This window comes from Opisthocomus hoazin, chromosome 6, assembly GCF_030867145.1.
Source record: "Opisthocomus hoazin isolate bOpiHoa1 chromosome 6, bOpiHoa1.hap1, whole genome shotgun sequence".
Classification (NCBI taxonomy): domain Eukaryota; kingdom Metazoa; phylum Chordata; class Aves; order Opisthocomiformes; family Opisthocomidae; genus Opisthocomus; species Opisthocomus hoazin.
The window spans coordinates 33,671,874-33,775,278 of NC_134419.1; the positions used below are offsets into that span (position 1 = coordinate 33,671,874).

The 103,405-nt window shown below is 51.9% G+C and overlaps 3 protein-coding genes across 3 annotated transcripts; 2 read left to right on the forward strand and 1 right to left on the reverse strand.

Annotated features, from left to right (window-relative positions):
* The first annotated feature begins 14,979 nt into the window (after positions 1–14,979).
* LOC142361701 (laminin subunit gamma-1-like) lies at positions 14,980–39,957 on the forward strand. The gene is made up of 29 exons (XM_075424103.1): positions 14,980–15,015; positions 15,607–15,674; positions 15,744–16,086; positions 18,049–18,179; positions 18,677–18,843; positions 19,991–20,179; positions 22,235–22,352; positions 22,452–22,550; positions 22,655–22,791; positions 23,739–23,861; positions 23,946–24,135; positions 24,404–24,516; positions 25,848–26,069; positions 26,160–26,348; positions 27,741–27,986; positions 28,319–28,472; positions 28,909–29,051; positions 29,773–29,951; positions 30,111–30,267; positions 32,110–32,315; positions 32,738–32,817; positions 33,223–33,360; positions 33,555–33,699; positions 34,281–34,430; positions 34,839–34,953; positions 35,320–35,519; positions 35,749–35,907; positions 36,452–36,551; positions 36,964–39,957. The coding sequence occupies exons 1-29, from the start codon at positions 14,980–14,982 to the stop codon at positions 37,218–37,220; spliced, it is 4,554 nt and encodes a 1,517-aa protein (XP_075280218.1). The 3' UTR covers positions 37,221–39,957.
* Positions 39,958–45,971: 6,014 nt separating this feature from the next.
* On the forward strand, positions 45,972–63,376 carry LOC142361593 (laminin subunit gamma-2-like). Its single transcript, XM_075422682.1, has 23 exons — positions 45,972–46,053; positions 50,135–50,323; positions 52,785–52,914; positions 53,769–53,867; positions 54,084–54,220; positions 54,615–54,737; positions 54,868–55,057; positions 55,383–55,495; positions 55,581–55,799; positions 56,777–56,956; positions 57,469–57,702; positions 57,944–58,080; positions 58,411–58,564; positions 58,692–58,897; positions 59,176–59,255; positions 59,729–59,866; positions 60,594–60,738; positions 61,005–61,154; positions 61,503–61,617; positions 61,705–61,904; positions 62,518–62,676; positions 62,766–62,865; positions 63,062–63,376. Exons 1-23 carry the CDS (start codon positions 45,972–45,974, stop codon positions 63,310–63,312), a joined length of 3,531 nt encoding a protein of 1,176 aa, XP_075278797.1. The 3' UTR covers positions 63,313–63,376.
* Positions 63,377–65,319: 1,943 nt separating this feature from the next.
* On the reverse strand, positions 65,320–92,967 carry LOC104334017 (nicotinamide/nicotinic acid mononucleotide adenylyltransferase 2). Its single transcript, XM_075422683.1, has 11 exons — positions 92,805–92,967; positions 75,967–76,055; positions 75,177–75,244; positions 74,370–74,448; positions 73,065–73,194; positions 72,336–72,416; positions 72,188–72,232; positions 70,792–70,868; positions 69,062–69,163; positions 68,748–68,815; positions 65,320–68,618 (listed from the first exon to the last, which is right to left on the reverse strand). The coding sequence occupies exons 1-11, from the start codon at positions 92,887–92,889 to the stop codon at positions 68,516–68,518; spliced, it is 927 nt and encodes a 308-aa protein (XP_075278798.1). The 5' UTR covers positions 92,890–92,967; the 3' UTR covers positions 65,320–68,515.
* Positions 92,968–103,405: the final 10,438 nt, after the last annotated feature.

Genomic DNA, 103,405 nt, shown 5'->3' on the forward strand with positions numbered 1-103,405 from the left:
AGACCTGAGTTTCATTAGTTTCTTCTTCCTTTCTTAACGCTTTCGCTTTGGGAGAGGGAAAATGGTGCCTGTCTTGAGCAACGGTGGTGGCTTATCTGCGCAGTTTTTGTAGGAATAAACACTTGCATGTAACAAAAACTCCCTAACCCAACATCCCTAAAGCTGTGCAGGTATGAGATGATCACTGGCCCTCCGGTCTGCGGTAGTGCCGGCGGACTTCAGATGCAGTGCGAGCATTAATGCTTTTCTCTTTTTTTTTTTTTTTTGAGTATTTGGGCTATTATTGGGAATAATGGTGCTGCTGATGTTCACAGTTACACAGCTTGGGAGAGGGAGTAAGTCATAAAAACATGTTGTAAAGGGTGTGCCGATGTCTTGGTTTGGAAAACAAACTTGGAGTTTAATACGGAGTTGGAATTGAAGCATGAAGTAGTATCCATGCTGTTGAAGATAACACGAATATAGAATCTCTAAAGAAACAGAGTTTCCTTGAAAAATCTTTTAATACCTTGACTTTAGCTAGGAGATGTTTAGATTCCTTTTTTTCCCCCTTGTTTAGACAAAGAAAAAGATTACGTCAAGGATTAAACCAACTCTTTGCCTAGACATTTGTTACCAAGCTTTCACTCTTTCATCATTTTCTTTTGCATAGATTTGAAGGTGGTTCTTTTTTTTTCTGAATGAAGTTTTGTTTGAATACACTTCTAAGATTCGCAGTTAATGGTGGGTGTTAGGATGGAGAGACTATCCAGGGAGCTGTTGTAGCACTTCATTGTTAGACTCGGAAATGGGAACTGGGTGAATTGGCTGCTTTTAAAGGGGTTTAAAGCCACGTGGGAACAGGGAGAGCTGTAGGTTTTCTGTGTGCTGGCGCAGAGCATCCACCCAGGCCTGGAGTATAAGCTCAAGGGTCCCATAACTGGGAATATTTTGTGTTTGTTTGGTGCTCATTTAAACCCTATCTGGAGACTATTCTATACAGATGGACTTGGCAAGGTTTCATGCTTGTTTTCTACAGAGATACAAATGTTTTGGGAAACTTTGCTTAGTACATACATGAGTAAGCCCACCTTTTTCAGCTGTAAAAATGTTTGTGACAGAGGAACCTTGAAATATGAGAGCTGTGTATTTAGAGGGAGGGAGTGGACTCTTGAGAAGAATTTATTACAAAAAAAGATACTTTCTGAACTGCAGTGTAGTATATAACTGCAACCAGACAGCACAGTGATTTGCTGCTTCTGCATCTTCGTGCTCACAGCTTTACCCGCTGAAGTTCATCTTATATCTAAAGCTTATTGGTATGTCCATGAAAAGGCTGGGAACAGCCTGGCTTTGTTTTCCCAGGAGCTGTGGGAGAATGAGCTGGGGGAAAACAGATTACTCTTCAACCAGTCAGTCTGGGGGAGGATACGCTCATGCTAGGCAATGTGGTTTAAATTTGAAGGCCTTTACAATCTGGTCACTTGGTTAATGAAGCAGTGAATAATTTGCGTACTTAATGTTCCTGGGAGATTGAAATGCCCTTAAAAAGCCAATCTGTTGAACTGCCCTGTCTTTCTGCAACATAAATTAAAATAAAAAGTAACCAGACCTGGTTAGGTGACCGACTTGGTAATACTTAAGGAAAATGAAGCAGTATCTGATCTGTGTAGTGACTATTTCTTTAGCAATGAGCTTTGTGGGAGTAAAAAATACTTTGATGTGAACAGATTTTTAGCTGCACTCTCTCCAGCTGTGGTGTTTTGTGGTGTGGTGATGGATTTTTTGTTTCTGTGGGTTTTTTTTTCTTTTTTTCCTGTTCACATTTAGTTACATTTGTTACTTAGGGGATCTAGATAAAGGAAGACTGGGAGGAAGAAAGAAATCCCACTCTTGCAGCTGAAGTGAGAGGTAGGAGGCTAAGCATGAATGCATCCTAAAACTCCCTGCAGGTCTTTTCCCAGGACTTATCCAAAGTAAGCTCTGCTTATTTTAGCGGCATTTTACCATAGTAATACTGCACTTTGAAGTATGGGGAAAGCTGCTCCCTTATCCTCAGCAAAATTGGCTATTCCAGGAAAATCCCTCTGCCCAGGTTGTCAGCGCTGTCAGCTTCTTGTCCAGGATTGTGCCTCTTCCCCACTATCATCACTGTGTTTCAGAAATCAGCAGCACAGATCTGGATTTCTTTATATGCTTGTTAAAAGAAGTGTACGTTGCTGGTTTTTAATCAACTGAAAATTAACGTTTTACTGCTATCCTGAGCTTTGCAAAGAGTAATTGAGATCGAAAGTTCAAATAACTTCTTGCAGAAGTATCCCAGCGCGATCTGGAAGTGATTACGTTGTTGGTATTGATTTAAGGCTCTTTTCTTGTCATCTGTGTGAAATCTGGTGTATCTAATCATAGGCTGATAGCTTTTTTCAGAGCAGTGTTTTTCTTTGCATTGGCTTGTATGCAGAGACCTGAAATTAAACTATACTGTGCGTACTTGAGCTTTTTTTTTTCCTTGTGTAAGAAAATTGAACAAGTATCTGAGTTAGTGTGCTGGTAGTGGAAATGTTGAATGAACTTAAAAATTACTTTTTTCCTGACTTTAAAGGAAATGGAATATATATTTCATGAAAGGGCTTTTTCAGATAAAAGAAGATTTTTATAGTAATGCAAATAATCTACAGCAAAATACAGGGTCAGATTGGTGAAAGGAAATGAGTGTGTGTGCAACTTGTCCATGCGTTTGAAGTATTTCAGGTGGTCTTTGGGAGTAGAAACTGGTAATGAAACCATTTACTACAACTACTCTCCAAGTCTTTGGAGGAGTGAGACATCCAGGAAGGTCGCCACTGTCCATGTGCTCTTCCAGAGGGAGGCTGATATATCTGACACTGCTCCATGAATTTTGTGTATTAAAGCTTTTTTCTGACGGTGTCACGAGAGGCTCATGGAATTTTTTGCAATGACTCAGGAAGGCATGGCTGTTCATTTCCTCTTTGCAAACAAGAGTCAGTTATGTTTCTCTTGCTGGAATCCATTGCCCTATGGAAGTAAAACTCACCTAAGAATTTGGTCTGTGCCCCGTCATGTCCCACATAGTTTCCTAACCCTTTGCTGTGCTGCTTGGATTGGGTAGAAGGGAGAAGCTCTCTGCAAGAATGATCTTCTAGTTAGCATTATGGAAAAGGTCAGCCAAAGAGGGAACCAGGATTCAAACATACATCTTCATCTCTCACATTTTTTGGCTTCTGCAGTCAGATGTGACTCCAAAGATATCCCTGCCATGGAGCTGAGAAGATGCAACACTTCCTGTCTAAAACTCAGCTATCGCATATAGGAAGCCATATGTTATTAATTCCTCAGCTTGCAGGGCTCCTTTTATCCCGTCCCTCCAATTTTAGCAGTAACAGGAATTGTATGTCCTTCTGGGTGAAGTGACTTCACGTGCCTGGCTTTACCTGAGCAGATCTTTACAGCTGTTAGTTGTCCTTCTGCTTGTCTTTCGTTCATCTGGTCCTCTGTCGTAACAAACTGGCTTGCATTTGAGACGAGCGGTGAAGTCCTTGATAGGCTTTTACTCTCTAGCCACTCTTACTTTCAAACTGAAAATGCTATAGAGCAAGGCTCTTCACTTTTAATTTAGTGTGAAGATTGATAGGGAAAAGTTTGACTGGGTTTGAAAATAGAAGGCTGTGTTGGTGTTGCATGTTTCTGACGGATGAAGATCCTTTCCCCACTGCTCCAATGCATTTGCAGCATTTCCTTAACGTGGATGGATCCTGGGTTTGACTTAATTTCTTGTTTCAGAGGCTTGTGTGACTGCTGAATCTCCTTTGGTATAATGCTTTGTCTCTAAATTTTATGATTTTGAAGTACAGACCTGGCATGATGTGCCTTGTGCCAGAAGATAGCTACTGTCTACTATGGCTGATGTGTGCTGCTATTGAGGATTTAAAATTAGGGGTGTTTTTTGCTTATGATAGGATCTATTAATTTCTTTAAAGATAATGACTAATGCCGTCATTTGATATCAGAAGTTTACTGGGAAATGGTAGACTTAAAAATAATTATCTGGCCGGGCCATCAAGGACACATTTGAGATCTTTTGGGTTTTTCTCAATTTCTGCTGCACTGAGTTATACAAATCTTTCTTGACATGATAAATGTATTGATTGCTTTAGCTGGATCTTTGCTCAGGAAGGAGTGGTGACAGTTATTAAGAGGGCAGAGGAGAGAAGCATATCCTCCTGGATGAGGCTGAGCGGAGTTCAAGGGCTTTTTAGTGTTTTGATGAAGGTGGGCTGCATACCTCCAGTGGAAAATGAAATCTTAGCTCTGTGGGTTTCTCAAACGATTGTGTTTTCCAGGTGAAGCAGCTTTAGTTTTCCCTGAGCTGTCCACACTTTGTCCAAATTTTGGTCTTGCACAGGCACCTTGACGTTTTAGTAATGGCCATATCTGTGAAGATGAACGGTTGGGGTTGTCTAGTGGTAGCTTTCCTTGACCTCTGAATGAGGTACCTATCTAGGCAACAGAGACACGTGGGGATACTATGGGGTCTTGAAAGTCTGAGCTTTAGGAGAAGCAAAGCTCTTATTGCTATAACTTAATGGTAGATTGGAGAGCCAGATGCTCTTCGGCTCTCCAACTCTCTTAGGGTGTCTACAGGTTGAAGGAGCCACAGGTGGGTTGGTTTGGCTTTAACCTATTGCTAAATGTTGAGTGCTTGCAGGGGTCCTCCTCCATGGTGGCCTCGCTGGAAGTGTCCTCTGCAGCAGTCCAGGGGCTGGGGAACCTGGTTTGTGTGGAGAGAATGGGTTTTCTGTTGCCTTGGCTGGACTTTGTAAGTGTTTCTGCAGCTGTTCCTAATCCACGCATTTTTAACTTAAATGCAGGTCTGAGTTGTTGAGCACCATGGCCTCTGACCATCTGGGAATAAAATGTATTTCTCTGCATAATTTTTTTTTCTTTTCCATTTGACTCAGTCTGTTCTTCACAGCACAACTGCCTTGCTTCTCTACTACTACTAAGGTGAATTAATTGCACACCCAGAATTGTTAGGGTTCAGTTGCATTCCTGCTACTGGGAACCAGGCGCTAACATTTAGCTTTATACTATACTGTATGGCCCATGTTTCAAGACCAGTAGATAAGCTCAGCAAATGAAAAGTCCCTGTGGAAGATCCTTTAAACAAGTCAACGTTTAATTTTTTTGCTTCAGCTGGGGCTGTTGTAGGAGAACAGGCTTTGCAGGAAACTCGTTTGATGCTACACTGTCCCAGCGGTATCCCAGGTGGTGTCTGGTCCTGCTTCAGCAACAGTGTTGGTACCGTCTTGTAAATCCTTTCTGTACAGAGGAGTGGCAAAGTAATGCTGTCTCAGTCTGGAAGTCTCCCCCTTACCCAAAATGGTGAGGAAAGACTGTGCACCTATCTGTTTTTTTTGCTTTTACAGAATTTTATCTGTTCCTGGATGGGAAGCCTGCTGGAAGGAGTTTTGATCTACAGATAACTTTCCAAATCCTAGGTTTGGTGTGGATGCTTTGAGGTGTTTTAGAGCCTGATGTAAGGCAGATTTGGCTCAGTTGTAGTCCATGAATTAAACTTAAGGGCTTCAGATTTTACAGCTGGAAGTATTGAGAAGCCTGGAGTTAGTATTATCTTTGAAGGGTCAGCAGAGAGCATCCAGTTACATATTCTTTGTTTGTGGTATTCCAAAATAATTTTACAGAGTCGCTTCTGTGGGAGACCAATCATGCAAAGCCGTGCTACCTTCTCGAGTATGTGTGGTTTTCTCCTGAACTCTCTTTCCTTAGAAACAGTCACTGCATTTCGTAGTTCCTCGTTCTTCATGTGTCTCCAGACAGAACGTGTGAATGAACGTGAATTTGCACGAGTGTGTGTCTGATACACCTTTGCAACTTCCACGAGCATTTGCAGTTTGTGCCATTTATTACAGAATCACAGAATCACAGAATAGTAGGGGTTGGAAGGGACCTCTGTGGGTCATCTAGTCCAACCCCCCCGCCGAAGCAGGGTCACCTACAGCAGGCTGCACAGGACCTTGTCCAGGCGGGTCTTGAATATCTCCAGAGAAGGAGACTCCACAACCTCCCTGGGCAGCCTGTTCCAGTGCTCCGTCACCCTCAGAGAGAAGAAGTTCCTCCTCATGTTCAGACGGAACTTCCTGTGCCTCAGTTTGTGCCCATTACCCCTTGTCCTGTCACTGGGCACCACTGAAAAGAGCTTGGCCCCATCCTCCTGACACCCACCCTGCAGATATTTGTAGGCATTTATAAGGTCCCCTCTCAGCCTGCTCTATCTGCTTCTCCAGAGGCAGAGCTGAATGCGCATGCTGGCTGTTACTTGTGAGTCGAACTGGACTGCAATTCCCTCTCTGCTTCAAGAAAAACTTGGAAGAGCTTTGCTTCTGACTTTCCAAAACATATTTGAAACATAACTCAGTGGCAAGCTTTGTTTTGGAAATGGCCTCTCTCCAGCAATGGTTTTGTTGAGTCTGTTTATCCCAATTCCTTCCCTGGCTTAATAGGCTGAGAAAGTAAAACTGTTGTGTGGGTGGGTGGTTGAAAAATGGTCCGTATGGATGTTGCTGTAATTTGTGTTTCGTAAATAATGCTAGCTTGTGCATAAGCCTGTAATGGACTGAAAATGCATTAAAAGATAGCGTGAAGGCATGTAAACTGCTACTTAAAATCCATAGCGGGAGCCTGTTGGGAGGGGAGGGAGATTTCTCAGTGGCAGATGGGGAGGCAGGAGGCGTGCAAACTCTGTGCAACGTTCAACAGCGCGACTCAAATGTGCTAAAAGTTAGTTTTCTTAAATTTTTTGTTGAAGAACGCAAAACTCCTTAAATACTTGAGAGAAGAAAGCTGTCTTATCTGCATCGGGGCCAGGTGATGGATGCTAATAGCAACAGTATTCTTTCCAGATAGCTGCAGTGTTAATTATGGCCTGTGTCTGAAAATCATCTGTGGCTGGGGAGTGGGAGGTGGAAGGGCAGAGGCTGGAGGGAGATTAAACCATCAAAATGCCAGAGAATTCAGTGTTTTTTGTAAGGAATACTTCTGGCCTCTCGGTGGCTGTACAGCCAGCAGTGTGGGAGCTAGTCTGGAAGGTCGTCTTGCTCCCAGAGCTGCTGAACTTGCCACTGCTCAAAGCGTTCATGTATAGTTGTATCACTTAATTTGTTCTTAATTAGGCTCAACAATGCGAGCTGTGTGCTTTTGATATCTAATTCAGATAGGAGCAAAGCCAGACGTTAGAGCTGTTGCAGGCTATATAAGCATATGTGCAGGAGGAGGGGGGCAAGCGGGGAAGGCGCTGCCTTTCAACAGGTAGGGAAAAGGCTTCAAAATACTATTAAATAGAAACTAGAGGCTGATCGTCATGGGTGACGGAGCCGTTGAACGGGGAGCTGGCGTACTTCTGCTCCAGCAGTGCTGGAGCTGGAGCGAGGGGCGTCTGGCCTCTGTCCCGCAGACACCGTCCAAAAGAACTTTCATGCTGCTTTTGGCCAGGACATTTTCGACTCCGGTCATTTGCGTTTCCTGAACTTCTTCGACTGAAGCATTACATATGCTATGACTTTAGGTCTGCTGGTTGAAAGCGTGCAAGGGAAGGGCATCAAGCTCCTGGAGGGCGAGGCTCCTGGGAGGGCGTGCAGGAGGAAAACAGAGCTTCAGGAAGGCCAGTTAACATTCCTGCACCAACGATCCCATTTGCAGAATGCTTTTTATTTTATTTTTTCAGTCACAAGTCAGTAAAATCTAGTTGTCCTTTAGATAAATATTTTTGTAATTTGCACCAGATTATTTTATATTTAAATTTGTTTGCAAGGTACCGCGCTACAATCCAATAAATTTATTTTATCACAAGGTCATGTGTTTGCCAGTTGGCCGAATACCATATTTAAAGAAGCTGCAACTTCACTTTTGTTTACTTTCAAGCTCCAAAAGTTTAAGTTATTTTTAGTTATCTTTTTTCCTAGTCATTCTTCAGTCCTTGCATCTCCGTCTCTGAAAAGATACAGTTGGAGATGAACATCAGGAATATTCCCTCCTGCACCTCCTACTGTCAAATCAAAATATCTGAGGGGAAATGAAAATGTATTGCGATTTGCTCTTTGTTCGGCTGCTGAGTGCTATGAGAATGACTTGAAGGTGGGTAAGATCTGTTGCTTCTCTGTGATTCCTCTGGAGACGCTTTCTTACTCGAGAAATGTTTGTAGGGGATGTCTTGCCAAGGATGATTGTACAATCCAACTTGAAAGAGTTTTGGTGAGTCTCTTTTGGCCTGCTGCTGCCACCAGCTCTGATCTTCTGGGGACGGTGGTGGTGGTGGTGGTTGCTTGCGTTGGTTGTTAATGGATCATAGCCCTATCTGCAACATGAAGAAAAACCCTTGGGAAAACCTAACCGTGGTGCCCACCAAGGTCCCACAGTGAGCTGGAATGGGTGGAAATCGCCACATCTAAAGGGCAGTTATTACTGAAGTCACTGTTGGTGGTGTCATTACAGTCTATCAGTGATGAAATGATGGTTTCTTGGTAACTGCTGTGCATCCTCCTGCTGGGGGTAAAAGGCAAAAGACAGCTTTTCTTGTCTTCTCTGGATAAGTAAATTTTTGAGCAACGTTTTTTTTTTTTCCTTGGGTAAACCTCATTTTGGGGAGAGGAAGGGGAGTAACCCCTCACACTTTTGTGGTCCTGCAGTTGGGGGAGTGACTCAGTTTCACCCATACCTGTTGTGTATGTGTCATGGAGCAGGTTCTGGACGTTTGATGCAAGCAGATGAACTTTCCAAGGATCCCAGCCCTCCATAACCCAGATCCTGCTCGTCTTGCTGCCGACAGTGGTGGCAGGAGGTAGCTTTTCAGTCCAGATATGTGAATGAAATGGAGCCCTCCCCAAAATGGCCTGTGGCGTCCTTGATCATCTGTGATCTGGCTGTGCTTGCCAAGTGTAAAGTGCCTTTATAAAATGAGCTTTTATCATTTATGCTGAAAAAGGACTTTGAGGCTTCCTGTGCAGATAGGACTTTTGTGTTGTCCATGGGATCTTTCCAGTCCCTAGTGAATAAACACAGCTGGCTGTTTTGGGAAACGGACTTAACATCTTTGCATCAAAGCTGTACAAATAAGGCAGCAAGCTCTACTGAATTATTAGACAACGTTTTCTGACTTCTACACTGACTTAGGAGCGATCAAATGAAAAAATGCATTTCTTGTGAGGCTGCCTTCAGCCCATGAAGGGGAAAATAAGTTCCCCTCCTCCCCCCTTTGGAAACGTGACTAGAACAAGGAGCCTCGATGACTTATCAATGTTGGATTATCATGCAATTATTTACTGGGCAGCCTTTTGCTGTCCAGAGCCGCCCACGCACACAAGTCAATGGTGCCTTTGTTCAGGAGCGCTGGAAGAATGCATGATCTAATGGGGTGGTGGGAGTTCGCCTTCATTCCAGCGTGCTCAGAGATGTGCTCATTCCCCCAGCGTCCCAAAGCCATTTCCTTCCTCTGTCCCCATCTTAGTACGGGCGCCCAGAAAAAGCAACCTGTGTGTATATCGCTGTTGGGCTTTCCTAAAACCCAGACACCTGAATGTGGTGGAGCTCTGCATGCCAAAACCTTTGGTTTGGTGGAGCGTGGTTTATGATTGTGTTAAAATCCTTCAGGCATTTCTTGTTCATGACATACATGCCTGAATCTCCAGGCTCTTTAGATGAGGACAGGAAAACAAACCTAAGGTTTATTATTACTGGTGTGTGTTCCCATGAGGGCTAACACTCAGCATTAGAGAGCTGTCATCTGTGCTCCTGCATGGAGTTATTTCCCCAGTGACGATCATCAGAAAGTGGAAATCCTTCATTTTCTTTCTTCAGATGCTGGAGATTCCATTTGCTTTTGCAATACCAGTGCTCTCATCTTCCTCCTCCTCCTCCACAAATTTTCCCAGGAAAGCTAGGGTGTAGTTGTGAAGGATGCTTGCTCTAGAACTACAATAATTTTTCGCTTTCTGTCATAAGTTTGGCTTTTTCTGTGTGCATGTGATGCAAGCGACATAACTTACTGCTTATGTGTCTTGCAGGTGTTGGACTGTTGTTTAATAACACTTTTTTATTCCAGAAGAGCAAGTTGCTCAGGATGTTTTGCGCTCTCCTCCCCTCCTGATAGACGCTGTCCTACTCTTGTTGCCCATAAGCACGCTGGAAAATGCTGTCCTGTTCCACAGGATAGGATAACTATTCCCCTCGCCTCTGCAGCCCCTGTGCTTCAGGAGGGAAGTCTCCAGGAGGGTTTCTAGCATGGGAGGCTGAACAAAATACTGCAGTAGCTGAGAACTTGGAGTGGTGGGTGACACAAGAAGCACTGATCAGTCTTGAACAAGATCTTGTGAACTTGCTGACCTCTGTCTACTGACATCAACGTTTCCGTCCCTTGCAATTTGCTACTCGTGTGAGGTGTCAGTATCTGTGCTACCCTTTGCACATGGTGGTAGTGCAGGAGTGGAGGGTGCTGCCTCCTGCTATGTCCGGGAGCTCTTTATTTGTCAGAGAGGAGCAGATTGGCATTTATGTCCTGAAGCTGCAGAGTAAGTCTGTCTGCTTGTAGCTGGTCTAGCATTGCGCTTGGTGGTGGAGAGATTTGATGGTTCAAGAAAGGTCGAGTTGAGGTAAGGAGTAAGAACAAGATGGGCAAACAGTCTGGGGCATGTTCCAGTCCAGTAAACTGGGAAAGCTGGCCTTTCCTCCTGGGAATGATGGGAAAACAGGTGAGATAAGAGTAAAAAGAAATGCCAGTGATGGTTGCTTGATCTCTGTCGTGTCACTGCAAAATCAAAATGAAATAAAATAAAAATTAATAAATATGCTGGGTGGTTTTACTGTTTTGTTTTCAGTTCTTTTGACCTTAGAAATATGTTGTCAGCAGGTACCTGTGTGAAAAAAGCTGCCTTGAAACAGGAGCCCACCAGAAGAGAAAGAGAGCAAAGTTTAACCATTTCATTACTGCTCAGTGAATCTTGCTGAAAACAAATCTTCAAAGGCTTGGTTCTTTGCCCAATACAATCTTCTCGGGTGGATTTTTTTTTTTTTCCCTGGGTGCTAAAACTCAGCAGCTGTATTTTAGAGTTCTCTGCTGGGAGGATGCACCAAGGGATCACAGAGAGTGCCGAAGTAGTAGCATGGCTTTTTCCTGCGTGCAGGGGATGCGGGTGGACTGATAATGGAGGAGGCGAGGGTCGTCTGGACTTATCTCATCCAGGCATCTGCTCACAATTCGGTGCTTGTAGTTGGCGTGCCAGCTGGCGGGACGTTTTCCTGATGTAAATTATCCATCCGTTCTGAAGGGTCTGAATACAAGGAGGCCTTTTGTGTGTAAGGACGAATTCCTCACTTGGGGGGAAAGGGAGGAGCTTCTAAAGATCTAAATAGCATTTACTTAGGTTTTTCCAGTCTATCTTTATGGATTTCAGCATGGCCTGTTTCCTGGTGGACCTTGGGACACAGAGTTGGGCGATAACCCTGCTGAGGAAGGGCTTTAATTGCTGATGACATCTGGCAGCTGTGGTCAGCCCGACAATGTGAGCAGATTGTTGAGGGAAGCGTCCCCTGCATCGACCAACGCGGAACGCTTCCAGTGCCACCACTGCTGCCTCGGCAGGCACCCAGACTCGCTTGGTTGTTTGCATCTGTAACTGCAGTACTGTCTTGAAGGCTTATACATGCACTTGCTTACTTTACAGAAAGATACAACGGGGTTTTCTATGTCAGCCGGAATTCTCAAAAGTGGCTGCTTATTTTGGCACCTGGTCACTTGCTGGTGAACAGCTTCATGCCTCAGAAAAGATGCAGTTTGAAAATGCGGGGATGGTGATTTTGAGCTCTGGATGCTTTAAAGACGGGTCAGGTTGCACTTTGGAAGTGCTGAGCTCGTGGCCACCAATTACCACACGTCTGCTTGCTGCTAATGAACTTCTGTAACAAATCACTGGAATTCTTCCTGCAGAATAGATTTGCCACTTCTCAGTACGCACAGGGAAATATTATCCGATACTTGAGACTATCGGACACTTCTAAGTTGAACTGAGAATCGAAATAATGAGTAGTTTCTAGGAACAGGAGAACAATGACTTTTTGTCTTCCAAATGAAATGTTTAAAACTGCCTTTCACCTGGTTATTGCCGTCACTATTTCTCAGTGTAATAGCAGTATATATAATTATGTAGCCCCCGTAAGACTTCAAAAGCGACCTGGGCAGCTTATCTTTGCTAGCAAAAGGCTCTGCAACCCTGAAGAGCCCTGCTTAGCTGCCAGGCTGCTAAGCACAGCTTCTACATTCAGTAGGACCGGGGAGGGGGGGGACGTGTTTGAACACTGTGTCAGCTGGTCTTGGGTACACTCCATTGTTCCCGCAGTGTTTACCCACGGCAAGCTGATACGGCGCTAGCGCGCGGCCGCTCCGCGTGCATTAACTGCATTCCTCTTTCATGCCATTAACAGGATTTCTCAAGTAGTCACACTGCCAGCTGAAGTGAGTGTCTTTTCACCTGGATTGCTCAGCCGGGAGGGTTCTGAATGCGTTTTCTTTGGCCTGCCGTGTAAAACTGAAGACGAAAAAGGGAGGGTCTTTTTCATTTAGCACAAGGGATTTCTATGGAAAATGTTTTCACGCTGCGCAGAGCGCAGTTTGCACGTGTTGTGCCTTTAGCAGAGTTGCATGTTTTGTGAGGAGCTGTAGGAGACCTTGTTGGGGAACAGGGACCATAATCCAGCTATAGTGGAGAGGAAAACAAATAGTTCTTTTTCAGGACATGCAGGCTCTGACCTAGCCTTTCTGCTAGAGCAGAAAGTGGTGTGTTTGTGGAGCGAGAGCACACGCCCGGCCCCCTCTTCATTCCCAGGATTCTTTCGAAGTGTTTCCTCCCCGAAATCATCTTGATGAAGCCCGAACGCAGGGCTTTTGCTTCACACTGGAGGAATGCAGTACCAGTAGAAGAAAACTAACCTGAGTCAAAGTAGCAGGGTATTCTTGACAATTCAGTTGACGCAATTTAATTGAATGATCTTCATGCTCTTGGCTCTGGCCCTTTTTTCCCCTTGTGACTCATGGAATGGCTGCTCTTGCCTGGCATCTTTGCTATTTTCACTGGTGATAAAAATTACGCAAAGAAATCTCATCGGCACTGTGACTTTTAGCCTCATGTTTTGTTGTACTTCAGTGTGCTAGCGCAAAGAAAACTTGCTCATGAAGCTGATGAAGGCAGTTTTACTAGCAATAAAACCATGACAGTAGGTCTGTTCTTTAGTTGCTGCCCATCCAAGGTGTTGGTGAAGTTCTCAAACTGGCAAGTCGCATGTCAACCCGTATACTAGGGTCTTCCTGCAGAATAATGAGTAGTTGTTTGCTTCTGGGGCCCCTGGCCTTTATCTGGAAAAGGTGAGGAGTGTGTCCTGAGTTTGTTTACTGTGGCCCTGAGAAGGGCCTGTTGGCCTGTGCCCGGTGGGCTCACCTTCAGCTGCGTGTGCATGCTCCTCGCCCCTGGAGCACGCTTTGCCTTCAGTGAGGAGCTCTCTTCCCAGGAAGAGACCGTGTAGCGGGAGCAATGGGAAACCTGTGGGGAACTGATCTGTACGTGTGATGTCTACTACTTGCCTTGCATTGAGATTCATATGAAAAATACCTTGAAATAAACGGGAATGGTATTGATCATGTCTTGTAGTGGGCAGCAAGGGGAGAGTAAGCCTAAGCTGCGTTACGTTGTTGATCCTTTGGGGTTTCTGCCCTTGTGGAAGCAGTTTGACATTACCAGTGGGATTGCTTCTCACTTGGCTTCTGTGTGTAAGATCTCATTAAATAACTTGACCCCAAACCAACAGTGAGCTAGTACTGAGCAAGAACCACAGACTGTGAATGTCTGGATTGCAGTCTTGTGCTTAGGTCATCCCTAACCTCACACGTGATATAAATAGGAAAGGGTATTTTGTGGGAGGTGTGGGGGGGTTTGTATCTGTACAATGCCCCAGCTGTCTTGCATGTCACAAGCAGATAGGACTTTTTGGTAGCTTGAGGTATCGGCAGATTTCTTTGGCTTTAAACACAAGATTAGTGTTTTTTCATGCTTGGGACATGTAGGTGGAAGTTTTTTTGGGTGGTATATGTCTTGATTTTTACTTGATTTTTATTCCTGGTGTGTTGATTTCTACATACTTTGCTGTGCTTCTCCTGCTACTGTGGTGTTTCCAGCAGCCAGAAGGGACACAGACAGGTTCCTTCCTTGCACCGGCTGGGCACTGGGCACGATGTGCCTCATGCAGGCTGGTCCCGCTGTGAGCGGTGAGTGGCCCATGAGCCAGAAGCTTGGTTCATGACTTGAACCTGGCTGTTCCAACTGAGTTTTGCATGTGTGCTCGAAGAGGCACACTGATCTTGTTGCCTGGTGCCGTCTGGTCTGCTTTGACTTGTGAAGTGAGCCGCTCTTTAGCAGGTGCAAAGCCTCACGTTAAATTTTAACATGGTGGAGTTAATTCATTTTACAAGTTGAGATTAAATCCACGTGACTTCTACAGGCGGAGAAAACTGGTTTCTCAATCAGTTGCAACTCTTCTAGTAGCTTTTTTTTTCTTTGTCAGCGAAGGTACTGTGATGGCTGCAACCCATGCTTTGAGCAGTGTTTTTCTTGGAGGTGGTGGGAATGTAGAAGTGTGTTGCAGGGGCTGAACACCGAGGTTTTGTTCGAGACAAAGCTCACGTTGTTTTAGCAAGCTCCCTACGTGCACCAGGGTGTCCTGATTGTACGCTGTCTGCTTGCTGAGGTGGAGCAGGAACAGCCGGCGTGCAGCTGTATGCCTCCTCCTGGGAATGTGCCCCTGGGACAGCGGAGGAAGGTGGCTGAAGTGTGCTTCCATCCTTTTCCACTGGTCCTTTTCCACCAGTGAGTTTTCTCAGGGGTGTGAATCCCCTGGGCAGTCGGTTTATGTGCAGGGGAGTAGATGCCCAAGTCACTGGAGAAGAAACCACGAGGGAGGGTGATCTGCTGATTGCCACAGACCTGTTAGGAGATTAATAGAGGGCGGGGAGGTGGGTCTACATTTATCCTCCTAAGAGAGGGAGAACATGGCTAGCTTGTAAATCATTGCAATTTGATCTGAAGAGCATCTTGACAGCTTTGATCATATGGTCTGGGAAGCTTAAACCTTGTTTTGTCTTTCCCAGGGACTGAGTAGCAGAGGGTGTTCACTGCTGGAGGAGAGGCTTCATGAGTAGTAGAAAGAGTTTGGGATACTGTCTATTTAGGGAGGAAGAAGAGGTACGAAACAGGCTTTACAGCATGACTTTTACCCCTCTGGTTAATACTGTTTGTCCTCTATGTGTATTTGGAAGAAATATTATCAAATGGCATGATTAACTTGGACCTGGCCTGAGGTACCCCAACAGATGATACGTTACATCAGAGCCACAAACAGTTTGTGTGTAAGGACGCTGGTGGTGGTGTCTGCAGAAGAGAACTGCAGCTTGAGGTGTGTGTTTGGTTGCACAGAAGTCTGTAGGTCTGTTTATCTACCTACTCAGCCTGCCCTTGACTTCTGCCTTCAGTGCCTTCACCTCGTGTTTGCCAGGAGATGCAGTACATAGGACTGGAGGAGATACTTATGTTGCTACTGGACACTGCTTATCCTACTGGATGGTACTAGAGGACATGTTTCTTCTAAAGGGACAACTGCAGTGCAGCTCTTGCCATTCGTTTTGGTTTAAGCTTGAGTCTTTCTCATGTCTGTCTTCTCTCATCCATAGGAAAGGCCTTTGACATCACATATGTGCGCCTAAAGTTTCATACCAGTCGGCCGGAGAGCTTTGCAATCTACAAACGCACCAGGGAAGACGGCCCATGGGTGCCCTACCAGTATTACAGCGGCTCCTGTGAGAGCACGTATCACAAAGTCAACCGTGGCTTTATTCGGACTGGGGAGGATGAGCAGCAGGCGCTCTGCACGGATGAGTTCAGTGACATCTCCCCTCTCACGGGGGGCAACGTGGCGTTCTCAACGCTGGAGGGCCGTCCCAGTGCCTATAACTTTGACAACAGCCCTGTGCTACAGGTATGGGAGCGGGACTAAGTCAGCCGGGTGGTCCGAGTTGAGTCCGTTTAGTCATTGTGGGTGGTGGCTTTGTGCCGACTGTGGGCTGCACTGCAGCCCTCGTTCGTACTGACAGGCCCTCGCACAGGTAAGTTGGGATGGAGAGACTCTTGAAGAAAGAGGTGAACTCTTGACTCTGTCGTAGGTAAGTTTATGGTACAGAAAGCGAGATCAGTGGCATTAAGGATGATTTGTCAGTAGGCATCATGGAAGTCTTCAGAGGATGGATGAAAATCTCTGCGTGCTTAGAAAGCAGCTGCGGGGATTTCGCTGCTGTTTCGAGTGTAGGGGCAGAGGAAGGTAAAGCCTAAGTCAAATGAATTTTTGAGGCATCTGCATGTATAGTTGGAGCACAAAAATTTAAGAAATGTGAGATTCTTCTAAATGAACAAAGGGTTATTGGAAACCCTGATCTGTTCTCTTACATAAGTGTTGGGGCAGGGGAGCTTGTCTTTATCCACAGTTTGTATGATTTCTCTCACAAGTGACTTGGGGTGGGGGTTCAGCTGGGGTTTTTTTGTTATGCACAACGCCGGTTGGGCAGTGGTCAGGAGCATACTGGGAGCACCAGTTTATCCAGTATACTTGCCACTTTCTGTATTCTATTTGACGATTTCTGCAGCTTATATTGCAACAAGGAGCTAAAGCTAGGGTTCGCCCTATCGAGGCTCATCTCCTTCCTTTCGGAGGTGTGATCGCCACTTCTTCCCTTTCCTCTTGGAGTAGCAGGAGCAGACTGAAACATGAGCACTCGGCAGACTCAGGGCGCGACTGTCTCTGATCGCCTGCGAGCGAGCAGGAGAGCAGAACCTGGTGGGGCTTGTTTCTGCAAAAGAAAATTAAGATTAATGGGGAAGGAAGGAGAAGTCCTGAAATGGAAGAGAACGAGTTTGGCCACGTTATTGGTGTAGCTAGCCCTTGCAGAGCACGGTGCACCTTGCAGAGCCTAATCGTTAAGGGGACCAGAGAGATTTCACATTAGCAATATGGCATATAATTTTCTGATAAACTTCCTGTGTAAGGAGTAGAGATCTGATCTCCAGTTTCCTAAAATACGTATAGATCTCTGGCATTGCTTTTCAGAACTGAAGTAAACACTGATTTTTTGCACAGCAATTCCATGTCTTTATGCCAGTGTTTGTAATTCAGTAAATCTTATTGTACTGGCTAAGCAGTGACGTAACTGCAGCACAGTTGTACGTACAGGGATGCTTTTCTCCTGTTCTTTTTTATGGTGTTTGAAAGAAAATGGTATTGCAAAAGCTGTAATAAAAACAAGGACGTCCTGAAGACAGTCACTGGTTGAAGGTGGTGTGAAATCTGGGGACAGGCGACATTTGCTGGCTGTTGCCGGAGGACCGTAGGGTACTGTGGTGAAGACGCTGTGTAAATATTATGAAAAGCTCTTGTGTTGTAGGTCAGATCTGCCTGTCTGTTTTTCTTCCTTAGCCTCGCCCTGCCTCATTCGTCTGTCTGTCTGTGTCTTTTCATCTCGAGGTACATGTCTGCAGACAGGCGTACCCTAAAGCTTTTTGTATTCTTGCTGTATAGCTTTGCAGGAAAATTGCAGTCAAATAGATATGTATGACTAGCAAGCTGGCAGAGTTGCCTCTGCCCCACTCTTTGCTGGAGGCGTTACCCACTGCTTCCCAGCTGAGAGCAGGCAAGATGGGAAGAGACATTAGAGAGGGCGTGCAGAGATCGGAGCAGGCTCCAGAAGACACACCCAGACCGAGAGGATGCGGTGGATGGCCTCTTGGGCAGGGACATGGGAGCTTCCAAGGTGCAGAGGGGAAAACAATGAGGAAGGAACTTGCTGATTGATGAATGACTTTGTGAATGTAACTGCTAACGACACAGCACTGGTACGTGCTTGAGGGGGATGTTTGATGTTTAATCTGATGGGATTTCTGTCTGCTCTAGGAATGGGTGACAGCTACAGATATTAGAGTGACCCTCAATCGTCTGAACACGTTTGGAGATGAAGTTTTCAATGACCCAAAAGTTCTCAAGTCTTATTACTATGCGATTTCTGATTTTGCTGTGGGTGGTAGGTGAGTAGACAATAAACCTCTGTACTTTAAAGCTTTTGGTCAGGATTACTAGAGTGCTTTAAGGCTTTTGATTGTACTCACATGGTACCATTATGCTCTGGTCTGTGGGGCACCCACAGCTTCTCTGGGTGACCTGGGCCAGGGCCTCACCACTCTGACAGGGAAGAATTTCTTCCTTGTATCTGATCTAAATCTACCCTCTTTTAGTTTAAAACCATTACCCCTTGTTCTGTTGCTGCAGGCCCTGGTAAAAAGTCCCTCTCCAGCTCTCTTATAAACCCCCTTTAGACATTGAAATACCTCGGTGAGGTCTCCCTGCAGCCTCCTCTTCTTCAGGCTGAACAGCAGCAGTTCGGTTCTGAATTTTGTTGTGACCATCTACCTTTGAACTTGTCTCGTCTCAGATTTTCAGATCTGGGCTTTGTTTTTGGGATTGCTCTGTGATTGACCTGGAACCCTGGAGTTTAAATACCTGTTCCTTGTCTCTCGTTAACCAGATGCAAATGTAATGGGCACGCGAGTGAGTGTGTGAAGAATGAGCTTGGGAAGCTGGTCTGCAACTGCAAGCACAACACCTTCGGGGTCGACTGTGAAAAGTGTCTTCCTTTCTTCAATGACCGACCATGGAGGAGAGCGACAGCAGAGAGTGCCAATGAGTGCTTGCGTACGTGTGGCCACGCTTGAGTGGAAAATCTCTCATGGGTTGGGTCCCCTGCCTCTGGCATCCAGCAGCTGGCCCTGCATGGTTTTGAGTTGTCTCAGTTGTGATTAGCCAGTGTTAAGCAGAGTTCTGGTGTTTTTCAGCAGAGATTTTGTGGGACTACTGGTTATTCCACTCCTGTCCTGTAGGAGCTTTCTGTTAGATCCCTAGAAAGGGGAATCTCTGTTCTGGAGAGGGATGGGAGCAGCCTTTAGGAAAGAAGTGTGCTGCAAAAATGTACAGGCTTGTAGTTTACGGAACCCATAGAAAAAAACCTGTATTTAATGCACTGGAGTATAATTGACCTTCAAAAAGCTCTTCATTCAGCATCTGCTGACTTCCTCTTGTGTTTGGGTTATTGGTTTTTACAGTTACTTGTTGACTGTTTCATCCAATTTCGAGGCTGTTGCAACAGTTCTGGACCGCAAATGCGGATCTCTGTGACGGAGCGCAAATTTATTTTGGTTGGTTTTGTGTCGCAGACCGCAGCTCCCGATAGTTTACTTTATGGGGAAGCTTTTTCAGACAGAAAAGCTTTCTTCCTGTCTGACCTCTGTGTGTGTTGATCGGTCCCAGCTGTCTGGTCAAGACGTGTGGCTTCCCTTGACAGCCCAGTGAAACCCAGGTCTCCTGCTCGCTGGACACAGGGGATTTGCAATCTGTCTAGAGCCAGGGGAGAAGCCCCCCTTCCAGCAGGGAGTCAGCCCTTGCTGTTGTCTTCTGATGCCTGTTTTCATGACCAAGATTGGTGTTGCTCTGTGGGAAGGTGGCATTGTGGCTGCAAACAGCAGCCACTCATGGAAGAGGGTGGGATAAAAAATACTGCTTTTCTTCTGGATGTAGATGAGAATGGTCTCGAGGATCCTATTTTGTTGTTACAGCCTTGCTTCCCTCTCCCCACATTCAGCCACCGCAAAAGCATGCTTCCCCCTTTTTCTTCCGATCGATGCACAAATGCCTTGGGACGTCTATGCACGGATCTGGGGGTGGTTAAAGGCTCCTGCTCCAGCTCCCCTACAACTCAGTACCAAGCTTTGCATCGCGGGTTTTGTGGCTGTCGGGGTCAGATGGCCTCACGTGCTGTTTGCCGATGGTACCCTTGTCTTTGCAGCTTGCGACTGCAATGGGAGGTCACAGGAGTGCTACTTCGACCCTGAGCTGTACCGCTCGACGGGCCATGGGGGCCACTGCACGGGCTGCTCCGATAACACCGACGGCGCCCACTGCGAAAGGTGCCGGGACAGCTTCTATCGCCTGGGGAGCGAGGAGGGGTGTCTGCCCTGCAGCTGCAGCCCCGTCGGTGAGTAGTGCCAGCAAACGTTTCTGCTTGCAAGCTTCCATGCGCAAAAGCTAGCTCTTCTCTTGGTTATGCAGCTCATTGCAAACTACAAAGAGGGGGTTTTCGTTTGCTTTTCTTCTCTTGCCTTTTTCTCCACATGTAGGAAACATTTATTGGGTTGTATTTTGGTTTAAATTATCCTGGATCTAATCGGGGTTGGGGTGGCAGGGGCAGACGGTTCACCTCTGCAGCATTTACTTCATCAAATGTGTTCTGAAATAGGTTTTATCTGGTTTTGTGGGGTTTTTTGCCTTTTTTTTTTTTTTTGCCCCTCTGCTGATGAGTTACCCTGGACACTCCCAATACTAAAGAGCTCATTTAAATTCTTAAAAAACAAGATGATGTGAGTGGATATTTCTGGAAGTTGTTCATACTGAGGAATTGTAGTGAACTTTAGCTGCATCAGTTTCTCCTACCGAGTATCCAAGCACTAGAAATACAAACCAGTGAAACCTTAAACACAAAAGGGGGTGGGGATGAGAGAAAACAAAGTAAACTCAAAATATGTAGTTAAACTCCTTTTAAAAAACAAGACAAAACCCCCCCAAACCAAAAACAAAAAACAAATGGAAAAAATTTGGGCAGGAGAAGAAATCTCTTGTCATTAAAGGAACCACTTGACCTGTATGGAGTGATCCCATAACTGCACCAGCCCACAGCAAATAAGGGGGAAGGAGACAAAAGGGTAACACATACTAAGATATGATGTGAGGTTCCAAAATAGAGTAGCTGGAATAAGTAATTGCTTGCAGCATGCCCTAAAAGCAGCCAGCGAGAGGTCTGCCAGGGTACGTCTCCTATCTAATTTGGTCGGAGAGTTGTACAGTTGTGAAATTTTTGACCAAGAAAGGCCTCTTTCTTTATCCGTGTGCTTTCCCAGGTCCTTGTGTCAGGCCTTATTTTAAAAAGGGTGAGGGTTGATGTCAGCTGAGACGGTTGAGAAGAGGCAGGGAGGTGACTTCTCAGGTCTTTAAGGATAAATTTTGAAGGGCTTTCTAACTTAGCCATCAGCTTGTATGCCGTGGCACGCCGGCACCCAGGGCGTATCTGAAGCCCTTGGATAGGCTTAGATTGCTATTTTTTGTCTGAGTGCTGTTTTTTCCTAAATAATCCTAAGAGGGACTGCGAAGAGGATTTGAACTTTGACTGTATATGGTAAAGGTTTTCTGAGTTCTTCTGTCCTGTCCAGCCTAATTATCTTATAACTCTTCACTTTGCTGTAATCTTCTGGTGTGGATTGAAGTGGAAAGAAGCAACTATTTCTGCATATTAAAATACTTGTCTCCTGGTAGTTAACTCTTAGAGTGCTCACAGTTCCTAGGCTGCTAGCTACACCAGTGCTTGGGACAAAGCATTTTTTCTGTCACGGATTCAAGAAACCTGCTGCCGTTTTTTGTGCGAGTCTGCTTGAACAGAGCAGTACTGAGGAAGACGTCCTGCCAAAAATGGCAGTTTTGCTGCAGAGTTTGTTAGGGTTAATAGTGATACACGCAGCCTTGCTCCGAGTAGGCAGTTTAGTCTTTAAATCCAACTTGGGAATCAGGGGAGGAAATCGGAGTGTGAAAGGGAGAGGTCAGGATATCCCCTGGCAAAGGGAAGATGGTGATTAGGGAGAACACAAGGGATTCAGGGAATAAAAATCTCGGAAATGGTGCAGTGCGGGGTGGAACAGGCGTGGAATTAGTGGTGTACAGAGGTAACACTGAGGATGAAACAGGAATAAGGACCAGAATGCAACTAGAAGTTAAAATTATATATAAAAATGGTGGTTGGTAGGAATACTTGAAGCTGAATATAGTTTGGAAGACTAGGTGACGATTCATCTCAAGCTGCTAGGGGAAAAATCCCTGTGAACAACTGAAGGCAGTCTTTAGGAAAGCTGTCACTCATCAGCCTGAAGCTGTGCTTCCCACTTTCTTTTCCCATATGTCTTGCCCATTTTGTAAAGTTGAAAAAATTGTAGGCGAATAGAAGTGGGTGGTTCATCTGAGGTGCCTGTCCCTGCTCTCCCCGCAGGCTCCCTCAGCACGCAGTGCGACAGCTATGGCCAGTGCAGCTGCAAACCCGGCGTGATGGGCGAGAAGTGCGACCGGTGCCAGCCAGGCTTCCACTCCCTGTCTGAAGCCGGGTGCAGGTAAGGAGGACTGCTGCTCAACAAAAGAGAACTAAGGACCTTTTTAAATCCTTCTCTGTGTGGCTCTTTATGAGCGATCCTCTCTCCTGGCTCTTTCAGGCCCTGTTCTTGCGATCTGGCTGGCAGCACAGGGGAATGCAATGTCGAGACAGGACGGTGTACATGCAAGGACAGTGTTGAAGGCTTCCACTGCGAGAGGTGAGTGTCTCTTCCCATGGCTTTGTTTCAAGAATGAGAAACATTCAAGTGATGGCCTGAGGTGAACATCAGGGAAATTAATTCTCTTTCCTTTGCATCTTCAGATGCAAACCTGGATTTTTCCATCTGGATTCCTCCAATCCAAGGGGCTGTACCCCCTGCTTCTGTTTTGGACACTCTTCAGTCTGCACCAATGCCATCGGCTACAGTATCTACAGCATCACCTCCAGCTTCCAGTTTGGTAAAATTGAGCCTTCCTTTGAGTCTCAAGTTGGGCTGTAGGCGCAATTTAGAAGTGATTTAAAACAACAAAAAAACCCCAAAACCCCAAAAAAACCCTAACCAACAACAAAAAACCCCCAAAACAAAACAAAAAACCAAACCCCTCCACCCTGCTCCTTCCTCCTTGTGCAAGATCGCAAACCTTGGGCAGGCAGGTCCAGGATCCCTTTTTTGGAAGTGCTGAGTTACTGCTGAAGTTACTGGGAGCTTCCCAGTCAGCAGCTCGTTTGTTGAGCTAGGGAGGAGTGAATTCATAGCTCTGGCCTCAGGCACCCAGTGCTAACTACACAGTGCAGGTGCAAGCAGGAATTGGAAATGTAACCCTTTTACAGCTTGAGAGGGGTGCTGGCGAGGGGGTATTTTCTTAAGTTTAGAACCATATCAGGAGTTTCTGATTGAGAGGGTTGTAATCACTCTAGATTTGGTGTCCGAGTAAAACACAGTTGTGTTTCCATTGGGTGTGTAAGCTCAGGAGAAATCTTTTCGCATGCAGTCAGTTTCCTCTGTGTGTGTGTTTGTGCTACACAGTCTGAAAATAATATATTTTTTAATTAAAATTCCACTGGAGAACAGTTTGTACAAAGTCTGGAAGTTGCATTAAGTCTTAGGAGACTGCAGGTTTTCCGATCACTGCTTAAGCTCTTTAGAAAAAAAAGGTACTGAACAAGTAGTTGTCATAGGGTTCAAAGTTCAGAGGGTTCAAGTCTGCACTGGAGTTAGGGACTTTAATTGGAAAGATGATGTTTGCTGTCTACGTCCTCCTGCACAGCTGCGTTCTGAAGTCTGTTAGTGCCAGTGTACAGACTGTAGATTAGTTATATATGGGCAGTATGCAGTATGACACAAAAAGTCTGTGCAAAGCGCCATCTTCCAAGGGTGTTAATTTTTGCATGTTTGATTTTTCAGGAGAGGATGAGTGGCGTGCTGAGCAGCGTGATGGCTCGGAAGTCTTACTCCAGTGGAGTGCCGAGACCCAGGATATCTCTGTTATCTCAGACAGCTACTTCCCCATGTACTTTGTTGCACCACGTAAGTCGTTCAAGAAGCAAGGTTTTCTGTGCTGCTTGTGCCTTTTCTGTTCTGTCCCCTAACTGTAAGGATTTCTCCTTTCAGGCAAGTTCTTGGGCAACCAGGTTTTGAGTTATGGGCAAAACCTGACCTTCTCCTTCCGTGTGGACAGGCGGGACACGCGCCTCTCTGCAGAGGACCTGGTGCTGGAAGGGGCTGGGCTGAGAGTGTCAGTGCCGCTGATTGCCCAGGGCAACCCCTACCCCAGCGAGAACGCGCTTACCTATACCTTCAGGTGAGAGGACTCTCCAGGCGTGGTGGGAGCAGCTGGGACCCTCCTGTGGTGCCTCTGGCCTCTGAGCTATTGAGAAAACAAACAGCATTTATTTTAGCTCAGAAGAGCGGTTTTATCAGGTTAATTTGAAGCTCGCTGTCTAGCAGCGTTGCGTAAGCGTATGTGAATTATGTTGCAATAGCATACCGCTGTTGGAAAGGGTGCTTTAAAAGGGCACAGCTGTTAGCATCTGAAAGCTTTGCTGATGGTGCCTGGATCTTCTCCGTAGGCTCCATGAAGCTACAGATTACCCATGGAGGCCTGCTCTTACGGCATTTGACTTCCAGAAGCTTCTCCACAACTTGACTTCCATCAAGATCCGTGGGACGTACAGCGAGAGAAGTAAGTCGCTGAGCAGAATGCCACAGAAGAGAGAGGCAGACTCATTCGTCTGGCGCTCAGGTTGCTTGATCGTAGGGCCCAGTCATAAGCAGCTGTGGCAGCTTATTTGGCAGAGCCTGTGCCGATTGTTTTACGCCTGGCCTTGCTGTGTAACAGCTTCTCCCAGGCCTGCTGAAGAGGACATGGGCAAGAAGCATGCTGCCTTTGCGAGTCTGGAAGCTGAGCACTCATCACCTGCTGATCCTTTGCTTCTGATCGTGGGGGTTTTGCCATGTTGCGTAGCCAGTGTCTTCCAAGTCAGTAGAAATAGCACAGAGTCCTGAAAGACACGGTAGGAGAGATGGAGGGATTTTACAGCATTTGGCCTTGGTTTCTGCCCTCCTGGGAATGGTTACATCTGCTTGTTTCCTGGTCTTGCTTTGGCATGACAGATGGGAAAGATGAGGTCTCGAAAGGGCTGTCTGTGCTGAACTTGGGTGAAAGTTCCTCGTAATGAGGGTTTATAAAAATCGGGCACGAATTAGAAGCAAAAATACCTGGATCTTTGAGTATTGTCGTGTGAAGAAGAATTGTTGCAGAAAGATGCAAAGGATGAATTTGCATTTAGGGAAGATGGGAGAGCTCCAAGTGTTTTCAGCAGAGGTGGCTCATGAAGAGGAATGTGGGGTTGTGAAGTGAAGGGGAGGAAAGGTGTGGAGCAAACCATCCCGAGTGCTGTAGCTGCTGCTATTCTGCGGGAGCTGAGGCTCTGCTCTGTGCTCTAGAGCTGCTGCGGTGGTACAAACACACTCCTATACGTTAAAAAACATCTAGGTTGTGTCTGGGCTCTGTTCTGTTCCGAGGAAGGGGCAGGGGGAGCGCTCAAATACCAGATGAAGGAATGGCTTGAGAGGAATAGCTGAAGAGTTTGCCCCAAGGTGTGGTTTGCAGATGCTGTGTTAGAGACTGTATATTAAAATTGTTGGAGATATGGTCTGTCCTCCCTAGTAAGACAGGAATTGGTTTTGGTATTTGATTTGGAAATGGAAACTGTATGCATGCAAAAATGTAACTTATTTTAACTGACTGTACTTGTTCACATGCTGTTCTCAGCAGCCTCCTTTGTATTGTTATTCTCAACTTCCTTGCCCTGCGCGTGCCCTTCGTGAGCTATATTGCATCTTCTCTCAGCTGCCTAAGCCTTCCTGGAGGATTTTGCTTCTTGATTCATCTTACTAACTGCGAGCATCCCCCTGTCTGTCTCTTGTACCGTTCAGATAGATGTATGTTTGGTGACGCAGTGATGAGAGCCTTTGTAGTTACAAAGCGTTTCCCCTCTCGGTGCTTTCTAGGTGCCGGCCACCTGGATGACGTTACCATCACAAGCGCTCGTCCTGGACCTGGCGTGCCTGTGGCCTGGGTGGAGAGCTGTTCCTGTCCGGTGGGATACGAGGGGCAGTTTTGCGAGCGCTGCTCCTCCGGGTACCGGCGAGAGACGCCGAGCCTCGGGCCGTACAGCACCTGCGTGCCTTGCATGTGCAATGGGCACAGCGAGACGTGCGAACCTGAGACGGGTAAGCAGGGCTGATAAAACAGGGAGCAGCAAGAGGTTGTTCTTTCTGGGTTGGCTGATGAAGCAAAAACCATGTCCCTCTCTGTTCCAGGCGTGTGCAATTGCAGGGATAACACGGCGGGGTCTCACTGTGAGAAGTGCAGTGATGGGTATTACGGAGACGCGACAGCGGGCACGGCCTCAGACTGCCAGCCCTGCCCATGCCCAGGCAGCTCGAGCTGTGCCATCGTGCCCCGCACAAAAGAGGTGGTGTGCACCAGCTGCCAGGTTGGCACTACAGGTGTGTTCCTACACGAAAAGTCTTTTTAATTCTACACCCCACGTGCCTGTGGAAATGTGTCTCCTGCCAGTTCTGGGGCTCTGACCCACAGTGAGCAGCACTGATAGCTGCTGTGTCTTCTGGTTCAAATCCTTCTCCCTTCCTCAGCCTTGTTTTCTGTCCTGTGCAAGGTTCGAGGCTACCCATGTTCTTTGTTTCTGTCTCTCAAGAGCAAAAGGGGAACAAACGCTTAATCTGTGCTAAGTGTGAACGTTTCTGTGCTGCATAGGTGAGCCGTGGTAGCTTCTGGTAGAGCTCTGTTAATTGCACAGTGTAGGGCAGAAAATAGGATAGATTTAAAAGAGCCAGGAAGGCAGGTCAGACTGAAATAAAATTAGAAGATGCAGTTTGCCAGCCAGAGAGGCACTGAGGGATGCTTGCAGGGGAGGGCCAGTGCCCTCCCTAGGAAGAGCAGAAAGGCTACAGTGACTCACAAACACTGCTCAAAAAATACCAGACCAAATTTACACTGAGCAGTTTTAAAGAGAAATATGCGATTGGGTACAGATCTTGTTTTTGTAGTGATAAACTGTGAAGTCCGAGCACGTACCTGCGTCATTGAGCAGAGCCTTTTGTGCTGCCTGCAAACAGCAAGGAAGCCTTAGGATGCTTGGCAGCCTCTGTGCCTCTCTGCTGATTTTGTGCTTGGCATGGCAGAATACAAAGCACAAAACACCTCCAAGTGCTTGAAATGCTTAGAAAAGCCCCTGACCAAATGCAGAGGCAGCTTGTGGGGGTTCCCATGGGTGCTGTGAACCAAAGCGGAGTCCAGGGGTCCAGGTTCCCTGCAGCTCAGGTGTCGTTACAAGCTCACCTTTACTTGTAGCTGTGTGATCGCACAAGAGTTCCTTCTGTTTCCCGACGCTTTCTTGGGATGCGAGGAAAAAGAGGATTTGCGTGTGCAAGAACTGCCTCGGAAATGGAGTTTATGGCTGGCTGGGGAGGTCAGATCTGCAGGAAATGTAGGGAGCTGCTGAGTTGGTTGCTTCAGTGGCTGCCTGTGGAGGTTTAGCACGTCTCATTGGCAGTGGGACTTTGTCGAGCGGTGATGCCCCACAGACCTCTACCTGCTCAGGCTCTTAATTTAACAACTACAACAAATAGGCTTGGCTTAAAGGGACAGGAGGGAAAGAAGGAGTTGAAGTAATTCATAATGCAAAGTTCCAGTGAAAAAGCGACTTACATTTAGAGATGGGGAGGGATATGTGTGTGGTTTTGTGCACCTTTCTGGCCCCAGCAGAGGGAGGAAAGGGGAGAAAGCTGGAGAGTTTAAGAAGGGACTGCAAAGGGGGTCTGAGTGAGACAGCAGCAAAGGGCTTCTGCTGCAGCACGTGCGTTTGTGTCGCGTCCCAGGCAAGAGGTGCGAGCTGTGTGACGACGCCTATTTCGGAGACCCGCTGGGCGCAAACGGTGCTGTGAGGCCTTGCCGCCTCTGCCAGTGCAACGACAACATCGACCCCAACGCCGTGGGGAACTGCGACCGCCAGACGGGCGAGTGCCTCAAGTGCATTTACAACACCGCCGGCTTCTACTGCGACCGCTGCAAAGACGGCTTCTTCGGAAACCCCCTGGCCCCCGATCCTGCCGCCAAGTGCAGAGGTGAGAGCCGGTTCCTCTTGCATTTTTGTCCCCGAGAGCTGCTGTTTCCTGATGTGTTGTTAGGACACAGCGTCAGGCTGTTGTTTGTGCCCGTCAGCAGCGACGCGTGGCTTTATGCTGGATTGGTGGTTGTAGCTTGCTAAAGTGCTTGTGCTTGTGGGCCCTTCCTGCCATCGAAGCAAAAGCATTGTGTGATGCAGGGGCTGGGCTGCCACGTGTTTTGGATCCAGACCTGTTCAGGGGCCGGCCAGCAGAGTACCAGCACCACAAGGGACTCTATCTTTCTGCAATATTTCCCCCCCCCCCCCCCCCCCCGCCTTTTATTTTTGCAGCTTGTCACTGCAATCCCTACGGCACTGTGAATCAGCAGACGAGTTGCAATCAAGTGACCGGGCAGTGTGAGTGCCTGTCTCATGTCACCGGGAGGGACTGCAGTGCCTGTGAGCCCGGCTTCTTCAACCTCCAGAGCGGACGCGGCTGTGAGAGGTGACGTTCACCTTGACTTGGGGCAGAGAGCCTGGTTTTGAGGGGTCTGTGCTTACCTGGTGCAGGGATGTGATGTTTGTCACAACTGGTGTGCCTTAATGCTGCTATGCATGGGGAAGAGCAGCAGTTAAGGAGCAGCTATGGAGGCTGTACAAAAAACCTGACTTACAAATAGCTTTAAATCAGGGTTTTAAATAGAAAAGTGCCATGTGACTCTGTTGGTAGCAGGGGCTTGTGAGTTCCCTTTTTAGTGCAGGCACCAAGTGACCTTGCACGGTTCAAAGGCTCAGTGCCTCGCCTCATGCATCTGCACAGCACGAGAAGTGACTTTTGGCAAATGGGAGTGTTGAGCTGTGCTGGTTAGGGCTCCGTCAGAGCGGCGCTTCACCTGTGCCTCCCTTCCATGTCACCACCTGACGTGTGGCATCTCCCCCAGGTGCGACTGCCATGCCCTGGGCTCCACCGACGGCCAGTGCGACATCCGAACCGGGCAGTGCGAGTGCCAGCCAGGCGTCACCGGCCAGCGTTGCGACAAATGCGAGGTCAACCACTTTGGCTTTGGCTCCGAAGGCTGTAAACGTAAGTCTGAGAGGCTGGGGCGAGGCAGATGGCAAGGATGTGGCACAGCCAGCCTTGCCTTTGCTGTCCTCCTGTCTCTGGGAAGGTACTTTCTCACCTTGCTCTTCACTGCAGCAGAAGTTGGCACTTTTATGTCCGCACATTGCATGGTGAAATTTGATCTCTGTACAATAGCTTATCCACTTTTTCTTTTATTTTTTTCAATTGGGGGGTAGGAAGATCTCCAACTTACTAGATACCCACGTCTCTTCAGTGTAACTACATTCTCTGAATCTTGCCCTGCAACAGCCCTGTCTCCTAATGAGAAATCTCTGCACAGCTACTCTGCAAATGGCCCAAGTATCCAAATATACAGATTCCATCCTGAGGAGCAACAGATCTTGTAAACATGACTGAAAAACAGGGTGATCCAGACTTTCGTCCTTGATACCCCTGCCTGTAAAGAGCAGAAGAATTAACTGCAGTTGGTTACAGTGAAATGGCATAGAAAATTTGAATGCTTTGTAGGAGAGGCAACAGCAACACTGTGCACACATGCAATGAATGTTGTGTCCAGCTAGACAGTGCCCTGCTGTGCGATCAGGAGCAGGGCTCCAGCTGTGGATTTGTGCCCCATTGCTCTTGCAGACGTTTTAGGGTGTTTAGGGTACACTCTCGCCCTGCGAGTTTTAGGGTGTTTCTGCCTCCCCTCCAGTCTGACTGAGGTTTAACTTCCCTGCAGCCTGCGATTGTGATCCTGAGGGTTCGCGCTCCCTGCAGTGCCGGGAGAACGGTCTCTGCGAGTGCAAGGAAGGCTTCGTGGGGAGCCGCTGCGACCAGTGTGAAGAGAACTATTTCTACAACCGCTCGTGGCCGGGCTGCCAAGAGTGTCCGGCCTGTTACAGATTAGTGAAAGATAAGGTAAGGCCACCAACGCCTCCCTTGGTGCCGCAGGGGTCGGTGGCATGTGTCTGCTCACGCGGCAGCTTTTACACAGTGGCTGACTGACTCCTGCTGAAAGCAGAGAGGGTCAGTGCGCTTTGCCCTGTGTCGTAGCTGTGCTCTGTCCCTCTCGGGTAGGTGACGGAGCAACGAGAGAGGTTGCAAGAGCTGGAAAATCTTATAGCAAACCTGGGTACGGGAGAAGAAACTGTAACCGACCAAGCCTTTGAAGAGAGGTTGAAGCAGGCAGAAAGAGATGTTACGGAGTTGCTCCAGGAAGCACAGAACAGCAAAGGTGAGTTGACTTGACTGGACAAGGACCAATGTGAAATGAACTCTTTGCTTGATGTTCCTGTTCTCTTTGGATACAGCATGCTTTATTTCAAGCCTATGCTGTGCATCAGGACAGACAGCTATTGCAGATAGCGCTAAGATAGTGTACATTATTATCAAAACAACAGCGGCTATGCTTTTACCCCTGCTGTTCTCCCAGTGGCCTCTGTCGTATGTGCAAAATAAGGATCTGCCTCTAGCTCTATACAGATGCAAGTGTTACCGTCCTTTCCAGATGTGAAGGAGGTTTTTACTTAAGCAGAAGACTTTCCGATATACTTATTATGCTTACAAATTTGCTCAGACATCTTGAGATAAAGCAGTTCTTGTTGGGATATCAGCGATCAGAATGAAGGCTTCAAAATCCTGCTGGCAAGCTGAATTATCCCACCACGAAGTATACAATGTCCTGAAAAGTTCTGTGGTGGTGGCCTTTAGCTATTTGTTCTTGTTACACTCTGCTTTGAATTGGTTCTTGTACTGTCACCTCTGCCATAGGATGTCTGTGAGCAGGATGTTAAGCAGTGTGACAGTGGTTTGTCCTTAGGGTCTTTCTAATGTGTAGGCTGATGTGTGTCTTGGCGAAGAGCTACTTGAAGACTCTTGACTTTGCAGTAAAAGATGTTCCCCCGGGAGTCAGTTCACCGACTTCAGACCACTTTGGAAAAATCTGTCACATTTGCATGAAGCTGGGAAAAAGCCAGTGCAAATTGAACCCTGGTGTTTGCTTGGGAAGATTCCTGCCGATGGGAATGAACACTGAAACTCCCCTTAGTTTTAACTGGAGTAGCTTTATGCAGCCCACTTGACATCCATACCTGGATAATACGCACCCTGCGTAGGCATAGGAAGGTGGGGATTGGAGAAGGGTGAGGGAATGGATTGGGTTTTGTGGTGGTATTTTTCATTTTTCTTTCCACCTCTTCCCTTACTAAAAGGCAAGTTAAATGCAAAAAAAACAACCGTTGCAAAAATCTGTGCACACCTGTAGCACGCACTTGTGGTTTTCTACTTGATATGTAGTTGTAGTATGTTTTGGAAATGTGCTAAATGTTCATATTCAATGCATAGGACGTGCTGCAGGGTCAAGGCAGCATATTTGGGAAAAACCTTCATCCTGGAAGGCTGTGGGCTTCTGCTAGTACTTCATCTCTTAACAGTGGTCTTGCGTTTTCCAAAGTAATTCCCTCTGGTCGTGAGACACTTGTCTGTACTTCATGGCTCCATTATTCAGACAGTGTTGTGGGGAGTTACCTGGTGGTCAAGAGTTTGGGGAAGATGGAGGGCTCACAGGCCCCACAGATTGGACAGCCAAGGCTGGGTCCTCTGTCCTGCCAACTTTTGTCGTTGATGTCTGGCTCAGGAGTAGCCATCATTGCCCAAAGCGGGAAATAACATACAGCCCCACTATTCCTCCATCTCTGCTTACCTTCTAGGAGCTAAGCTAATGAGAATTTGCAAAGCAGGTATTTCATACCTCTTGAGGAACAGCTCTGTTGTCGTTTTTCAGTCAATGATAGAGGTGAAACATGATTCTGAACACAAAATTCCACATCAGACTTAGTTCCAGCACCCAGCAGGACTGTCTAATGAGTAGTTAATGACTTTTCATTCCTCATATTCGATGCACATTCTGATGACACCGTTGATCTCAAGCTGACTGACTTAGGAAATGGCTTTGCTGGTCCACTTTCAGTGGGGGATTAACCTACCAACGTGTTGCCTGCAGTGGTAAGCCAGCACTCCAGCTTCTCTTCCTGCTGTAATGAATTTTGCTTCCTCTCTTTTGTATCGTGCATTTCAGACGTGGATCAGGGCCTTACGGATCGTCTCAAAGACATCAACAGCACACTAGCAAGTCAGCTCAACAGGCTGAGGAACATCCAGGGCACGGTGCAGGAGACCGAGCAGCTGGCGGAGCAAGCCCGGGTGCGGGTGGAGGACACCGAGGACCTGATCAGCTTAGCTTCTGATATGCTGGAGAAGGCGAAGATGGCAGCTAACAACGTGGTGAGTGTGCTGCCAAGACCCCACATGGTTAGGAGAGGAGAGGGGATTTCCTTTCTGTGCCCTCTGGTGTGTTTCTCTGCTTGTTCTCTCTCTCATATAGCAAATTTGCTATGGAAGTATCTTCTCCCCTACCCCAGATTGTGGGAAATAAATAAAGGAACATCACCAGTGTCTGTCATAGATTGTAGCTTAGCCCCTGCTGAAAGAAACCAGCTCTAAGAACCCCTAAATAAATATCAGCACCTTTGTTTTTAAGGGATAACCGGTGGTGGAAACTGCATGGTCTTAAGAAAAAATGTGGAGAAGTCGAAAGTAGGTTAGACACCTCTCTAAGCATTTAGATCATGACAATAAATATTTAAAGCATAGATGAATAAAAGATGAAAAAGCTTTAAGATTTCTTCCGTGTCTTTTTTTTCCAGTCCATTACACCTCCAGAGTCAAGCGGGGACCCTAACAATATGACTCTATTGGCAGAAGAGGCCCGTAAGCTGGCTGAAAGGTAGGCTGCGGCAAGGTGTGCTCCTCACAGCCCGCATCAGGGCCCTGCTCTTCCCTACAAGGGGGAAGCAAAATTTAGTTTTCTTCACACAAAACGCACATCCTTTGAGTAAGAGACTGGCACTGTGAGCGCACGCCTGTGTACTGCTGAGGGCAAACACTAGACGTGTGAACAACGGACATGTACAACCGCAGTGGTGCCTTTCAGCTGGTCTCCTGGGCACTGCTGGAGTGATGCCTTGGTTGAAGAGACGGTCTCAAACAGCATCTTGTATTAGCAAACGTTTCAGCATCTTCCATATGCAAATCTGGGTGAAGGAAGGGAGAATAAAGTCTAGAATTGAGGATAGAAACCACTGGCTGAAAATTCTAATGGCATTATTTTTTCTTCTGTAATCTTGTCCAGACACAGAAAAGAAGCCGATGAAATTGTTCGCATAGCCAAGGCAGCAAATGATACCTCCACAGAAGCGTATCAGCTGCTGCTGAAGACCCTGGCTGGAGAAAACCAAACTGCAAATGACATTGATGAGCTCAACCAGAAGTGAGTCAGTAACAGAAAATTGTTTTTATTTCCTGGCTTTAAGCAGTGCTTGAAACTGAGACACCTTCTGTAGTGTTGTGTGCTTTGGGTTTTGTGCGAGTTGTTTTTCAAGTTCTTAGCCTCTCTACTCTCTTAGTAACTTCGACTCTAAAAAAAAGAAATTGTGCCATAACTGGATCCTTGGGGTTTTTCAGGTATAATCAAGCAAGGAACATTTCTCGAGACCTAGAGAAACAGGCCAGCAAGGTGCTTGCAGAGGCAGAGGAAGCTGGAAACAAAGCCCTGCAGATCTATGCTAATCTCACCAGTCTCCCTGCTGTGGATTCCACGGGGCTAGAGGTACGTGCGGGAAGCGTCATGTACAGCATTTTCTGAAGGTCAGTGCATTATAGCAGCATGCGAGGTTGCTGGCGTACCTTGTGTGTGGTCTGCTAATGTTTCTCTGCATAAGAACAGTCTGTGGAATTTTTGACCATCTAGGCATAACCCAGACTTGTGCATTTCGGCTTTTATGCAGGAGACTTGCATGCAGGAAACATGTGTAAGCCCCCACCCCCGCCCCCGTCTGTGAAGGACAAAAAAAATGAGTGAAAGGTTGTTTGCCAAACATCTTGGCTTGAACAGAGAAATGCAAAAACTTTGTTCCCCCTGAAGCCTGCAGAACTGCTCCCTCTCCTGTGCTCACTGTAATGCAGTAGATTTTCTTGAACACAAAACTGTTTGCAGCCTCTGTCCTTCATTGCGCTGACCCTCATGGTATTCGCAGCTTTGACGGCAATATTACAGCTGTAGTTGTAAGAGGTGGGAACCCATCATAGATTCTGCCTGTCTGACTGTTAAACTATACCATGATTTTGCCACCTCTTCAGAAATTCTTTAATGCTCAGGAATCTGCGTTTGTTTCTGATTTCCACCCGCAGAACGAAGCAAATAAGATCAAGAAGGAAGCGGAGGAGTTAGATCAGCTAATGGCCAGGAAGCTGAAAGATTATGAGGACTTGAGAGAAGACATGAAAGGGAAGGAGCTAGAAGTAAAGAACCTCTTGGAGAAAGGGAAGACGGAGCAGCAGGTCAGTTCTGTTTTGTGCAGGCCTGTGGGGAAAAAAAACTAAAGGAAAACAAGTAGCTGGCCAGATACGAAAGATTTGGGCTTACTCAGTCTTACCTTCGTGCTTCTTGTTGCTTACGAGAATACTGAAGAATGGTCCAAGAAGAGAGATGCAAAAAGCTGGTGAAAGCAATGGCATTGAGGCTATATGGGAGAACAGGGGATGTTTGCCAGGTGTGATGTCTTTGTAATCGGAACAGTGTTCCCAAAGTACCCAGATTAGCCTGGTTTCAGAGGAAATGTTGCCAGTTGGGGATAAACGCTGTTCTGTATGGCGTTGCTGTTTCAGGCTGAGCAACGCTCTGTGATACGCCAAGATGGTCGCCCTTCAAAAGGTGAGAGTATGTTGATATATGTCATGTCTCCTCAGACTGCAGACCAGCTCTTGGCTCGAGCAGATGCAGCGAAAGCCCTGGCTGAAGAAGCTGCTCGGAAGGGCAATGGCACGCTACAGGAGGCCAATACCATTCTCAGCAACCTGAAAGGTAAAGAGCAAGCCCTTGCAGTGAATCCTTCGACTCCTGTGCGACAAGTCACTTGGCAGCGGGGTATCTTGGTTAGACAGATGATGCTATTGCAGTACCTGAGTGTTAGGTGGGTGCTTCTGGCTTTTTTTTTTCCTTTAAAGGGAAAAATAAATGTTTTCAGTGACTGGAAATCTTTTATTTGAGTTCCTTCTTTAGCATCTGACAATGTGTAATAGGGAGAGCTGCAAGCTTGTAGCCCTCCACACCCCCGTTTGCTCTTTGTTCCTCTGACATTGAGGTGGCAAAGCCTGGGTAGTTTGGTCAAAGGAGCCTGCCAAGGCTCTTCTGGAGCGAGTGGTGAGAATCTGTTTTGCCCTTTCTTAGATTTTGATAAGCGGGTGAATGATAACAAGACAGCAGCGGAGGAGGCGCTGAAAAAGATTCCTGCCATTACCCAGACCATTGCTGAAGCCAACAATAAGACGCGCCAGGCGGAGCTGGCGCTTGGCAATGCTGCTGCTGATGCCCGCGAAGCCAAGACTAAAGCAGGTGATGCGGAGAAGATCGCTCGTTCTGTTCAGAAGGTGAGTCCTTTGTGTTTCTGAAGCCAACCCCCGAGATACTGGTGTGTAACTGTGTGACCTCCTCTGTTCCGGTGTTTCCTGGTGACCCCCATGTGATTTCTGCTGTATTCCCCACTAGAGAATGCAGAATGTGGCATGATAGGAAATTGGTGCATTTTAATAGAAAGGATTGAAGGAAGTTCTGCACCATCACCACCTTTTTCCATCGTGTTCCCCGTGTTGGCTGTAGAGTGCTGCTTCTACCAGAGCCGAAGCTGACAAGACTTTCGCTGATGTGACGGAGCTGGCCAGAGAAGTGGATGACATGATGAAGCAACTACAGGATGCTGAAAAAGAGCTGAAGCGGAAGCAGGATGATGCTGAGCAGGACATGATGATGGCAGGCATGGTAAGTAATGCTGGCAGGTGGCAGCAGCGGCCAGAAGCTGCCTTCTCCTTGTTGTCCTGGTGACAAGCTTTTCTCCTGCTCTCCTCTTGCAAAGACAGCGTTGGGTCCAGCTGGTGTTCAGTCTCTTCCAAGATTTAAGCGGCATTGAAAACATGAGATGAGCAAAGGAGCTCCTCTGGTGGCATCAGCACAAGTTCCCTTCTGGAATTTGAAAGCCAGTTTTCTTAATGCAACCCTTCCCTTGTATTTTAACTGAAACCTGACTGTGGACCTGTTGACTGTTCGGAATTTTCTGCAAAATCCTGCTCTGTTATCAGGGATCCCCATCCTGAAATAGTCAGAAATCTTGTTATTTGAAGGTTGTCAGTCTTCGCCAGCGCAGTGATAAAGATCTCAGCGCAGGGGTGTTATCCTGGAGAGAGGAGCCAGGGCTCTGTGTGGCGAACTGCTTGGGCAGACATGTGAAAAGGAGAGGCAACGGTTTTGTAATCCCTACAGCCATTTTTTTGTGCTCTCTTTTTTTTTTTTTTTTAATACCCTGCAGGCCTCACAGGCTGCCCAGGAGGCAGAAGACAATGCAAGAAAAGCAAAGAACTCTGTGAACAGCTTGCTTGCTGTCATTAATGACCTGCTGGATCAATTAGGTAAGGCTGTCCTTAGTGTGCCTTATGTCTTTGAGGGTTTTCCTGACGTGGCAGTGCTGGCGACTGGAATGGTGTGCTGGCTTCCCTGCCAGTGCTGTGCCAGGAAGTGTCTGTTCGCTTTTAGAAATGGGATTTTAGTATTTTCAGCAAGGGTTTGGGGATTTTTTTTTTTTTTTTTTTTTTTCCCCCGTGGGGTAACTTCAGTGCTCATTCTGCAGCATTCGGTCCCGCTTTTCTGTGTGCTGAGGACTGTTGCTGAGGCAGGGAAGGTGTGACCCGTCCGATTGATCCCGTTCTGAACGCTGTTTCTAACGTAGAGATGGCCCGGTGGAGGTCTCGGTATGGACTCAGCTCAAAACTGGTGCGTCAACGCTGTTTTAATGAACTTCACTGTTTGCTTCTGGCTTTTCAGGGCAGCTGGAGACAGTGGACTTGAACAAACTGAATGAGATTGAGGGTACCCTGAACAGTGCCAAAGACCAGATGAAAGACAGCGACCTGGACCAGAAAGTGTCTTTCCTTGAGAGAGAAGCCAGGAAGCAAGACGACGCGATACAGGCCTACAACAGGGACATTGAAGAGATCCTGAAGGACATTAGCAACCTGGAGGACATCAAGAAGACCTTGCCCTCTGGCTGTTTTAACACCCCGTCCATTGAGAAACCCTGAGGGTGCGCTGGCGGTGGGGGTTATTCCCCCGGTGAGCGCTGGAGCGGTGGTTTGGCTGTGGAGTGCCTTAACACACATTACCTTCTTCAAATCCCCAACTCTTTGCTGCTCGCAGCCACTGTTTTCTTTTCAAATCAGGATAAGTTGAAAGTGTTGGGTTTTTTTTTTGTTTTTTTTTTTTTTTTTTCAAGAGAAGCAAATTAAATATCCGTCTTTGGGCATCAAAGGGGTTTTTTTTATATAAATTGTCTTCCTGAGCACTCTGCCTTTGCCCCTTTCTCAGACACAGTTTCCCTTTGACTAGCACAAGGACGAGAGTTGCTCTGGACTCCTTATACCGTGGTTCAGAAAACCATGTGAGCTGTATACAGCAAGGCGAAACTAACCCCACTTCCTCTCCTCTATTCTCCCCTCGACTGTAAAATCCTTGGTCCCGGAGCTCTCTGTCCCTGTGAAGGAAGGGGATGGCTACCAAAGTGTTACTGTAATGGCCAGTATAGCTGCACTCACTCAGATCCCTCTTCCCGACTTCTAACCCTGTGAATTCATTTTTTTTTTTTTTTTTATCATTAACTAGTGGCCAATCGGCAGCATTGGTAGCCTCTGACAAAATAGCCGAAGCCTCTTGGTGAAATGCTTTCTGCGATGAAGCATTGCTCTTGAGAAAAACGCAGCCTCCGAGAGGAACTCTTTGGGAAGATGGGTGGAGCGGTAGGTCTTCTGCTGGTGGAGTGGCAGGTCTTGCCAGCCCCGTTCCTGCTCTACGGAGCAGCTTTGGGTCCGGTCTGTCAGCAGCTGCCTGCTGGGTAGTCCAGGCTGGAGAGTGTGGAAGCCGTGAGCTGCGTTCCCCTCTGTAGGTGTTGCTATCGAAGTGCTAGAGGATCTTTTTTGTTTTAGGCTACGAATGTCTGATTGACAGTTTGTTCAAGCAGGAAGAGTCTTGCTGAAGAGGAGAGCTGCCCTCCAGCCAGCTCTGGCAGCTGCACTGGCCTTCACGCTGAATGTCTTTGGGTGGGGATGGAAGGGGATGTGCAGGTGGAAGTGGCCAGGTCTTTCTCCCCATCTTCTTCCTGGAGGAGGACAGGGGCGGTTTTGTATCTCCTGGTGTTGCTCGTGCCTTTTGCCAGAAAGAGCTGGAGTTTACTGGTGCCCTCCTTTCTTCTTGCCTACCGATCTCCCGGTCACCGCAAAGCCACCACAAGCACAGGGACTCCAGGCCAGGCTCTGGTGACAATTCTGCCTTCCGCACCGCTGCCGCCGCCTCCCCGGGTGGTGCCTCCCAGCTGCTTACTGGTGCTGGGTGGGAGCAGCGGGGAGCCCCTCGCTCCTCCGCCAGCCCCCCTCCGAGACCTCTGAGACCATCCTCTGCGCCTTCCTCCTTGCCTCCGGCCTGGCATCCCCCCCTTTCCTTGAGATCCAGTATATATCTATCCTTAAACACTATGCAACTTCGTACGTTTGCGTAGCGGGGAAGAAATTATTATCTGACACACACTGGTGCTATTAATTATTTCAAATTTATATTTTTGGTGTGAATGTGATTTTTTTTTTTCCGTTTTTTTTGATCATGATTGTAGTGTGAGGAAGTCTCTCGTGTGTGCGTATGTGTGTGTAAATATACTCAGCCATATTTCCAGAGTGGCACAGCCTGGCCTCCTCTATGCGCATTTCCCCCGTAGCCATCGAGGCGCGTGCACCGTGGAGCGCTTCCCTCTGTATTGTTCCCTTAGAGCTCGGTCTTTCTCCAAGCTGGGCTCCCGCTTTCTTCCCTCTCCGGTATCCTCAGCACCTTTACGGGCATCAGCAGTAACCACTCTGCCTGTCAGGCGATGTTTTCTCACCCTCCCTCCGAAGCCCGCCCTGGTGCACGGTGCTGACAGCGCCCGGTTCTGTGTCCCGCATCCCCGGGGATGCTGTGCCGCGAGGAGAGCGGGGGGCTGTGGGTTTGCAGCTCGGTTGTGAGGAGCCGTGGTGCTATCGGGAGAGCTGTGTGGTCGGAGAGCTGGATTTGGGGACGTCTTGATACCACTGTGCGAGGCGGGAGGCTTGGTGCACCCCCTGGCGTGGCGCGGCTGGCAGGGGGTGTCCCCAGCGAACCCCGCGTCGCTCATGTACCCCTGCTCTGAGAGATCCCTGCACTCTGCCAGCTTGGGGCTTGCCCTTGCCCGCAGACACGCCTGCTTGCTGGAGGAGAGCTTACCCCTGCTCACCCACGCGCGTGGGGCATCGGGTCGGTGTCCTGGCCAGGTGGCTGGCCGTAACCGCGTCCCCTCTCTGCCACGGCTGCGAGAAGAGCAGATGCGAAGACGCACGCGTGCCCTGGCTGACCTCAGGCCTAAGGTTTCCTGCTTTCTTCTCTCTTTAAATTTCTGTTTCCTTAAGCTGTTTTTAACAGAATTTTATTTTTAAATAATTAAAAAAAAATCTTTATAAGCGATCTCTTAATCACTACTGCATTACAGCCATTATTCATTGTATAAGTCCAGTTATTTCCGTACGTGATGTGATGATGCAGCAGCTGCTGGTGGGGTGCCGGGCGTCACGGGCAGCGCGTGGCGGTCCCGTCATCACCTTACTCCTGACCGTGGCCCTGCAGGATGTGCCTTCACTCCAGCTTTTTGCCTTAATCTGTGGTCTTTGCTGTCTGGGGCGGTGAACAAAATGCAACACTTGCAGTTTTTATGTATAAAACAGTATTTCTTATTTATAATAAAGTCTGAATATTTGTAACCCCTTATACCTTGGCATTCTTTTGAGTATTGCTTTTATGTTTTTTCTTCTGGAGGGGGCCTTGATGGGGGTGTGTCTCAATTGTAAGATTTGCCTCTTGTTTAATTAGATGAAGCTGGATTAGGGTGGGAGAAGGGGAAAATTTGGAAATTCATGTGGTGGGCTGCAGGTAACCGTAGTGATCATGGCTCCTCCCCGCGTCCGCTGCTCCACTGCCATGGCTACAAGGAATTTTGTGTTGCTGGTTCTCCAGGCCTTAAAAAATAAGGTTACATTGTTGGTGCTGATGCTGTTGGAGCAACACTGTCCTCCTGGAAACCCCGGGGGCTGTGTCTTACAGCGTAAGGGGAAAATCCTGCCTGCTGTCAGCTGAACCCGTGGAGAAGGACGTGACTCCTGGGAATTAAAACCCCAGAATAAAGAAGGTGAAATTTCTCTGATGCCTGGACAGATGACTGTGGCCACAGACCGGGCGGTTCGGTACCCAGGAGAGGAAAATGCAAGTTAATGAGACGTGCGTCAGAGCTAATCCCTTCTCAGCTGGCAAGGTCTTTAGTATTTTATTGCAGTTTGTCTGGCTTCAGCTTCTTGTTCTTCAGCTATAATTGACACTAATGTGTTTTCTAAAATCCCCCTTTTTCTGGCTGGCATTGCTGTCGAGCAAATCCTGGCACAGTCTGTCTGATGTTCAGCTGGGCACAGGCAGGGAGCGGGAGGTCGGGCGGTGCCTGTCTCGCACGAGTGGTGGCTTCACGTGGAGCCTCTCCCCATTTCCGAGCTAAAACCTTTCGCTTCGGAAGCGCGTTGGAGCCCTTCATTTTACCTTCAGGTCACACAGCATCAGTGCGTGTCCTGCGGAGCCGAGGCCCGGTCCCAGACATGGGGTCTGGTCTGACATGGGAGCGTCTGGGGGGCAACGTGTGCTGCGGGGAGGAGCAGACCTCCAGGTCCCCAAAGCCTTTCATCGATGTTCTGAAGCCCTGGTAGAAACACCCTCCTCAGATGTTCTCTGCTTGGTGCGGGGTGAACTTGGCCTCAAGGTGGAGGAGGGATCTGGCTGAGGAGGGACCAAGCCATGCTCTGGTGGCTTTTTTTCTGTCCTTTGATTACCTGTGTTTTTTCCTCACCGTCCAAGCTCTGTCATCTCTTGCATGCTCTCTGGAGAAGCGAGGAGCTGGCAGGGGGCAATGGGACTTCTTCCCTCTGAGGGTGACAGAGCCCTGGCGCAGGCTGCCCAGGGAGGTTGTGGAGTCTCCTTCTCTGGAGATATTCAGGAGCTGCCTGGACAAGGTCCTGTGCAGCCTGCTGTGGGTGACCCTGCTTCAGCAGGGGGTTGGATTGGGTGACCCACAGAGGTCTCTGCCAACCCCTGCCATGCTTGGATTCTGTGATTCTGCGGAGGGACTCAGGCAGAGCGGCACCGGTCATCGGCCGGGGTCTTTGCAGCAAGTTGCAACCCCTTGGGGTGCTTCTCCCAGCAGAGTTGGGGAGAGCTGCTTGAGGAGGGGGCTTGGGGCTTTGTATCCTGCTTGGGGGGGCTGAAGGTCAGAGGACCTGTCCTTCTGGGGCTGCTCAGCCAGGTTCTTTCTCGCTGCTGGGGAGGACGAGGTACCTCCAGGAGTTGGTGAGTGCTGGGAGCAGCTGCCTGGAGGAGGCAGCTCTGGCTGGATCCGAGGAAGGGGGAAAGGCCATCTGGCTGTCATGCCTAGCTGGCGATGTCCTCTGCTCCCATCTACAGCAGTGGCATCTTGGACCACATTTTGGTTTGTTAATCTTCCTCGTTAGCTGCTGGCCCGACACCTTCCGTGTGCTCCCATCCGAGAAGCATCAGGAACGCTGTGCAGAAGAGGATCCCACCGAGGTCCCCAGTGAAGCCCGGCAGCCACCACTGCTGGGGCACAGAGGCTGAGAAGGGAACGTGATGGGATGGCACTGCTCGCTTCCCTCCTTTCTGTCTGTCTGTCTGTCTCACCCCCTCACTGCTGTGGGCAGGGCACAGGCGAGGCCAGACATGACGGCACTTCCTTGCTGTGCCGTCGCCCTGCCCTGCTTGCTCACCGTCGCCACCGTGACCCGGCCATGGCTGTGCTGCCGTGACCACGGTGTCCTGCTGCCTGCCCCTGCCCGTCCCGGCGGACACCCTGCCCGGGCGGGCTGCTCCGTGTCGGGTGGCTGTGGCTGGCAGGAGGGGTTTGGGCTGTCCCGAGCTGCCCTACAACCACCAAAACCAGCCGGGAAACCAAAGCGTGCTGGAAGGCCACGTCTCCCGAAGGAAGCCCACGTATTCCTGAGCAAGGAGGAGATAATACATATTTTTAACAATTTTTTTAAGGATCAACCCATAATATCACCCACACCTGGGTTATAAAACAGATTCCCTGTCTGGGAATAGCGCTGTGTCAGGGAACCACCTCCGCGTTGGCCCGGGGCAGGCGGCTCACCGTGCTGGCCTGGAGAAGCCCAGGGCACCCATCTGGCAGAGCAGAGACCGAAGTCCCGGCTCCATTGCTATGCTGCCTGCTTGGTAGTACCAGCACAGCAGGATCCTGGATTTTCCATGCCGAGGACATCCCGGGTGGCAGGATAAAGGTCTGCTAAGGAACTCCTCAGGCCGGCGGCGAGCATGCGCGTGGTGGCAGTGGGTGAGCAGACAGAAAGCAGCTCGAGACAAGCCGCTTCTCGACAAACCCCGAAGGAGAAGCGAGGCCACCCACAGAGGCAGCTGGGACCGGAGCTGCAGGAGGACGTCGCAGCTCAGAAGGTCCCTTGCGGAGGGAGGCTGGGGGCTGCCAGGGATGAGCTGGGCTGCACGGACACGTACAACGTGCTGGTGTCGTTTGTCTGTCATGAGCCACCAAAATGGGTTCTCTCCCTTGGTTACATCAAGAAAACCATTGCTTCGGGGCTTTCACACCTCCGCCACGTGCCACTGGCATAAAATTCAGATTATTATGTGGATCCAGACTATCTTTGGAGTGGTTAGTTCTGCCATGGCCATGTCCTCCAGGACTGATGAACTTGCCAGCCGCTGCAGTGGTCTCCCTGCTGTCGCAGCTTTCGTAGCCCCGCTATGAGGAAGGACATCTTCAGAAGGACACTTCTTACATTGCAGGTTAAAAGACCCGGGTTCTCCAGTGAAGAAATGCTGGTTTGTTGCGATGTCTGATGAGTGCCGCTGTTCTTCACGCCTACCATCGCTTACAATTCCGCTCACGCTGAAGGGTAACGTTTCTGGTAACCGTGTTTCTGTGAGACCTTATCTAAGTGGTGCTGCTGTAGCAATGGGTTGTGATGGGCAACATTTGCTCTGGGGAGGGTGGTGTGCATCAGTTTTCTCCAGATCTGGTGCATTTAGAAAATCAGGGCCCCAGAAAATACATTTTTGGGTAGCGCCGTGCATGCATTCATGTGGTTTTCAGAGGTGATCTTGAAGCATCATGGAGGATGACGAGGTGAGAGTAACCTAAGTAAATATGCAGAAATGACTGGAGAGAGCCGAGTCAGCGCCTTGCTTGTAGGCATGAAGTAAGAGGCGGGGCAACAGCGGTGAGACAGAAGGGGTAAGGCGGAGGGGCCAGATAAGGGAGAAGCTTCCTGATGGCCAGGGCTGGTCCTCCAAGCGAGAAACCAGCCATGGACTCGGACTGGGCAGGGTCCAGGAACCGCTGTACTGACAATGCTGCTGGAGGAAAGGAGTTTCCTGAGCAGAGGGGTGTCTGCGGGTGGGAAGGACACAGCAGAGGTGCTGGGGGCACGTGGTGTACTTTGGAGCAGAAGGGATTGAGCGTGTTTTGTTAGAGGGATAAGTAGGCCCTAAGAACTGCCAAAGAGCTGGAAACACCATAAGTGGTTTTGTTTCGCTTCTTAAAAAAATAAGGATAATAAAGAAAAGTCAGACACGACAACCTTGGATGCCAAAACCCAAGATGCCACCAGCGCGTTCGTGAAGCTGGGTTCAATGCTGTGAGCTGTGTTAAGTCCCAGCGTGTGAGGCTAAAAGGAACCAGGCTGTGTATAGCGGAGAGCTGACTCAGTTGGCGGAGGCAGATGAGCTTGGCAAGGGGAGGTGCAAAGGTGTGGCGAATTTGGGCTGGTTGCGCCCGTGAGATCACCAGGAGCTGTGGAGGGAAGCCCTCTGAGTCAGCTCCAGGTGCACCAGTGTCTGGAGGCTGCTGGGCTGTCTGAGAGGCTCAGATGAGGATCTAAATGTTAATCACTCTGGGCTCGTTAGCTCTGAAATGAGCAGCACATCAGCACTGTTGGGTTGTTTCAATCTCCAATGCAGTGAATGACCTGAAAGGTAACTTGTGTCAGGCTGGGGGCAAATTTGTTAGGTGTCTTCATTCCATCTAAAGGTGCTCATGGACCACCCGCGGTCACTTGTGACAGCTGTTGTCCCATGACAGTAAGTAGGGGAGATGCTGTGACACAGCACAAGAGCCCATCCTTCCCTGGGTTCTTCAGGTGGGTTGATACTGCTGGTTGGCTGGATGTGCCAGCATCTCACTTAGCCTGACATTTGCAGGACCAGGAGGACCCCTGTCTCCAGATTCTCTCTTCCCCTGTAGAAGTGGTCACGTCCTCCTCCAAGGCATAGGTGAAGAGCAAGATGGAATTGGCCTTCATGTCTTCGTGTGTCCCATTGACTACCTGTGACACCAATGGAGCCTGGTATCCTCATCCCAGCTCCATCAGCGACCTCAGGCAAGCCTTTTCCCCTCTCTGTCTCCACTGCCTCGCTCTGCTGAGACCTCCCGGGAGTCCTGCATCCAGCGCTGGAGCCCTCAGCACGGGACAGACCTGGAGCTGTGGGAGCGGGGCCAGAGGAGGCCCCAGCAATGATCCGAGGGCTGGAACCCCTCTGTGGGGAGGGAAGGCTGGGAGAGCTGGGGCTGCTCAGCCTGGGGAAGAGAAGGCTGCGGGGAGACCTCAGAGCAGCTGCCAGGGGCTGTGAGAGAGCTGGAGAGGGGCTTCTGACAGGGGCATGGAGTGACAGGACAAGGGGTGATGGCTTTAGGCTCAAAGAGGGGAGATTTAGACTGGATAGAAGGAAGAAAATCTTTACTCTGAGGGTGGTGATGCTGGCCCAGGTTGCCCAGAGAGGTGGTCGATGCCGCTCCCTGGAAACATTCCAGGCCAGGCTGGACGGGGCTCTGAGCAACCTGATCCAGGTGAAGATGTCCCTGCCCATGGCAGGGGGTGGGACCAGACGGCCTTGAAATGTCCCTTCCCACCCAAACCATTCGGTGATGATGTAAAAGCGGTTGCACTAGCTCAGGCCAAGGACCCATCTAACCTCATTTTCTATCTCGGGAACAAAACCAGACAAATGCATGTGATGATTCCTGGCCTCCACCCCACTTCTAGGTCTGTGGATTTCCTGAACCTGATGCTTGTCTAGTAAATCCCGATAGATCTACTTTCTGAGCACACATCCAAGCTGCCCTCCGGGTCTTCTCCATCCCCAGCAGCCCTTGGCTGTGAGTCCCGCCGGCCACCTCTCTGGGCTGCTTCTGAGCCCTGCTCTTGTGGGTCGGTTGGCTGGACCTGGCTGGTGAGCAGGCCGACCCCGTCCACCTCCCCGGGCTTCCCGTGAGCTCATCGCATTTCATTTTGCTCCCGGCCAGCCGCCCGCGTGCCCGGGCAGCCCTGCTCTCCCCAGCCAGCTCCAGTGCCGGCGGCCGGTGGGACGGAGCTGGGCGAATGGGACAGGCAGGACGGGCATCCGCAGGGGCCGCAGCTACATTTTATTTTCACCCCACAAGCGAACACCCCTCGGAGGGTGCAGGCGGGAGGTCCTTGGGGCGCTGGGCCCCGCCGATGCCTCTCTCCACAGCGCGGGGCAGGCACCTGCCTGTGCTCCCTGGGCTGGGCTCTCCGTGCGCGGGGTGAGTCAGCCCACGGCACACGCGCTCTTCCTGCTGGGAGTGACTCAGGTGGGGCAGGCGATAAAAACCACCCCAAAAAAACCCAGAACCAGCCAGTCGCCAGCTCACCCGTCGCCTGCCTCCGGCGCGAGGAATGGCTGGGTGCTGGCTGCTGGCCCTGGGCTGCCTCGCAGCGTCTCTCCTGCCCGCGGACCCGAGCTCCGGCGGCAGAGAAGGTGAGGCTTCGCGAAGGTCGGCTGTTCCTGCTTTCACGCTGACGTGCAGCCCTGCCAGCGACTTTGCTCGCAGCCCTGCCCCGGTGCCGGAGAATGCCAGTAACCGGGGGCTGGTGGGTGCCGCGGCAGCTCCCCTCCCACCTTTGGGATTAACATTGGACCTGTAGGTGCTTGCCCTTACATTTTCTCTGGGGTTAAATATCCCATGAACATTTAGACTTTGCTTCTTTTTAACTGAGATCCGCTTTCAATAACTTATTTATCTTCGATTACCTTATTGCTTTCTCTATAAAGCCTCGCTGCTTGGGTGGGATTTGGGCATGAGCAGGAGCATCGCCCAGGGCGTGGGCGGCTGATCTGCCCACCGCCGCCGTAACCAAAACATCCCCTGAGCACCGGGAAGAGTGGGAAGCACCCAGGATCCAGCCTGCTGTAGCCGCAGGCGCAGTGTTTGTATTTTGTGCAAGTCCATGGGGGTTACGAGAGGTGCCCACGGCCCCGCCGCACCGGGTGGGGGGCACCGAGTCTCCCTTGGGGCACAGAGCGATGGAAAGCTTGAAAAACCCAGAGGATCCTCCCACATCCACGGTGGTAGCAGAGGGTGCACGGCAGGGACGGTTCAGCGCACTCAGCCCAACGGTAATTCAGCGTCAGGGTTCCAGTTGTATTGGCTGATAGCCTGGAGGTGGGTATGTTTGGCCAAAATCGGGTCTTTACGTGTATTTTGTAAATACTGAATAATTTCAATTTCTTTTTGGTGTTCTGAAATATGCTGGCTGGGCTGGAGTTTTCCTTTTAGTGTACTGCAACATGATAGGGGGAAAAAGTGATGGACAAATGTCGATGTTGACCCCCCACCCCCCTTCCTGGCAGCGTGTCGGTAGCTGCGGCTTTCCCACACGCTCTGGAACCTATTTCTGCACGTCTATTAAAGTGACAGTCGGCAACCGGCCGCGCTTTTATGCTGCAGCAGACTTTCTGAGTTGGTTCGGTGGCATAAACCAGTCCATCGTGCTGTTGCTCCTCCAGTCCCCAGCACTGGATGCCTGCTTGTAATTAGCACGTGTAATCCCGCTTTGCTCACAAAGGAACCGCTCGAGTCAAGCTGGGCTCACGTGTGATCTGGTGGAGCGGCAGAGGTCGGGGCGCCCGCACCATGCAGAGCCTTGCCCGAGCAAGCGTGCCTGTGCCTCGGTGGTGAACACCTGCATGTGGTGGCTGAAGGGATCTCCCAGGCTTCAGGGAAGAGCTGGGCTCTGGAGATTGGAGCTCCACCGTGCCCATGAGGTGTCTAACTTGGCATCTTGGAAAGAAGAAGACACCAAACGGCAGCTTTTGGCTCCTGGGGTGTGGTGTCTCCCTGCCGACGCTGGTGGAGCCCCGGGAGACGCAGCGAGAAAGCTGTGGGAAAGCCAGGACCTGGGGCAGGAGATGGGACAGCCTTCTGGGCCACCGTCCCACAGGCACGGAGCAGGGAATGGCTTGTGTTGCTGTGGAGGCTTCGCTGCATGCAAAGCTCTGTTCATCCCTTGGTGGAAGGGGCAATCTTTGCAGACCGGCTTGTGCGTCCAGGGCTGTCAGATCTGCTCCTCGCAGACCCAGGGCCAGCAGTGTTTTTCGGTTTTTTGAATTGAAGAAGACAGTTTAAGAGGTCTGAAGCTGCCTGTCTCCTTCTCCAAACCTCTCTGAAGCGGGGATTTGTCTCAGCACAGCAAGCCAGCATTTTTCACACTTTATTCTGCTGGGCGGGAGCTGGGGGAATGGTGTCCTGCTGGATGTGTGCCACGGACCTCCTTCACCCTGACGTAGTGTGGAGGAAATCCAGCTGCAAAGCTCCTCCTCTGCGGAGCCTGTTCTTCTCCACAGCTGTCGGAGAACTGGATGATCTCAGGGCAGAGCCTCAGGGTGCCTGGATGCAAAAATGATCCTGTCCTCAGTTGGTCCTCGTCTTCCAGCAGCTGCCGCGTGCTCCATCTCATTAGCAGCTCCAGTCCCTCCCTCTTGGTAAAGGTTAACCTGCCTGAGCTCTCTCCAGGAGAAGACCAGCAACGGCTACACCGGTGAGGTGGTGGCACCAACCTGCAGCAGCATCTTCAACGGTTTCGGGTTAGCGAGAGGGGAGTCCGCGCCAAGGCTGGAGAGCTGGCTCTTCATGTACTGCATCCTGAGAGCAAGACCTGAAAGAAGGTTTTCGTTCCCTGGGGGGATCACATGCCTGTGATTTAGGAACCCAGAAAATCCTCCACATCACGTAGACGTAGGGTGATGCGTGGGTGGAGTTTAACTCACTGATCCGTATGGGTGCCTTCCAACTCGAGATATTCCAGCTTTGGGGTGGAAGGGGACATTGTCTCTGCCCTTTGGTCACTGGGGATGTCCACAGAGGCTCCAGATGCTTTCTCATATCCTAAGAGGCAGGGCTTCTGCACCCGCAGGTCCCCTCCCAGCAGGCTGGGGTGGCAGAGGACCTTCTGCAGCCAGGTCTTGGTCTCCTGGCAGCCAGGCTGCAGGGGAAGAACTGCATTTACCGGAGCTGGAAAAAATCTCTCTCTCTGTTTGCTGGCGCATGAGGTCATCTCCTTCTTCGGCAGCGGGCTCGGCTGCCGCTTGCTGAGCGCCTGCGTCTGGTATGCGGGTGCCGATGGGTGTGTGCGAGGGTGGGACCGCTGGGCCTTGCGTGCTCGGGCTTCGCCTGTCCCCGGGAATCACGAATGCAGAGGACGGGGACTTTGTATCCTCGGGCTAAGCTGTGCCAGAAGCTCCTAGGAAGGAGGACCCTCCACATGTATCAAGTGCAACCCGCTGCCTGCACACATGCTGCAGGTTTCTGTGTATCCTTGGATTTCCTCCACCTCCCCGTGCTGTCAGAGGTGACCCGAGCTGGGGGTGGGCAGCTGGGGACCACCCTTCGTGTCCCAAGGAGGTCGGCAGCGAGCAGAGTTTCTCGGAGACAGGCTGAGGATCCCTTGGCAGCGTCGGGGTGGTCTGAAGGAGTTCATCAGCAGGCTCGGCACCCCCGCAGACCCTGCTTGTTCCCTCAGGGTGTTTCTTTCTCCTGCCTGTCTTTGCCAACCACGCTCTCAACCGTGTCTGCTCTTCTTGGTGGCTCTGAGGAACTCATCTGAAGTGAAGGTCCTCAGGCTTAAACACTCTAGTAGTGGCTGCTGAGGGCTTGGCAAGCAGGCGAGAGGTGGCTTCGAGAGCAGACCTGGGCAAGGCAATGAAGCAGAGTGCTGGAGCAGGCATGTCTGCTGAGACATCTGCCCATCTGCCCTCCAGAGGTCCCATCTGTCCTGACTCTAGTGGGGTGCAAAGTCTCGTGCCTGTCCTCCCTGGCATCTGTCATGCAGCGATGTTGGCACCTGCAGCTTTTTCTTCCTGGGGAGGGTGGGGTGAGATGACCTGGGTAATCCTGCCAGGACCTTTTATTTTTTCATCTACCTCTTGGCTGGCACGCCTCCGCCAAGCTCCTCTGATCACAAACCACTGCTCATCACCCCTGCGCTCGGCGGGGAGGACACTTGCGCTGCAGAGCTGCATGGAGGGACCTGGTAGAAGCTGGTTGAGCTTCTCCTTCTGGCCTCACTCCTGGTCAGAGGCTGGGTGAAGGAAAACGTAGCCTCAGGTATCCTTCCCTTTGCCCTGAAGTCACTGGTAAGATTCCCCATGCTTTTTCCAGGCCAAGGTTTGGTTGTTTGGGCATTTTTTACCATCTTCTTACTCGAAGACCTCGTTGTGTTGGAAGTTCTCTGAAAGGATGGAGAACATCCCTGGCCCCATGGAGCGCGGCTGCTTGGCTCGGGGCGTTTGTCCATCCTGAGCTGTGTCAGCAGTGAAACTGGGCATTGCTCCAAAGCATGGGGATGGGGAGCATGGTGTGGGCACAGGGATTGACTGATGGACACGGGAACGTGTGGGGACACATGCAGAGATGTGGGGACGGGTCTCATTACTAGCAGAGCAAGAAGGGCAGGTTTTCATCGCCTGGGCTGCTTCCTTGGGTATCAGGGTGGGCTTCTGGCTTTGTAGCTGGTACCCTCAGCTCTGAGCACTGCTTGAGATGTCTCTCTCCTCTCCCCAGTCTGTGACTGCAACGGGATGTCCAGGCAGTGCGTCTTCGACTGGGACCTCCTGAGGGAGACAGGGAACGGGTACCGCTGCCTCGGCTGCCTGGGCAACACGGAGGGCCCCCGCTGCGAGCACTGCAAGGAGGGCTTCTTCCGACAGCGGGACGAGGGCTGCTGCCTGCCCTGCCGCTGCCACCCCCGGGGTAGGTGACCCCCGCCGCGAGGGACGGGCTTGGGGAGGGGGTGCTGGGGGGCTTGGAGCTCCTGCTGCCCAGCACATCCCTCGGCCCTGCATCCCTGTGCGCCGGGGCAGGGCATAGCAGGAGGGGCGAGCGGGGACAGTGTGGCTCCGGGTGCGATGAGGTGGCGAGGTGCCAGCACCCAGCGCGGTGTTGCTGCGCCATAAGTCGTAGGAGCTCCTCTCCTTCTCCTGGGTGCTTCACCGCTTGGTGCTGGGAGTTTCAAACCCCTCAGCAGCTCCAGGCTGCAGCCAGACTTCAGAACCCACCTCCCCCTGGAACAAGCACAGACTCACAGAGTGGTCTGGGTTGGGAGGGACCTTCAAAGATCATCCAGATCAACCCTGTGCCGTGGGCAGGGACCCCTTCCACCAGCCCAGGGTGCTCAAAGCCCTGTCCAACCTGGTCTTGAACCCTGCCAGGGAGGGGGCAGACACAGCTGCTCTGGGCCAGCGTCCCACCAACCTCATTATAAAATATTTCTTCCTTACATCCTGTCTAAACCTCCTCTCTTTCAGTTTAAAACCTTTGCCCCTTGTTCTGTCGCTACAGGTCCTGGTGAAAAGCCTCTCTGTCTTTGCTCCACCTCCCCTCCCTAGGCACAACGCTGTGAACGCAGGAATTCTCCTTTCAATTTTATGGTGTAATTAAAAGCCTTGGCAAAGCTTGCCTTTATGTATTGAGCCCACTTTATATATTGAAATGCTTCAACAAGGTCTCCCCAGAGCCTTCTCCTCTCCAGGCTTAGCAGCCCCAGCTCTCCCAGCCTGTCCTCCCAGCAGAGGGGTTCCAGCCCTCGGATCATTGCTGGGGCCTCCTCTGGCCCCGCTCCCACAGCTCCAGCTCGGTCCTGTGCTGAGGGCTCCAGAGCTGGATGCAGCACTCCCGGGGGGGGTTCTCACCGGAGCGGGGCAGAGGGGCAGAATCCCCTCCCTCACCCTGTGCCCACGCTGCTGGCGATGCAGCCCAGGTGATGGTTGGCCTGCTGGGCTGCCAGTGCATACTGTCGGCTCATGTCCAGCTTCTCATCCATCAGCACCACCAATGACTTCTCCTCGGGGCTGCTCTCAACCCGTTCTCTGCTCAGCCTGTATTTGTGCTTGGGGTTGCCCCGACCCATGTGCAGAACCTTGCATTTGGCCTTGTTGAACTTCAGGAGGTTCACACGGGCCCACTCCTCCAGCCTGTCAAGGTCCCTCTAGATGGCATCCCATCCCTCCAGCATCTCCGTCAACAATCTCTGCCTTATCAAGAGGGACCCTGCCCTGAATGTGGTGGGCGGCCATGAACCCGCTGAATGCCGGCCAGGAGCTGCCCTGCGGGCAGCCGCTCGCCGCTCCCGGCTGCCATATTTATCTCAAGGACAGCGGCCAAACCCCGGCGCTGGGCGCAGCGGCTTTTGCCAGCTTTGTGAGTCAGGCTGGATGCTTCCTGGGTGTCGCAATGTTTGGCGGGCTCCACAAAGGCTTTTAATTGCATCGTAAAAGCGAAAGGATGGTACCTGAGTTCACGGCGTTGCACCTTGGGAGGGGAGGTGGTGCGAAGTGCTGCGGACCTTGAGGACAGAGAGGAAGCTTCCGCCTCTCCAGCTCCTTCGGCGGCTTTTTGCAGGTTGTGGGGCTGCCAGATGGGATTTCTAACTCTGGGGTGTTTTCTGCGGGTCTTGTGGTGGTTACGCAGTGGAAGTGATGGCTCCTTCATCCTCATCAGCTTTTGGCTTGCTCTGCAAGTAGGTAGCGCGTATGCCTTGCACTGAGGTGCTGTAGATGCTGAAATGCCTGTTGCTCTCTGTCAATTCAGGAAGATCACGAGAAGCACCACCTGAACATAAAAAACGAGTGGCAGCAGGACAGAGCAGTGGGCTGCGAGGTGATGGTGGGGCAAATATCCCCACGGGTGCCCCCCATGCTGGCGCACAGGGAGTGCCCAGCGGCAGGACCACTGCCTGTGGCTCTGGCATCCTCTCCCCTCGGCTTCTGCATGTGCACAGCCGTAGGTCAGAAATTAAAAAGCCTACCACGGCCCTCAGCCCCATAAGCTCCTTGTAGTGGCACCAAAATCAAGTTGCGCAGGTGGCTACTGGCAGAGGGTCTGGCAAAGAAGGACTAATTCTCCGCTTGGTTTGTGTGCCCTGGAGTCCATGACCTTTATAGTACAGGAGAAGATCCTTGTCCCGGGCACGCGGTGAACGCCTGCTGGGATTTATCTCCTCCAAGTCTCCTGCATTGGTCGGGGAGGCTGGAGCAGCTTTCACAGTCAGACCTGGTGCCTCAGCCCTGTGCTGGGACCTCAAGGGAGGACCTGTCTCTGAGGTCGGGTTGCTGCTGCAACGACGGCATGGTGCTTTGCTCCCAGTCTTGCCAGCAGCATCGCCGGAAGGGCGTGGGGACGGGCCCGTCCGAACCTCTCCTTCCCCTTTCCGCAGGCTCCCTCAGCACGCAGTGCGACAGCGACGGCCGGTGCAGCTGCAGACCCGGCGTGATGGGCGAGAAGTGCGACCGGTGCCAGCCGGGCTTCGAGTCCCTCTCCGAGGCCGGGTGCTGGAGGAGCAGGCGGTAAGTGCTGGTGACCATCGGTGGCATGGGGACAGCTGGAGACCCAGCCTCCAGAGCTCTCCCAGCTGCTGTAAAAAGCCCGTGCTGGCTGAAAACACCCCATGCAAGGGCAGAGGCGGTTTGTTCCGTGGCAGCACACCGACAGCCTTAAGCTAACTTTGCTGGGAGAGCTCCCTATCACACAACAGCATCAAAATCTGAGCTTAACTACACTCGGAGGCGGCTGCTTTATTGTCCAGATAACGCCAACCAGGCAGCAGCAAGGCCAGCCGATGTAAAACCAAACCTGCCCACGCGTGGATCTGCCTGGTGTCGGTGCTGCTCGCAAGGACTGCCCCCATGCAAAGAAAAAAATCAACCCCTTCCTTTGCATGAAGCTGTGCTTAAACACCTTTCAAAGTGTTTCTGGTTCGGCTTCCTCACCGCTCTGTCCTCTTCTTCCTCGCTTCACCCCGCCGCTGCTCCTCCGAGCATCCTGGCAGGCAAAGGGTGCTGCTGTGCCTGGCCTCCCGCCCGAGCCTCCCCGGGGCGTTGCTGCCTGGTGGAGCTCAGCCAGGGTCTGTTAAGCTCAGACAGAGTTTATTAAGCTCAGCAGAGCTTCACTTCGCTCTTGTGCATGGGTCTGGTGCTCCGGGGTGTCCTAGGGCGGTAGCGTTGGGCACCATATGAGCCTGGCATCTGTACTGCTGCAGCTGGATTGCTCGGAGAGATGGCTCTGCTGATTATTTTTTCCCCTTCTGGCGTGGGACTGGTAGCTGGGGGGCTTCTCTGCTGTCTTGTCTAGCAGCCAGGGGCACTGAGCTCCCAGGCCGAGCTAGACACCCAGGCAGAGGTTCCCGCTGTCCCCGCTGCAGGAGCCCGCAGTGCGAGTGCGACCCGGCTGGCAGCACGGGGGGCTGCGTCTCCGGCCGCTGCGTCTGCAAGGCGAGCACCACCGGGGAGCGGTGCAAGAGGTGGGTGTCAGGAGGGCTCGCCGGACGGCTGCGTGGCTTGTCCTTCATCTCCCTGGCAGCTGCATCCCTGGCAGTGCCCGCACGCCCGTCTCGCCATCGCAGCCTGGCAGTGACACCGAAGCGCAGCGATGGCTGTGTTACGCAGAGAGCTGGTTGTGTTGGCCAGGAAGAGGAGAAAATGGACTTGAGTGTTGTCACCTTCTTGCATTTTCCCAGGTGCAAGCGGAACTTCTATAACTTGGATGCCAGAAACCCCGCGGGATGCTCCCCATGCTTTTGCTACGGGCACTCGGCTGCGTGTGTCAGTGCCGACAACCACAGCGTCTACAACATCACCTCCACCTTCCAGCAAGGTGAAGCTCAAACGGGGCATCCCTGGGGCTCCTGGGGGTGTTCGCCATCCTTTCTCTTTGACCGGCTGGAGGAGCCGCCTGGTTCGCAGCCCTGCTGGGACGAGTCCCTGTGCTTTGATGGGTGGGATGGCTTGATCGGAGACACAAGTAGGGTGCAAGGGTTGGGGGGAGCGTAGGCTTGCTTCATCATGTCTTTCCTGCCACCTGTGAGGAAAGCCCCATGCCCAGCCTGGCTTGATTACAGACATATTGGCACAGGGATATCTGTCCTGCCCCCTCGGAGGTCAAGGAGTAGGAAGCTGGAGGGCTTTGATAAGACACAGCTCCAGAAAGATGCTGGAGTCTGAGAAACACCTTCCCTGTCCCCGCTGACTGCTTCTTGTTGGTGCTCCAGGTGCCGAAGGCTGGCAAGGCGTCCATGAAAGTGGGTCCCCAGCACAGCTCCATTGGTCGCCACGCCATCAGGATGCCTTCATAGCAGCAAGGGTATCGGAGCCAATATACTTCACGGCACCTGGTAGGTGTGGGATCGGTATGGGGAAGAGGTGTCAGTGTCCTCTTTGCTTGGTCTGACCCCATGAACCCAGGCTTCAGGAAGAAGGCAAGATTTTAAAGTCTGCAATTTTCTCCTTTCTTTCCCTTCGCAGCGAAATTCCTTGGGAACCAGCAGCTAAGCTATAGCCAGACACTCTCCTTCGATTACCGCCTGGACCGAGGGGGACGCCAGCCATCTCCGCACGATGTGGTCCTGGAAGGAGGTGGCCTGAGAATTACTGCTCCCTTCTTGCCCCAGGGGAAGGTCCTGCCCTGCGGCGTCAGCCATACGTACACGTTCAGGTAAAGGGGGATGCTGGGGTGTTAGGGGCAGGGCGAGTGAAAAAGGCTTCAGCGAGATCCTGAATTCAGCCGTGATCCCTCAGAGGTGGCAAATGGTTCCTTGGGTTGGGCTGGAGGCATCTCAAGTGCTTCTTGCCTGGCTGAGGAGGTTACTTTGTGAGAGGAGTGGTAGATGATCTGGCTTGAGGTTGGGCTGGGTACCTTGCTCAGGAACAGGCACATGGGTGAAGGTTGTCCCCCAGAGCTTTGGGGTCAGGAGGGAGATGGGTGATGGCTGCCTCGTTTTCTTGAAACCGGTTCCACTTCTCCCCTCTCTCACGGGCAGACTGGACGAGCAACCGAGCAGCAAGTGGAGCCCGAGGCTGAATCACTTTGAATATCGCAGGCTGCTGGGAAACCTGACAGCTCTCTGGATCCGAGCCACCTTTGGGGAGTACAGTAAGTGGGGGCAGAGCCTGCAAGGTTGGCTTCTCCTTGTTTCTGCTGCTGGCCCCCGCGGGTGACCAGCTGCGTCTCCCTCCAGGCACCGGCTACATCGACAACGTCACCCTGGTGTCGGCGCAGCCCGCGGCCGGAGTCCCCGCTCCCTGGGTGGAACGCTGCGAGTGCCCGGCGGGGTACCGGGGCCAGTTCTGCGAGAGGTGTGCCCCCGGCTACCGCAGAGATGTCCCCAGGCTGGGGCCCTTCAGCATCTGCGTGCCGTGCAATTGCCAGGGGGGAGGAATCTGTGATCCCGACACCGGTGAGAGAAGCCGTCGCCACGTTGTGCTTGTAGGGAATACGGGATCACAGGGCGGCTGCCTGCATCCTGAGAATTGAGCTACAGGAGGGGGTGGGGGGCACTGAGTGGGGCGAGATCCCTGGCTTGGGGGGCTGGAGTGTGGGGAACATCACGGACGGAGCTCCCCAGAGCCTAGAGTTGCTGCGGTCAGAAATACAGGAAAGTTGTGTTGGGATCAAATCAGGTTTAGATGATGCTCACTGGAGAGAGAAAAAGCATCTCCTACTCCGTGGATAGCAGTAAAAACTTCTCTTACGACTTTTCATTTTAAAGGTAAGCATAGTAACCTGTCAGGTTGGGCGGGGCTCTGAGCAACCTGATCCAGTTTAAGATGTCCCTGCTCATGGCAGGGGGTTTGGTCTAGATGACCTTTAAAGATCCCTTCCAACCCAAACCATTCTATGATTCTATGTGGTGTGAGTAGATAGCAGCACTGTGAACACGTTTTACTACCTGTCTCGTTAAAACAGCCCACAGTGTTGCCATGTAAATCCAAAGCCATGCAAAATTGTCAGACTTCTCCAAGTCTGAAATGGAACTTCCAAATACCTGAACATTGCTCAGGAGGCACAAAAGGCAAAGTGTTGCTCCTTGGGAGCTATAGGAGCTGTGAAAAATGAACTCCAGCCACCTTTGGCTGGTGATGGCCAGCCTCTGTGCCGTGGGATGGGCTCCTCGGTGGGGTCTCGCCAGGCTCCCATAGCAGGAGCCCACGTGGTCCTTCCCGTGAGGTGAAGGACGGATGGGCAGAGAAATGGAGTGCGTATTGGCAGGCATGGGGATCGCAAGGGATTCGGTAGAGGGTGCTGGACCATAGGTGCTTGTGCTGCGGTGGGTGGCATGGCCACCAGCGAGGGGTGGCCAGGAGGTGGACTGGTGGGGGGTGTCCTACCAGGGGTGAGAGCAAACTGCCCTAAGCCCTTTCCTTCCTCCTTCAGGCGAATGCTACTCGGGGGACGAAAACGTGGGCAATAGTGTCAGCTGCCCCTTCGGCTTCTACCGAGATCCCCGGCAGCTGCAGAGCTGCAGGCCTTGCCCCTGCAGCAACGGCCAAGGCTGCTCGGTGGTGCCAGGTGGCGAGGAGGTCGTCTGTGATCACTGCCCTCCCGGGGCTGCTGGTAATGTCCTCGTCCAGGTCGCTTCTGCTCTGCCTTTCCCTAGAGTTTCAACCCGCTGTATGGGGAGATGCGGGCATCCATGGGTCAGGATGCTTGGAGCCAGGTGGATCATCCCAGCTTCTCAGCCCAGCTTGCCTACGGTGCTGCTGCTCCTGCCTGTAATGGGGTGTTTCAGCCCCAAGCGCTGTGTAAACACGCATTGCCCTGCCTGGGGAAAGGTTCTCATCTAAACAGATAACATGGATGGAAAAAGGATGGGTGTGGAGGAAGGGAAACAGAAAAATAGAAAAAAAACTAATAGGAAACTACTTGACCAAGGCCAGTCTTTGCACCGAGCTTTCCAGAGCCTAACCAGAGCACCGTGTGATGGCCGTGGTGGCGAGGAGAGTGGAGATGCTGTTCTGCCAACCCTGATGGGTCTGAACACGCCCATGTCCGTGGGGCAGAGGGAGCGAGGCAGCCTCTGCCTTTCATGCAAGAGCGTGAGCTTCTCCTTGTCTCTCCTTTCCCAGGGGCCAACTGTGAGTACTGTGCTGATGGCTATTTTGGAGACCCAGCGGCTTCCCAGCCCTGCCAGCCGTGCCGGTGCAATGGCAACGTGGAGCCCAACGCCGTTGGGAACTGTGACCGCCGGACGGGCGAGTGCCTCAAGTGCATCTACAACACCGCCGGCTTCTACTGCGACCGCTGCAAAGACGGCTTCTTCGGGAACCCGCTGGCCCCCGATCCTGCCGACAAGTGCAGAGGTGAGAGCCAGGCACTGCTTCAGATGGGGACGAGTAAGAAAATCCATGCCGGAGTGTGGAGCGGCTTGATGGGAAGGGGGATGCTGCAAAAGCCAAGGCTGGAAACCAGGAGCGGAGAGCAGGAACTGGAGCACAGGGCTAAACAGTGGGAGGAAAGCAGGAGGAGAGGGTGGATGGAAGGATGTGCTGAGACCTGAGGTGGGGACAGGCTCCTTTGAACCTGTGCTGCTCCAACCTGCAGCCTGTGCCTGCGACTCAGCCGGCGCCGAGCCCCTGAAGTGTGGGAGTGATGGGAGCTGCATCTGCAAGCCTGGCTTCAAGGGTCCCAGCTGCGAGGAGAGCGAGTGCCCAGCTTGCTACGGCCAGGTGAAAGCCCAGGTGAGCATCTGTGCCAGCCCCAGGGCCACTAAGCGGCAAGGGGTGCAGTGACACCCTTACCCTCAAGCATCTTCAGGCCTCCTCAAGCATCTCCTCCTGGTGTGAGTGAGACAGGATTTTGCAGGCTGCGCCTGAACTTTGGGTTTGTACCCAATTCAACCAATAAAAAAATGATGACCTAGAGCTGATAACCCACTATGCCCCATCCGAAAATGAGCCTTTGCTTTGCTCTCCATCCTCTGGCCGGGCTGTGGACCTGGTTCCCAGCCTGATCTTTCCACCGTGGGTTCGGTGTCTGCTGGCTGATGGCCCGGTGTGCTGTGGTTGCAGGTGGACCTGTACCTGCAGCAGCTGGTGGAGCTGGAGCTGCTGTTCTCGGAGGTGCAAGCCGGTGGTGGGGCCGAGAGCCAGGAGCTGGAGGGGAGGATGCAGCTGGCCGAAGAGATACTGCAGACCATCCTCGGGGAAGCCCTGAGCCTGCAAGGTACCACCCACCCACTGCCCTCAGATGGGGCTGCATGTGCTGCATCGGGGAGTGGGTGGGTTTGCTACCTGTCCCTTTTCGTTCAGCGATGAGTTTCTCTTCATCCTTCCTCTTTCCATCTCACTAGCCTCTGACAGGTCCCTGGAAAGCCGCGTGGCCAGGATGAAGGGGCAAGGGTCCAGCTCCCAGAGCCGCTTGGATGAAATCAAGGCAACAGTGGAGAGGCTGAGGTCTCTCAGGAACCAATACGAGAGGCAGGTGCAGGAGAAACGGCGACTGCTGGAGAAAGCCAGGCTGGATCTGGACCGCAGCGGAGCTGCTCTGCGTCGGGTGGTAAGAACATCCTCCTGAGACACATTCCTACTCTAGCGCAGGGCTGAAAAAAAAATCCACAGAGAAAGCAATAATTTAACACATTCCAGTTATTACGCTTGGTTTTTGAGTGCAGAAGATGTTCTGGTGGTCCTTTCTACAAGGCTGGGACCTGCAGAGCTGCTGGCAGGGGTCTCTGGGGGGCTGCGGAGGTTGAAGGTGCTGCAGTTGCCTCTTTCACTGTGGAATTGGATGGAGAGCAGGGAAGAACACTCACGCTTCTCTTCCTCCCTCCTCAGACCTTTCCCGTTTCAAACCTTCCCGGGGGCTCGAATCAGTTCTTGATGCTGGCCCAGGAGGCTCTGAGACTGGCCAACAGGTGAGTGCCTCCCGCCATCAGCTGAGAGAGAGGGGAGGGGGACCGAGCTCCTGATGGGCACCCAGAAGGTCCTTTTCAGGGGTCCTTGCCTTGCCCCCCAGGCTGCAGCTGCCACAGCCTCTGTGCCAGCCCTGGAGCAGGGGAAGATGCAGCTGCTGGGCTGGCTTCGCTGCCCAACAGAGCCGTCCTCGGTTGCCTTCGAGGGTGGTGTTGGGTGTATTTTGAAAGTATCTTTGGGGTCAGAGTTTGGCCCAAGTATGCCCAGGTGGGACAGGCAGCATCTGCCTCCCTGCTGCTGCTCCTCCACCCCTGGGAGATGCAGAAGGGACAAGCAAGGCGCAAGTCCCCTTCTCAAACGCGTCGTGTTCCCCGGGAGGGTCTGATCCAGCATCGCTGAAGATAACAGTGGAGGAAGCTGGTGGGGAAAGCTCAGGTGGGAAGCCTTCCTCATGAGTCGTCCCCGTGCTTTGCAGCCACGCGCAAGCAGCCAACGCCATGGATCAGGCGGCGAAGGCGGCGCGGGACGACGCGCAGCAGGCGCTGGAGCTGGTGCGTGCAGCCACCGGCGGAGAGGCAACCGGCTCCGGCTCCCTGCTCGGGCTGCTCAGGAAGTAAGTGGAGGCAGGACTCGCCCGCATGGCACAGGGGGACGTGGGAGGCCGGAGGCGGGTGGCCAAGTGTCCATGTCCCCTTCCCTGCCTCCCCAGCTTGCCTGGAGTTGGGTGTCTGGCATGTCTGAGCGGTGGAGGTGGAAAGTTGGCAGCTCTGTGGAGCATCTTCTTCCCACTCCACAGACCGTGATGCTCCCAGGGGCCTGCCCAAGGCTGGGGGAAGGGGTTTAACACCGTGTGTGTGTGTGAACGGGCTCCCAGGGGACGGCTCTGTGCCCAGCTGCAAATCTGGGCTGGGTTTAGCCCAGCGGCAACTTTAGCCCTGTGTTGTCTGGTCATGCTGGTGCATCTCCAGAGCCCACCATGGTGCCAGGACTTTGCACACCACTGGTGGGGTGCAAACAACGGCCCTGAATGAAATTACAGAGCTGAATGGGAATGAGCAGGAGGAACCATCCAGTGGTAAGGCAGGGGTTAGCAGACCTGCTGCGGAGCCTGTGAGGGTTCAGCTGGTGTGAAACACCTTTGGTTTCTGGAGCAGGAGCAAGGAACCACTTGGTAGAGGGGCTGGGACATGGGGGATGTTTGCAATTAGCTTTCCCAGCATGATAAATCTGTGTGGGGCCTTGGAGAGCATGGACCAGTCAGTGTAGGAGGCAGCATTAATGCTGTGGTGGGGTTTGGCATCTTGGCTGGTACCATGCTCTTCAACCTCTCATCCGTGCAGGTATGAGGAGCTGAAGTCGCTGGCTGGAGGCCTGAAGGCTGAGGCTGATCGGATGGCCTCCAAGGCAGACAAGGCTTATCAGGGCAGCCTGGTGCTCCTCAGCTCCCTGGCCCGCCTGACCAAGACTGACATCGGGTCCTTTGAGGTGAGTACTTTGTGACTGCAGGACCAGGAGCTCCCCTTTTGCTCTCCCCTACGCCCTCCCTGCCACCCTGCCAGCAGCTCAGCCCTTCCCAGGGCTCCATCCCACTGAAGAGCCATGAGATATGCATGTTCCCACCCTTTTGCCCTCACAGCTGGTCACGGCACAAGGAGCAAAGGACAAGCATCCGTTGCTGCTTGCTGTGGTTCCCAGCAAGCACCGGGGAGATGCTGGGACCCGCAGGCAATCATCGCATCTCTGTGTTTCAGGGGGAGGCAGCCCGGCTGAAGCAGGACGCCAGCGCTCTCCTGAGCCTGGTGGACACCTACATGGCACAGTACCAGCAGCTGCAGAGCCGCACTGGGCGCTGGGAGGAAGAAATCAAGCAGCTGCTGCGGAGGGGAGAAGGCGAGAGAGCGGTAAGAGGTTGGCTGGGGGGCTGCAGCTCGAGTCATCTGCAGATGGAGCCCTGGTGGGATGCCCATGGCACCACCATTACTATGTGCTGTCCTAGCCTGACCACCTTCCTCAAACACGGCCACCTGGGGTTGGTCTTCTGGGGCCGGTGGGAGACCTCACAGTGTGCCCGGAGCTGCTGGTGCAGGGTCTCACCAGCACACCTCCTCCACGCGAGGCAGGTTGAAGTCCTGCTCCTAGAAACGTTAGAGCTGAGATGGCTCATGATGGCTGGAGCTGGTTGAGGGACTGTCCAATGCTGCCGTACCGTGTCCTTCATCTGCCCATTGTGTCCCTTTGACCTGTCACAGACGCTGACGCAGCTGCTGTCCCGAGCCAACCTCGCCAGGAGCACAGCCCTGCAAGCTGTGAGCGCTGGCAACGCCACCTTCTACGAGGTGGAACAGATCCTGAAAAGCCTCCGGGGTAACATCCTAGAAACCCTTCCTGTCCCCTCCCTGGTGGGATCTCACAGAAGTAGTGAAGCTTTGTTTCCATGTGTGTTTCTTTCAGAGTTTAACCTGCAAGCAGATGACAAGAGAAGGGAAGCCGAAGACGCCATGAGGAGGCTACCGATTATCAGCAGCATGGTTGCAAGTGCCAGGGAGAAGACGGACCGAGCTGAAGCGATCCTGGGCAGCGCCGCTTCCGAATCCAAGGCGGCCAGCAGCATGGCAGGAGAAGCAAAGGAGATCACCGTGGGGATCCAGCAGGTGAGGGCAAGCCCTGGTGCTATTGCTGGCAGAAAAGGGTTTGCGAGAGAAAACCACAGAAGAACGGGAGATGGTTGGCAACTCCAGTGGGTCTGCATGGTGGACCTGATGCGTGGACTTTTGGACCTGATGCGTTGACTTTTGGACCTGATGCATTGACTTTTTGGCTGACATTTATCTATAGTGGTTCCTGCAGAGAAAAAATAGAGTTGGCTGTAGATGAGTGGGTGCAAGGGGATCTCTGCAGGCGTGTTTGTCCCATGAGGATCTCTGTGGCGTCTCTCTGTAGCCACCTTTTGGTGACCAAGGGGATTTTTCACTTCCACAGTCTTGGTTGCTGGCAGGCTTGTGAGCTCCCAGGCCTGGTGTTGGTGGGTTTGACTCCCAGATTGTATGTTGTAATTCCTGAGGGATTTTCTGGTGTCTGCAGGAGGGGTTGAGCTGTAATCATAGAAACAACTCTGTAGCAGCTGGTGGGAGCACATGAAGGACACAATAAAGCCTGCAATAATTCCTGTTCTTGTGGAAGGAACCAGTTTCCACCAGCTCCCTGTGCACCCAGACTGATTTCAGCCATGCTCTGCCTCTCTGAAAGTCCCTTTGCCTTCCCTAGGATATCACACGGCTGAAGGTGGAAGCCAACAAGACAGCCGATGGCGTCCTCACCCTGGAGAAGGCAGTGGCCACACTGCAGCGTGAGGCCAAGGAAGTGGATGGCGAGTTTGAGAGGAAGCTCTTGGAGGTCGAGGCAGATGCTGCTGTGATACAGGAGGTAGGTCCCTGTCTCCCTCGCCTTGCCCCCTTCCCTGTTGATGTTTGGGCGAGACTTTCACCTTACAGCTGTTGCCTTGCCTTCTTCAGACAGCTCAGGAAGCTCAGAGCGTCCACGCCGAGGCTGGCCGGGCAGGGGTGATTGTGCAGGAGACATTGAGCGCCCTGGAAGACCTGCTGCGTCTGATGAGTAGGTTTTGCGCCACTGCTGTAGGGCATGGATGGCAATAGGTCCCTGCTGGGGACTAGGCAGGAGTGCTGGGAGTTGAGCGGGATGATGCCTGTAAATGGGCTGGGCAGCAAGATGGAGATGAAGTGTCTAGAAAGACCTATTCCTCAGTCTCCATCTGTGGTTCCCTCTTCCTTGTGTTCCTCCTATGCAACAGACCAGCCTGGAGCCGTGGATGAGGATGGCCTGAAGCAGCTCGAGATGAATTTTAGCAAAGCCAAAACCAGAAGCAACCAGCTGAAGGATGAGATGTTGGAGCTGGAGCAGACAGCTGCGCTGCAGAAGGCCCGGGTGCGGACGCTGGAGAACAGCATTGACGAGATCCTGGCGGACATTAAGAACCTGGAGGATATCCAGAGGAGTCTTCCTCCAGGCTGTTACAACACAAAAGCCATCGAATTGCCATGATCAAGCTCGAACCAGGCTGTGAAGTCAGGAGAGCCTGGTCCAGCTGCCCTCCCCAAACCTAGCAGGACCGGCTGCGTTTGTGTTGAACTGATCCCTATCCTCAAGTTCAGCGTGGCAGCTGAAGTTCGCATTGTCATGCTGGCCCTGGAGAGTCCCTGATTTTTCGAAGTGGTCCATCCCTTGGTCACAGGAGGAAGAAGACGCCTGGTTGCATGAAGGTGCTACTGGCTGAAGAACAGCCCATTCCTACAACATTTCTCTGAGGCACAGGGCGGGGTTGCTTGGTGCCAGTCTTGGGAGTTTTCATGATTCAGAGCCTGAGGTTCATGGCTGAGAGGTTCTCTGTCCCCAGTGGATCCCCTCTTCTGGTCTGGGACACACAGAAGGACTAGAGTTTCTGTCCTTACTTCTGACACTGCCACCACCAGCTCCTCCTCATGTTCTCCACGGGGTCTTCCTCACCTTCAGTAGCTCAGGAGGCAGGGAGCAAGCAGAGTGAAGTGGCAGTGGGGGAGATGAGTTTTGATCTGTGACACCGGTGATGCTTCACGTGGCTTTCTCCTCCCAGTCTGCTCAGTCTTCACCTTGCTGGGAGTGGTGCAAGTGTGGTTTTGCTGTGACTTGGAGATTCGGCATCAGCCACCACTGATGACCCTTTGCATAAAGCTGCAGGTCTTCCCCGGTGCTTCCCAATGAGGTCGTCACTGTTTTGCTAAAGGGAAAACAACCGGCAGTGCCAGCTGCCTCTGAGCTCATGGTGATGTGCTGGATGGAGGAAGAAGGGGATCCCAGGCTAGATGGTTAGCGGAGGAGGAGAGAACTGCTGCGGCTCCTCAGATGGAAAGTCTTCCCTCCTCCACCTGCTCCCTTCAGCCAGGAGGAGAGGACCTGCTTTCTTTCTTCCACACATCTTTTTGAGTGCCAAGGGCCCTGAGGGATGTCTTTCTTGTCAAAGCTCCTCCTGGGCAAGCACAGGTCTCGCTACCAGTCCCTTACATGCTCAAGCACAACCTTTCCTTCCAAGACTGGCCATTTTGGTACCAGGCAGCTTCCTAGGTCTCCCAGAGCCCGGGACAAGCAAAGTGGTGTCCTTTCTGCAAAAGCACAAAGGACCCTGCAGCACTCGTCAAAGGAACAGGGGTCTTTCTCCAGGGGTCTGCAGCCCCAGGCTCTCATGTCTGCAAGCTTGGTCCCATTCTGCTGAAGTGCCACTGCCCTGATTTGATCCATTTAAAAATATTGACGATGTCTTGAATGCATCTCCGCCTCTGGTTTGGTGCTGCCCGGTCCCCCCCTCCATCCATCTCTCCCTCCTGGGTGGTGCTGGATGTTTCTCAGAGGCTCGAGTAGCTGTCTGCAGGATTTCCCACCGTACATGTGAGCAGAGCTTGGAGGAGCTGAAGACTACGGTGCTCCCTTCACCCACCGACAGCTTTCCTGTGGGTCCAGCTCCGTTCTGACGCTGCTCCCGGCTTCCTTTAGATGCCTTTTCAAGGGGAAAAAAGAGCTAGCAGGTGCTGGAAGTCCACTCTGCTGAAGCCCCCTGACCTGCGTGGTGGTGAAAGAGGAGATCCTGGATGGAGGAGGACACTATGGGGGACGTGCTCGTCCTCGTTAGCTCTGATTCTCTGATAAAGCAGAGCCCATGCTTTTACTTGTTAAGGGTATACCGAGTACTATGTCTGCCTTACACCTTTATTTAAGTGAGATGTATTCTTGCCTCTGGCACGTCTCCCTTCTCCCGTTGTACAGCACAGGGACAGGTATTAAGGACCTGACTTTATTTTCCCACGAGTTGGGTTTTTTAAACAGGGAGGAGGTCAATAGATAACAAATGCTTTTGGCTGGATTTTTCCTACTGGTTTGTTTTCTCTAGCTCGCTGTTTTGGATGAGTTTGGCCATCGGTTCTCCCAGCAGCACAGCCGCTTGCGCTCTTCAAGCTGCTTCGGTCTTGGGGCTGTTTAGAAATGACACCAAGTAACATCTTTGTTCCATTTTGGTTTGTTTATTACATAATTTAAACATTTTGCTGATAAAGTTTTTTTTTTTTTTCAATGACTGGTTTTTTTCCATATAGCAACAGAAGAAAAAAAAAGATATTAGGCTCCAAAACTTTTGACGAAGGTGAAATTGGTGGCATGATGACTTCAACCCCTTTCCCTCCCCCCCTATTTTTTTTTTTTCTGCCCAAAAGGCATTTGAAGTTCACTTCCCTTTCAGCAAATTGCACTGTTTAAAAGTGGAGGTTGAAAGACCAAAACCCACAAGCTTCTTCCCGCCCCTCCCCTGCACCCTGGAAACCCCCGTCCTCACCTCCCCAGCAGTCGCATGGATCTTCAGGGATGATTATTTTTTATTCTGTACCACCCAAAGACATTTTCTAGACCTGTCCCAGAGCTGAAAGACCTGTTACAAACCCCCTGTCCCACCCCCCCATGGTGTGAGTTTTACCAAGCGGATACGCGAAGGCGCCGGTAAGACCAGTAAGACAGAATATACTCATCATCCGCACCACAACGCTACGTCTCTAAGGCATGCCGTCCTAAGCACAATGGGATGGGAAGCCAGCTGGCTTCACCTGTGTCCCATCTCACGTACCTGAGGCAGGGAGGGAGAGAGGATCTGAGATGGCTCTCGGACACGCCGCCTGCCTTCTTTCTCCACCTCCTTTGTTTTATTTCCCTGTGTCTTTTCCTCAGCTGAAACCCACTGTCCTTCCTCCCCCTTCAAAGAGGCATCTCCCCCCCCCCCCCCCCATGAGGTTAAAATGCCTCTGTGTGTGTGTGTGTTTTTGAGGCTGGATGCTACCATTGGTTTTTCTCCTCCAGCTTGGAGCTAAGAAACATGGGTGACATCTGGCAAGGAGAGAAGGCTGCTGTCTGAAATAACTTCTGTGTTGGGGTGGAGAGGGAGGAGAGACTGAAAAACTGAACACGCGAGAACTGTGGGTGGAGAGGAGTCTAGCTGATGGCATACGTACGTTGGGTGTCTCATGGATGAGATGCCCCACCACGTGTACCTGCCCAGTGTGTTAGCTAAGGGAGCTTGGGAGGGTGTTGGTGAGCAGCTTGAACTGGCTGAAGACCTCCCTGGAGAAGAAGAGTCTCTGTGCTCCGAGTCCTGCACACTCTCACCACCCTCTCTGCTTTGGCATCTCCATATCTCCTCATCCCATGGGATACATACACGATAGCCTGGAGATACCAGAGCTGGTGCTGAGGGATTCGGCTGCCAAATTTACGACAGTTCCTGAACAAGCCTCTTCATGAGGAGGGAAATCCCTGGCAAGGAAAGACCTCTTCCGGCCTTTGGGCAAGTAACATCACTTCTGTCTCTCTCGCTTGCCCTTCTGGGAAGGGCTGAGCCCTCCTTGAAAAGTCGTTAGCTACTGCTCATAAAACCCTGCCCACTGCAAGGAGCTTGTGGCTGTAGGCTACCTTGTTTTGCGCAGAGTGCCTTGCTGTTACAGAGATGCCAGCAGCATCCAGCAGGTCACCAAATTTAGCACGATGTCTCATCTTTGGAACTTCCATGAGAGCAGCTTGTGACCCTTCGTAGATGTTTAAGGAAAGAAAAAAAATAAAAGGTAATTTCAGATTTTTCCTGAAACACCCTGGAGGACTCTCAACCTTCAGGTGTCTCAGCACAGCACTGTCCCTTGCTGGGGACCAGCAGCCAGTCACAGCACTGTCCTAGGAAAGCCACAAAGCCAGCATGGGCAATGGTCGTGCTTTGGGAGAGGGTAGTGGTGTGGGCTAGCCTGAGCCTAGTTAGCCCAGACTCGTGGGGAGTGGGCAGATGTCCAGCAGCTATAGGCAGCAGGGCTATACCTAAAGAGATACAAGGTTAGATGGAGCAAAGGGAGAGGAAAAGGTGAGGAGTAAAGCAGGACTGTACCTTCCTCCTTGTGGCTGTGACCTTTCCCAGGGACTGTGCAGGGTCCTTGTGCCCTAGGGATGCTCAGCAAGACAACTGCCCTCTTCAGCAACCCTCCTCTACGCAGGACTTAAATAATTTACTTTGTTCCATGTTACCTGCCCTGCTTTCACCATGAGCATCTCCACTAGGCTCCATCCCTGGCATCTGGGGGCATGTCACAGGCAGGAGAGCAGGAGCCTGGTGTGTCCCAAGGAACGTGCGAAGTAGCCACAGCCAGTGTTGGAGGGGGAAAGTATCACGTATTTAAGAAACTCTTCAAGGAGAGGAAGAAGGTAGGAGCAGAGGGAGAAGGGGGGGAAGTTTGTAGACAGAAATGGAGATCTGGAGGCTAGAGGATGGGGATGGACCCAGCCCCCATGAAGCTCAGCCAGGTTTGGGGCAAATTCTCACCAGAGGCTTTGGGTCACCACCTGCTTCTTCCTCCCTCGTTTCTTGGCTTCATAAACATGAGGTCCCTTTCTAGGTGCTGTGGGCTGCCCTCTCTGACACTGGGTCGGAGCAGAGCATCACCCCAACTCCACTTGCCTAGGGGGTGGCTTCGGTTCACTTGTAGCCAAGAAAATGCAAGACATGACATCCCTCCTAGTACTGCTTTGGCAGCCATGCTTGCCAAGGCCTCTGCTCCCCTTCAGAAATGCCCTCTCCATGATTTTTCAGGGCCAGGAGGAGGATTTTGTTAGCTTTGTTGTTCTTCTGCTGGCCTGAGGAGGTTCACCTGCTGTGGGGCACTGAGCCAGCTGGGTTACAACTGCTCGCTGCCAACCAGGATTTGTTTGGTCATTGTGTTGAGAGGTCCAAAGGGCTCGCGCTAAAACTATTTAAGAAAAAAAAGTCCACCTAGATTTATTGAGCTTAAGTACTGTCAGATGATGCAGAAGAGGAAGCCCCTGCTCTGAGCATGCTGGGAGGATGGACCGGGGTGACCATTTCCCAGTGACATGCTGGGAGGGGGCATGCTGGAGCCACCTCCCCTCGAGTGCACCGAGCGCATCGCTCTCCTACCAGTCCCTCCTCCCTCCCCACGTACGAGGGGGAGGGCATTTCCCCCAAAAAAAGAGACCAAACCGTTCCCCTGGGGCCGTGCTGTGGTTCCCTGGGCATTGCTGCACGATGGTTGGCGCTGGGAGTGAGAGTCAGACACGGGCAGGATGCCATGGAGTAGGGAGAGAGATGGAGACACGGACTGAGAGACAGAGAAAAGAGTGATGGAGAGCTGTAGGCAGGCGGGACACGAGGGCTGTCTCGCTGCAAGGCCTCTGGCGCTTAGCCGGAGGCGTTGATGTAGAGCTGGCTCTTCAGGATGTAGTCGATGACGGGCTGGCAGAGGTAATCCACGACGTGTCCGTCCCCATGCTGCAGGGCCAGTCTGTGGTGCGGGGGCAGAGAAAGGGGTCAGAGCCCACTTGGGTGGGTCAGGTACCCCTGCAAACGGAGGGGCTGGCTGGGGGGTACCCCTCTCCCCACTCCATAGCTGGAGCTCCCCTGCATCACCCACCTGCTTTTGGTGGAGCTGACGACCGACATGGGGTGGTTGGAGTCGTCCTTCACCACCAGGATGTTGTTCTGAAGGGGAGAGAGGAAGAGAGGAGCAAAGGGATGGTGTGAAAGTGGGTGTCTGCCCCACCAGCCCCCCCCACCTCCCTGGCCTCAGGGGGCTGCTGCATGGTGGCCTCATTGCTCGTCCCACCTAGCAGTGAGAGCATCTGGCCTGGAGACATTTTGTGCCCTTGTGGCAGAAGTGCTGCCCTGGGTGAAGAGAGGCTGCAGGTCCTCTCGCAGCCTTCCCCAGCCACGCATGCATCCACTTACTTTGTACTTGCGGAGTATGGAGGAGTGGTTCATGATCCGGTCGGGGTCTGCTCCATCCCGGGGCACCACCACGATCCCAAACTCCCCGACTATCACCTCCATCTAGGAGCAACCCAAAGCAGGGAGAGCATTATAACCACACCACGCAAAATCTGCCATGGTCAGCTGGCCCCCCCTGCACCATGAAAGCTGGGCCATGGTCTGGATGGAGATAGAAAGTGACCTGAGGCTATCTCAACAGCCTTTGGCAGAAACTTGGAATTATCAAGGTGTGGTAAGTGGCCTGCAGTGGATGAAATACAGGGTTAAATCCTAGTACTAGATGTTGAGATGAGGCTTTAGGGAGGACTTGTCATGGTAGAAGGAGGGTGGTAGCAGAAGGGATTGTCCGAGGAGGACGTGACCTCTGCCTTGCTGGAATGCTTTGCGAGCAGGATGGATGTGTTGGTCATGACAGAGGTCTTGTGGGGTTGCTCTTCCAAGGTTGTTTGCGCCAAGGCTGGTGGCCAAGTTTGTCAACACGTGAAGATGGCTCCCACTGCTCACAGCCATCTTGGGTGAGATAAACCAAAAGAGCTCTGGGTCAGCAGATTCAGGCAGCAGGAGCCCTTGAGGTGGTGCTGGTGCTGGATGCCTCCTCTGCCTGCGCTTTGACATCAGGCAGCAGGAGCCCTTGAGGTGGTGCTGGTGCTGGATGCCTCCTCTGCCTGCGCTTTGACATCCAATTTTTACATCCTTTGTGCTGGGCCTCAAGGCTTGCCTCATCTCAGATTTTACAGCCTTTCAGGGAAGATGCCTCCAGCTAATTGTTTTAAAAAAACTTAGGATTGAAGGTGTGGTAACTGATTTTGGAAATGGTTGAGCGGCTCAAAGAGGGGAGGGTTTGTGCTGACTGCCCGATTTCAGTGAAGGGCCAGGTGAGCTCCCACAGCCAGCACCGGGAGCTGCATGCGGGTCGGTAACCCAGCCCCTCTCGAGGGCTGATGTCCTCCCACGAAAATACGGCTTCTTCAGGCAGGGACCGCAGTGTCCAGGGCGCTGGGTGTCCTGCATCAGTCCTTCACTAATCAGGTGAAGGGAACACAGAGGGGTGGGCAGTGGATTTCGTCCATTTGAGCTGTGGCAGTGAAGGTGCTGAGATGGGCTCGTTCCAGCTGTGAGCTGGTGTTAGGCATCACCTGGCTGAGGAGCCAGGATGGTTTTACGTCTCGGTCTTCATAAAGATGGGTACTTGAGTACCTCACATTGCAGAAAAAGCCTTTTATTAAGTGAAAGCTGTTAATCTGGCTGTAAATGTGTTTAATTTCTAATGTCCGGCCAACTTTTGTAAATATCTTATTTCCTACCTCCCCACCTCACTCTGCTGGGACTGGCATCTACTTGATGATGGCTCCTTCCAAGGGACAAAGAGTGAGAGCACTTCCTTCGAAAATACCTCGGGACAGGCTTACCCTGCACCCCAGGTGATGTCCTCTGCATGAACAGTGAGTGGGAGCAGGGCTCGGGTCTGCGGAAGGGGAGGCTGGGTAGGGTTGGTGTCTCAGGAGCAGATGGTCCTGTCCCTCAGGCTGCCCGTGTGTAGGGGAGATGAGGGTCAGGGCTGGGATGGAGGAGGCAGAGGGGACAGTGGGCACAGCTCCTGCCATCCCAAGGGACACGAGCGGCTCCCAGGAGCACTGGGTGTGGGAAGGAGAGGAGGAGGAAGAGGAGCACGGACGGCAATGACTCACATCTGCCTCGTTCCAGAGACCGGGGATGCAGAAGGACTCCAGCAGGTCACTGCCGCAGAGCAGTAAGATGCGAAGCTCTGAAGAAAACAAGCAGAGAAGATCAGAGATGGGAGCAAACGGGGCTGAGCAGGCAGTATGTGTCCCCCCCAGCCCCTGCTGTCCCGTTGCACTGCCTGGGGGGATGCTCTTCTGCATAGACCTCTCCGGCCAAAAGTAGTCCCGCTAAAGATCCCGTAGTCCTTCTCACATCCCTACTGGTGCCAAACACCAAATAGCCCCCACCCCAATTTATTCCAGCTCCTCTCCCATGCTGCTGGCTTGTTGTCAGCGTTGCTACGTGCTGGTCACCTGCAGCTTTGCTTCAGGCCTGGAGGTGGGGTACCCACAGGGAAGGGGGTCATTTCTCCATGCTATGGGCACCCACGATCGCTTCATGAACTGCTGTGCGGGCTCCAGCCGCGAGGCAACAGGGAGAGCCCAAGGGACTTCTCAGAGCCCTAGGCATGGCCATGTTTGCTTTAGCAAAGCTGATGGTGAAGCACCAGTGGTTTTCCTTGCTCATCCTGGAGGACTTCCATGTCCTCCCTTTCTCTCCCCAGCCTGCAACTGGTGCTTGCTGACAGCTTGCTTTGCGGGTTGGCTTTGCTGCTTGCAAGAAAGTTGTGCTGCAGAAAGGAGCTTTCTGCTCTGATGGGGCCTTAAAGATTAATTTATTTGCACAACCACCAGAGAAAAGCCATAAACCCACTCGGAGGGGTGGGAAGAAGCGGCTGCATGGGAAGGTGCCTCCCTGGCTGGCATTTCCAGGCGGCCAAAGCCTTTGGGCTTTGCTTGGTGCTGGTGCTAGGATGGGTGTCGTGCCAGGCTGCGTGAGAGCTAGCCCATGAAATGGGTCTCAAAAACACCAGCAAGCTCCCCATGCAGAGCCCCGGGTGATGTCTGGTGGTGCTAAGCACGTGGCACCCCGGTGGGTCTAAAACCCCTAAAGGCCTTTAGAGAAAGGGTCACCATGGCTGGTCGGGCAGCTGAAATTCCTGCTGCTGTGTGCAGCGCTCTGCAAGGCTGCAGGCAACAAGGGGATGTGGGTGGCACCACCATGGGAGGATAGATTTGATGGCTCTTGGGGTGACTTTCAAGGCATGATGCCATGGCAGACCTGAGCCAGCGCTGGGAGCCGGGTCCCTGCTGCTCACTCCCTTATTTCAGGCTGCTTGTCTGCCTGCGGGAACAGGCTTGGGCCAGCTCCTGTTTCACCCCTGAGCCCCGAAAGCTGGCACCGGGGTTAGATGATCCAGCATCCTTTGCTTGCCATGGGATCCATCATGCAGCTGCTCCAGAGCAGTGTAGCACTGGCCCAGAGGAGCCGGAGAAACGTGGAGGGGGGCTGCGTACTCACCGATCTCCTCGTATCTCATCACCGTCCCCAAGTTGGCATTTTCATCTGGGGAAGGGAAGCAAAAGAGAGGTGCTGGTGCCTGGCCTGGAAGAGGGGGCTGGGGGCTGGAGCTAAAGCAGAGGTGATGCTGGACCTTTCCTCTACGTACCCACAAAGGTGAAGCGCTCCATGGGCGGGCGAACGCAGCAAATCCGGCTCAGGCTTTCTCCCACCTTCCCCAGGATCTTTGCTAAAGGTGAAGAAGGAAAATTAACGAGAGAGGCTGTGTGACCAACCCACCCAAGCACTTCGGCCAGCCTGGTCCTGCGAGATACTCCTGTGCCTGGGTGTGGAAACTGCTCTCAGCTTCTCCCCACCACCTCCTTTTGCTGTCTTATCTCCTGAGAGAGCTACGCTGTGCCTTGCAGGGACCAGCTGGACAGGTAAAATCACTAAAAAAAAATTACAAGATGTTAGTTTTTATGGGATTTAAGTAAGCCCCCTCTACTGCCCAGCTAATACCTCCGTGTCCCACATCGCACCGGCTCAGGGGGAATTCAGCCATGTCACCACTCCTGCCAGTTCATCCCCTGCATGCACCCTGTAGGTATCAGGTAGCCTTTCTCTTAGCGGATCTCACCACCTGGACGTCATCCAGCTGAAGTCCAGTGAGGTCTCACAGCTGTTTTAAGCTGGTTTTGGCTCCCTTTGCTGTGCTGGATGCTAAATAACTACTCCATCGCGTCCCCACCTGACCCTGGGCTTGGTGCATGGAGCCTGATGAGCAACCTGACCCAAAAATGAGATGATGAAGCACCATTCTTAATGCTTGGCAGCCCTGGTTGGGAGGTGAGAGGTGGGTGGTCATTCCCCTCTTTCCTACCCTGCTACCACCTACCCGCGGTGGGCTTGTTGGAGACGTTGTTGTTGTTCTGGTAGATGGTCTGTGAGGACTCGTTCTGGGGCTGGCCGATCACAGGGGTGATGGAGGGCGTGTTGACGTTGGAGAGGATGCATCCAGTCACTCTCTGCAATGAGGGAAAGGTGTAGCTGGAACAGTGCCTCCACCCCAGCTAACTCCCAAAATCTTTATGACCTCCAGATCGAGACTCCGCACCCCAGCCTGAAGGTCATCTTTAGTGACAGGTAGGTCCAAGCTCACGTTAAGATCCCCAGTCCCATCCAGCCTCACCAGATCGGCCTGGGCCAAGCGGGACCTTGTGGATAATGACTTGTGGTTAAGGCTGGGGACAATGAGATTAACTTTTTGGATGGACCCATGAGGCTGGCAAGGCTGCAGCCATGCTGCCTGCAGGCAGGCATTGCCCCCATCTCCTGGAGGTGCTCGTAAATTCTGACGAACAAATAAAAACACAACAGCTGATGAGTCAGTGGTGCAAAGCCAGCAGCTCACACGTTACCCCAGGAGCAGATGTGCCCTGTTCTCCTCCACCAGTCCCTGCAGGAGAAGGAAGGCATCTCCAGGGGCTTCCTGGCTTCCACACAGTGGTCCCAGGATGCGCTGGACATCCCACCGGGAGGGTTAACGCCACTTCTGCACCTCCTGTCTGGGCCGCCCATGAGTTTGTGTGATGCTGTTTTATCCATTTCCCGCCCTTGGTTTGCTCGCTACATCCAAGTGCTGGCAGCAGCCTTGCTCTCCCCGACCCTGTGGTCACCCGAGGGTGGTCATCTTCCTCCTCGGCTCTCGGGCCTGGCTGGTCTTTGGAGGGACTTTTCCTCCTGAGTTTTGCGCTCCCCAGGGACCCCCCCAATGCTGAATTTTCCCTCTGAGTCACTCAGGTTCATACAGTAGTTTTGGCTCAGCTGGTGGGTGGGGATGCCCACCTACTTCTCCTTCCCCCCAGGGTGGAGAAAGCAGTCGATGTTAATGATTTGGCTTACACCCACTCTTGCCTTCACCCCTGCTCCCCTCCCAGCGTGCATGGGACTGGGTCGGTTGGTGCATCCGGCTGGAGGGATCAATTTGCCTTCACCATCAGGACAAGGAGCTCAAAGCAGCTGTGGCAAGGTATCTCACACATCTTCCAGGTCAGGATTTTGGGCACGCTCCCGCAAGTCTTCTCTCTGTCTGTCCCAGCCATGTTTTGGTTGTTGATGGCCACGTGCTGGTGCAAAAGCAACCCCTTTCCTGCACTCTCCCCTCACCCCGGGTGGACCAACAGCATGGGGGCTGCCTCACCTTCATCAGGTCACGGTGGTGCTCCAGCACGCTGCAGGTGGTCTGCCAGGTGTCCTGGTAGCACTCCCAGGGGTCCACCCTGTGGAGAGCACAGCAAAGAAGCAGTGTTGGCCAATGGCCACTGCCTGGACCTCCTGCCCATGCGACCTCCTCCCCACTGTGCCGGCCAGGAGTGCCATGAGCAGCCACCGTTGCTCCCCCAGCTCTGCCATGGGCCATGACTTTTCTCCAACCCTTCCATCCAGCTGTCCCCAGTAGCTCTGGGGACCTGAATGTGTGCCTGGACACCTTTCTGCTCTCGGTACCCAACTAACCAGCTTTCATTTGGCTTGGATGTAACTGCACATGTTACAATCTTGCTTCCTGAGGGCAGCCCAGAGATGTTTCTGGTCCCATCTCAGCCACCAGATGCCATGTGGCAATGCTGGGAAGAGGTGAGTCCGAGGGCTGGTGCCGCAGGTGTGGAAAGGGAAGGTGCCACAGCACAAGGCTGGGGTGGGCTGGGTGACTCTGAGCCTCACCCAAACACCACAGATTCAGCAGTGGGCTTTCAAGACCCCCTGAAGACAAAGGGCTCCCTTGAAGGATGGTGTAATGCTTCTCGTCGGTTCTCTGCTGGGCTAGGAGGGGAAGGCCTCCAGTGTTTGACCAGGCTTTGGCTGGGACAGGAGAAAGTCCATCCTGGAGCTCTAGCAGCTGGTGGCATCTCCACCTTGCATGCAGGACTTTGCCACCACAGTGCCGGGGAAGGGACAGGGGCTGCCCGGGGCTGCTGGTGCTGCGGCGTGTGCAGGCTCAGCCACTCACCTGATCCAGTCGGAGGACTGGACGGCCAGTTGGCACATGGTCAGGCGGTGTCGGCTTGAGACCAAGCCCTGCAAGAGAGGGTGATGGAGGAACAGTTACGGGAGGCGAGCATCGTGCCCTGACCAGCCTGGGCTTGTAAACCTTCCCAGGGCAGAGCATTGGGCTCACTCAGATGAGACAGTCCAGAAGGACTCATTCCTGCCCACAAAATTAATTCAGCTTCTGTTTGCTGGAGGACAGGAGTTCCTGCCTTGCTTCAGCCTTGGCTACACACCGGTTGGTGAGATTTGCTCAGCACCACCACTCTCAGCCCTGAGCTGCAGTGGGCCCAGACTCGGGGTTGGTAGTTTTTTGAAGAAATTTCTCCAGCTTTCAGGAGAGGAAGAAACTCTCTCCTCTCCTAATTTGGATTTCCCCCTGTCCCAGAAAGTGCTTTTAAATGTTCCTGTTTGCATCACCACCATCCCCACAAGAAAATTGGCTTTGAAATCATTTAAGCAAAAGTAAAACCAACCCAACAAGATGACCACCACCATTTTGAGTGAGAACGTTTCTCTTTGCTGTCTAGTACTTTAGCTGGTTGTAGGGTCTTGCCGCAGTTTTTATATAAGAGTGAGTGGTTTCATCCTCTCCCTCCTCTCAGAGACTTTCCCTTCGGTCAGGAGCTGCCCCAGGTAGAGCAGGTCCATGAAAGGACCACGGGTGCAGGCAGCGCTGCCCAGTGCTCACCCCTGGCTTCAGAGATACCATTGCACATAGGAGGCAGAGAGGGAAAATGAGGACAACCCACCGTCTTCCCGTAGGAGTCGTGCACAGGTGAGACAATGCCACCGATGACGATGAAGCGTCCGGTCTTGTGCAGGTAATCCCGGGCTCGCTCTGAAGAAGGACGACAAGGAAAAGGGTGCAGGGGGACTCAGCTGGACCCACTAAGCCCCACAATGCCCCGCTGCCACCCACCAGCTTTGCCCAGCGCCCGTGGACCGATTCATCCCAGCTCATGCAGTGCCGGGTGGGGAAGGTGACCAAGTGAAGGACTGGCTTTATTTTTACTGCCCATCCCATTCAGTGCCATCCTTGGTGATGCTGAGCATGAACCTTCTTGGAGAGCCCCAAATCTTGTGGGAAGGAGGATTTGGTGGAGGAAGGCAGGTCTTCTGCAAAAGCTAAACCACGCTCAAACCCCAAATCAACTTCAGTCACCTTGCCAGGGCACCCAAGGGGCAGCCGAGAGCCTGTGGCACCAACAAGAGATGGTCAGCAGAGACGGGCTCTTTTGGGAGTCCTGGAGGAGCCAGACTGAACTCACCAGGTGATGCATGAAGCTGGTTCGTTCACTGCCTGCAGACAAATCCTTTCCTTTCTATTTGTCTCTGCCCACAGACTACATCCACCCTTTCGCTCCCCACGACTTCTCTCTTCCTTGCCTGCTACAGTTTGCTGCTGACTACCAGCCAAAAGCTTTCTTAGCAGCTGGAAGGTGACTGATGGCTCTCCTAACCTCGAGCATCACTTCAGACAAGGACCCCTTAGATGTGGGTGAGATTAAAAAAACCAGGATAATAACAAATCCCACTGTCTCCACCACTACTGGGCTGTGGGGACAACCCTGTGCTTTTATGAGCAGAAAACTTTTTGCCAGCTCATGCGTTGGCAGCTGGCCATAACTCCCTGCAGGAGGATATCAACGCCGACTGGGGGATGGATGGATGGATTGAGAGCAGCCCTGCCAAGAAGGGGACACTGGTGGGTGACAAACTGGACATGAGCTGGCAGCCCAGAAGGTCAGCCATCACCTGGGCTGCATCCCCAGCAGTGTGGGCACAGGGCAAGGGAGGGGATTCTGCCAGCTGCCCTGCTCTGCTGAGACCCCCCCCGGGAGTCCTGCTTCCAGCTCGGGAGCCCTCAGCACAGGACAGAGCTGGAGCTGTTGGATCAGCAATGATGCGAGGGCTGGAACCCCTCTGCTGGGAGGACAGGCTGGGAGAGCTGGGGCTGCTCAGCCTGGAGAGGAGAAGGCTGCGGGGAGACCTTACAGCAGCTGCCAGTGCTTAAAGGGAGATTATGAGAAAGATGGGGACAAACATTTGAGCAGGGCCTGTTGTGACAGGACAAGGGGTAATGGTTTTAAACTAAGGGAGGGGAGCTTTAGACTGGATATAAGGATGAAATTTTTTACAGTGAGGGTGGTGAAGCACTGGAATGGGTTGCCCAGAGAAGCTGTGGCTGCCCCGTCCCTGGCAGGGTTCAATGCCAGGTTGGATGGGGCTGGGAGAACCCTGGGCTGGTGGAAGGGGTCCCTGCCCATGGCAGGGGGGTAGAACAAGATGATCTATAAGGTCACTCCCAACCCAAATCATTCTGTAAGTCTGTGAATCTAAGATGTGCTGTTGGTTGACAGCCTAAATAAGAACTGTCATCATGCACAGGGCTGCACGCACGGATGCTTAGCACGGATGGTGCCCTGCCACCCCACCGCAGGACCCACACCTCACATGCTACTGCTTTGGAAATGCTGACGGGTTCACTAGGAGGAGCATCACAGCCCACCTGGGCACCGCACCCCATCCTTGGCCGCTCAATGGTGATGCCACATTGCTGTTGGGGCAGGTGACCCATTCTACCAACCCATCAGTGCTAAAGCAGCCGAGTTCCTGTTTCCCCTCCAAAAGACACTTTCCCAAAGAGAAACAGGAAAAAAGAAGGGAAGGAGAACAGTCAGTGTTTGCCAGATGCAAGCACAGTTGTGGTGGGTGTAAAGAGGAATGTGAACGGACAGGGGATCCTGCTGCATCTTCTGGAGCTGCTGCAAGTGACTGGGGGTTCCTGAGCTTTTAAATGGCAACAGAAAATCCTCGTGGTCCTGCTGCTTGTTGAAAATTCACCGCAGGACCGTTCACACCCGCCGGCGGCATGAGGCTAACACCGATTGAGTTCGAACGCGTGGGAGCGACGGCTGAGCCCCGGGCCACGGATCTGCGCCACGGGCAGGTGAGAGCGTGGCTTGGCACGTCTGGACATGGGGAACGGGGTTTTTTCTGTGCGTATATCAACGGCTGTGCTTTTCCTACACGTTTCCCAGTCAAATGACCTTCCTGTCTGGTGAGGATGGGGTTGTGCGGTTTAGGAAAGGATGCTGTCCTGGTGGTGCATCCCTTCAGCTCCCGTGCCCTCACTTGCGCCCCGCTTCGGGGTAAAATTCAGCTCTAAAACTATTTTAGCGCTCCCTCACAACAGCGTGGGATGGATGAGGGGCACTCATACGCTGAGGGAGGCAAGCGGGGCTGAGCAGGGTAGGGGGACAGGGACCTCGCTGAAGAACTGCTTTGGCAAAATAATTATTTTCCTCCAAATTTTGAAATTTACACTGGGAAATATGTTCAGCTATTGGGTCAGTTAAAAAGTCAATTAAGGAACTATAATTGCCATGGATGATTTTTTTTTTTCCCCTTGGGTGTGCTGAGCAGCCCCAGGCCCCCGTGGCAGCCTGTGGGAGATTTGCCAGGCGCAGTAAAACCTTTTCCTAGGACTCACCCAAAAGCCTTTCCCTGGCTTCCTTCCCAGCTCTTCTGCCCTGGGCGTGCCGGGCCCAGAAAGAGAAAAATGGGCTTAAATCTTTTGACCTGTGCAAGGAGTAAAATTCCATTGCCTGAATTAGATGTACCGAAAGTTTTCCTCCCTGCCCTCAGAATCCTGGCCTCGCAGGGGTTAACACTGGCAGCTTGGTTTGAACTGTATTTTTTCATCTTTCCTGGTGATTTATCTGCTGGGAGCTGTGTGGGAGGATCTCCATCCACCAGTGGGTTTCACCGGGGTGGTGAGGGGACCAAACCCAGCCCAGTGTGTGACTGTGGCCGTACCCAGCGAAGCACCCTGTGGGGGAGCACACAGAGAAAAATACAATATTCTTGGGTCTTTTTGGCATGGGCAAGGGTATTTGAGGTTGAACCAGCATCATGAAGCACAAAAGTCCATAGGTGGTGGGATTCCCTTTGCAGCTCACCACAACAGCCCTCTGTATCCATTTGTGCAGAAAGGCAAATGTGAAAAAAAGAATTCTTTCTTCTCCACTCTGCGTTTTAAAAAGAGGAATCAGGGGGGACCAGCAGCACTTCTCTCTCTCCAATGCTCTGTGCTCGCTTTTATTGATGACACTGGCTTTTCCATCACTGCCTTCAAGGTTAATCAGTCAGGAGAGAGAGAAAAAAAAGAGCCATTTTTTTTCCTGAATCTGCTCTTTCTGGCGTCCTCCACACAAACCATGTCCTCGGACCTCTTCTAAAATGAAAAAAAACCCAACCGCATAGGGTATACATTGCAGAAAACAGCATCAAGATGCTTTCATAACAACAAAAAAAGAAGTCACGATGTTGGAAGAGGGATTAAAAGCAGCAAAGAAGTGGATTTGAATGAGCCTAGAAGCAGAGGAGGTTCACAGGACAGCTATCCTGACTGCCTTGCATGCAAGAAGACAACTGAAGCGCTCAGAGTTTGTTCCCACCACGCAGGGACAAAATCCAGGTGTGATTGTTGGAAAAGCCAAAGCTGAGCCTCGTGGAAGCACATTGCCTTGCCAGAGAGCCCCGGCTCTGGGTGTGCCAAGGAACCGAGATCGATGGGCCAGCACCTGCCTTTATATCGTAATGCAATTTGAAATGCAAATTAAAATAAAAAGGACATTCCCTAACAAAAAAGATGCCATCAAGTTTTAAATGAACTCCTCCTCTCATTATTGCCTGCTTCACCCCAGTTTGATTTTCCTTGCCATGAGAAGATTAAAATCACCAACCCGTTCATCTCCACACCTTCCCCTTCGTGTATGGCACCTTCATAAAGTTTATTTTTAAGACGAGCTGAACTCTTCGCACATAACGTTTCAGGATCTCAGGGGTGCCTGGTGGTATTGATCATTTGCCTTGAGTTTTTTGTGGTAAAAGCCAGCAATTTCCCCCATTGTGCTATTTCTTAGGGTCTGTATTTAAACAGCCCGGCACAAAGCTCGTGTCTTCAGGGGATGTGATCCATGCTGGTGGTACATCATCTCAGCTCCGGCTCGCAGGAGCTCATGCCGAGCTTCCACCACTGCCACCCGCCTTCATAAACCACCTTTTCCTGCAGAAAATCTGCTTGTCTCCTACAAACGCACGCAAAAGGTTGGAAACCCAAGCAAACCCGTGTAATTCTGGTGACTGCAGGTGGAAAAAGTGTTTGCCTGTTCCTACAGCAGGGCAAACAGCTTCAGCGGGACAGATCCTACGGGATGCCGACATGCCACTGGCCTCGCGGCGCTCACGGAGGGGCGTGCTGCTGGGAGGTTGTGGAGTCTCCTTCTCTGGAGATATTCCAGACCCGCCTGGACAAGGTCCTGTGCAGCCAGCTCTGGGTGACCCTGCTTCGGCAGGGGGTTGGACTGGGTGACCCACAGAGGTCCCTTCCAACCCTGACCATTCTGTCATTCTGTGTTGCTGCTTTCTGTGTTGCCACCAAAATTATTTGGTTTTTGCCCTGCACAGTATTATTTAGAGAAACCTGTAAAAACGATGCTGCTCTGCAGAATTTATATATGAAATTTGGGATCCACATTTTCAAGAGCTTGTTTTCCAACTCAGAAATACCAAACAATTTAATTACACATGGAAAAAAAAAATATTTATTCACTGTTAAATCTCTGCAAGGGAAATATTTGGGCAGACACATAGGCTACAAAGCAGCAGTACATCGTAGCGAATGCAGGGCTGAGCCAGGAACAGGAAGACCTGCCTTTTGGTCCCGCCTTGCCTACGATCTGCAGAGCATCTTGTCACGTCCCAGACTGGTCCGTTCTCACCCGCTTTTGGGGCAGAGCACGTCCGTTAGCTTGCAGGGCTGTGTCCATCAGGCGGCTCTGCCCACTCGCTCACGGCTCTGCTGGCTCGCTTGTTCCTGGAACCGTCAGCTCAGCCAGACCTCCACAGCCATCCACGTCAAAGCAAAAGCCTTTGAAAAGATAGCGTTTTCTTAAATGACATCTCAAATCCCATCTGGAGAGGAGCTGTGCCGCTAGCGGGGCCAGCACCGCGGTGGGAGCAGCCACCTCCACTGCCAGGACGGTGGCAGAGGGTTAGGGGCAGGTGTCACCATGGCTTCAGGGTGGCACAAGATTGTGGCAAGTCTGCAGCATCTAGATGTGTCCACACTGCGATGGTGATGTTGCATTAAAAGCTCCTTTTTTATATATACATATAGAATGAATCTTCTTAGACTGACGTACTCTTCAGCGGCTAAATGGAGAGGGCAACAGGCAGCCGTAGCCAACCCTGTCCAAACGCGTTAGCTCATCAAGCGTTGAGTCTCGTCCTCTGTACGAGGCAAGACAAAACTGCTTTGGCTCTTGTAAGAGTCCCCGTGGACGTTGGTGGTTCATTCCCCAACCCGGGCTGAGGTCGCAGTGCCTCCTGCCATGGCGTGTGCTCCCGACAAGTGGAGGAGGCGGTGTGGGTCTCAGCATCCTGAAAGGATGGGTGATCAGTGGTGTTGCTCCTCACGTGGAGCAACTAGGAGTTGGGCAGCAAGGGCAGGGAGATGGGATGGAGGTCATGGCTGGCACAGAAAAGGCAAAGAGGGTGAGTCTCCTGTCCTTGGGTCTCCTTCTGCCTTTGGTCTTCCAACCTGAAGCAAGCAGGGCTGTGCATGGTGTGAGGCTAAGCTGAGGAGCTCCACACCCAAGAACGGCACTGGTTGTTCTTCTGGGTTTCTGGAAAAGGGACGTGGGGTTTGGTTGGGCGTCACTTTGAACTGCTGTGGCTGATCTGATGTTGTGGTGTTTCCTCCAAACCCCCAGGTCCATGTTCTTATAAAAGACCTTGCCTTACAAAATTTGTTGTGCCTTTCATGCAAAATATGCTGCTTGTGAGGACCAGGTTCATGCTTTCCCGGCAGACATAGCTAATGTCAAAGATACCACAGTAGCTTTGCGTTCCTCTGTCTGTATTCCTTACGGCCAGCTGTCTGCGCAGCTCCCAACCTTCCCTCCCTGCTTGTGCAAAGTTTTCTGCCTGGGAGAGAGAGTAGATTTTGGTCTTAAAAGCCATCGGTCTTGGGCGCCTCAGTTCTGCTTCTCTGCCAGTTGCTGGGTTTCTGGCCCGTTCGTTGTTGAGCTCAACCTTCTGTCATGGCTTTCCAGTCCTTTCCCAGCCTATTTCTGGCCTGTTGAATACCTGCGATGTCCAGAGACTGAGCTGGACCCCAGAAAACACTCTCCAGTGTTTTCATTTTCTATGAGCACGTCATAGCCTGCAACACCAACGCAAGGATGTTGGGTTGGCAAAGAAAAGCTCATTTATTTTCCGGTGTAAATTGTCCTTAATGCTCCAGACAGCCCTACATGGCTTTTAAACATTGTTGACAAAAATAAACTACCCGTGATGGACCCTGCCAAGACGTACATTAGCCCACCGGCAGCGAGCTTGTGCAGCCGCAGCTCCGCGGCTCTGTGCCTCCTGGCAGAGCCCCGCCGCGGTGGCTGGTGGCTGACCTTAGCCTTGCTATGTTGGGGAGGGAAGGGACAGGGGTGACACCTGAACCCTTCCCAAGCACCGGTGATACCTCCCTGCTGCCCCAGCCCAGCTTTGCTTGCCTCCCTTGCAAATACATTTCAAATAGTTTTGGCTCTACCCCTTCCCTGCAAGATGACAACGGGGAAAGACCAATCAGAGGATTCGTTCCAGGCCTACAAAAATGATAAGTGATGATTTTGTCCAAACTGCATCAAAAAATAGCACCCTGCTTCACCCACAGGAAATCAGTGCTTATTTAATAGATGTTTCTTTTTGGTGGGTCTCACTGACTGTATTTAATCACAACGTTTCAGCTCCTCCAGCACTTCTCCATCACCTAAATTGATGTTAATGAAATCAAATATTCCTCGTGTTCAACTTTTCAAGGTGTAATTTCAAATAGTATTTGCTTTGCCTTTCTACCCGGTTCATCCGCACCCCCAAGACTTCCTTTTTCCTTTGATGCTTTTTTTTTCTACAGAGCAATACCACTGCCCGAGTCTGATTTATGCCCTCCTCCCCATGGGGGATTGAAGCCGCAGCCCGCCCACGCTCTGCGCCAGCCTTCCAAAAACGCACAGGAGGTAGCGGGGAGGCAAGAAAGTTTTGCACAGTCTTAATCGCTCTTTGCCGAGAGCCGGGGCAGAGGATGGTGCACGGCCGTCAGTGATGGAGAAGGCAAAACCATTTCCCGGGTGTCTCGTTCTTCTTTCGAGCAATTTGGCCTCCGATGTCCTCGGGTGGGAAGCGGGATGTGGCCGCGAGGCACCGAGGGCAAGGCAGGCGCTTTCCCGCTGTCTAAAATACCTTCTCCTGCAGGGGAGAGTGACCCAGATACGCTAGCACACTTTGTTTTATTCTCGAGCTAGCAGCACTTACAGGACCGAAATGTTGCTTCCTACCCCAAGCCCAGCTCGGGCAAGGAGCCAGCAGTTATTCTCAGTCTAATTGAGTGCTGTGTGTGTATAGAAATATATATTTAAAAAAAAAAACAAAAAAACCAACAAAACAAAACCCAACAATCCAAACTCTGAATGCCAAATCAGGGATGTGTTCATCAGAGATGTACTTAGAGCCCAGCTCTCCTCTCCTCTCCGCCCCAGGGCCACTTTCTCTGTCCCAGTCAGCGTCTTCACCCACCCACTGCCTACAGCTGCACCTTGGTTAGAGCTGGGGAAACCATCAGCACCTCCATTCCCTGGTGTTCCTGGATGAGCAAGACAACTTTTCTACTAGAAAAACAAGCCCTGACCGCTGTTCAAGACAAGTTTCCCTTTTGGGAAGAAACAGAAGGAGGGGCAGAGCGTGGGTCTTCATTGTGGTGTTGACCTTACCCAAGGCAAGCCTGGGGAGATCCCAGTGTGTCCCATTGACCCAAACAGCATGTCCTGCCTCCAGCTCAGTATCCCCTAGATGATCTCAGTCAGATTCCCAGGAGACTTTTGTTTGGTAGAAAAATCCCACTAAGACCCCTAATGCTTAATGATTTTCATCTCTGAGCTAATTTCTCTGTTACACATTTTTCCCTCCACCCCATTAGTCCATAGCTGCACCTTGGCATTGCAGAACTAACAAATTTGGAAAGGACTTCCATGCTAAACAGCTTCAGTCATTGCTGCACGTTTGCTTTAAGGGTTTTTCATAAGCACAAAAAATCATTGGCCTCCAAATACCTGGAAACTCATGGTGGAAGTGAAGGTCTGTGAAAGGCCCCAGAGCAGTGATTCTGCAGCACCGGAGCCTCCCACCTCCCAACCCACCCAGGCCCCCCACCAGCGTCCAGCTCTGAGAGCTGCCCGAGTGATGACTAATGAGACTCATGCTATCACCATCTGTTGACCACTTGTGGCTTTGTGGCTGAAAAATGAAATTAGATGTTTAAAACCATCTGAAAAGAAAGGTTAAAGACTGAGTCACAGTAAGCTGACAGAAGTGGCAGAGCATTTGCTGGAGACCCAACAAGATGAGGCCTGGGCAGAGGACCTTGTTGGTCCCAGGTGGTTTGGGTCTCTTAGATGAAGCCATAGAGGAACAGTCTATTTGATACCATTGAAACTGAAATGTAAATTGAAGGCATCCTACTTTTTCCTTTTTTTCAGAAATGGAGTATTTCCAAGGGGTGATGCATGTGAGAAGGCACACAGGAACCTCGGAAGAAACCCTCCAGGTCCCAGAGCTTGAGAAGAAGCATCAGAGGAAGATCCTGGAAAGCAACCCAGGCCAAAGTACTTTCCCTGCCTGGGGCATCCCACCCTGCTGTGGTGGAGCCAATGGGAGCTGGCAATGACCATCAGGTGAGCAAAGTGAGGATAATTACGTGGAGCTGCTTCTTGAGTTGAAGCTGCTACCAGCTCCTCCAGGTAGGGATGGACTTACTTTTCTGGTGGGCAGGCAATTAGCACAGTGCTGTTGCTCTTGCCCTTTCTAGGGAGAAGCCATATAATTTATGGCCCAGAGATCTCCATCCTGGTATCACAGGGAGAGGAGGAAGATGCTTAGCACCTTTCTGGGTCTCACCTGAAGGATGGGCAGCTGAGTCCTGTGAAGGTGGACCACCCAGAGCTGCTGCCTGGGCACCTCAGAGGTCTTGGGGCTGGTGAGGTGAGGGGAAGCATCTAACCTGGTAAAAGCAACTCTTCGCAGATAAAAATGGATGAAGAAGATGACTTCGTGTAAAGAAGGACATTTTTGGAGCTCCCTGCCGCATGTCAGCACCAAAACACCTTGCTTAGAAGCCCTCAGAGAAGGATTAAGTGTCTCTAGGTAAGATGAGCTTCTGTGCGCACGGTATTGAAGTGAAAAGTGAGAAGTCATATAACTTTCCCTGACTGGTGCATTAGCCATCAGCAAGGGCTCTGCGCGGTGTAACGTGGTGCAGCAGGAAGGGAGGGGGTTTTCCTCTTCTAGCGTGGTATTTTCTTCATTTTCTTAGAGGGAAATGTGCCAAAAATGTGCATTTGCCAGCACTCAGTGTAAAACACCCCTTGAGCACTGGGATTTCTTTAAGTACAAACTGGGGGAGTGAACATTGCTGCAGCTGGACTGGGCAGCAAGCGGTTGGAGAGATTTTGGCCGCAGTCTGTCTCTCCTGGGGGGTTTTGGAGGCGAACAGTTCTCCAGCTGGTGTAACGCGATGTAAACGCACTGCCCACAGCAAAACGTCATCAATTTGTGGCGCGACTCTGGTCTGGAGCTGGTGCGTGCCGTGTATCTCGGCTTTGATGAGAGTCTAAATATCTGGAGCAAAAATAAACTGTTCGGCAAGCCAAGAGGAGGGTGCTCCCGATGGTCCCGACCGCTCTCTTTGAAATAATTCTTCTTGCCCTGGGCCCACAGATAGAGTCTAACAGGACCAGGGTAGCAGCCGAGCTCCTGTTTGTTTCTTGAATGAGGTTGTAGGACTGGATTTCTCACTGCCGGGTTTGTTTATAGTCGGCGGAGGTAAGAGAAGGTACATGGCACACTTTGGGAGGTGGCATCGTCATAGAGACAATGCAATGCCTCACAGACCATTATAAATCCTGCTAAATGTTTAAGAGCTTATAAATATTTCAAAAGAATCCCTGAGTAGTTATTGATGGAGTTTAATCTGGTGCTTGGGAAAACTCCTCCTCTTTGTGGGTCGTAAAAAGGAGAAGAGATGCTTCAGATGCAGGAAGCTGGTGACAAAGTCTGTAGGGGGTGCAGTGCTGGGAACATGACTGAGACCTAGAATGACACCCAGAAGAGCCATGGGTGCTACAGTCCAACAGCATGGCACCCGAGAAACCGCAGACTTGGCATGCTTTGGGCAAGAGCTGGGAGAGGAGGTGTGTCGGTGACTCTCCCGCTGCAGCACAAGGCTGGGCTGACCAGTTTTGCTGTCTGCCACCGCTCTGTGCCAGGAGCACTCAGCCGGGCTGGGCACATCTTGCCCTCCCGGACCCCTCGCACCTATGGAAGATGTTGGCTGTTTGCTGTGATTTGGGTGGGTTGTCAGCGGAAGCTCCTCTGCGGTGTTGCAGAGCCCGGCCAGCATTAACTTAAAAAGGTGCGGAGAGCTGAGCACAGGTGCTACAACTCCCCTTGTCCAATAAATCACCCTGGGTGTTATAATTAATGTCTGCCCCAGCTCTGCCCCGAGTCGTACCCTCCCTGCTGCTGCTCTGCCTGCGCTCCCTGAGTCCTGCACCCTGTGGAGTGAAGCCAGGGCCAAACCAAGCCCTCCCTGTCCGTCACGTCCTCCCGGAGTCCCATTACCCACTTCTAGCTCCATCGATCGCTCCCGCTAATTACGCATTCAGATTTCAGCCCGAAGATGAAATGGAAACGCGAGGCAGCCTTGCAGAGGCCCTGACTTCTTACTCATGTTGCAGATGGAAGAGGCAAAGCCTCTCTCGACCTCCTGACGAGCTTTTGCTAGATTGGGGGGGTTGGTCGGTGGTGGAATTTTGCTTCTGGTCATTTGCAGATAGGTTCGCGTTTAAGCAAAAGGGGAAGGGGTGAGCTGTTGTTCTGCTCGCGCGCTTCTCCCAGCTCCAGCCCAGGGAGTGAGGCTCTCATTAAACTGCTCTGCAGTTCCATCATCTCAACAAAAATAAGAAAAAGTGATTCTTGAATTTCAGGATATTGAAACAGCACACTGCAAACAAAAGCCTCCCTTCCTGCCTCTTCCCTAAGAAAACTCCATCCCTTTATCTCAAAAATCTATTTACGTGATGCCGCAGACCTCAGTGCTGCTCCTCTGAAGGGCTGCATTGGATGATCAACAAGCAGCCCACTGGGATTTCTAATTGCTCAAATTTTCTTAAGAAGCCATGCAACGGAGAGTTTTACTTCTGACGGCAGAGTCCTCTTTCATCGTTTTCCATCAGAAGCATTTTTTACCCAGCTGTTGGTTGGGATGTAAAGTCTGTTCGATAACAGATGCATGCAGGATATACGGAAAATTTAATTCTAATTAGACCAAAAGGGCAGGGAAGGGAAAAATAGTGAAGATTTGCTGAATTTGGAGATTCACCCTATCTGTGAGCTAGTTTTTTCTGCGCAAGTCCAGGTACTGGCACTGTTTGAAATGAAGCCGGTGGGAAACTCGATGGCCAAAGAGGTTTAAACCACCTGAGGTACCAAGACGCCCTGCAAGCAGGCTATATCTGAGACACTATAGATGTGATTAAAATCACCTGTTTGCTATCAAACACTTAATATTGCCAGAAACAAAATACTTGTAAAAAAAGTCAGGTGCCTCTTAGGGAGTGAAGTAGCAACATCCCGAGCCTTTCCTTGCGGGGGGGTCACCCAAACCGCTGCCGCTGAGCATCCCCGCTGCCCCCAGCCTCCCATCGCTGGAGCAACTGCGCGGCTGGGAGAGGGGAAGGGTGGCTCGAAACCTTCCTCTGCGAGGGCAGGGAGAGCCCCAGGAAACCTCTGCTAACCAAAGACCTATGAGCAGAGGTGGAAAGGGGGATGGAGGCGTGGCAGTTGGGTTTGGAGGGTCACCCAAGCCTGGGAGATGAAGCTGTGCCAGGCTGCTCTTAGAGCTGGGCAGAAATAAAACTGCGTTTGGTGAGCAAGGCCATTCCCTTGAAGCCAGAGGTTTGCACATGAAAGGATGGGTTGTGAGGAATTTCAGAACTTTAAAAAGGCAAGAAAAAATGTCTAATGTGCCAGACTGGGGAATGTAGGCATTTACAGAGAGGCCTTTTCTTCTACAATTTAAGAAAAATAAAGAAAAAGAAAATAGAAAAAAAAAAATCAATATCAAGACACTGCATCTTGATCGACCAGATACCATCTCTCCCCACCAACCCCCTCATGTTTCGCTTTGCAGAAATCATCAGAACTACCCTCCAATTCTCATACATGTCCATGGGACAAGGCAAGACCTTTCACCTGCAGAGGTACAAAGAAACTCTTCCCTCCAGATCTGGCAGTTTGTTGGCTCCCTCTCTAACCCTAAAACACCAGGAGGGAGAACTGTGCAAAACTTGGAGCCTCTGGCCTTGCATGGTGATGCTGTTAATTCCAGTATTTTACCCAACATTACCTTCAAAGTGAACTGTGTGTTTTTGGATTGAAAAAATAGGATTTCTATCTTGGACTGCAAGGCTGCCTTTTGGTTTTTGTGCAGGAGGAAGACACAGTTGTGTTGGGGTTCCCTGAGCTGGCAAAGGTGGGGAAACATTTTAACTGTCAAAGCAAGCGCCAGCTCGTCAGCTGGAAGAGTACCAGCACGGGCTTCGGTGCTCCAGCAGGGCTGTGCGGATTAGATTTTGCTTTTGACATTGGTTCGTTGGTTTTGGACCTTTGGGTAGCATCGCCCGGGAAGGGAGGTGTAGGCACACTGTGATGAGGCCAAGATGGAGGGAGATGTCCTCCAGGCAGCAAATCCCACGGCTGGCGGTGCTGTGCCGCTCCATGTGTCCCTGGTGGATCGGCACTGAGATGCCAAAGCCAGCGTGGGGACATCTTGGAGGTTCCCCTCCCAGGCTGGCTGCGGGGGAGAAGGGTTAAGCATCTACCCCGTGTGAATTGATTGGAGTCTGGGTGTCTGCTGGCCATGTTGGCCGGGGTAAGCAGCTGGGATCCCTGGCACTGAACAGCGGCGGGGGACACAGGACTTTGTTCTGAATCTTATTTTTCTCCAATTATTAAGACTTTTTGCACAGGATCTGCTTTTCCTTCTCTGTACCTCTTTACGATATAAATGAAATGGAGTTTCTTTTAAGGCTAAAGCCCATCGGCGTTCACGTCATGTTTTAGAAACAACCTCTGTCCTCTTCTCTCCTGCTGCATCCTTCCCCCCAAATCGGCATCCTAAACTGTTCCTCGCAGCCCCATAAAGTTTGAAAATACAACTCAAATTTGTGACTCAGAACATACGTATATCTCAAAGCACATCTGATACCACAAATAACTCGGAGTGTTTTCAGAGCTATGTGGGTGTTTGTCTCAACCCCTTGGTAGGGATGGCTGCACAGCACCGCATCTCACCTACTTTTCTGTTATATGTTATATATCTTACGTTAATTATGAATTTATATGTATGGTATTGATTTTATATGCACAGACAAGAATCAGCCTCATTTGGTGAGCCCCAGTAACCCAGCCTAATAACTGGTAGAGGATGGAGGGAGCCGTGTTGCTGTAAGTTCAGCTCCACACAGATGTGAGAGTCGACGGCGGGCTGCAGTTGCAGGTCTGGGTTGTAACGAGAATCTAAGCTTTCTGGAAACCCAAGGGTAGCGATGATACCGAGTCTTAAATTCACATGGCTGGTGGAAAAAATAACCCAGTGGGAACCTTTCCCCTGCTAGAAGAGACTTCCAAATAATGAACCCATCTCCTGTTCAGGCAAAAATCCGATGGGAAAAAGTTGGCTTTTGGCCTGAGTAAAACATGGTAAGATCCATACTGAGAAAAACTATGGTGGGCATGCAACGGTGTGTCTGCAGAGGCATACCAGTGCAAATCTTATGCTTCCATTTGGCTTACTTAGTGCCATGTGTTAAATAGATAAATTGAATCTCTCTGTGTTAAGCAAAAGATCCTCCTATCGGGCTCACAAAGCCCAAATGTTTGTCTGAAAGACAAAGACAATATTTTTGCACAAACTCAGCTGTCTGAAATGCAACGTTTACAGGATGGAGTACTGCTTTTGTTGGACTCGTATAGCGCAGAGCTAAACGAGTAACACAGACTTTGGTTGAGATTTCCATGGCTTCACATGCTTATTCTTTTAGACTTGGGGGAAGAGTTCCTCCAACAAAAATGAACAGCGATTTCGAAGTTAATTCTGTGTCATTTCCTCGTGGAAGGCTCCTTTGTCCCTGCCAGGTATCTCAAGTTATATTCCAGGATCTCTACAGGACACAGGCACAGAATATATCCACATAGAGCCATCCTATTTGAGCTAAAATATGTCTTCCTGAAAGACATCTAAGTCTCGGTTTACAGCCTTCATGTGACTGAGAATCCATCAGGTACCCAAGTGCTTTTTCCTACTACTTGGTTACCTTCACTCAAATCTACACACCATATCTGTGGCTTGAAGTTGTGTGGTATCTAACACTGCTCCTGGCATCTCCCCAGGCCTTATTCTGCTGAGTAAAGGAGCCCCCTTCCATCACATATCCTTCCCCCGAGTAGATACTGAAAAGGTCAGGACCAAGTTGCTCCTTAACATCTTTAAGGATGGATCTGGACTGAGCCTCTCTAGACTCTTGCCACAAAGCCTGGTTTCTGGAGCTAAAGTAATTCTTGCCACTGTTCCTCCAAGAAGGGTTTTGCTAATGCTATACATGAAAATAATACAACCTTTCTTCTTCTGCTTGATATTCCCCTGCTTATGTTTACAAGGATTGCATTTGCTGCTTTATTTACCGCGTCACACAGAGTTCGTATTCAGCGGGCTACGGACAATCGCTCCTCAGTCCTTGACACAGTCGCTGTTTGGCGGAAGACATTTGCCTGTTGTTTATATTTGACGTGTGTTCCTCCTTGCTGGACATATGACTTTGCATTTGACTTCGCTATTTGAACAAGCCCTTTTTATCAAACAATCCGAGTCAGGGAGCACAGCTGACTCGTTACCACCATTAATTGCTATTCTGCCCACTCTGGGGTCACTGGCACTTTTTACTGACAGGGATTATATATTTTCTTCCAGGTCATTGATAAAGATACTGAACAGTACTGATAAAAAAAAAATCTAATTGAGAGTCTACTAAAAACACCCACTGCATACCAATCTCTCACTGATCCTTATTTTCTAAATTATCTCTTCTTACTGGGTTTTAGTCCACTGAATATGGGCCATGTTGATATTTTTAGTATTACTTGATCAAAATATTATCTAGGACTAAATAATGGGAATTACAAAAAACTATTTGATCAGTAGTTGCTTCTATCAACCAAGTCCCTGTAATTTCATTTAATTATTGTTTTTATTTTTAAATAGTTCCTCTTGTTCTTTGTTGTTTGCAATTGCTTAGGGAAGAGGACTTTTTTGAAGTTTAAGGCATATTGGTGCCTGGGACTACATTTTGTTGGCACTTATGAAATGGAATAACAATGTGACCATTTGTATCTAGAAAACCATCATTTTCTAGCCTGCTGCCCAACTCATTATGATCTATGAAAACAAGGTCTGACGCAGAGATACCCCAAGATGATTTCAATTATTTTTGCGCTTGGAAACTCACGTACAGCTTTCAGAAACCACAGGGATGCTTCTCCAGCTGTAGCACAAGACCTTCAGCATCTGCTCCCCACCCTCAAATCCCCTACCAGACATCAAGGATGGTTCCAAGAAGGGATATGAGACAAGCCAATCTTTCTACTCCCACTTTTTTGGTGGTCTGCAGTGGGCACTTCACCCCCACAGGACGCCTCCCCACCCCAGGTAAGTCCCTGTCTGTATAGGAATCTCCAGGCGTTTCGAGCTTCGCCCAAACCGTCAGTATTTATGGCATGTCAGGCTGCCTTTGACAGAGACTGCCCTTCCTCCATCCCTCCATCCTCCCTCCCTCTCGTCTTGCCTGAAGAGGCTGTAGCAGCGATTCTGGCATCCCCGTCATTTGGATCGTCTCGTGGATGCTCGGTCATATCAACCACCCCGCACGAACATTTCCGATCGCTCCGACCGATTACCGATCTAAAGGTTGGGTGTTCTCACCTTTCGCTTCACTGCCCATATTTTTGTTCACTTCTGCCGCGCTGGGCTTGGGCTGCTTGGCCCGGTCCCTCCCTCCGCGGCCAGGGAGGATGGAGCAGTGCTGCAGCGCCCGCAGACCCAGCGACCGGCCGGGGTTTGGGGGGGGGGGGGCAGGCCCGTGCGGAGGTGAGGGGACCCCCCGCTATCCGCAGGGCAGCGCAGCCAGAGCGGGGAGGGATGGGATGGGATGGGATAGGATGGGATGGGGGGGGGGGCAGCCCTTTTGCCACCGCCCCCGGGGACACAGGCCCAGGGGACCCGCCGCGCTTTCAGCACCACCGGCCGCGGACAGCGCCCGGCCGGGCGGCCCCGCCTCGCGCTGCGGAGCCCCGCGCTGCCCCCCCCATCACCCCCCCCCATCACCCCGCGGTGCGGGGGGGGGGGGCCGTCGGGACTGACCGAACATCTGGATGTGGCCCTTGGTGATGGGGTTGAAGCTGCCGCAGGCCAGCAGGATAACGTGGGTCTTGGTGGTCTCTGTCATGGTGGTGCCGGCACGGCCCTGCCCCAGCCGCTTTTTGTGTCTCGGTGCGGCTGCGGCGGGAGGGGAGGGGAGGGATGTAGGGAGGGGAGGAGGGGTGGGAGGGACGGAGGAGGGATGGAGGGAGGGGAGGAGCGGGGCCGGGGCCGCCCCCCGCCACGCAGAGCCCGGGGCACGCACACCCCCGTGGGCAGGGTGCCCTACGCAGCCGAGCACGGCACAGACAGACAGACAGACACGCGGTGCACCCCCTGCCCAGGGGCCGGCGGCTGCCCCCAGGCACCCGCGTACCTACACGCGTGGGTGGACATGCGTGCACACGTGTGCACGCGAACACACACACGCATCCACCCCCACGGGCACACACGTGTGCACATGCAGTGGCAGAGGCCTGTGCCCACCCACCTACACCTGCACACACACACGTGTGCACACACACACACCCCACACTGCCCAAGCAGCAGTGACACATGGGCCAGACTGGCAAAAGAGATGACTTAGAACCAAGGTCTGAAGACTCGTGAGTAGCCTGGGGAGTGTGGCCAGGGACCAAGCAGTGGCCACCTCTCCCAGCTCAAGAGCTTTTCTCAAGGCATGGAGGTTCTCCACCCCCTCTGCTCTGCCCTAGTGAGGCCCCATCTGCAGTGCTGTGTCCAGTTCTGGGCTCCCCAGTTCAAGAAAGTTGAGGAGCTGCTGGAGAGAGCCCAGCGGAGGGCTACAAGGATGGTGAGGGGACTAGAGCATCTCTCCTACGAGGAAAGGATGAGGGAGCTGGGCTTGTTCAGCCTGGAGAAGAGAAGGCTGAGAGGGGACCTTAGAAATGCTTATAAATATCTGCAGGGTGGGTGTCAGGAGGACGGGGCCAGACTCTTTCCAGTGGTGCCCAGCGACAGGACAAGGGGCAACGGGCACAAACAGAAGCAGGGGAAGTTCCAGCTGAACATGAGGAAGAAATTCTTCCCTCTGAGGGTGGTGGAGCCCTGGCCCAGGCTGCCCAGGGAGGTTGTGGAGTCTCCTTCTCTGGAGATATTCCAGACGTGCCTGGACGCGGTCCTGTACAGCCTGCTGTGGGTGACCCTGCTTGGGCAGGGGGTTGGGCTGGGTGACCCACTGAGGTCCCTGCCAACCCCGAACATTCTGGGATTCTGTGCTCCCCAGGGCTGAGGGGACATAACACACCCCCCACCCACACACACCCATGCTCTGTGTGCCCCCCAGTCCTGCTCAGGCAACCCTGGAGCCCGCCCCCAGCCCAGGACCCACAGGAGTCTCCCGGCTGCCCCAGCCCCAGCACAGCATTGCTGCAACGCCCTTTGCTGAGGCCCCATGGGAAAGATGGCCTGGGGGGGTTCTGCTTCACCCAGCTCCTCCATTTCACTGTCTGAAGGGAGCGAACATCTCACAGGTGCTGTGGGTGCGCTGGAAACCAGTTTTGACGGCAAAGTAAACCAGTACCAGATGGAGTGACTGACTAACTGTCTTTATTTCTTGTTTGTGTCATTGCAGAACTGCTGTTCACCACTGAAGAAGCTCCTCTCCCGGAGAAAGGGCTGGCAGAGCCCTCTCTGCTCACCACCACTGCAGGTAGAGGGGTGGGCAGCTGCCTCCAGCCATCTCCCAAAGGCTGTCTCCGGCAGTCGCTTCCCTCCAGCTCCTACCTGCAGCCCTTACTCCCAGCAGTCAGCTATTTGCCACCAACAGGCTTCCCTTTCCCTTCCTTCACCTGTCCTCCTCCCTCTGTCCTCACGTGTACCGACTGACCGTGGGGCTTTGCAGCCACCGTCGGGCCCCCGCTGCCTTCCCGGGGCGGTGGCTTTCAGCCCTGCCTGCAGCAGCGGGGTGTATTTCTCACCGTCCTGCAAAGTTTAAATAGTCTTTTGCTTGAAAACTTTTTCCCTGCCAGCTCAGCTGAATGCTGTGACACTCATCGGTCCTGTCCCCAAGTGGCATGAAGGAGCAAGACCCCTGGGGAATGAACTCAAGAAGCTCCTGAGTCCATTTGCTCCAGGAACCCTGAAATCCTTGTTGCTGAGGCCCTGGCTGCAGTCCTACCCTCAGGAGCACGCATCAGCAGCCAGTGGTGGTCTCTCGTCGCGTAGAGGTGCGGTAACGCACCCTGGGGTTATATTTTTATGCTCATTTTTAAGTCAGACTGAGCTGGCATTGAGGGAGAGGGATGCTGCGGCAGCCAGTGTGCTCTGCCCCTTGCTCCCTGTCTCTCCCCTTCTACTTCATCCAGATCCCCAGGGCGATGCTGGACATACTAATGGGGTGCTCCTCTGCAGTGACAAGCCGGCTCGAAACCTGCTGGCATCTGAGAGCTCGCAGCCCTCTTTGAGTATCTTCGCAGGCTAGGGGCTGCGGGATGGGGACCAGGAGGGAAGCAGGCAGAGCTGCCAGAACTTAAACAAACCATTAAAACCCCCACCCATGCAGGACATGCAGCATGGAAAGGAGAAGGCAGTTTACATGCATTAGCCAGAAGTTCTTACAGCTGGGAAAAAATAGAAATTAAAAAAACCTCTAGGAAAATACTCTCAAGTAGGAGAAAAAAATGGTGTTCAGGGTGTAAATGTCTGTCTACAGGCAGAAGTCCTTCAGGGAATCTTGTGTTCTCACCAGCAGAAGTCCAGGTGGGGAGCTCGCTGCTGTGAACACAGGAGGATGTGGGGTCTCAGAGGCTGGCGCTCGGTGTCAGTCTCGCAGCCAGACAAACCCCACGACAGCGGGCTGGCAGGTGACGCGGATGTGGCAGATCGGCCACAAAGCGGGCTTGGCGGGGGGATGAGGTGCCAGAAACCCTCCCGGTGACAGTGTGACACCGGTGCAGGTCTGCATGAGGTCAGCCATCAATCCAGACGCACGCAGTGGCCCCTAACCCATGCAAAGTGTCCTAAACCCACAGGTCTCACCTTCGCTTGCCCGGCTCAGCTGTGAGAAGGGCTGGGGGAAGCAGATCCGTCTGCTTCCATCGGCTGTGCGGGGAGAAGGTGGTAAAGAAACGAACAAATAATGTCATGTCAGGAAAGGTACGGTGCTCCACGCTCTTACTAGCTCTGTACAGACATCTGATGATTCAACGGGATGAGGTTTTGGGGGTTGTGTTGGGTTTTTTTTTTGTGCTGCTCCTCCAAGCTTACCCTGAAAGGCAGAGACTTGCTGCTTTCAGAAAAGTCGTGGCTCTCTGTGGTGTATCACCAGTGCTGTGCTTGGTATAACTCTGCCTTTAAAGCCAAAGGCTTTAATTAGCATTTATAAGCCTCAGGGTAAGAGCAGGAAAAGAGGGCATTCTTCAAGCCTGGCTTGGCCACTCGTGCGTGCTGACTGACAAGTCCCCTGCATGCACGCGTCTCTCTCTCTCTGTTTTCACAAAACTTGTTCTCCAGTCTTGTTAAAAATTAGGCAGCAAGTTCAAAAGCTGGAGTCTAACACACCGAGGGCCAGAAACCTTTCTTCAGCTGGAAACTCGGGAGCCCTGATGTTTCTGGGTAAGCTGGTTTCCACGCCGGGAAGGTGGGGATAACGATGCTTGTTTGCCATTGCAGAGGCTCCCGCGTCTCTACCAGAGGTAGCAATCATTGCCCGTGTGAAGCGATGGAGCAAGCCGCAAGTGGCCACGGTTCCTACACAGAAGCCGACGGCGGGCTCCTGTCGGCTCAGCCGTCTGCCCTGGTGACAGGCTCGGAGCTCCTTGGCTCACCCCACGGCACGTCAGCGTGGGTTTTGGGTGGGAATGGCTTTGTGGCAGTACTGGTTTGGCTCCAACCCAGAGCTGCGAGAGGTCTTGTCAGCAGGGAACGAGGTGCTTCCCTCCTGTATGTTCCCCCCGGAGATGGTGTCCCAATCCTTCCCTCGGGGCGACGCAGCTCTGCGCTGACATGACATGGGGGGTTGCCCTTTACTAGAAGACTCCTTCACTGACTCCTTTCACAGAAAAGCAACCGAAGCTCAGGTGAGACACATGAAAACAAATTTTTTGTTCATCCTACCCCCAATCCCCACTAATTTTCCCTAGGAAATTTTGCAGGGAGGCACTTTTTCCCTTCAGCCTTCCACAGGTTCCACCACCAGCAGCTGCAGGAGCGTTAGGTGCTGCTGGAGAAGACACAAATGAAGAAAACCACGCGTGGCTGAGCTCTCCCGCTGCCTGGTGATCCCCACCGGCTCCCGGCGTGCACAGCCTGTGCCTCTGCCACTCCTTTTCACGCTGGAGTTTGACCCGAAACACCCGACAGCAAACGGGTAAGGTGGGCTGTCCAGAGGTGGGCTGCGCACTGGCCAGCTGTGGCAGGGATGAGGTCTGGCCAACGCTGCCTGCACCTCTTCCTTTGCTTTCCTGCCGTGCGCCGGGGCGGGTGAGCAAGGTGGTAAATCAGCTGTCACTTAGCAACGCCGCCGGTTCGGGAGCGTCGGCAGGTTTCGGCGCGGGAGGGACGCCTGCCAGGCCGTGCGGTGGGTTGGCCAGCCCGAGACGCGTGCCCAGAGCCAAGCGCCAGCCACAGACCGGGGCGCAGAGGCAGCTCCGGGCGCAGGGAGATGCTCCTCACCTCCAACACAGACTATGCGGGCCAGAGGAGGTGATTTCACCTTTCCCCCCCGCCCCGATGTTTTACAACCCAGCCTTTATTTGCTTTTCCTCGCTGCTTTCCCTGAACATGCAGGTGCAAACGTCCCACTGGGGAAGGTATCGGCCCCAGCCGCGGGAGCCAGATGCTCCCCGCCAGCCCTGACTGTGAGACCCCCAGCTGATCTGGGCTCCAGCCATCTGCCATCTGCGGAGCTGGTGCGGCAGGACAGACGGAGGGCAGAAGGATGATTAGCTCGGTTTTATTCTCTGAGGAAGAAAACAGCACGGAGAAACGCAGCGACTTGCCTAGCCCGACACAGGGAGCTTGTAGCAGCACTGCAAAATCGTTGCCCATGGGACGCGAGAAGCGAGGCTGGACCTGTCAAGCACACCTGAGACGTCGCCTGTGGTTCACTCCATGGGTATGTCTGCAGGCAGATCTCTCCAGATCTTCGCTGTCCGGACAGCCGAGCCCCACGAGCAGCGGGGCCACAGAGCAGCAGCCAGGAGGGTCATGCCTATGTGCGCTGGGGCGAGGGATGGGAGCTCCCTGGTCCTCCCGGCACTGCCTTTCACCTTCTCTCTCCCCTCAGGCTTGGGAGGAGGAAGCAAAACCTTCCAGCTTAAGGCTTGCAAATAGTTTGCAAACTTTTTAAAAATAACCCAGATACACTGGAGAAAAGGGCTGTTCCTGCTGCGGGGGCAGCGAGAGTGGGCTGCTCTGCAAGGCTCCCTTTCACTGCCTCCCTGCCTCTCTGCTGCTGGACCCGGCGAGCACAAATCAGATCGACTCCTCTGGCTGCGGTAACCACAGCCGGGCAATTGTGGGGTCCAGCCAAGGAGTTAGAGGGGCTTAAACCAGTCATGAAGACACCTTGGCGAAATTCAGAGCCTTTGCTGTCTGGAGTTAAGAAGGGGATTCAGTTCTGCTCCCCACGTGCCAGCCCTGTAACGCTAAGAAATTTTTGTAATGCAAAAATCCACATTTAAAAAAAAGAAGAGGCCTTTCTTTGAGAACTAAGAAGCTAAATATCTTGAATTAGGGAGTCACTCATCTTGTGGCCCAGTTGGAATAAACCCACTGGTTCCCACAAAAGCATTTTTGAGATATAATCTGAACGCATCTGAACAGAGCTCAGGGCTGCAAACCCAGCCCCTGGGAGGGCAAGGACTTGCGAATATCAGGCAGGCAGGCTGGACTGGCAGGCTGGACTGGCAGACTGGGCCAGGCTGGACCGGCCAAGCTGCATCAGCCGATCACGGAGCAACCGCACAGGGCAGTAACTGGAAGCACACGGGGAAGGCTCGAGCTGGCGTGAGCTGGAAGGAGCTCCCGGACCTGCGGCGACCAGGTTTGAGGCCACATGGGATGGGACAACCTGCACCCAAGGGAGAAACCTCCCGTTTCTGATCACCCAAGGTAGAAGCAGACATGCAGACAAGGAAGCAGTGAGCAGGGCTCTTCAGCTGGCAAAAGAGATGACTTAGAGCCAAGGTCTGAAGTAGCCTGGGGAGTGTGGTCAGGGACCAAGCAGTGGCCACCTCTCCCAGCTCAAGAGCTCTTCTCAAGGCATGGAGGTTCTCCTCCCCCTCTACTCTGCCCTGGTGAGGCCCCATCTGGAGTACTGTGTCCAGTTCTGGGCTCCCCAGTTCAAGAAAGTTGAGGAGCTACTGGAGAGAGTCCAGCGGAGGGCTACGAGGATGGTGAGGGGACTAGAGCATCTCTCCTACGAGGAAAGGATGAGGGAGCTGGGCTTGTTCAGCCTGGAGAAGAGAAGGCTGAGAGGGAACCTTAGAAATGCCTCTAAATATCTGCAGGGTGGGTGTCAGGAGGACGGGGCCAGACTCTTTCCAGTGGTGCCCAGCGACAGGACAAGGGGCAACGGGCACAAACTGAAGCAGAGGAAGTTCCAGCTGAACATGAGGAAGAACTTCTTCCCTCTGAGGGTGACGGAGCCCTGGCCCAGGCTGCCCAGGGAGGTTGTGGAGTCTCCTTCTCTGGAGATATTCCAGACGTGCCTGGACGCGGTCCTGTGCAGCCTGCTCTGGGTGACCCTGCTTGGGCAGGGGGTTGGGCTGGGTGACCCACAGAGGTCCCTTCCAACCCCCAACATTCTGGGATTCTGTGATTCATCATGTCCTGGAAGGAGCTGCCAAAGGGCACCGTGGGATAAAGCTCCCGTGGGCTCCTGGGGATGCGCTGGGGCTGTGGACCGACCACCCTGGTGTGCGGTGGCCTCTGCAAAGCACCCCGGGCGCCGTGCAGCATTTCTAGGACACTGGACCGACTTGTTGAGATATCTCCTTGGGAAGGTCAGCTTGGTAACAGATTTCTCTCTCACCCATATTCAGCAGCTGAGCATTGGCCACGGATGCAATTAGCTCCGCAAGCATTTTAATGTCTCTAATTCTGTCTGAGGTTACAGCTCAGCCGTGCAGGCTGGATCGATCTGCGCAGTCACGACCTGAGCTGGATTATGCGGGATGGGGGTGCGAGGCGGAGGCACTCAGCCTGGCTTCCCAGGGACGGCAGCTTCCTCTTCCCCTTCCAGGAGGGATTTACCTTTTATTTAGTGTGAAAGGGAACTTCTCTCCAGAACGTGCAGCACTTACTCTCAAAGAATTAAAAGTAAATCCATTAGATGGTATGTTATGAATTACAAGGATTAAAAGAGGTGCAGCCTGTTTTACAATTTTTTCTTTGTTCTGAGAGATATTTCCAAGGGAATAATGAAGACTTGACAAACCTCTACACAGTCAAAATTCCTGAAGTTTGGAGTATAGGCTGTATTTGGAGAAATTAGGTTACAATTAGGGTAAGATGAGGCTTTTGTCACTAACAATTAAAAATCTAAGTAGTATAATCTGGGATGACAACAAATAGATTTTAATTATGGTAACATAATCACTGAGAGGGATGAATACAGGGCAAAATTAAGATTGTTTAGGTATCTTCATACTTTGTTTCTTCCTTTAAGTCCTTCAATTGCTTTTGAGTGCTAATTTTCTGCATTCACGATATTTAGATTGAAATAATCACCAAACCTGCAGAGAATCGGGGTTTTATCATTCAGTTGATGAGCTGTACTCTCAGCTTTCCTTGGTCACAGGTTTTCACCCCGAGCAGCAGGAAAACGCGATGTCTGAAAGACTTGGCAGCCAAGGTTTGGCGCTGAGATAGAGCTGTCCTATGGCCACATCTGCACGTGGAAGCAGTGGGGGAGTTTACACACAAAAAAGGGAGCCTTGGGACCCTTCAATGCACACAGGATATTCCTGGACAATTAAAGATCTTAGTGTTAATGAAATAGGATGTGAGCAGGCTCCTATTTGGTCCACCTCTCCATTCTTGTCTTAAATGGCCTTGAGGAAATCTCTTCTGCTCCTCTGACTATCTGTTAAGCAGGGATGGTCACTCACCCTCCTCTCCGAGCAGGCTCGATCAGTGTTTTGAGGAGAAACATGTCCAAGGTCCGTGAAATGCTGAGCTCCTACGGTAACAGGGGCCATCACAGGATGTGCGACAGACTCACACTTGGATCACAAGACTTCGCCTCTGGAGAGCAGAGCAGCTTTGCTCCGGGGCGTTTCGGCTGCGGGGCTGGCGTGGGGCCGGGGTACACCATTACTCCCTGGGTTCGCAGGGTCTCATCTGGGGGTCGAATTCCCCCCGATGCTCTCGGATTGACAAAATGATATGCCACGGTTACTGACCTGTTAATGATAAAAACGATAGTATGTGGTCACCTCTACAAGAAATCTGCTTCTTTGAAGATAAGGCTTGTGTCACAGATCTCTCGAAACACAACTAAGGGGAAACTGACTGGTGGCTCCCCCTTAAATGGGTGGAAATCACCCCCCCTACTGTGCGCACCAAAATATTTGGAGTAGAAATTGAGAAGAAACAGAGCAGAGCAATCAGCAGCAGTGCCAAGTCCTCAAAAATGTTGCGTGAGAGAAACTGAGACCAAATCCAAAGGTGCAGGGATGCAGAAGAGCTCTCCGAGAGGCCAGAAGAGCGGGCAGGGGAGAGAAACTCACTGATACGCTCTCCTAACGGACAGATCCATTCCAGTGGTGCAGAAACTCAAGGGGAAGCGAAAGACTCCACAATGCAGAGGAAAAGCTCTGAAAAAAACAGTGAAAAACCTGCCAAGCCTCTGACATTCTTTGCTCCTGTGTCTGGAAGATATTCCAGAGGAGTGAGAAAAGGCGAAGGGAGGCTTTGTGGCTGGGCAGCTTGTCCTCATGGGCTGTAGCTTCCCTCGTGTAGCTGCCCTGAGGTATGGCTCCGCTTCGCAATTTATATCGGCATTAAACAGGTTAGATAACACCGGCAACAACACCCGTCAGATTCTCCTGAAAATATCCGGGGCTGCCTGCAACCCACTGCCCGAGACTCAGAAGTCAGTTCCGCCCCACGCGAACCTCTCGGGTTTTTTTGGGTGGCTCTGGAGGCGGACTGGACTCAGACACTGCAGTGGCTTTGTCTAAGGTGCTATGTCTATGGTGGTAAAGTGGACTGAAAAATAATCACTTCTTATTTTAAGCAGTAACAGTGCAGGTTAACGTTAATTTTATTTTAAACATTTTATCCTAAGCAATAACCTTGCTGCCAGGGGTGCATGAAGCAGAGCGTGTGCCAGAGTGCCCTTTGCAGTTTGGTGGCTACCTTGTTGTCAGGCTGTGCGATATCATTCTGCCTGGGAGGAAGCCTCTGGAAGCAGCAAAAAAAGCAGAAAAAGGTCGGAAAGCAACAGTTTGTTCAGCTGAGGCTAAAGAAGAGAGGGAGAGTGCCTGGGACAGCCCCTGGGAGAAGAGTGATGGAGAAAAACAATGGGAAAAACCCAGGTCAGCTCTGAGGGAGGCTCCCAGGGAGCCGGCGTGCCTGTGAGGTTTTGGCTTTTGCTGTGTGAGCCCATGGAAGCTGTCCTCAGAGCACCATGCCACTGCGAACGAGTGCTGTGGACGCGGGACGGGTGAAAGATCCGGCTGCAAACAGGGGAGTGGAAGTGAGGGGCCGGTGGCGGGGGAATCGGCACTGGCTTACGGCGCTTCCGCTTTCAAAACTCTGGTTATTCAACTCCTCCATAAGGAGAAGGAATGGATGGAAAACTCTGGAAGGAGCAGAGATGAGTTCGAGGAATCGGCACAGTGGTGCGTGCTGCCCGGGGGGTCCTGGACAACGTGCCCTGAGAGGTGCAGCTTCGGCGCATCGCTCCAGGAGGTGCAACCTCGGAGTCCCTGTGGCAGCCGTGCAGACTCAGCCTGTCTGGTTTAGCCTGTGACAGGCTGCAGGCAGGCAGGAGCAGCCCCAGTCTGCCCAGCACCGAACCAGTTTGCTCCTGCTCTGCAGCCTGGAGCCTGCAGGGATGGCAGCTGAGCCCGGAGCCCTGCCGTGGCACCCGCCCGAGGCGCTGCGCAGCATCTGACGGGAGGTTCGGCAGCATGGCTCGCTGCCCAGCCCTGATTGCGCCGAAACCAGGAAACCCATCCTGCAGCCTTGAGCGGCTTCTGTTCCAACACGCGGGGCCCTGAAAATCATTTCCCTAAACACATTCTCGTTTCAACCTGATAAAACACGAGGGATGTATTTTTGAAACACGATCTTTCGCTTTTTCCTTGGGGGGGGGAGTCACCTACACGCTCAAATAACAGAGTTTGCATCAGCCAGCCTCCTCAGTGCTCACCCGATCCCAGATTGCCGCCGGCCTCATTTCTCCAGGCTGGTCGAATGGCTGCTGCATGCAGCGGGACTTTTCCTGCCCCGTGAGATTAATTTGATTTATGGGGAGTACCTGTAGATTCCCAAAGCAGCACAAATGATACGGATACAAGTTTTTAGCCAGACCAGACAAACGCGTTCACCTGAAGGGAGAGACATAAACCGTGCCTCTTTTTCCTAAGAGGTCTTTCAAAGAACTTTCTGAAAGCTCTACTCACCTCACCAGA

Coding starts and splice junctions, on each gene's coding strand:
- LOC142361701 (XM_075424103.1), top strand. CDS start 14,980: ATGCCCAAGTCACTGGAGAAGAAACCACGAGGGAGG. Junction 18,180..18,676: donor GATTTTGCTGTGGGTGGTAG/GTGAGTAGACAA, acceptor CTCGTTAACCAG/ATGCAAATGTAATGGGCACG. Junction 22,551..22,654: donor GAAGGCTTCCACTGCGAGAG/GTGAGTGTCTCT, acceptor TTGCATCTTCAG/ATGCAAACCTGGATTTTTCC.
- LOC142361593 (XM_075422682.1), top strand. CDS start 45,972: ATGGCTGGGTGCTGGCTGCTGGCCCTGGGCTGCCTCGCAGCGTCTCTC. Junction 58,898..59,175: donor GAGCTGCTCTGCGTCGGGTG/GTAAGAACATCC, acceptor CTCCCTCCTCAG/ACCTTTCCCGTTTCAAACCT. Junction 59,256..59,728: donor GCTCTGAGACTGGCCAACAG/GTGAGTGCCTCC, acceptor CGTGCTTTGCAG/CCACGCGCAAGCAGCCAACG.
- LOC104334017 (XM_075422683.1), bottom strand. CDS start 92,889: ATGACAGAGACCACCAAGACCCACGTTATCCTGCTGGCCTGCGGCAGC. Junction 72,233..72,335: donor GGAGCGCTTCACCTTTGTGG/GTACGTAGAGGA, acceptor TCCCTTCCCCAG/ATGAAAATGCCAACTTGGGG. Junction 69,164..70,791: donor GTCTCTGGAACGAGGCAGAT/GTGAGTCATTGC, acceptor GGTTGCTCCTAG/ATGGAGGTGATAGTCGGGGA.